Raw genomic sequence first — 144,179 nt, forward strand, 5'->3', positions numbered from 1 at the left:
AAATTACATCCCTTCTCTAAACCTTCATTTTATTATCTGTAAAATGGGAAGTATTAAGACCTAACTCATAGGGTTGGTATGAGGGTTAAAAGGGTCTAATACATCTAAAGTGCTTGGCATAGTTTTCAGGAGCTCAGAAACTATTATCGTGATGTGAAATTGCTTTGTACAGCATAAAGCACTGTAGAATGTAAGAGGTTATTATTTTATTAAGGCAAAATTCATGGATCCAAAGGTTAATAGCTATTTCAAGCCAAGGTTTGGTTTTTCTGCTGACTCTGTTGTTGGGAATGGAGTCATGGAAGGACTCAGCCTTCATTTCCTGTGCTATCCGGGGAATAACCGACATTGTTCTCACACCCTGCAGCCATCAGGCAAGCCACAAAGTAGCCCAACCAATGTCAAAACAAAATGCAAGGTTGTGTCTTGACATCCCAGGGGAAAGAACATGTTTGTAATTGTGCGAAGTGTGATGCGACAAGAAACATGAACAGTATGGTAAATAAGTTAAATTGACTGTGAAACCTACATCGTGATTCTAAGACAGCTTAAGGTTTGAGATTTGAAAACTTTCTTTAAAAAGCCTTAAATTAAGAAAATTGTGAGCGCCATCTTGTGGCGAGATCTCTATTAAACCATCATATTGGAAAACACATCCTCTACATAGAATCTCTTAAAAAGGCAGATAGCATCCATCCATCCACTTTTCCACACATCCATCCATTCATCCATCTCATAATCCATTCAATAAGGTTTTCATTTGTTTGCCGCTGCTGCTAAATCGCTTCATGCTGTCTATGCGTTGGTCAGGGGATGCCAAAACCTACTTGGAAGGAGCTTACAGAGGGTGATGGTAGGGATGGACAAACCAATAGTTCTGGGGAACCCTGATGGGAGGCGCTGAATTCAGTTCTTGTTGTTATTGAGGTTCAGGAGACAAGCAGGGCAGGCTTCCTGATGGCAGTGGCACCTATAGTGACATCTGAAGGATGAGGTTCTAGGAGAGGAGAGCTCTAGCAGCCCTAAATGGGGCTACGTTTTCTGTGCTATCGTGTGTCCTCCAGTCCCCACCCCAGTAGTTATGACAAATTGGAGCATGTCTAGCAGACAGTGGTCAGTGTGGTAAGAAGATACTTACGGAAGGAAGCAGGGGAAGAGCTGTGAAATGAAGTGCCTGCTAAGTGGACAGATTCTATTACATAAGATGGATGCCACCTATTAATATTAGAAGGTATTAATAGCTGCCATTATGTTGAGTTCTTCATGTAATAGAATTCATTATCCTCACATCAGCAGAGCTGTGTTAGTGTGGGCCATTGGCCAAGATGTGGGAATGGCCTCATTACATGTGGCTTGGACACATCATAATGTTCTGCATCGAGAATCTACCTCTGTTACCTGTTACAGGCTGTTAGCTGATAAACAGAACACATCTGATCCTCAACTCTACAATTGATAAACTGTATTACAGAAAAAAAAAAGGCTCAGCATGAAACTGGATAAATTGGCCAGGCTTGGCCCACTTTTGAAGAATAGATGGCCCGTTAACCATCACCCTCCACTCCTTTGCAGACTACTAGAATGAATGCTGAGCAGATCTATTTGCCTAGGCAAAGAAAACAGTAGATTCAGCAGACGTGAGCAGGGCCTGCCGTAGTCAGAGTGAGTGTTCTTCAGCTCAGCACAGTTTCCACCATTCTCAAGCGCCTCTTGACTCTAAACTGTGTATCCATTGCCTTTGGAATCACCTTGACAATCATCTATTGTTCTCCTTATGATAGAGAAGTATTTCCCTATACCTATGTCTTCAGGAACATTAACGAAATATAGGCCCCAAAGATTTTGAGTATCTTATGCAACACGGTGGGAAAGCATAATTCTTCGTGGGATTAAAAAACATTCATATGTGTTTTACATATAAACCAAGTGGATCTGTGTCTTAGAGCTTGGCCATCTCTTCATTCACAGTATTTTCTCGGATTTTGTAAGTATTTGTTTCAAGATAAGCAGGAGCAACCCTGAGCTGTGTCTCAGAACAGACAACATTGGCCTTGACTGTCACCCCTCCCTGGTGGCCCCTCCTTCCCGGGTCCCTGCACTGTCCAAGGGCAGGCTGCCCATGTTGAAAGGGCCATGCATGGGACTTAAGGGCAAAGCCTCTACATTTCAACAATTTCTTGTTGTGGATCCCTGCTTCCCTTCTTTAGTTCAACTCAGGTCAGAAGCAAGGTGATGTTTCGTTGGGATGGCCTTGGTTTTTCCACTGTCCACAGTCAATTATGCCTAAAATAATTTGCTTTCTTTGAAGTCAGCCATTGATTTGTCAGTTCACTAGTCCAGCTCCTGCCTCCTAGCCATCACCCCTCCACAGCTGGGGGAAATGAAGCCTCAGCTTTGGGCTCTGTCCTCCCAGCCTCCTTCCTTCAGGCTCTGGGGCCAATCCTGTTTTCAGGGGGAAGGAAAGATACTGTGGAGGAAAGATACTGGTGGGAGGAAAGATATTGTGGGTTTGAGCATGAAGGCTGTCCTGCCACCTCTCTGGATCCACTTCTTACCCCATCTGCTGTGAGGCTTCTGCTTTGTCCTTCTCACCGAATGCTAACCCTCGAGGACCTGCCTTGAGGACCTTCGAGAACTTTCTGTTCCTATTTAGAACAAAGTGCTCAGATGAACAGTTTCTTCATGCAAGCTGCTGGCGCATTCAGCATTCTTCAGGGGGATGGGCACAAGGCGGGGCAGTCTGATCAATCAAAAATATTTCCAACACCCACTGGCCGATAGAGGGAAAACGGTACTGTGTTAGTGAAATTGATGATGTAATATTCAGAAAATAATAGTGCTCCAAGCTTAAATGGGGCTTCCTAGGTGGTGCCACCAGTAAAAGAAGCACCCACTCCAGTGTCCTTGCCTGGAGAATCCCATGGACAGAAGAGCCTGGTGGGCCACGGTCCATGGAGTCGCAAAGAGTCAGGCACGACTGAAGTGACGTAGCACGCATGCAAGCTTACGTGATGCATAGACCCTTTTTAATGAAAAAAGGCTAACCAGTTATTTTCTTACCGTAATTAACTCAAATATGTGCAGACATTAACCTACGGGTAATCACCTTAAAGACCGAAACAAATATGTACATTTAGGTATAAACGACACTGCAAACACTACTGTTCAGATAAACCTTTTCCAAATTTATAAAGTGTCAACAAATGAACAAAGCTAACAACATTCCTCTAAATAGCCTCCCTTATACTGAGTTGACCAAAACGTTCATTCAGGTTCGAACTTTTTGGCCAACCCAGTAAGGATCGTGATGCCTTTGTTTCTACAGTACGTAGCAAGGGTGTTTGTTCTTCGGCCAACAGTGATCGCATTGTTTGTGTGGAGGTGTGTCTTGCTCACTTTCCATTAGCCTGAGACAAGTAAAGCAGTACTGGTTGTCCCCTCTGCTGTCACAAACACAAACCTACACGCGGATATGGAAATTCTGTGGTTGAGCTTGTCAGCCAGTTGATCCACAGGATTCTTAGATTGATCATTTTTAGATTTTCATCAAAATGAAAACACAAAATTTTTTTAAAAAGCTAAAACCTCATGAACCTAGAGAAAACATCTCTAGGGTGTAGTCTGAGAAACACGAATGTGAAAAGCCTGATGGGATGACTGTCTCACTGTTATGGGAAATGGAGGGGAACACCAGGAACTTAAACTGTCAGACGATGCCCAGATTAGTTTCTATCTACTTTAATCTCTGTCTCCTCAAAGCTGGTCTGCTCTCAGATTTACTGGGGAAATGGAAGCAGCTCATCTATTCACATGCGTTCTGATGCTCGGCTCTCATTCTGCATCTGACTGTGTGTTGCCAGACCTCCCCCGGTGAGGGCTTGTCATCCTGCCTACTGCTGGGCATAGGATTGGGTGGTTTATGTAGTGGAATCTGACCACTCGTTGTTCAGAAACACAGATTGGAAACCCTAGTCTGAATAAATTTTCAGCCATTTCTATGTTTGATTGTGTATGTTTATCATCAGGAGAATTTTAGCTAATTGCCATTGGGAGGGCCCAAGAAAACTGCCTTCTGGAATAGCTTCTGGTTATAAAGGATGTTTCAGAGTAAGGAAGGAACTCTGACCAAGGAAATGTTCAAGCAGCTACTAGGGACCCACGAGCTCTTTGCCTTTTACAAGCTGGGCAGATGAAAAGAATTTGAACTGCTCTGTGACTGGCAGCACTAACCCCCAAACCCAGCAAAACATTTTGAGTTGTTATTGAAACGTGGTTTTTCAGCCTTCAAACACTGACTTGCCTGGGCTGAGGCTGTATAACACCTGATCCATGGAGCCTTCCCCAGGGTCCGATTAACAGGCTTCATTCACCTGCAGCTCACCTTCTATGGCCCATTAGTGGTCAGTATCACCTCACTCCAGTACTCTTGCCTGGAAAATCCCATGGAAGGAGGAGCCTGGTGGGCTGCAGTCCATGGGGTTGCACAGAGTCAGACACGACTGAAGTGACTTAGCAGCAGCAGCATCAGTGGTCAGTATAACCACAGCCAAGATGGGTTTTCTCTTACCTCCCAGAGCTGATTGCCCATAGGTCTGCCTGCTCCAACAATCCAAGTACCAAACCTCAAAGAGTACTTCAAACTCCTCCTTAAGTGCTGCTGCCAACTTCAACTCCCAATGCTCTTATTAACATGACCTTTCTACCCTTATTTCCCATAAAACTCAGTAGTCTCAGTTTAGTGGTACTGGTTATATTTCTGCAAAATAATCTTCAGTTCAGTTCAGTCGCTCAGTCGTGTCTGACTCTGCGACCCCATGAATCGCAGCACGCCAGGCCTCCCTGTCCATCACCAACTCTCAGAGTTCACTCAGATTCACATCCATCGAGTCAGTGATGCCATCCAGCCATCTCATCCTCTGTTGTCCCCTTCTCCTCCTGCCCCCAATCCCTCCCAGCATCAGAGTCTTTTCCAATGAGTCAACTCTTCTCATGAGGTGGCCAAAGTACTGGAGTTTCAGCTTCAGCATCATTCCTTTCAAAGAACACCCAGGAGAACATCTCCTTTAGAATGGACTGGTTGGATCTCCTTGCAGTCCAAGGGACTCTCAAGCGTCTTCTCCAACACCACAGTTCAAAAGCATCAATTCTTCAACGCTCAGCCTTCTTCACAGTCCAACGCTCACATCCATACATGACCACAGGAAAAACCATAGCCTTGACTAGATGGACCTTTGTTGGCAAAGTAATGTCTCTGCTTTTGAATATGCTATCTAGGTTGGTCATAACTTTTCTTCCAAGGAATAAGTGTCTTTTAATTTCATGGCTGCAGTCACCATCTGCAGTGATTTTGGAGCCCCCCAAAATAAAGTCTGACACTGTTTCCACTGATTCCCCATCTATTTCCCATGAAGTGATGGGACTGGATGCCATGATCTTTGTTTTCTGAATGTTGAGCTTTAAGCCAACTTTTTCACTCTCCTCTTTCACTTTCATCAAGAGGCTTTTTAGCTCCTCTTCACTTTCTGCCATAAGGGTGGTATCATCCGCATATCTGAGGTTATTGATATTTCTCCCGGCAATCTTGATTCCAGCTTGTGTTTCTTCTCATGATGTACTCTGCATAGAAGTTAAACAAGCAGCTCACATGTATTTTAAAATGAATTGGGGTGTGAATGATTGAATGATCTTGTATACACATACAAGAGAATATGCATGGGAGTTAGTTCTGAATTCACACAGCCTGAATTTTAACTTTGTCTTAATACTCAGGAGCTGTATAACCTTAGTAAAACTGCTCGATTTTCCTAGTCTTAGTTTTCTTATCTGTAAAATAGGGATCATGGTGGTGGTGGTTTAGTTGCTAAGTCATGTCCGACTCTTGCAACCCCGTGGACTGTAACCTGCAGGCTTCTCCGTCCATGGGATTCCCCAGGCAAGAATACTGGAGTGGGTTGCCATTTCCTCCTCCAGGGGATCTTCCTGACCTAGGAACTGAGCCTGTGTCTCCTTCGTGGCAGGTGGATTCTTTACTGACTGAGCTACCAGGGAAGCCCCAAAATAGGAATCATACGAGTACCTATTTCATACTGTTGTTGAGAGAACTAAATGAGGTAACACAGTGTCAGCATATAGTAGGCACTAAGCTGCAATTTATTATTATTGTTATTCTTTATTTGGCTGCCCCACATGGCTTGTGGAATCTTAGTTCCTCAATGGGGGATTGAACCTGTACCCCCTGCATTGGAAGCATGGTTTTAACCAATGGACCACCAGGGAAGTCCCTGTTACTCTTGTTAACTGAGCATTAATACATGCAGGCCTTTGGGCTGGGCATCAGGGATTTCAAATTCTCCACCCTCAAGTAACTCATAAGAGATCTGAGGTCTTCTCAGGAGCCACTCAGATTAGGGTTAATGGTCAGACTAATTTGATGAGCAATCCACTGATTTTGGGGCCAGAGCAAACATAATTCTCCCCCATCACCCAACCCTGATTAGGGTGGGATTAATATAGAGCATATGTTCTAGAATTAGACTGCTTGTTGAGGCCTCGAGTGTCCAGGTGGGGGGATGGGAGGGCAGCAAGTTCCGTTTCTACAGTCTCATAGCTCCAGCTCCACTTAATTTGGAAAGCCTAAGAACAGTAGCAGATGAGCAGCAGCCTCCCCCCCGCCTACCACCACTGAAAGATGACACTGAAGCCAAAGAGCCGTGTCCCATCCACGGCTGCCGCACAATAAAGTTAGAAGGAACCTCGGGCCATCTTTCCTTCCTAATGGTTGGAACCATATGTCTGAAGCAGAATTTATAAAGAGATTGCTTTATTCGTTGTCTCCTCAATTCTGAGTTAGTAAACAAATAACTTGTTTTCTGGAGCTTCAGGGAAGCCCAGATCGACATGTTAGCCAGAAAGTAATGTGCCTTCTTTATGGGATGGCTGTCCATATGCATTCCAATCCAGATAAAAAATATGTTGGAATTTGTTCCAAATCTATCAATTGGGCCATTTTCTCAATGACAAACAGATGGCTTCTTTGAGTTATACAGAGACAGGGCATTTTTTTTTTTCATCTCAGTTTTTATGGTTTAAAAGAATTAGTGTTTAATCCCAATTCCAAAATTGTTAATTAGTTTGTATTTGCTTCACTAAATCTGTTAAATAGATTTTTATCACTTCAGCTATATCTCCCTGACAGCATCTGGTGTCAAGTTTGCAGAAATAATGTCGGTTTTACAGCCAAAAATCAGAGGTTAAACCTCAGGACCACAGATGTGACAGCATTAAACGGAAATTCATCACCCCCAAGACTTTCATTCCCATATATTTTAGAATCAGTCCAGACATGAACCAATATTCTTTTCCCCCTTTCATTCTCCAGGAGCATAGTGGCTCAGCTCCTTTTTGATTTACATATGTGATTGTTATTGATGAGAGCTCCTGGGGAGACCTCAGTCCATCCCAGCCATAGCCTTGGAAAATTAGCAGAGGATCTTCTTGCTCAACCCCTTTGCTGTTGTTTTCAGGGGCTTCCATCCTAGGCTAGTGCTATACAAGATAAAGGCAGTTTATTCAGTTGATAAAGGGTGGGGGTAAGAAGAGCTGAGCAGACAAAAGCTCCGTAACTTCACCTACAGGTAGGGGGCGTAAGATAAAAGCAAGGTAGACTTGCAAACAAATTTTGAACTTGAATCCATGTACTCAGAGAAACATCCAGATGTCTGGATCTAACATCCAACATTTCATTCAAAATAACTCTGATTGAACTTCCTTTAAGAAAGTATTTTACTGGCTGAAAAATATTTTTTGACACTCTCAGTTTTGATATAATTTTAAATGTTCAGAAAATTGCAATAATACCAAGGACCCATTTGCATAATCACTGTTCTCTTTTTCTAAATACAAACATAGCTGAACCATTTGAGGGTAGTTCAGTTCAGTCACTCAGTCGTGTCCGACTCTTTGCGACCCCATGAATTGCAGCACGCCAGGCCTCCCTGTCCATCACCAACTCCCGGAGTTCACTCAAACTCATGTCCATTGAGTAGGTGATGCCATCCAGCCATCTCAACCTCTGTCATCCCCTTCTCCTCCTGCCTTCAATCTTTCCCAGCATCAGGGTCTTTTCCAATGAGTCAGTTCTTCGCATGAGGTGACCAAAGTATTGGAGTTTCAGCTTTAGCATCATTTCTTCCAAAGAACACCCAGGACTGATTTCCTTTAGAATGGACTGGTTGGATCTCCTTGAAGTCCAAGGGACTCTCAAGTGTAAGCTGGCATTAATTATGGGTTTCCCTGTGGCTCAGTGGTAAAGAATCTGCTGGCAATGCAGGAGACCTAGGTTCAATCCCTGGGTTAGGAAGATTCCCTGGAGGACGGCATGGCAACCCACTGCAGTACTCTTGCCTGGAGAATCCCCATGGACAGAGGAACCTGGTGGGTTACAGTCCATAACATCACAGAGCTGGACATGACTGAAGCCACTAAGCAGCAGCAGCAGGCATTAATTATATCCCTTTACCCCTAAGTATGTTGGTGTATATTTTTTTAAGAATGAGGATATTGTGTAATTTGTAATTTATACTACAGTACAATTATCAAAATTGGGAAATGTAACATGGACAAAATGCTGTCACCCAAATCACAGTCCAAATTCAAATTTTGTCAATTGTCTTTATAACTATTTTTTTCCTGGTCTGGGATCTGATCCAGGTTCACACATTGCATTTATTTGCCATGTCTCTCCAGTCTTCCTTAATTTGGAATATTTCCTCAGCTTTTGTCTTTTTTGGCCCTGACATTTTTGAAGAGTACAGGTCAGTTATTTTGTAAATTACCCCTCAATTTGGGTTTGGATAGTGTTTCCTCATGATGAAACTCAGATCATGCATTTTTAGCTTGAATATCACAGAAATGATACTGCGTCGTTTTCTGGACGTTGCATTGGAAGGGACATGGTGTTGCTTCTTCCCATTACTGGTGATGGTAGCCTTTATCTTTGGCCGCCTGATGCAAAGGGCTGACTCTTTGGAAAAGACCCTGATGCTGGGAAAGATTGAGGGCAAGAGGAGAAGGGGACAACAGAGTACGAGATGGTTGGATGGCATCACCGACTCAATGGACATAAGTGCACCAAATGGACATGAGTCTGACCACACTCCAGAAGTTAGTGAAGGACAGGGAAGCCTGGCATGCTGCAGTCCCTGGGGTCAAAAAGAGCTGGACATGACTTCGTGACTAAACAACAACAACAATTTGTGGAAAGAAACTTTTTATCATATAATAGTCTCTTTATTGTATCACCATTGATAATTCTAGCATCCATTGCTAATTCCTACTTGAATCTATTATTACTATGATGAATGCAAAACGGTGATTTTTCTAACTCACATTGACCCAGATTTAGCTAGCTGGAGGGAGCCCCTGAAAGTTGGTTCCTATATTTTTTGATATGTTTCTATAATTTTCTGAGCATTTCTTTACTTTCTGTGACAAGATGCTCTAAGTTCTTCTCTCAACCTTGGAATCAACCATTTCTCCAAGGAACCCTGGTTCCTTATCCTATTATAAGATAGAATTTTTATAAGGTGCAAGCAGTAGACACGTTCATTGTTACTGGCACATTATTGCTTCTAGCACCTTTCAGCTTAAAGATCTAGGAAACATACACACACGCATAGCTCTCTCTCTCTCTCTATGTCATACCACTAATTCCAATCCTACACAACAGGGTTCACCCTAAGCTTCTCCCTTTCCACGTTTGTAAGAGCTGTCTCTTACAGTGAGAAGCCTGGCACCCATCATTTCAATCTATTTATGCATTTGCTCAATCATATTTTTCACAGAAAATGGTTTCAGAATTGCTAACCCATACCACTGCAAGAACCAAGCCTATAGTAAAATTATTTATTTACAGGTTTCTTTCCCCCCTTCATATTGAAGGTACACAGTCAAAGCACTGTGCTTAAAACTTACTTTGAGAGGTGGGATGGGGTGGTGGGAGGGAGGCTCAAGAGGGAGGGGATATACATATACTTATAACCGATTTATGTTGTCGCACAGCAGAAATCAATGTAACATTGTTAAGCAATTATCCTCCAATTCAAAATAAAAACAAACTTACTTGAATGTGTTATTATCTTGTTTTTTTCTCCTTCACTTATGTGACTTTTAAATTATGGTTAGGTTCATTTTTTTTTGTTTTTTTTTTTTTTTTTCTGTTTGTATTCCACTTTAGAGTTTTCAAACTGACATCCATATTGATTTGACTAATGTTTTTTTAATGTTTAAAACATTAACGTGATTCCAAACTCCAAACTATGTAAAAAATTACTCTCACTGAAGTATTACTCCCTTATCCACTTGGTTCCCATCCACCCCTGTAGGTAACAACTCTTGTTAGTTTCTGGTTTGTCTTTTCTCAATTTCCTTTCGCAATTAAGTAAGCAATCACAAGAAAATTTCTTATTTCCTCTTCTCACACAAAATTAAGAATACTATATATAGCCTTTTGCTGTGTGCTTTTTTACTTACAAAATATGTTCTGGAACTCACTCCATATCACTTCACAGAAAGCAGGTCTATTGTCTTTTACCACTGCACACACAGTACTCCATTGTATGGATACAATTTAGTTGATTCAACTCATCTTCCACGCATGAACACTTAAGTGGTTTCCAACATTTTGCAATTACAAATAATGCTGCAGTGAATAGACATGCATGTATCAGTTTGTATTGTTGCAGGTGTATTTTTAAAGTAAATTCCTAGAAGTGGATTTCTGGAAGAAAAGGTAAATGCATATATAGTTTTGCTAAATGCTGCCAAATTCCCCTCCATAAGGCTGCACAATTTTGCACTCCTATCAGCAGTGGATGAAAGGGTTCATTTCTCCTCATCCTTGCCAATACAATGTGGTGCCAGTTTTAAATTTTTGCTATTTTGATAGAAGATAAACGGTATTTCAGTGTAGTTTTAAATTGCATTTCTCTTTTTATGACTCGAATGACTTCTTATAAACTTCAGAACCATTTAATATTTTGTGGGGATAAATTATCTGTTCATGAACGTTGCCCATTTGTCTATCAGGTGTTTGGGCCCTGTGTCCTCAATTTTTAAGAGTTCTTTGTATATTATGGATGTTAGACCTTTAACTATGACATGCATTGCATATTTTTTTTTGGAAAAAAGTTTAATATCACTATTAAAGGTGGTTAGTAACTGGCTATAAATATGTATACTTTGTTGACTGTTGACAAACTCTATGCTATTTACTCCTGTGTGTGTGTGTGTGTGTGTGTGTGTGTATGTGGGGGGAATAATTATAAACCTCAAGTACCCTTGATTTAGCCTAGATTAAAATGAAAGCTAAATAGCCTTTTCAACAAATAGTAGTGGAGCAATTGGCCATTGATAGGCAAAAAAAAAAAAAAAAAGAAAGAAAGAAAAGAAAAAGAAGAAAAAAAAGAACCTCAATCAAAGTCTCATACTTTATAGAAAAATTAAAGTGGGAAAATGTAGGAGATAAAGCTTTTAGAAAGAAACACATGAGACAATCTTGAGGATCTAGGGGTAGGCAAAGGGTTCCCAAACTTGATGTCAAGAGCACAAAATGGATAAATTAGCTACGAATGGAGTATAACCTTTAAACATGGTGAATCACTATATTTTATACCTGTAACATATAATATTGTATGTCAAGTAAACTTCAATAAAATAAAATAATAATATAATAAATTTGAAAAGAAGGAAAAAAGAAAATGGATAAATTAGACACTTTCACAATTATACACTTTTTCTCTGTGAAAGCCTATGTGAAGAGGATAAGAGAAAACTATAGATTGGGGGAAAATATTTGCATACCACATGTTTGACAAAGGACTAGCATCCAGAGTATACAAAGAACACTTAAAACTCAACAGTAGAAAGTCAAACAGTCCAATTAGAAAATGGGTTGAATATATAATGCCAAAATAATGGTACAACCACTCTGGAAAGCAGTTTGACAGTTTCTTAAAAGTTAAAACTAGTGTACAACCCAACAATTATACTCTTGGACATTTGTCCAGAGAAATGAAGACAATGTTCACACAAAAGTGGGCACACGTTTATAGGAGCTTTTTCGTAAAAGCCAAAAACTAAACTCAACCCAGATGTCCTTCAACAGGTGAATGGTTAAGCAAACTGTGGTTCATACATATGATGAAATACTGCTCAGTGGTGAAAGAAAGAGACCGTTGACAAGCAACAACTTGGGTAAATCTGCAAAGGAATTCTGATGAGCAAAAATCCATCCACTACCAAAATGTTACATACTGTATGATTCGATTTATAAAACATGCCTGAAATGAAAACATTTTAGAAATGAGAAGACAGATTTGTGGTTTTCAGAGGATAGAGCTGGGGGAAGAGAGACGCGGGAGGGAGGTGGGTGTGATTATAAAAGGGTAAATGAAGGATTCTTGCTTTGTTGGAACTATTCGTTGTTTTGACTCAGGTGGTGGGTTCATGTTCCTACACACATGTGTGTGTGCTCAGTAGCTCAGTCGTGCCCAGCTCTGTGACCCTATGGTTTGTACCCCACTAGACTCTGTCCATGGAATTTTCCAGGCAAGAATACTGGAGTGGGCTGCCATTTCCTGCTCCATGGGATCTCCCTGACCCAGGAATTGAACCCATGACTCATGTTTCCTGCATTGGCAGGCGGGTTTTTTTTTTTTTTTTTTAACCACTGTGCCACCTGGGAAGCCTGCATGATCCTACACAGGTGACAAAATTGTATGGAACTTACACACACACACAGACACATAGACACACAAATGAGAACAAGTAAAACTGAGGAAGTTAGAATAAGATGGGTAAATTATATAAATATCAATGTGCTAGCTTTGATATTATGCTGTAGTTTTGAAAAACAAAATAAAATGTTTTGTTATCCCTGGGGGAAACTGGAAAAGTGTACAAAATATCTCTCTGTATTATTTCTACAAATGCATGTGATTCTATATTTATCTATAAAATTCAACTAAAAATTAAAGTCAAAGCCTGCAGGCTTTTCAGAGAAAGCGATGGCACCCCACTCCAGTACTCTTGCCTGGAAAATCCCATGGACAGAGGAGCCTGGTAGGCTGCAGTCCATGGGGTCGCAAAGAATCGGACATGATTGAGCGACTTCCCTTTCATTTTTCGCTTTCATGCATTGGAGAAGGAAATGGCAACCCACTCCAGTGTTCTTGCCTGGAGAATCCCAGGGACGGGGGAGCCTGGTGGGCTGCCGTCTATGGGGCTGCACAGAGTCGGACACGACTAAAGTGACTTAGCAGCAGTAGCAGCAGCAGGCTTTTAGCAAAAACCTTGAGAGAATCTTTAAGAGCCATCAGTCCTTCTTTAAGAATGGTAGAACGCCTGCCAATAGGATCCATTCACTAGCTCGTTTGCCAGGCACTTACCAACGTGCATGTACTCTGACAGGCACTGCCCATATGCAGCTCATGCCCGGAAGATCCCAGAGGCTGGGAGGGAGGACAGGTGCGCTCACACACTCTGACACCAGGGGCAAAGAACTGACAGCTATGCTAAAAGCGCAGGTGGGAGATGAGAGGAGAGCACAGGTCACTTCTGGGGGGTCAGGGATGGCTTTAGGAAGGTCAGGCATTTGAGGCTAGTGTTCAAGGATAAACAGAATTTTGAGAAGCAAGATAGGGAAAGGGATTCTAAGGAGAAATGTCAGGATAAAGCCAGGTGTAGAGTTCTGACAGCCTCCAGCTTGCTGGGGTGCAGAAATGAGCAGTTTTCAGCAGTACTACACAGGAGGGATGGGTGTGTGATGCAAACGAAGCTGGGAAAGTTAGTGACAACTTTCTTTTGAAACTGACTAAGGGGCTCTGAAAGGTTAATGAACAAATTCCTCAAGGACTATTTCCTTAGTTAGTTTGCATATTTGGAGAGTTGAGTTTTATAGTCATTTTGGTATGTGGTATCTCCCTATTTGTTTTCTCACATATTGGTGCCTAGGTTGAAACTAAGGCAAAAGTCTCATTCTAAAATCTTATTGCACCTCCATTTCTAAGGGTTTGGGAGCCTCATGAGGAGAAGGGAGGGAGACACAGAAAGAAATACACTATATACAGATATACACAGAAATAGAGAAAGACCAAAACAGAGAGATACACAGAGAGTGAGAAGGAGTCAGAGTCAGAGAGAGCAAGAAGGAGTCAGAGTTAGACAGCAGAGTCCAAGCATGGACATGGGGAATGGAGGTGTTTTAGCTGGTCTAAGAGACCACCAGAGGTCAGTCTTGGGTCCTTCAAGAGGAAACCCAGAGGTATTTGCTCAACACTGGGGCTCACCTGAGGACCATTCAGAGGAATTTATTCCACTTTGATATACCATGGAGTTAGCGGCTTTGAAATTCTTGACCACCAAGGGACTCTTAAAAGCAATGAAGCGGGAGTCTCAGGAATGACCCATATGTCAGGCCTGGTTATTTACAATCCTCAGGGCCACAATAAAAGGCGAGTTTAATCGCTTAGTGATTCTGCACTTGTGGGACCCAGATGTGCAAACCCACCCCTCTGGCCCAGGAGTCTGCCTGAGCTTGGGAAGGAGGGATTTTGGTGCTGGGCCTGATCGAGAAGCCTTGCTCGGGCTTGGGCTAGGTCCAGGGCTGGGCTGGTTTAGGACTGGGCCTGGAGCTGGTCCAGGTCATCCTGTGTTTCAACTCTGGTCCCCAGGTTACTGACTTTTCTGTTGTTGGAAATCAGCTTCACGGACTCAGTCAGGAAACTGTGCTGCCACTACAGCTGTCTCTACAGGAGGCTCCCCGAGGCCCCCAACCTTTGAGCTCAGTAAGGAGATTGGTTTTCAGCTATCCCATTCTGGGGCCCTGTGGCTTCCGGGAGCAGACTTTGGAACTTGGGGTCAGGTGTTCCAGGTCTGTGTCTTGGCCAACGTCATCACTCATAGGCAACAGGGGTCTCAAGGCTCACCTCTCATTTCTTTTGAGTTACATTATCTGATCCAGGGGAGCTTGACCCACAGGTCAAGGGCAATATCCTTTGAGATGCCCTCATCTTTACTTGCTGTGGCTGCTGGTCCCTGGGATACACGGGTCCTGGTGAGGCCTGGGGCCCTGGTCTGGCCTGCCATCAGGGAAGGGGGCAGATGAGGGTGGGCAGCTGCCAGAGAATATGTGGGAGGCTGTTCAAGCAAAAGAGACGGAGCAGGGCAGGCCCTCTGGTTCCACTTTATCCCCTTCCATTAATGAGCCTTTGCCAAATTTTGGCAATACAGATCATCCTCACCAGCACCATCATCCTTCTCATGGAAACTATAGCTCTGGTTCTGTTCCAACAGTGATCTCAAATAATCTTGACACCAGCCTGTGAGGTAGGTCTTATTGTACCATTCACAGAAAGGAAATTAAGGCCCACAGAGAAAGGCTAATAACTGGTATAAAGCCACAGGGCTAGCAGACGGCAGAGTCCCGTAGCCAACACACTGAGGCACTGCGTGGATGAAGATGACTGTGTTGGCCCTTGAAGATCTTACACTTCAGTGGAACACAAGCCGCTGACATGGACCAGGGTCACCAAGGAAGGCCGAGGAACCAGAGAGTGGAAGGTTGGGGTGGATTTGACAAAGCGCACAGAAGGCTGTTGGCGGGAACACTTATTCCCCACTTTTGATGTTCCCCTCCACGCAGAGGACAAGTTTCTACAACCCTCCTGGCTTCTTCCTCGACGGGCATGTTTGGGACAAGGAAGTAGACATGTGCAGCTCGCCCTTTTCCTCCTAGGGCTGAGTGACCAGGCAGAGTGACCAGGGCAGGCATCAGGGTGAGGAGCCATGGTGGTCCACGGCTGTGGCTGGGGTGTCCATTCACTTCTGGGTTCATTATACGGAAGTCCTTTGTGGTATACCTCAGCCTTGTCCTCCTGTATCAGCCTTTTCAGTAATAAAGTTCCAGCTTCAGGGACTTCTCTGGTGGTCCAGCGGTTAAGAATCCGCCTTCCGATGCAGGAGATGCGGGTTTGATCTCTGATCAGGGAGCGAAGATCCTACATGCCACAGGGCAACTAAGCCGGCATGTTGCAACTAGAGAACCTGTGCGCTGCAACTACCGAGGCTGCGTGCTCGAGAGCCCGCACCACAGCTAGGGAGCCTGTGCGCTGCAACTCGAGAAAAGCTCGTGCGCCACAACAGAGACCCAGCACAGTGAAAAAAAAAAATCCAACTTTTGGCTGACCACTCAATAAATTGAGATCTCAGTCTGGGAAGAGAGCATTGCCATTTATGGGCCTCCCTTGAGCTATTTGATGTACAAGGTAAATTAGCAAGAGCAAGAAGCAGTGCCCAGAAAGCCATCAGGCTTGTCCTGAAATGACCTCAATGGGCAGTACTTAAGGGTCGGGAAAAAGTCATCAGGACTTTTCATTTCTTGCCTTCCTGTTCAAAGCTCAGTTGGTTAGCAATGCCAGAAGCTTGACATTTCTTCACTTTTTGTCACCACCATCTCGACAGGCCTTTTCCAGGGGAAGAAAGGCCTTTCCAGAGAGAGCTCACCTTAGGCTGAAAAACTGGTGGAGCAGGAAGTGAGGAGCGGCTGCACGCCCAGGGGCTTCCTTGTGGGATTGGTACAGTCTGGAAAGCGTTGGAGGAGGTTCCCTCACCCCTGCTGGGTCACTCGGAGCGGCTGGGAGTGTGGGCTGTACTGAAGGAAGGAGAGCTCTCTTGGATCTAGCCTGTAAAACAGTTTCAGGTGTTCATGCAAACTCGGGACCTGACAGTAGCATTCTGAATCAAAGTCCCTGGCTCTTTTGGGCTGGGGGACATGGGTGTCAGCCCCCATTTCTGCTGTGCAGGACCTCAACCTACAGATAACCTCTGCCAGAGGAATGTTTGGAGACACAAAGTCTCCATGTCCTTGACTGTCTCAAAAGCAGCTTATTTTACTATTGATAGTGAAGGCTAGGCTCAGGTGGTAATTAAAAATAAAAGCAACAAGAGCACCATCACCAACTGAAAGTGAAAATGAAGTTGCTCAGTCATGTCCAACACTTTGCAACCCCAGGCTCCTCTGTCCATGGGATTTTCCAGGCCAGAATACTGAAGTGGGTTCCTTCTCCAGGGGATCTTCCCAACCCAGGGATCAAACTCGCTAAGTACTAGCATTATAACCATTTTACAAAGAGGAAACTGAGGCTTAGAGAACTTAAGTACACTTGCCTCAGGTCATGCAACTGGTAAATGGCAGGGCCAGGGTATAAACCTAGGCACTCTGGCTCTGCAGCCATGCTTATAATCCATAATACTACATTATGTCACAGTCTGAAATGCCTTTGGAGAGCCTGTATATTAATCCTCTTACTGTAGTAGATGAGGAAACTGGGGCCCAGAGAGTATAAACAACTTGTCCAAGGTCATACAGTCAGTTAGTACTAGAGTTTGAACCCAGCTTAGAGCTCTTATCATACCACCATGTAGCCATGCTTTATTTTATTTTGTCTTATCTTACCTCATTTCATTTTTTGCTGTATCACCAAGCCGCATGTGGGATCTTAGTTCACTGATCAGGAATTGAACCTGAGCCTCTTGCATTGGGAGCACAGAGTCTTATTAACCACTGGATCGACAAGGAAGTCCCATGTAGCCATGCTTTATACCAAACCAAATTTCAAGTCAGTTTAGCCAAAACTCAAGCTTTGCGTTGACTAATTGGAAAGGACTAGGATTATCCTGGGTTTCCCAGGTGGCGCAGTGGTAAAGAATCTGCCTGCCAATGCAGGAGATACAAGAGATGAGAGTTCGATCCCTGGTCGGGAAGAGTCTCTCGAGTAGGAAATGGCAACCTGCTCCAGTATTCTCGCCTGGAAAATCCCTTGGACAGAAGAGCCTGGCAGTTCCACAGGGTTTCAAAGAGTCAGACACCACTGAGCACACACACACAGAATTATACCGTGATCTCCTGTCCTTAAAGAATTAAATCTTTCAGAACTCAACCCAGGCACTATCAGCTTGCCAGAGGGTATAGGTACCATGAAATAGCACCTCAAACTATGGAGAATCTTTCACTGGGGCAGGGTCCTGGCCTGGGTCAGCTTATGCCCCTGGTACATCCACATTCATTTCCAGGCCAGGAGAACACCCCTTGGGCAAGTAAGAAAACATGGCATTATTCACTGTGTGGGAAAAAAAAAAGAAAAAAAAATATATGCAGTTTCTTCCTTCAGGCAAGCAGGCTCCTCTCAGATCACAAATGGTGACAGGTTTTCCATGGGAGGCACAGGCTCTGAAGGAAACAGAGAGCTCTGATGTAAACAACCCTCAGAGAATGAGTAAATCATCTCTCGAAATGTTCTTGGCAGCTGTTCAATCACTAACAAAAACACCCTGCCTGGTGCAGTGATGGTCAACTCAGAAACCACTCCAGAGGCTTGGTGGTTTGCAAGGTGTGGCTCTGTTCTTGAGGAAGGCCAGGCAGTGGACAGAGTGCAGGGTGTCCCAGGCCCCCTGAGGGGCAATGTGGGGTGGGGGCAGGGAGCTCCTTGAGGGGCTCTGAGCCGACCTGAGCCTGGAAAACAAAAACAGTGTTCAGTTCAGTTCAGTTGTTTAGTCGTGTCCGACTCTTCGTGACCCCAAGGACTGCAGCCCGCCAGTCTTCCCTGTCCATCACCAACTCCCAGAGCTTACTCAAACTCACGTCCATTGAGTCGGTGATGCCATCCAATCATCTCATCCTCTGTTGTCCCCTTCTTCTCCTGCCTTCAATCTTTTCCAGCATCAGGGTATTTTCCAAGGAGTCAGTTCTTTGCATCAGGTGGCCAAAGTATTGGAGTTTCAGCTTCAACGTCAGTCCTTCCAATGAACACTCAGGACTGATTTCCTTTAGGATGGACTGGTTGGATCTCCTTGCTGTCCAAGGGACTCTCAAGAGTCTTTTCCAACACCACAGTTCAAAAGCACCAATTTTTTGCTGCTCAGCTTTCTTTATAGTTCAACTCTCACATCCATACATGACTACTGGAAAAACCATAGCTTTGACTAGACGGACCTTTGGCAAAGCAGTGTCTCTTTGTGGAGATCATTAATGCCTTGTTAATCAAAACAGTGTGGGGATGAATAATGCCTTGTTAACTGGGCTCCCCAGCAACTAGCCATTGTGCCTAGCTCAGTGGGTATGTGTCAGATGGAATTGAAATCAGTAGAGAGAAAATTCTGAATTGAGGTTCAAAACAATAAGCTGTTCAAGTGTAGGAAAAGGAGAGATGGCTTAGCAGAGGCCGGGTCCAAAGCTCCGGGGCACTTTAGCTGAGTGTGCACCCACCCGGGCTGGCTCTGGGCTGCAGCTGTCAGCAGAGCTCATGAATCCATCCTAAACTGCGCTCCGGTCAGCTCTGATTCCTCATCAAAGCAAGAGAGAAATCCCTGCAGGTTTTGCTTTGGTCAGCTCATCAGTCTGGATCTGAAAACTGGTGTCCAGCTCCTGGCCTCATATGTTAAAGGGGATTTGGGCAAATTGGAATGTATTCAGGGAAGAAGATGCAGAGATTTGAAACCATGTCATGCTGAGTGATGAAGGGGCTGGGGCTGGTGGGTGACAGAGCATGAGTCTGGGAGCGGGGAAGAGGTGGGGAGTCCAAGGTTGTTTTAGAAATTGTGAAGGGCGCTTGTGGGAAGAGAGAAGTAGGCATTGGACCCAAGGCAGCAGAGAGTTGGATAAAGAGCTGTAGCATAAGACAGACTTGGGTTCACACCCTGGTTCCTTCCCATTTGGTTGGGTGGCAACAGGCAAATCATGTGACCCCCTCAAGCTTCAAGACTTAACCAGTAAAATGTGGACAGAAATGCCTTTTTCCCAGCATTGTCAGGATTATATACCATTCAAAAGACAGACGCTGCGCAGAGTAGAATTGCAGGAGGCGGGGGATGAACCCAGGGCAAGAAAAAACTTTCTAACAACCACATCTGGCTTTGAAAACAGACTTGCTTTTTCTATTGCTTTGTTTATGTTCATGTTTTCCTCCTGGAATAATGCCTTTACTTTTATTTCCTCTCATTTTGGCCTGCCTTATCATATTTCCTAATATAAATTATTCATCTACTTTTCATCTTTTACTCTTTGAAAGTGAGAAACGGAAAGCACGCGTACAAGTCAACTGGCTCTCACAATCGTTTATTGTTAGCCAGGGCCCTGGACGTCTCTTTGGTTAGCCCTGAAGAGGCCCTTTAAGTCTTAAAGTGGACTTTAACTTCTGGGGCTGGATGACCTCCCTGATCTTAATGCCCTTGAGTTGAGACGCTACTCCACCCCTGGAGACCGTGTCCCAAGTCCTGCCAAGGGTGAGAGGCCAATGTCGCTGCCCTGACCCCCACCAAGAGAGCTAACCAGATTGGGAGAAAACTCATAGGAACTGTTAGAACTCTGTCTAACCCTCTGTAAAAGTCAGTCCATTCCTGACTTCTGATGGGCCTGAACTTATTGTCAGTCCCAATGGGCAGAGTGAGATTTTATCTGTTAGACTTCTTGGAAGGAGGCTTTCTTGGAGACCCATAACTAATACCCATCAGCAAAAGCAGACAGCTCTCACTCGGACAATCTGAGAGCCCCTGATAATGGTTGGGCAGGAAAGAGTAGGTGCAGTCAGGGGAGAATGTATACTGTCTGGTGGGGCTGATGGGCCTGGTGGGCTGAGGAATGAAATGTGGAGTTTGGAGAGTGAGTGTAGGGAACAGTGGAGTGCTATTTAAGACAGCATGGTTGGAGGGAGAACCTGGATGAGGGGTTGGGTGGGGAGCCCAAGACTTAGTGGGCATGTAGTGTAGAACAGGGGTCCTCAACCTCCAGGATTTAATGCCTGAAGATCTGAGAGCTTGTTGCTGTTCAGTTCCTCAATCATGTCCGACTCTGTGACCCCCTGCACTATAGCACGCCAGGCTTCCTTGTTCTTCACTATCTCCCAGAGTTTGCACAAACTCATGTCCATTGACTCTGTGACGCCATCCAACCATCTCATCCTCTGTCATCCCCTTCTCCTCCTGCCCTCAATCTTTCCCAGCATCAAGATCTTTTCTAGTGAGTTGGCTCTTCGCATCAGGTGGCCAAAGTATTGGAGCTTCAGCTTCAGCATCAGTCCTTCTAATGAATATTCAGGGTTGATTTCCTTTAGGATTGATTGGTTTGATCTCTTTGCTGTCCAAGGGACTCTCAAGAGTCTTCTCCAGAACCATAGTTCAAACGCATCAATTCTTCAGTGCTCAGCCTGGAGTCAATGTAATAATAATAGAAATGAAGTGTACAACAAATGTAATGCACTTGAATCATCCTGAAACCATCTCCCTCCCCCTCAGGTCTGAGGAAAAATTGTCTCCCACAAAACTGGTCCCCCGGTCCCCAAAATGTTGGGGACCCCTGATATAGAGCATCCCCTCTGGAGGGATGGATGAAATGAAAAGCAGGAGAGTGGGCAGTGAGGTCTATAAGCAGGGTAGTGAAGAACAGGATGGAATAAAAGCCAAGGAGCAGACATGGAATTCAGCACTGAGGTCATGGACAGTGGGAGGGGTTGGTGGCTGCGGCAGGGAAAGGGACGGTGGGTTAAAGGGTCAGGTATGTGAATACTTGCCATGGCCTGCTTTTCAGGATGTCCTCCCAATAGGCTTCATTAGTCCCCTAGGATGGGGTGGTTTGTTCTCAGTCTGGGTAGGGACCATGGTAAAAACAGAGACCTGTCTTTGACGTGTATGCCAAACCTAACTGGGATCCAAATAAGGTCCATACATCACAGTTGTGTCTCTCAAGAAACTTTTTATCTATAGGGTCCTTTACTCTTATCTTTCTTTAAACTTACTTTTCAAAAGTTTACTTGTTGAAGAAGCTGAGCCTTCTGTCTTGCAGAATTTCCCCCAATCTGAATTTTGCTGCTTGTCTCTCTGTAGTAATATCTAGTTCTCCTCTTTTGTGATGCTACAACTGTAGATAATCATTCATTAGACTCATTAATGTTTCAGGGTTTGCAAAATGGTGATATTCTACTTTGATCATTTCTTAAAATATTTATTAAATTAGAATACATTTCTATGGAGAGAAACTTCCTCTCAGGACCTGTCTCATTGTTATCATGTACAATCATATAAAAAAGGCAGCAAAATGCTAGATTCTTTCCTTTTATCAATTTGCAATTTGTAAACATGTTTGCTGCATTTCAGTCCATTGCAGTGCTAAGCATCTCCTTATTGATGCTCATGTCATCCCTTCATCAGCTGACTAGCAGAAACTTACTCAGGTGGCCTCTCAAGACCCTTTGACATAGCCTAATGCCGTCCATGGGATCACGTATCAGGCACAATTTAGCGACTAAACCACCACCACCTCAATGGGCTTTGATGACTTCTTTCCCTGATAGCTCAGTTGGTAAAGAATCTGCCTGCAATGTGGGAGACCCCAGTTCGATTCCTGAGTTGGGAAGATCCCTGGAGAAGGATAGGCTACCCACTCCAGTATTCTTGGGCGTCCCCTGTGAGTCAGATGGTAATGAATCTGCCTGCAGTGTGAGAGAACGGGGTTCAATTCCTGGGTTGGGAAGATCCCCCAAGGAGAAGGGAAAGGCTACACACTCCAGTATTCTGGCTCTTGCAGGGGGCCAGCGTGAGGAACTCCACCCATGGCAAAGGTCATGAGGAAGGAGGCTTGGCATACGCAAAGGTGTGATCAAGCCTCAGGAAACCCCCTGTTCCCGAGCATCTACCCCAAAACCAGAGTCTGTTTTATGCTCTCACCTACACCTCTGACTTTACGGGGGGCTCTCCCCCATAGCTGTTTCTCTTGGAGAAGGAGTAAACATGCAGCTCCAAGGCAATAAAAATTCCTGGGCGTGACAAGAGTGTTTCAGCTTACGGACTCCTCTGAAGGTTATCTAGCCCACCTGTATAGGTTCGTCCAGCCACATGTGATTGCTTACAGCATCCCAACCTGAGAGGCACGAGATGTTTTAGACTTACTAAAGGCAAATTCTCTTGGGGAGTTGGAAATTATTAGTATAGTGTGTTGGTTAGGAATTATATTGGTGAAGGGTTTTTCATTTGTTGTGTCAATAATTGCTGCTAATTCCCTCCCCTGGGTGGGACAAGGATGTCTCAGGTCAAACCTCTCTGCTGACAGACTAGCTTGTGTGACAGGATTATCCATACTCCTGCCACATGATTGTTTACTACCTCTTAACCATAAACAGCACAGAGAGTTTTGGAGTATTTTGAGAGTCTTAATTAGCATAGGGCTTTTTCTTCTTGTTGAGTCAATGATTGCTGCCAGGCCTCCATATCCTTAGGCACCTGGGAATATATTAATCAATGTATTTGGAATATAGAAAAGGAAATATAGTAGTTTTTGATGTTAGCAATACTAGACTTTTTGAGTTAATGGATTTTCTCTTTTGTAATAGATCACTGTGTTTTGTTATAAATCACTGTGTCCTTGCTATGTAAAAATGTAACTTTATCACCATCTTAAGACTAAATAGATCTTAAGGGGAACATTGGTGAAAGGATTTTCATTTGTTGGGTTGATGTTTGCTGCTAAATCTCCATATTCCCTGCCCTTATAATGAATATAACTAGCATATAGGAGAAATAAGTATTAACCTTTAAGCATATAGGAGAAATAAGTGTTAACCTTTAAGATTAATCATGTTAACCTTGGGTTAAATAAATTCCTTTCTTGATTGTAACTCACTACACCCTCATCCTATAGGAATGTAACTTTATTTGGAGGGTGGTGCCTGGTTTAAGAAAAAACACCCTTGGAAGAAATAAGTTTTTTGGTTATCAGAAAGAAAGGATCATAAAATGTCAGCAGGTCTCACTCATGGCCAGAAGATGATGTAATATCCCTAAGACCTTTTTTTTATACATTTATGTGAAGCACCTGATTTTGATAAAGGTCAGGACTGCTGACCCCCACGTGACTCTGTATTCATTCCTATATGTAACAAAAGGTATATAAGCAAACCCCCAAAATAAAGAAATCGGATCAGTTTCCAGAAAGACTGATACCCCCATGTTATTCTTTCTTGCTCCTCGTTTCTCTGGCTGAATTCCCATCTGGAGCATGGATGCTATTGCACGTAATCCAAGTTATTCAGCCTCTTTTTCTCCACTAATCTTCCTACTACACTATCCGTTAAAATCTCTCTCTATATCTGTAATTAAATATGTATTTTTCCAAGGACGCCGATGCTGTCCCCACCTTCGAATCACCCTGGATCCACTGGGGCTGGACCCCGGCAGGCCCTGGAGAATACCATGGGCTGTAGAGCCCATGGGGTCACAAAGGGTTGGACACGACTGACTGACTTTCACTTTCACTTCCTTTCTGGTATGGCAAAATGCTCCATGTTCATCTTATTTCTTTCTTGCTCTAATCTGGAATCAGCTATTTCTCCATGGAGACTTTTTAAAAAAAATGGGAAATGGTTTTAATTGGCCATAATATGGGTGCTATGATTTTTCACTAATACTATTTCTAATAATTTTAATCATTGTTTCTAGTTCTTTAAAATAACTGAGCAAGAAAAGATGCATTAATTTTAAACACCTTGGAAAAAAAGTTATGACCAACCTAGATAGCATCTTTAAAAGCAGAGACATTACTTTGCCAACAAAGGTCTGTCTAGTCAAGGCTATGGTTTTTCCAGTGGTCATGTATGGATGTGAGAGTTGGACTGTGAAGAAGGCTGAGCGCAGAAGAATTGATGCTTTTGAACTGTGGTGTTGGAGAAGACTCTTGAGAGTCCCTTGGACTGCAAGGAGATCCAACCAGTCCATTCTGAAGGAGATCAGCCCTGGGATTTCTTTGGAAGGAATGATGCTAAAGCTGAAACTCCAGTACTTTGGCCACCTCATGTGAAGAGTTGACTCATTGGAAAAGACTCTGATCTTGGGAGGCATTGAGGGCAGGAGAAGGTGATGACAGAAGATGAGATGGCTGGATGGCATCACTGACTCGATGGACGTGAGTCTGAGCGAACTCCGGGAGTTGGTGATGGACAGGGAGGCCTGGCATGCTGTGATTCATGGGGTCACAAAGAGTTGGACACGACTGAGCGACTGAACTGAACTGAACTGAACTGAAATACACTGTGAGGTTTTGTTTTGTTTTGTTTTCTTTATAGTTTTTTTAAACTGATACTTCTCACGCAAATTATGGATTAAAAACAATCTCATCAATTTTATATCTGTATCATTGATGTTGCAAATATAGGCTCTCAATGACACCAATATAATTCTCATTGATTTATCCTATACACACATACAACAAATTTTGCCTTGAAGTACAAAATGAAGCAGGGCAAAGGCTAACAGAGTTTTGCCAAGAGAACACATTGGTCATAGCAAACACCCTCTTCCAACAACACAGGAGAAGACTCATGGACATCACCAGATGGTCAGTACTGAAATCAAATTGATTATATTCTTTGCAGCCAAAGATGGAGAAGCTCTATACAGTCAGCAAAAACAAGACCCGGAGTTGACCGTGGCTCAGATCATGAACTCCTTATTTCAAAATTCAGACCTCAGTTGAGGAAAGTAGGGAAAACCACTAGATCATTCAGCTATGACCTCAATCAAATCCCTTATGATTGTACAGCGGAGGTGACAAATAGATTCAAGGAATTAGATCCGATAGAGTGCCTGAGGAATTACGGATGGAGGTTCATGACATTGTACAGAAGGCAATAATCAAGACCATCTCCAAGAAAAAGAAATGCAAAAAGACAAGATGGTTATCTGAGGAGGCCTTACAAATAGCTGAGAAAAGAAGAGAAGCTAAAGGCAAAGGGGAAAAGGAAAGATATACCTATGTGAATGCAGAGTTCCAAAGAATAGCAAGGAGAGATAAGAAAGCCTTTCTTGGTGATCAATGCAAAAATATAGAGGAAAACAATAGAATGGGAAAGACTAGAGATCTCTTCAAGAAAATTAGAGATACCAGGGGAACATTTCATGCAAAGACGGGCACAACAGAAGATAGAAATGGTATGGACCTAACTGAAGCAGAAGATATTAAGAAGAAGTGGCAGGAATACACAGAAGAACTATACAAAAAAGAGCTTCATGACGCAAATAACCACAATGGTGTGATCATTCACCTAGAGCCAGACAGCCTGGAATGTAAAGTCAAGTAGGCTTTAGGAAGCATTACTATGAACAAAGCTAGTGGAGGTGATGGAATTCCAGTTGAGCTATTTCAAATCCGGAAAGATGATGCTGTGAAAGTGCTGCATTCAACATGCCAGCAAATCTGGAAAACTCAGCAGTGGCCACGGGACTGGAAAATGTCCATTTTTCATTCCAGTCCCAAAGAAGGGCAATGCCAAAGAATGTTCCAACTACCGCACAATTGTACTCATCTCACACACTAGTAAAGTAGTGCTCAAAATTCTCCAAGCCAGGCTTCAATAGTATGTGAATTGACAACTTCCAGATGTTTGAGCTGGATTTAGAAAAGGCAGAGCAACCAGAGATCAAATTGCCAACATTCATTGGATCATCAAAAAAGCAAGACCAGAAAAACATCTACTTCTGCTTTATTGACTATGCCAAAGCCTTTGACTGTGTAGATCATAACAAACTGTGGGAAATTCTTAAAGAGATGGGAATACCAGACCACCTGACCTGCCTCCTGAGAAATCTGTATGCAGGTCAAGGAGCATCAGTTAGAATTGGACACGGAACAACAGATTGGTTCCAAATCGGAAAAAGAGTACATCAAGACTATATATTGTTACCCTCTTATTTAACTTCTATGCAGAGGACATCATGTGAAATGCCAGGCTGGATGAAGCACAAGCTGGAATCAAGATTGCTGGGAGAAATGTCAATAACCTCAGATACACAGATGACACCAGCCTTATGGCAGAAAGTGAAGAGGAACTGAAGAGCCTTTTGATGAAAATGAAAGAGGAGTGTGAAAAAGTTGGCCTAAAACCCAACATTCAGAAAACAAGATCATGTCATCTGGTCCCATCACTTCATGGCAAATAGGTGGGGAAACAGTAGAAACAGTGAGAGACTTTATTTTTCTGGGCTCCAAAATCACTGCAGATGGTGACTGCAGCCATGAAATTAAAAGACACTTGCTCCTTGGAAGAAAAGCTATAACCCAACATAGACAACATAATAAAATTAGAGACGTTACTTTGCTGACAAAGGTCCATCTAGTCAGAGCTATGGTTTTTCCAGTGGTCATGCATGGATACGGGAGTTGCACTCTAAAGAAAGCTGAGCGCCAAAGAATTGATGCTTCTGAACTGTGATGTTGGAGAAGGCTCCTAAGAGTCCCTTGGACTGCAAGGAGGTCCAACCAGTCAATCCAAAAGGAATCCAATGAATATTCATTGGAAGGACTGATGTTGAAACTGAAACTCCAATACTTTGGCCACCTGCTGTGAAGAGCTGATTCATTTGAAAAGACCCCGATTCTGGGAAAGATTGACGACAGAAGGAGAAGGGGGCAAAAGAGGATGAGATGGTTGGATGGCATCACTGACTTGATGGATGTAAGTTTGAGCAAATTCCAAGATTTGGTGATGGACAGGGAAGCCTGGTGTGTTTTACCATCCACGGGGTCGCAAAGAGTCAGATATGACTGAGCGACTGAACTGAACTGACACATTCAGCAGTTTTATAATAATAGCTATAGTAACCCAACCACCGTCAACATAACTACTGAAAACAGGTTAAAATTATTTTCACATTCTTTCTGTTTTTAGGGTTGGGTTGCACTAGGGATATGGAGTTAAGTTATGTATTTTAAAGTCACTTGGAGTAGTTTTCTGTACGATTATGCCTCTAACATTATAACACATTTAGGTTTTCATTTCACTTTATTTTCAATTTTAGGGATGACTTTTTGAAGTTGAACTTGTTCTATAATTATGTAAAAAAGTATCCAAAATCCAAAATCCAAAATGTAAGATATATTTGTAAAGTCTAGTTTCTATTCCTGTTCTCTCTACTTTATTCTCCTGTTCCTGTTAGTAATCATCAACATTTTGAATAGCTATTATAGTATATTATTTGCCTTAGTTTGGGTTTTTCCACACAGCAGCCTTTGAGACAAAGACGGTATACAGCTGGTCAATTTTTGAAGGTGACCCCAGGAGACAAAAAGGAAGAGAGAAACAGAAGTAAGAAGATCAACCGAATTATTGAACTGATAAGTACAAAGGACAGTTGAGGTTTAAGCCACCAAGGACCTTCTGAGGGACTATGTAATGTGCCTCGGAACTGTCTGCTCAAGATGTGGAGGCTGGGAGTATTGATCCACAGAGCCTGTGCTCTTGTCCCCTGTCTGATGGTCAAGGGTTGCCATGGGGGTGCTAATTCCCCTGGAACTCCCAAGCATGCTTTATGAGCCAGAGTGGCTGTCAGCAGTGGCCAGCGCATCTCAGAGAAAGATGCAGCCTGGGCTAGAGCTGTGCTGGGCTACAGTTGTGCATGCTGGCCGCTGCAGCGAGGGCTGCATGGAACTAATACGTGGATGGTGAAAATGTAAGATGGGGCAGGAAGAGTCCAACATATCCTTGCATGTATATATATTTAAAGAAAAACAACCCTTAAGCATATTGTTTCTCTCTTAGATAAATGGTAAAATAACACTTCGTGTGCTTTATTCTCACTTGCTTTCTTCACTTAACCCAGTATCTTAGGGATCATCCCACAACAGAAGGTGGAGATCATCATTGCTTTCCCTAGGTGCCTAGGACTCCTTTGTATTTTGCTAGTATTCCTTTAGAATAGACTCCTAGACGTGGGGTTATGGCTTAAAAGGTGACTAAATATGTAATTTTGCTGAATATTGCCAAATGTACCCTTATGCATTCCCACCAGCAATGTATAAGAATGTTATTTCCCAATAGAGTCACCAACAGAATTTATTGTGAAATTTTTTGTTTTTGCCAACTGAATGATGAGAATTGATATTTTAGTATAATTATAATGTTCCTTTCTCTTATAATAAATGAGTCTGCACACTTTTTTCAAGTTAAGGGTATCAGTACTTTTTAGAAAAATGGGAGCTACTGTTCACCCTTCTAGCCCAGAAGTTTAAAACTTCAATGTGCATCAGAATCACCTGGAGAGCTTCTTAAAACAGATGCTGGGGGCGCTGGGAACTTTGAGATCAATGTGTGTTTCAGTGCACCGCGTTATCAGCAATTACACAGCAGCACAGCCACAGCAACAATAACCACAACAGATGCTACAAACATGTGCTGAACTTACCTCATACCAGGAACTATTCAAATGCTTCAGTCATACTAACTAATTTTATCCTTTTAAGAATCTGTTATTCTTACTTCTGTTTTTGAGATAATTGGGCAAACAAGAAAAGCAACTAGCTCAAGCTACTAAGTGAGCTAAGAATATGAACTTGGGCAGTCTAGGCTTTTAACCATCACTGGTTTTTGACCAAATGGCAAATTCATAGCAAAGAGTCATTCAGATGGGCATTTAAAAAAATCTTTAGTGGGGTTGAGGAGGAACGGATTGGGATTTGGGTATAAACAGATGCAAACTTTTATATATAGAATGGATAAACAACAAAGTCCTACTGTAAAATACAGGTAACTATATTCAATATCCTGTAATAAACTCTAATGGAAAAGAATAGGAGAAAGTATATATATCTATATAAATATATCTGAATCACTTTGCTATAGAGCGGAAAGTTATACAACATGTAAATCAACTATGTCTTGATTGTTTAGTCACTAAGTTGTGTCTGACTCTTTGCAACCGCATGGACTGTAGCCTGCCAGTCTGCTCCATCCATGGGATCTCCCAGGTGAGATATTGGAGTGGGTTGCCATTTCCTTCTCCAGGGGATCTTCCTGACCCAGGGATCAAACCATCTCCCGCTTGGCAGGCAGATTCTTTTCCACTGAGCCACCTGGAAAGCCCTGTACTTCAATAAGATAAATTTTAAAAATCTTAACTCTTTATATTTGGATGTTTCTATGGATGAGCTGTCCTCAGTCTCTACATGAGTAGCAGAGCTGTGGTCGGTCAGTAGGAAGCAATAGGTAGAATTTCTAACATGGAGTTTCACAAGGAGACTAAGTTCTGGTCTCCCAGCTTGGGGAGTCTGGGCCAAGAAAAGAGTGGTGAAAGAATAAAAGATCCTGCAATATTTTCTGATTGAACAACTAGGTTCGGTTCAGTTCAGTTCAGTTGCTCAGTTGTGTCTGACTCTTTGCGACCCCATGGACTGCAACACGCTAGGCTTCCCTGCCTATCACCAACTCCCGGAGTTTACCCAGACTCATGTCCATTGAGTCAGTGATGTCATCCAATCATCTCATCCTCTGTCATCCCCTTCTCCTTCTGCCTTCAATCTTTCCCAGCACCAGTGTCTTTTCAAATGAGTCAGTCTTCGCATCAGGGGGCAAAAGTTACCTGGGAACAGCAAAGGTACAAAGGAAACACTAGGTACCCTGTACAAATTTCCCCCAAGAAACAGTGATGGTACTGATGGAACTCAGAGGCAAGGAACCCAACCATGCCCCCTCCCCTAAATTCTTCTACCTGCTTATTTCTCCCAAAATCTTGCAATGAAAGGGCTCTCTCTTTTCCCTCCACACATTTACTCTTTTAATGTGTAAAAAATTGATGAATAGAAACCTTATTCAAAGAAAGTCAAGAGACCAGAAGGGGGCGCTCTGTGATCCTAGCGAAGCCCAACAGGAAGAAGCAAGAGTCCTCTTCTTTCCCAGCAAGGACTCAGCCAATGAAAAGCACCGGGCCCTTGGTTTATTGCAGCCCTCCCAACTTCCTTTTCTCCTCTATAAGAGTATTCTCCTTTCCTTGCCACGTGGAGACTTGCCTGAGTCTTGCCACGATTGCAGACTCTGGAATGCATTCTCGGCTGATCCCATATAAACCAATTTTTGCTGGAGAAATTACTGGCAGCCTATTTGCTTCAGGTCAACAAACGCATGGTCGTCTGGGAGGGAAACACATTGTTGTGGTTGAGTTGTGGTCTCTGCATCTGACCTTATCCACTCCTGCCTTCCTTAGGTAGATTGCCTATCGGCATTTCATTTAGTTCTTCTGGGATTTCATCTTGTTCCTGCATCTGAAACATACTCCTCTGCTACCTCAGTTTGTCTAAGCTGCTGTGTATTTCTGTGTATGTGGTAAGTTGGTTAGATTTCTTGACCTTGGAGAACTGGTCCTCTGTAGGAAATGGCCTATGCATCGCAGCTGTGCACTTGCCTCTCATTCCCCAAGCTATATGTTCTAGGGTTCCCCCTAAGAGAGCTGCATGGGTCTTTCTATTGTGGTGGGCTGACCATGGGGGTGGTCTGGTGGGCCTGGTAGGCCCTGAGTCTGGATGGTTGCCAGGCCTGGCCTCGTGCAGATGCCACTGGCTGCTGTTTAGCAGGGCCTGGTCTGGAGGGGGCTGGTTGTGGAACCCCTAGAGGGCCCCGGGGCTGGTTCTGGCTCACTGATGGGCAGAGTCAGGGTCCCACAACTCTGGGGCTGCTATGGCAACCCACTCCAGTACTCTTGCCTGGAAAATCCCATGGACTGAAGAGCCTGGTAGGCTACAGTCCATGGGGTTGCAAAGAGTTGGACATAACTCAGCTTCTCCATAACCCACTCACTGGCAGGTGAAGCCAGGGCCTCGGGATTCGTGCAGGACTATTGGCAGGCAGAGCTGATTCCTGGAGTCTGGCTGCAGGGCCAGGGCTCCCAGGTGCCATTTCAGATGAGGTGAGAGGTGGGGGTTGGTTCCTGACACAGTTGGATGTGGAGCCTGGGGCCCTTAATCTTGTGTGGGCCTGCTTGTGGGCAGGGCCAGGGCCCAGCTAGTCCCTGGGTAGGGTGTGACTTGCAGTAGGCAGGGCTGGTCCCTAGACTGCTTCTAATGTTTGCCCACTGGTGGGTGGTCCTGGGTATTGGCCTTCTGGTGGGCAGGGACGTGTCTAGAGGCAGCTATGGGCTCTTTGGGCTTCCCAAGTAGCACTAGTAGTAAAGAACCCACTTGCCAATGCAGGAGATGTAAGAGGCACAGGTTTGATCCCTGACTGGGGAAGATCCCTTGGAGGAGGGCATGGCAACCCACTCCAGTATTCTTGTCTGGAGAAACCCATGGACAGAGGAGCCTGGCGGGCTATAGTCCATAGGATTGCAGAGTCTGACATGACTGAAGCAACTTTGCATGCATTCACGCATGCATGGACTCTTTAGTCTTTAGGACGTCTTTAGGTGGTCTGTGTCCCTGCCCGTTTAGTTGTTTGGCCTGAGGCATCCCAACACTGGTACCTGCAAGCTGTTGGGTGGGGCCTGGTCTTGGAACTAAAAGTGAGAGGGAGGAGCCCACACAGTGGTACGGGCCAGCACTGCCTTCCCTGTAGAATCAGCTACTGGGGTAGCCACTGCCATTGTCTATGTTCCCAGGGTGAGCTGCAGGAGACTCTCCAAGACTTGAAGGTAGGTCTGGCCCAGGCTCCTATCAAATTGCTTCTTCCACCCTGAGTCCCAGCCCACGATGTTTTATGTGTGCCCTATAAGAGTGGCATCTCTAGGTCTCCTACTCCTGAAGGGCTTGTGCAGTTAAGCCCTGCTGACCTTCAAATGCTTTTAGGGCTCATCTTCTGGTGCCAGACCCCCAGGCCAGGGAGCCTGATGTGGGGGCTCAGAACTCTCGCTCCTGTGGGATAACCTCTGTACTATAATTATTCTCCAGTTTGTGGGTCACCTATGGGGGAAGGTGGAGGAAATGAAGTTTGATTATATTGAAAGTCCTCCCCTCCTACTGTTACCGAATGCAACTTTTATGTGTCTGATGCACAGTGAAGCCAAATAAACTGAAACATTCGTTTGGAGCAGAGAAAGGTTTACTGCAGGGTCAAGCAAGGAGAACGAGTGGTTCTTGCTCAGAACTCCCAAAGTCCCTGACAGTTTTCAGGGAGAAGTTTTATAGGCAAAATTTTGGAGTGAGGGCTGCAGAGTATGTGACTGTCTTCTGATTGGCTGGTGGTGAGGTAATGGGGCTGTGCTCCAGGACTCTTGGGCTCAGCTGGAAGTTGCCATCCTCCACCTGTTCAGTTCAGTTCAGTTCAGTTCAGTGGCTCAGTCGTGTCCAACTCTTTGTGACCGCATGAACCACAGCACGCCAAGCTTCTCTGTCCATCACCATATCCCGGAGTCTACCCAAACCCATGTCCATCGAATCGGTGATACCATCCAACCATCTCATCCTCTGTCATCCCCTTCTCCTCCTGCCCTCAGTCTTTCCCAGCATCAGGGTCTTTTCAAATGAGTCAGCTCTTCGCATCAGGTGGCCAAAGTATTGGAGTTTCAGCTTCAACATCAGTCCTTTCAAAGAACACCCAGGACTGATATCCTTTAGGATGGACTGGTTGGATGTCCTTGCAGTCCAAGGGACTCTCAAGAGTCTGCTCCAACACCACAGTTCAAAAGCATGAATTCTTCAGCTCTCAGCTTTCTTTATAGTCCAACTCTCACATCCATACATGACCACCGGAAAAACCATAGCCTTGACTAGATGGACCTTTGTTGGCAAAGTAATGTCTCTGCTTTTTAATATGCTATCTAGGTTGGTAATAACTTTTCTTCCAAGGAGTAAGCGTCTTTTAATTTCATGGCTGCAGTCACCATCTGCAGTGATTTTGGAGCCCCCCAAAATAAAGTCAGCCATTGTTTCCACTGTTTCCCCATCTATTTGCCATGAAATGATGGGACCAGATGCCATGATCTTCATTTTCTGAATGTTGAGCTTTAAGCCAACTTTTTCACTCTCCTCTTTCACTTTCATCGAGAGGCTCTTTAGTTCTTCACTTTTTGCCATAAGGGTGGTGTCATCTGCATATCTGAGGTTATTGATATATCTCCCGGCAATCTTGATTCCAGCTTGTGCTTCTTCCAGCCCAGCATTTCTCATGATGTATTCTGCATATAAGTTAAATAAGCAGGGTGCCAATATACAGCCTTGACGTACTCCTTTTCCTATTTGGAACCAGTCTGTTCCATGTCCAGTTCTAACTGTTGCTTCCTGACCTGCATATAGGTTTCTCAAGAGGCAGGTCAGGTGGTCTGGTATTCCCATCTCTTTCAGAATTTTCCACAGTTTCTTGTGATCCACACAGTCAAAGATGTTGGCATAGTCAATAAAGCAGAAATAGATGTTTTTCTGGAACTCTCTTGCTTTTTTGATGATCCAGCAGATGTTGGAAATTTGATCTCTGGTTCCTCTGCCTTTTCTAAAACCAGCTTGAACATCTGGAAGTTCACAGTTCATGTATTGCTGAAGCCTGGCTTGGAGAATTTTGAGCATTACTTTACCAGTGTGTTAGATGAGTGCAATTGTGTGGTAGTTTGAGCATTCTTTAGCATTGCCTTTCTTTGGGATTGGAATGAAAACCGACCTTTTCCAGTCTTGTGGCCACTGCTGAGTTTTCCAAATTTGCTGGCATATTGAGTGCAGCACTTTCACAGCATCATCTTCCAGGATTTGAAATAGCTCCACTGGAATTCCATCACCTCCATTAGCTTTGTTCATAGTGATGATTTCTAAGGCCCACTTGACTTCACATTCCAGGATGTCTGGCTCTAGGTGAGTGATCACACCATTGTGATTATCTGGGTCATGAAGATCTTTTTTGTACAGTTCTTCTGTGTATCTTGCCACCTCTTCTTAATATCTTCTGCTTCTGTTAGGTCCATACCATTTCTGTCCTTTATTGAGCCCATCTTTACATGAAATGTTCCCTTGGGATCTCTAATTTTCTTGAAGAGATCTCTAGTCTTTCCCATTCTGTTGTTTTCCTCTATTTCTTTGCATTGATCACTGAGGAAGGCTTTCTTATCTCTCCTTGCCATTCTTTGGAACTCTACATTCAAATGGGTATATCTTTCCTTTTCACTTCCCTTCCTTTCACAGCTATTTGTAAGGCCTCCTCAGACAGCCATTTTGCTTTTTTGCATTTATTTTTCTTGGGGTGGTCTTGATTCCTGTCTCCTGTACAATGTTGTGTACCTCCATCCACAGTTCATCAGACACTCTATCAGATCTAGTCCCTTAAATCTATTTCTCACTTATACTGTACAGTCATAAAGGATATGATTTAGATCATACCTGAATGGTCTAGGGGTTTTCTCCACTTTCTTCAATTTCAATCTGAATTTGGCAATAAGGAGTTCATAATCCAAGCCACAGTCAGCTCCCGGTTTTGTTTTTGCTGACTATATAGAGCTTCTCTGTCTTTGGCTGCAAAGGATATAATCAGTCTGATTTCAGTGTCAGCCATCTGGTGATGTCCATGTGTAGAGTCTTCTCTTGTGTTGTTGAAAGAGAGTGTTTGCTATGACCAGTGCGTTCTCTTGGCAGAACTCTACTAGCCTTTGCTCTGCTTCATTCTGTACTCCAAAGCCAAACTTTCCTGTTACTCCTGGTGTTTCTTGACTTCCTACTTTTGCATTCCAGTCCCCTGTAATGAAAAGGATATCTTTTTTGGGTGTTAGTTCTAGAAGGTCTGGTAGGTCTTCATAGAACTGTTCAACTTCAACTTCTTCAGTGTTACTGGTTGGGGTATAGTCTTGGATTACCGTGATATTGAAAGGTTTGCCTTGGAAATGAACAGAGATCATTCTGTCATTTTTGAGACTGCATCCAAGTACTGCATTTCGGACTCTTTTGTTGACCATGATGGCTACTCCTTTTCTTCTAAGGGATTCCTGCTCGCAGTAGCAGATATAATGGTCATCTGAGTTAAATTCACCCATTCCAGTCCATCTTAGTTCATTGATTCCTAGAATGTCAACATTCGCTCTTGTCATCTGTTTGACCACTTCCAATTTGCCTTGATTCATGGACCTGACATTCCAGGTTCCTATGCAATTTGCTCTTTACAGCATCGAGCCCTGCTTCCATCACCAGTCCCATTCACAACTGAGTGCTGTTTTTGCTTTGGCTCCATCCCTTCATTCTTTCTGGAGTTATTTCTCCACTGATCTCCAGTAGCATATTGGGCACCTTCAGACCTGGGGAGTTCATCTTTCAGTGTCTGATTTTTTGCCTTTTCATACTGTTCATGGGGTTCTCAAGGCAAGAATACTGAAGTGGTTTGCCATTCCCTTCTCCAGTGGACCACATTCTGTCAGACCTGTCCACCATGACCTGTCCATCTTAGGTAGCCCCACATGGCATGGCTTAGTTTCATTGAGTTAGACAAGGCTGTGGTCTGTGTGATCAGATTGGCTAGCTGTCTGTGATTGTAGTTTCAGTCTGTCTGCCCTCTGATCCCCTCTCTCAGTACCTATCGTCTTACTTTGGTTTGTCTTACCTTGGACATGGGGGCCTTTGTTCCTGCTGCTGCTGCTAAGTCGCTTCAGTCATGTCCGACTCTGTGCAACCACATAGACGGCAGCCCACCAGGCTCTGCCTTCCCTGGGACTCTCTAGACAAGAACACTGGAGTGGGTTGCCATTGCCTTCTCCAATGCATGCAAGTGAAAAGTGAAAGTGAATTCGCTCAGTCGTGTCCGACTCTTCACGACCCCATAGACTGCAGCCTACCAGACTCCTGCATCCATGGGATTTTCCAGGCAAGAGTACTGGAGTGGGGTGCCATCGCCTTCTCCATGGAGGATCCAGGACCTTGTTTTAATGGCTGCACTATAGTTTCTTGACTGCTTCTCCTTTGTTTCTGCAATCCCTCAACTTGCCTGATTAGCAAGTGGCTGCCCATTTCATTATGGTTCCTTCTTTATGTCTTTAGCTGCAGGCAGTCTTTTCTAGTAGGTTCCAGATGGTTGTTCTGCAGATAAGTGTGATTTTGGTATGCTCTTGAGAGGAAGTGAGCCCAGGGTCTGTCTACTCCACTATCTTGGCTGCTCTCCATGGATCCACTCATGCCTTGCAGCGTGTGCAAGGATGGTTATAGAGCAGGAGGATCTGGGCTTGACTGGGGGAGAAGTGGGGCCATCCAAAAGGGAAGCGATTCAGGAAACAACGTGCAGGGGCACGTCATGGCTAACAAAGCACTCTATTCCATTTGGTCTTCACGGAAATCTGAAAAATGGGTCTCGTCCCCATTTTACGAGGAGAATCTGAAGCCAGAGAGAGGGGCAGTAGATGGAGCTAGGACTCGACATCAGGCATCTGACATCAAAGCCTGCATCATCTTGGTCACACAGCATGAGGGGGACAGGGAGCAGAAAAGAGGGCCCACGGTGACTCGGACTTTCAATTCCTTTCCCTTTGTGCACGAACAGAGGGCAAAGGAAGCCAAGGTTCCACAGGGGAAAATCACAGCCTGAAACTTCTGAAATGGCATCACCCAACCCTCCCCAGGCTTTGGTTGGTCTGAAGAGGGGTAATTGAGGCATTTCAGAGCACACCACCCTCTGTCTTTATATCTGCAGCTGCAACGAGCTCCCATTTCTTGGCTTTCACATCGAGTCTCCGTTACACCTCGGCTTTTGCTCTGCAGGATAAGTTGTGACTTCTTTGGCCAGTGGATTGACGGGGAGCATTTAAGGACACCTATCAAGTCTGTGCCCTCAACTTCGCCTCTCTGAGGCCTAGAGGCTGGATAGCCTCCATCTGCCTGGGGACCAGTGAAAAAACAATAAGAAAAGCAGACTTGACGCTTATTTGTAAAAATCTCAGATGAATTGTGTTGTTCTGTCTTTTCAATAAAGGGGGTTCTTTTAACCTGTTTTACAAATGTGGAAACTGAGGTTCAGAGAGACCAAGTGACTCACCCAAGATTGTGCAGCTGCAGGGTGGCAGAACCTGGCCTCTCCCTCAGGTCTATTTGACTCCAAAGCCCCGGCCCTCCCCCGGCCCAGAGAGCACTTGAGTTTGACGCAGCCTGTGCCATTCAGACTGCCAAGTGGAAAGTCTGCAAGATGGATAATGAGGAAGTCATTTTTCAGGAAATCAATGTGGATGAAAGATTAATTGATGAAACCCTGCCAAAAAGAGGCTGCTGCAGAGTCTGAATTTTTTGCCAGGAAGCTCAGAGCACCAGAGGAGGGTGAGCACTTTTCCAAAGGAGAAAGCTTGTGGGAGAGAAATGGAGGCTCTTCCTCTGGGCACACGGGGGCCCCTGTCATCTGGCCTCTGCACTGCTGTTGGGTGGCGGTGCTTGCTGGGTGCCTGTGTTCAGACTCTGGCCACCCGCTGGCCTTTTGTGCCGAAGTTATCTCAGAGACCTGGTGTCTCTGTGTCTCCTGCCTCCCACTCAGGCAGCCGCTCTCTGCAGGAAGCCTGCCCGTACCATGCCTCTCAGGCTCTTGCTCATCTCAGCCCCTCCAGTGCTGCTGCCTAGGGCTGGCGCTGCTCCTGTTCTCCCTGCCTTCCTCTTGGATGTGTTTCTGAGGGAGGTTGGGTCACGCTGTGGAAAGGGAGCCAAGCAGCGTGGCATCCGGACTCCGTCACTGTGTTGTCACCCAGGTCGCTTACCCTCTCCGAGCCTCCTTCCCCTCCATTGTAAGATAAGGATGACATACACTCTAGGAAGAGTTGTGCCGAGGATGAGAGTCAGGTCTGGAAACCTCCCATCCCAGGGCCAGGCCCTTGGAAACTGCTCGGGAAGAGGGGGCCAGTCAAACCTTGACTCTCAGAGCAGGTCAGCTCTGAACTAGGACTCTCATTCTTTCTGACCTACCTGCCTGTGCTGGAGAGAGAAGCTGGGTCAGGGGGAAGTGGGAGGGCAGCTTCCTGCACAAGCCCTCCCTGGTCTCGCTGACCTCCTGCCCACTCTCCTTTCTGCTAATACCTTCCCATGCTGCTCCCAGCTCATGGGAGATGGATGGAGCTTGTGGGAGATGATGGAGGTGTATGGTCTTCCTGGCAGGACCCCGTTTCTGTTCCAGAGCCCCTGGGCCATCCAGGCTGGTGCTCCTGGGCCCCTGTCTGGGTCCCTGCCCTGCAGCCCCTCAGCCTTTAGTAGAGCCAAGCCAACCTTTCTACCCGCTCAACCAGGAGAAGCTCAGTCCCTGGATTCTGGTGGGATGGGCTGTGGGGGTGCAGTCCCAGAGCTCAGAGTCAACAGTTCTACCAGAGGGGCCAGTGCGAGTTGCTAAAATGCCTTAAAGGGAAGGCTCCCCATTGCCTGCCCTTCTCCTGCAAAATACCCGGCTGACCTGAGTGACAGCTTGATGGGAAGACTAGGAAGGCACCAGGACCAGGCCTGTGGACAAGAGAGGTGCCAGGGCTGATGAGGTCTGGAGCTTGGCAGGGCTTTTGGGTCAGTCCCTGTGGTGGCTGCCAGGTGTCCTCATGAAAGGTCCATGGGGTGAAGAACATTAAGCCTGGCATGGCTGACGTCACCATCTGGAGACCTAGCAGGGACAGTAGGCATCTCATGAGAGTGGTGAGACAACATCTAGGGTCAGGCGGGTGGTGAGGACAGGACGTACACAGGGAGGATGCTGGACCTCAGAGAAAACGGTGGTGAGAGTGAGGTCAGGAGCCATACCGTAACCATGGAGGCAGGGGCTCAGGGCACAGGCAGTGTGCCCTGGGACTGACATGCTGAGAGGGAAGTGGGGGCAGAAGCCCAAACTTATGGCGTGGGTCAGCTCATGATTGGAGATTGGGGTAGTCAATAAGTGTATGTGAACAAGGAGGTCCAAGTCTCTCCTGACGCTTCCCCACCCCAGCCCTGCTAATGGACCGGAGACTCCCAAACTTCTCCCCATCCTGGTTCAGGGAGACATTAATGACTGGCCAGGAGGAACGTGCAGATGTTTGACTTGAGTGTACAGCCGAGATGAGCTGCAGAAGGCAGGGCGTCCACTTTTCCACTGCCTCTGACTCCTTGCCTCTGTCCTCTCTCCTTCTCCCCCTCCTCTGTCTCTCTGGCTGGAACGTGGCAACCACGGGCACGTCTGGCTAACTACCAAACACGGAGCATCTTCTAATGGTGATGATGCCCTCAGGCTTGAAAAGTTATTATTAATTCTCAGGTAAGAGAATTGATAATAAATCAAGAAGGGCTGAGGTATAGGGCACGGGGTGCTCATGAAGTCCCTAGAACAAGGAGAACAAAGCATGTGGGCTCCATCCTCCAAGAAGAGAACTGAGTGTGTAAACTTTAGACATGCAGATGGGGTGGGGGTGGAAATGAGAGTCAGACCTGGGGACATGATTGTGCAAAGCTCCAGGGCAATATGTGAGGAGCTGAGAAAATGTGCACGCAGAGCACAGTCACACCCTGCAAAAGGCCGGGCAGGTGATTCAATCTCCCAGCTGATTGTTCTCCTGGCCATTACCAGCTACCTACTCTGAGCCAGGCCTGGGTGCTAGTGGCACAGAAACGAGTGAGACAGTGTTCTTGCCCTCTGGGAACCCCCGACCTAATTAGAAAATTAGACCAACAAATGGATAATTTTCAAGCACTTGGGAAGTCATGTTACAGAAGTGGAAAGGAAGGGTCCTTTGGGACAGCCTGGGCTGCAGAGTGATGGAGGTTGATGAAGAGAAGCCCTTGTGGAGGGTCAGATGGCTGCTTTTGCGAGGTTGAAAAAGCAGCTGAAGATAGAGCAGTCCAGGTAGAGGGGATGGCATGAGTAGGGGCTTGGAGGGGAACTGGGGACAACCACAAGACACTTGGGGAATACAGCAGGAGTCAGGGAGTAGCATGGTGAGATCAGGAGACTGGAGGACCCAGGAGAGCCCCCAAAGAGCCAGAAGTCCTGGAGGAAGCTGGGAGAATGGGCCAGGCACAGAGGGGAAGGGCTGTTTGATGGATAAAACTCAGGATCAAGCGAGAATCCAGCTTGCCAGTCTAAGGTGGTCATGAGCTGACATCGGGGGTGGACAGACTATGGCCCCTGGCCCATCACCAGTTTTCTTGCACAAAGTTTTATTGGAACACAGTGATGTTCATTTATGCTACAACCTCAGAGTATTGGCAAACACAGAGACTGTATGGCTCATGAAATAGAAAATATTTCCCATCAGCCATTTATAGAAAAAATGTGCTGACTTCCGATCTAAAGTAAAGATGAGCTGGACAGCAAGAAAAGGAGGCTGGACAAGCAGCCTCCACACGTGTCCTGCAGGTGTGTTTTCAGAGTGGTCTTTGCTCAGGCCAGTGTGGTTCAGACTGGGCTGGGGCTTAGCTGAGCTGTTGATGCTGAGTGGGGCTTCCAAGAGCTTTGCCCTACCAGTGCTTGGTGATAGAGGCCTTGTACTCGGGACGCTGTGTTCCCTCCAGGTAGCTGTGTCCTTGTGGGAGAGTGCCCTGGGCTCTCCACGGGTGAGGTTTCCTCCTCTTTCAGGAGTTTTCAGCATGATATCTGAGTCTTGAGAAAGCAGGGATCTGACCCCAGGAGTTCTCTGGGGTTGGGTACTAGGTGTTGTCATGGTCCCTGGGTGAAGACCCCCACCTGCAGCATGGATCCTGACTTCCTACCCGATCTCTACCGAGCCCAGCTTTGTGGGAATCAGAGTTAGTGTTGCAAGGATCCGGAGAGTTATCTATTCTGGTCCATCCCCTCTACTGAAAATCTTTAAATTATCTAAGAGTGTAAATTACATTTCTTTCAGCCTTCTCTGGACACCCTTTCCACCCTTTCTGGACACACAGTTGCCTGCCAATCTTCTACTCAAGCTATTGCATCCCAAACTTCCCACAGCAATCCAGGGGTGTTCTGATTCAGGTTCAGGTGTCATGAAAAGGTCAATAGACTTTCTCTGAGGAGCAGCTTCCAGCATCCATGACCTGCAGAGGCAGACTCCATCAGCCTCCAGGTTAAGACCCATGTTAGGCTCACTTGTGCTGAAATACACCGGCAAGATGCCTGGCTGGGAAAAGTGCTGGATGCTTCAGGGACTCTGGTGATGGGAGAGTGTTGGAGAACTACAGGGGCTGAAAGAGAGCGAGCCTGTATCTGTGCATAATCAGACTTCCTCCACAAATTAATGTCTTGGGGGAGTGGTTTTGCTATGCTTGTAGCTTTTGCTAGAAGGTAACAAAACAGGTAAGCCAGAGGTGTTCTGCCATTCTGCACATCCTACAAAGACTGATCCAAAGAACAAAGGCCTCACTTTATATTTGGCTGTTGGGACAAGGCCAAATGATCAGAAGGTATACTGCCTTATACCATCAAGAACACAGTGACCTTCTGGTCGGCACTGGACAATGATCGGGATGGGGAATCTGCTGCTTCAAGCTACCATGCTAGGTTGCTTGCTTCCTTCCCTGAATCCTGTCCTTTTAAGAGTCAGTCTTTTCTGATAGGCCTGGAGCCAGCAGGCTGCCCTTGACCTTGCTGTCAGCAGAGAGGAAATGCTGAAAGGGTAGGCCTGACTCCGGCTCCCAGGAGTCTGGCTTTGAGCTTGGTGTGAAAGACCAAGTGGTGACTAAACAAAGGCTACTGGAGATGGGGAGGATACTTTTTAATTTAAAATTTCATTGGGAGATAATTATAGATTCATCTGCAAAGAAGTAATACAGAGATCCTCTGTTCCCTTTCTGCATTTCCCCCACCAGGAACATCTTGCAAAATTGTAGCACAATATGAAAAACAGGATATAATATTGATATCACAGAGATAGAGAATATTTCACCCACCACCACAGCCATCACTCCTGTTGCCTTTTTACAGTCAGACTGACTTTCCTCCTTCCCCCTCCCCTCTTTAACCATGGCAAACACTCATCTGTTTTCCATTTCTGTAATTTTTTCATTTTCAGTTCAGTTCAGTTCAGTCACTCAGTCATGTCTGACTCTTTGTGACCCCATGGACTGCAGCACGCCAGGCCTCCCTGTCCATCACCAACTCCTGGAGATTACTCAAACTCCTGTCCATTGAACCAGTGATGCCATTCAACCGTCTCATCCTCTGTCATCCCCTTCTCCTCCTGCCCTCATTCTTTTCCGGCATCAGGGTCTTTTCACAATGAGTCAGCTCTTCGCATCAGGTGGCCAAAGTATTGGAGTTTCAGCTTCAACATCAGTCCTTCCAATGAATATTCAGGACTGATTTCCTTTAGGATGGACTGGTTGGATCTCCCTGCAGTCCAGGGACTCTCAAGAGTCTTCTCCAACACCACAGTTCAAAAGCATCAATTCTTAGGTGCTCAGCTTTCTTTATACTCCAACTGTCACATCCATACACGACTACTGGAAAAACCATAGCCTTGACTAGATGGATCTTTGTTGACAAGTAATGTCTCTGCTTTTTAATATGCTGTCTAGGTTGGTAATAACTTTTCTTCCAAGGAGTGTCTTTTAATTTCATGGCTGCAGTCACCATCTGCAGCCCCCCAAAATAAAGTCTATCACTGTTTCCACTGTTCCCCCATCTATTTGCCATGAAATGATGGGACCAGATGCCATGATCTTTGTTTTCTGAATGTTGAGCTTTAAGTCAACTTTTTCACTCTCCTCTTTCACTTTCATCAAGAGGCTCTTTAGTTCTTCACTTTCTGCCATAAGGGTGGTGTCATCTGCATATCTGAGGTTATTGATATTTCTCCTGGCAATCTTGATTCCAGCTTGTGCTTCTTCCAGCCCAGCATTTCTCATGATGTACTTTGCATAGAAGTTAAATAAGCAGGGTGACAATGTACAGCCTTTACATACTCCTTTTCCTATTTGGAACCAGTCTGTTGTTCCATGTCCCATTCTAACTGTTGCTTCCTGACCTGCGTACAGATTTCTCAAGAGGCTGGTCAGGTGGTCTGGTATTCCCATTCTTTCAGAATTTTCCACAGTTTATTGTGATCCACACAGTCAAATATGTTGGCGTAGTTAATAAGGCAGAAAGAGATGTTTTTCTGGAACTCTCTTTTTCTGTGATCCAGCGGATGTTGGCAATTTGATCTCTGGTTCCTCTGCCTTTTCTAAACCCAGCTTGAACATTCGTCATTTTAGGGATGTTATATAAATGTAATCGTACAGTAAGTAACCTTTGGGGATTGATTTTTTTACTGCTCAGCATAATTCTATGGCGATCCTTCTGAGTCGTATGCATCAATAGTTGATTCCTTTTTATCGCTGAGTGCTGCCATGATACAGATGTATCGCAAATTGTTTTATCATTCACCCATTGAAGGATGCCCAAATCAGTTCCACTTTTTGGCTGTTGTAAATAAAACTGCTATAAACATTCACCTACGAGCTTTTTTTTATAAGGATTTCCCTGGGATAAGTGCAGAGGAGTGCAACTGCTGGATCACACTGCTGGATTGTAGTTGAATATTGGCTTTTTTGTTCTTAATATTTATTTGTCTGTGCCAGATGTTGCCATATGTGGGATCTAGTTCCCTGACCAGGGAATGAAACTGGGCCCCCTGCATTGGGAGTTTGGAATCTTAGCCACTGAACCACCAGGAAAGTCCCTGAATGTTGGCATTTTAAAGAAACTACCCAACTGTTTTCCAGAGTGGCTGTGCCATTTTATTATATTACGTTTTTTACATTGCATATAATACACTCCCACTACATAGGAGCCATGCAGATCCTTTGCAAACTCTCCAGCATTTGGTATTGTCACTGCTTATTTTAACCACTCTAATAGATGCGCAGTGACATCTTGTTGTGGTTTTCATTTGCCTTTTCCCTAGTGAGCCGCGATGTTGATTGAACACGTTTTCAAGTGCTTAGTTGCCATCTGTGTATTTTCTTTGGTGACACAATTTTTCTTTTTCTCTGCCCGTTTTCTAATAGGGTTTTCTTTACCCCCGAAGGAGCTTATTTTTATGCTGTTGAGTTCTGAGTGTTCTTTTGTTGTTGTTTAGTATCTAGTGAAGTAAGTGAAAGCTGCTCAGTCGTGTCCGACTCTCTGTGACCCCTTGGACTGTACAGTCCATGGGATTCTCCAGGCCACAACACTGGAGTGCGTAGCCATTCCCTTCTCCTAGGGATCTTCCCAACCCAGGGACTGAACCCAGGTCTCCTGCATTGCAGGCAGATTCTTTACCAACCGAGCCACCAGGGAAGCCCTTAGTGGCTAAGTCGTGTCCACCTCTTTGGCAGCTCCATAGACTGTAGCCCACCAGGCTCCTATCCATGGGATTTCTCAGGCAAGAATACTAGAGTGGGGTGCCATTTTCTCCTCCAGGAGATCTTCCCAACCCAGGGATTGAATCTGCATCTCCTGCTTGGCAGGTGGATTCTTTACCACTGAGCCACCTGGGAAGCCGTTTATATATTCTGAATATAGTCCTTTGTTTAATAAGTGGTCAGTAAATATTTTCTTCCTGTCTGTAGGTTGTTTTTTTTTTTAATCAGAGCTTATCATGAAGCAAAAATTTTTAATTTTGATGAAGTTCAATTTATCAAGTTTTCTTTTTGTGGACTGTGTTTTTAGGTGTCAAGTTTAAGAACTCATTGTCTAGTCCTAGACATCCAAGATTTCCCCCAATTTCCCCCCAGCCCCCACAAAGTTTTATTTTTTACGTTCATCTCCTGATTCATCTTGAGTTAATTTTTGTATAATATGTGAGTCTTCAGACAAGCTTCATATTTTTTTGGTCTATGGATTTCCCACTGCTCAGCCCCATTTGTTGAGAAGACAATCTTTCATTCACTGGATTGTTTGACACCTTTGTGAAAAATCCTTTGGGCATATATATGTGTGGGTCTATTTCTGGGTCCTCTCTTCCCATCCATTCTTGTCACTGGGTCTAATACCATGGAGTCTTCATTAGTTTAATCTTGAAAATCGCATACACTGATTTCTTTTACAAAACTCTTTTTAGCTATTCTTGTTTTTTACCTTTCCATATACATTTTAGAATAATCTTGTCTATATCCACAAAGAAACTCTGGAATTCTAGTCAAAATCGCTTTCAATTCAGTTCAGTCACTCATGATGTACTCTGCATATAAGTTAAATAAGCAGGGTGACAATATACAGCCTTGACGTACTCCTTTCCCTATTTGGAACCAGTCTGTTGTTCCATGTCCAGTTCTAACTGTTGCTTCCTGACCTGCATACAGATTTCTCAAGAGGCAAGTCAGGTGGTTTGGTATTCCCATCTCTTTCAGAATTTTCCAGAGCTTGTGGTGATCCACACAGTCGAAGGCTTTGACATAGTCAATAAAGCAGAAGTAGATATTTTTCTGGAACTCTCTTGCTTTTTCTATGATCCAACGGATGGTGGCAATTTGATCACTGGTTCCTCTGCCTTTTCTAAATCCAGCTTGAACATCTGGAAGTTCACAGTTCACATACTGGTGAAACCTGGCTTGGAGAATTTTGAGCATTACTTTACTAGCATGTGAGATGAGTGCAATTATGCGGTAGTTTGAGCATTCTTTGGCATTGCCTTTCTTTGGGATTGGAATGAAAACTGACCTTTTCCAGTCCTGTGGCCACTGCTGAGTTTTCTAGATTTACTGGCATATTGAGTGCAGCACTTTCACAGCATCATCTTTCAGGATTTGAAATAGCTCAACTGGAATTCCATCACCTCCGCTAGCTTTGTTCGTAGTGATGCTTCTTAAGGCCCACTTGACTTCACATTCCAGGCTGTCTGGCTCTAGGTGAGTGATCACACCATCGTGATTATCTTGGTTGTGAAGATATTTTTGGTACAGTTCTTCTGTGTATTCTTGCCACCTCTTCTTAATATCTTATGCTTCTGTTAGGTCCTTACTATTTCTGTCCTTTATTGAGCCCATCTTCACATGAAATGTTCCCTTGATATCTCAATTTTCTTGAAGAGATCTCTAGTCTTTCCCATTCTATTGTTTTCCTCTATTTCTTTGCATTGATTGCTGAAGAAGTCTTCTTTATCTCTCCTTGCTATTTTTTGGAACTCTGCATTCACTGAGGAGGCCTTGCAAATAGCTGTGAGTAGAAACATTGCTTTAGATCTGTATTATCAATTTGAAGAGAATTGACATTTTGCTGTATTGAGTCTTCAATTTCATAAATGTGAAATGTTTCTCTGTTTATTTAATTCCTTTTTGGTTTCTTTGCTCAGAATTATATAGTTTTCAGGATATAAGGCTTGTGCCAGTTTTGTTATATTTACACCTAAGTATTTCATTTCTGTAGTGAGTTAAAGTAATATTTAAAATCGCTGTGTTCATTGCTAGTCCATAGAAATACAATGATTTTTGTGTGTTCATTTTCTATCCTGTGACCTTGCTAAATTCATTTATTAGTTCTAGTAATTATTTTGTAGATACCTTGGGATTTTCTATGTAGAGAATCATGTCATTTGCAAATGGAGGCAGTTTTCTTTCTTTCTGATCTGTATTCCTTATCTTTTATTTCCTTGGCTTATTATATTGATCAGAACTTCCAGCAGTGCCTTGCACGTTCTTATGTTGAATAAGAGTAGAGGGAAATGAACATTCTTGACTTGTTCTTGATCTTAGGAGAAGGCATTCAGTTTTGTATTTTTTTAACCATTAAACATAGTATTAGCAATAGGTCTTTTGTAGATGCTCTTTATAGAGTTGAGAAAGTTCCCCTCTGTTTCTATTTTCCTGAGTGTTTTTTTTTTCCTGTAATTTTTGGGTGCTGAATTTTGTCTAATGCTTGCCTGCATTGACTGATATGATCATTGTGGAGCTCTATACCAAGGTTGCATAGAGTCGGACACGACTGAGGCGACTTAGCAGCAGCAGCAGCATACCAAGGTCACAGATATAGAGTCTTACACCAAGGTCCCAGGTGTGGAGGCCTATACCAAGGTCACAGGACCAAAGTTTCTGGAACTGATTGAAACCCATAACAACTGTTGCCATGGGCCTCTGGATCTAAGCTGGCCAGTTTCCTAACCCCATATTAGGTAAAATACCTATGCTATTACCCACCCTATAGCATCCTAACCAATTACCTAATGCCACCCTTCTGGTGAAAGTGAAAGTGAAGTCGCTCAGTCATGTACAACTCTTCGCGACCCCATGGACTGCAGCCTACCAGGCTCCTCTGCCCATGGGGTTTTCCAGGCAAGAGTGCTGGAGTGGGGTGCCATTGCCTTCTCCGACCCTTCTGGTAGGAAGGCTATGAAAGTTGGCTGCATACATGCATGCGTGCTGTGTGCTCTGCAGTGTCCTATTCTTTGCGACCGCATGGACTGTAGCCCACCAGGCTTCTCTGTCTATGGGATTCTCCAGGCAAGAGTACTGGGGTGGGTTGTCCATTTCCTTCTCAGTCTAGTTCCCTGACCCGAGGGGATCAAACCCAAGCTCCTTGCACTGGCTGCAAAGAGCTTTAACCACTGGACCATCAGGGAAGTCCCCTCGCTTAGTTTCTTGAACCTGTAGGTTTATCTGTTTTGCCAAATTTAAGACCTTTTCAGCTCTGAATTCTTTTCCATGCTTGCCCTTTTTCTTCTCCCTAGGACTCCAATGACATGAATATTAGATATTTTGTCATGGTCTCAGAGCCCCTGAGGCTTTGTTTCTTTTTTTTTTCAGTCTATTTTCTCCCTATTAGAATAATTAGAATAATTTCTATTGTTTCACCTTCTAGTTCACTGATGCTTTTTTACTCCTTTTCTTTCATTCTGCTGTTGAGCCCATCCACAGAGCCTTTTATTTTGGTTTTTGTATTTTCACTTTGGTTCTTTCTTATATTTTCTATGTCTTTGCTGAAACTTTCTATTTCTTTGCTGAGGCTTTCCAATTTTTTCATTGGTTTCAAGCATGTTTGTCATTCATGAAAGAATTTTTTTAAAAGCTACTTTAAGGTCTTTGTCAAATAATTCTAACATTTCTTTCATCTTGGGGTTGGCAACTTTTGATTGAATTTTTCATCCAGTTTGAGATTTCTTTTCTAGTTTTTAGAATGATAAGAAATATTTGTTTGAAACCTGGACATTTTCACATTATGTGATGAGACCCTGAGTCATATTCAAGCCTCCTGTTTTGATCGGTTTTCTTTGACACAGCTCTGACAAAAGGAGGAGGGTGGCTGCTTCGTTACTGCCAGGTAGAAGCAGCAGGGCAGAGTCCTCAGTCAGCCTCTGTTGACACCATCAGGGTGGCCCCATTACTGCTGGGAAAGCCCTGACCGTCCACTAGGCCTCTGCGACACCACTTCAGTGAGAGGTGGAAGGATGTCTCATTACTGCCAGGTGGGGATGACGGCACAGCATCCCCATGTGGTCCCTCTAATACTGCAGGGGGGCCACAATTGCCTTCATTACTGCTGCAGGGATACAGGTCTCAGCTGCCGACTTGTCCTTCATGACACCAGCTGACTGTTGTTAGAGCGGCTCATCATAGCCTCACAAGAGTGGGAGTCTGGGCTCCTCTCTCAACCTCTGCTGGCATAGATGGGGGTGAGGCCATGGATGTTTTATGCAGTGTTTGTGGAAGTAGAGTAGTTACTGGGTAAAACCTTTCTGTCTTACTAGGCCTCTCCTTTTCTGGTTCTTTTCTTGAGAGAGGAGACTTCTGTTGGGGCTTTTTTGGCCTGCATCTCATGGCATTTTCAGACTGCTGTTTTCTTTAACTCCACTTCTATGATAAGATATAGGAGGCAAAAATAAAACCCAGGCACATCCTTACCAACTCATTCCTTGGTTCCATGATCTCTAGCTGATCTGCCTCCATTTCTCCATCTTCCAGATCTTTCTTAGGTTTGTTTTTGAGGGAAGTATCAAGGGCTTTTAGTTGTACTTAACAAGAGGGATAGGGCAAAGTATGTTTAGTCCATCTTCCTATAAGTGGACATTCCCCTGCCTGGGGCAAGACTCTGATTCAGAAGACACCAGTGGGAGATCTCAGCTCAAGTGAATAGGTAGGTGGTGACTTCTGCTATGAAGCGATCACTGAAGACTGTCCCCTGACTTCTGGTCCTGGGACATTCCAATCACCCCACGTATCTGTAGTTCAGACACTGGCCCTGCTGTTTTGGGGTTCGGCATCATATGCTCTTTTATTCATGGAAAGAAATATCCAGCTGCAAGCATAGAGAAGCTTTCCACTGCTCAACTCTTCTCTCACAGGAGACCCTGCCATGGAGAACGTGGACTCCTCATCCTTGGAAACATCCCCTCAAATGCTGAAAGCCCTGGGCTGGGAAGGAGGAGTCACTAGACAGCTTCTGAGGCCTTCCTAATGCTGATCGTGAAACTGTGAGGTCTCCCTCCTATTTTTTGGATGAGTGTCAGGTAACAGGGGCCTTGTGTAAATTTCAATTGATTTGATGCTGGTTCTCACTCCGGACTTTGCACACAGAATGTTGTTTGGGTCACTGACAGAGTGGTGGCTAAGTGGCTGAATGACTGAATAGTATAGGGGACAGCTGGCGTCCACTCGGACCAGCTACCCTCAGACATAGGGTGAGTGAGCAGAGCTGGCTGATACCCAAACTGTGGAGGAGAACCTTGATGTCAGACTTCTCCCTTCCCCACCAGCCCTGTGTATTACATAATACTATGGTTCAGTCAGAGCCAGCAAGGACGGGCTGACTCAAAACTCACAGGACAGCAAATATCGTTAGAGAATATATAAGCATTTACCCTGCCTTGCCATTCCATCCTTGGCTCAGGACAGTTTGGTCTCTTCCAGATCTGATTACAGCACAAGGGCTAGATACCCAAAGCTCAGATTCAACAATTTAGAAGTCCATTAGGTAGGGAAGAGAACCAGGGTGTAGAAACTGCTGGCTCGGTACTTTTCTTTTTCTGAGTCAGGAGCAGACTTCAACTAATGAAATAAACCCATTAGGAAAAGAATGATGGAGAATTCCTTTCAGGAGAATCATCGAGGCTCTCTGGAGGAAAGAAAGCTCTATGACTGGGAGAAAGATTCAGGGATTTCCTGGAGAAAGTGTCTTTTCAAAATGAAGAAGCTGCTATGTTCCGGGCATTTTCCTATGGGTTATCTCAATTAAGTCGCGTGGCATATAAGTAAGTTAGTCATCAATATCTCAATTTTCAGATGAAGAAACAGGTTTGAAGGGGTTAGGAAGTTTCTCTGAGGTCACAAAGCTGTCAAGTGGCAGAGCAGTGATTTGTACCCTGATCTGACTCCAAGCATTCTTGCCTTGAGAACCCCATGAACAGTATGAAAAGGCAAAATGATAGGATACTGAAAGAGGAACTCCCCAGGTCAGTAGCTGCCCAGTATGCTACTGGTGATATGGCATCACTTACTCGATGGACGTGAGTCTGAGTGAACTCCGGGAGTTAGTGATGGACAGGGAGGCCTGGCGTGCTGCGATTCATGGGGTCGCAAAGAGTCGGACACGACTGAGCGACTGAACTCTAACTGAACTGTAACTGACTCCAAACCTCATGCTTTCATCAAGCCATCATCCTGGCTTTTCTAGATGGGGAGCACCAAAAGGAAATGTTCTTAAGATATTTGCTGTTGAAGTACCAGGCTGAAGAAAAAGAAGGAAATGCATATTTGTTTCAGATTGACCCATAGTTACCACTTTCTTGGGTTATCATTATTGCATCTCTGACCTTCTACCTGTGATCACTCTTCTTTTGAAATTAGCATGCCCTTTAGTGAGGATATTAATCTGGTGTCCAATCAGGAGAGAGAAATCACACAGTAATTTGAGCAAGGAAAGTTTAATATAAGCAATGAACTATAATGGGGACTGGCGTAAGAAGGAATTGCATAATAAGCAACAAGGAGAATATAGTAATATAGGCTGTTTCCTGTGTCTGTTGGTCATATATTTTTAACTTACTACTCTCATATGTATTATTACACATACGTGAGAGGTTTAAGAACTGGAACCAGGAAGACAAACTCCCCTGCAGTGTCTCTCCAGTGCCCTCTGTTGACAAAGCTTAACATGCTATCAGCCAGCAAAACAAAAATATTTAAGAGCAGAGCTCCACTTTGGCAGAATCAGAGGGTGAGTTTGGAGCTGAGAAACATGAAATTGATAATTGGCACAGTGAAGGTCTTCTGATTACACCTGTCTCGATTTTCATTTCGAGGCTTCACCTCCATTCTTGATAAAAATTTTGCTGGGTGTACGATTGATATTTTTCTCAACACCTGAAGAAAGCATCGCACTGTCGTTTGGCTTTCATTAAGAAGTCATCTGGAGAAATAAAAAAGAAGTCATCTGTCAATTTTTTTCTTTCTTTGTCTTTTTTTTACAGGTTATTTTAAAGACACTTTCTTTGCTTTTGATGTTCTGCAGATTCACTATGTCTACTTCAGTTCAGTTCAGTCACTCAGTCGTGTCCAACTCTTTGAGACCCCGTGAACCACAGCATGCCAGGTCTCCCTGTCCATTACCAACTCCTAGAGTTTACCCAAACTCATGTGCATTGAGTCGGTGATGCCATCCAACCATCTCATCCTCTGTCATCCCCTTCTCCTCCCGCCTTCAATCTTCCCAGCATCAGGGTCTTTTCAAATGAATCAGCTCTTTTCATCAGGTGGCCAAAGTACTGGAGTTTCAGCTTTAGCATCAGTCCTTCCAATGAATATTCAGGACTGATTTCCTTTAGGATGGACTGGTTGGATCTCCTTGCAGTCCAAGGGACTCTCAAGACTCTGCTCCAACATCACAGTTCAAAAGCATCAGTTCTTCGGTGCTCAGCTTTCTTTATAGTCCAACTCTCACATCCACACATGACTACTGGAAAACCCATAGCCTTGACTAGATGGACCTTTGTTGGCAAAGTAATGTCTCTGCTTTTTAATATGCTGTCTAGGTTGGTCATAACTTTTCTTTCAAGGAGTAAGTCTTTTAATTTCATGGGTGCAATCACCATCTGCAGTGATTTTGGAGCCCAGAAAAATGAAGTCTGCCACTGTTTCCACTGTCTCCCCATCAATTTGCTGTGAAGTGATAGAACTAGATGCTATGATCTTCATTTTCTGAATGTTGAGCTTTAAGCCAACTTTTTCACTCTCCTCTTTCACTTTCATCAAGAGGCTTTTTAGTTCCTCTTCACTTTCTGTCATAAGGGTGGTGTCATCTGCATATCTGAGGTTATTGATATTTTTCCCAGCTATCTTGATTTCAATTTGTGCTTTCTCCAGCCCATTGTTTCTTGTGATGTAATCTGCATATAAGTTAAACAAACAGGGTGACAATATACAGCCTTGATGTACTCCTTTCCCTATTTGAAACCAGTCTGTTTTTCCATGTTCAGTTCTAACTGTTGCTTCCTGACCTGCATACAGGTTTCTCAAGAGGCAGGTCAGGTGGTCTGGTATTCCCATCTCTTTCAGAATTTTCTATAGTTTGTTGTGATCCACACAGTCAAAGGCTTTGGCATAGTCAATAAAGCAGAAATAGACGTTTTTCTGGAACTCTCTTGCTTTTTCCATGATCCAGCAGATGTTGGCAATTTGATCTCTGGTTCCTCTGCCTTTTCTAAAACCAGCTTGAACATCAGGAAGTTCACGGTTCATGTACTGCTGAAGCCTGGCTTGGAGAATTTTGAGCATTACTTTACTAGCATGTGAGATGAGTGCAATTGTGTGGTAGTTTGAGCATTCTTTGGCATTGCCTTTCTTTGGGATTGGAATGAAAACTGACCTTTTCTAGTCCTGTGGCCACTGCTGAGTTTTCTAGATTTACTGGCATATTGTGTGTAGCACTTTCACAGCATCATCTTCTGGATTTGAAATAACTCAGCTGGAATTCCATCACCTCCACTAGCTTTGTTCATAGTGATGCTTCTTAAGGCCCACTTGACTTCACATTCTAGGATATCTGGCTCTAGGTGAGTGATCACACTATCGTGAATATTTGGGTCGTGAAGATCTTTTTTATATAGTTCTTCTGTGTATTCTTGCCACCTCTTCTTAATATCTTCTACTTCTTTTAGGCCCATACCATTTCTGTCCTTTATTGAGCCCATCTTTGCATGAAATGTTCCCTTGGTATCTCTAGTTTTCTTGAAGAGATCTCTAGTCTTTCCCATTCTATTGTTTTCCTCTATTTCTTTGCATTGATCACTGAGGAAGTCTGTCTTATCTCTGAGTTTCAAATCCCAATTCTAACATGGATTTGTAGTTGCAGTCAGTACTCAGAAATTTTTGTCTTCTCCACCTAGAATTCAATGGCTGATGTAGTCAATTTTTTTTTACTGTCCCCTCTGATGAGGAGGTAGGGTGTTACTTCTACTTTGCCCTTTGAGGACAGAGTCCTTTGAATTTCTAGCTTTCTGCAGGGGACAGTGGCTCTCTTATTAGACTATCCACTTTAGATGGGCTGTAATCTTTGTCTCCTGTTTCCTGTACACTCCTGAGTCATGAACACTGAAGCTCGGGGTCATCTGGGTTTGCAAAATGCCCTCCAGGGAACATTGGTTTCAAGTATTCTCATAGGTGTCCTCCTTTACCTTATTTTTGACCCCTGAGGATTTGTTGCCTTCTTCCAAATTCATTTATTTGCAGACTTTTTAGCCTAGTGGAAGGTTTGTCAGAATATCTGGTTTAAGAAATAGTAGTTTGAACTAAGCTAGATGCAGTGTTACATTTAGTTCTCACAATAATCTTGGGATGTTTTTGACCCAAAAAGTTGAGATTCAAGGAGTATACATAGACAGCAAGTAGCAGAGCAGGGCTGGGACTTGAACTTACATCTTTTGGCTCTATTTCACTCCAAGTTCTCTCTACCACACTACTCTGGGTCCTTGGTGTTCTCTCTTCATTTAATGCAGATTCTAGAGCTCTTTGGAATGTGGGCTATTCCTTAATTTCAGAAAAGCACTGAGAATTCTAGAAGAGTCTTATTTAATTCTTCTCTCACTTGACTGAACACAGCTCAGCTTCTCTTGAGGGTACCTACTTTATCATGGTGGTAGAAGACCCAGTAAGGACTGTTCAAACTGTTAAACTAGGGGCATCCTGGCTGCAGCCCACACATCCCTAGAGGTCTGTGGGGAGTGAGGGAATGTGGTCTCCTTTGCAGGGTATTTTCCTACTCCACTTAGTTTAAAGAATGTACTCGTGATTCTAGAATCGCTTTGGGAATAGTGTGGTCTGCCCAAGCCCCTCCTCTTCTCCCTTCCTCCTTTCCTCTTTGTCTGCCTTTCATCAAGTTCTCCCTCTCTTACCAAGGAATTCAGCATAAACGTCAGGGACTGAGTCCTTATGTCAAACAGCCTTCAATGCTGGAAACGTCAGAAGTATACATTCTGTATTTCTTCCAGAGTTGGAAAGAACTGAGGCCGATTAAAAGTGAACTTTTAAGAGAAATGAACATCTTGCATGCCAGGTTTCAGCTGAATGTCACTGCAATTGCCTGAATTATAACTATCAGAAAAAAATGCATTCTAATTATGGAAATGCCATTAGGAGGAGTTCCTTCTGCCTGAAAACTTAAAAAATGACTACCACCTCTACTTCTACCCCATCTCTCAGTGCAATTTCTGTAGTCAGAGGGAAAGAAGGCAACCTACTGCAGTGAAAAGAGGATTTGTACCATACAGAATCTGGGTTTGGATTCTAACTCCATCAGTTATTGGCTGTGTGATCTTGAGCAGAACAAACCAACCTCTGATCCTTTATAGATGTTTCCACACCTATAATATGAGGATAATAATACCTACTCCATGAAGGTGTTTTCAAGATGAAATAAGATGGCATACGTGGTGTATGTAGCATCTAGCCTGGCACATAATGGATTGTAAAATTGAGTGGCTGGAGATGGAGGGACAATGATAATTATCATTAGACTGAGGAGGGAGCTTTGATGCCAATAATAACTGACGCAGTTGCTAATTTAAGCAGTTTTTCACTCTAGTGATCTCTACACATTCATTTAGACATGGAGAGTCACATACTCATTTAGATATGACTTTTTGGTGCCTGCAGGCATGGGTGGCGGACTCCACACAGGAGATGATGATGGCTTAGAACCCTTGTCTTCCCAGAGAATCTTGACTCTGGGAAGATCTCCTTTTCCTGATCTTGCTGATATCTGTTTTGATCTTATGCAGGAACTCCTCTGCCATGGCCGAGTATTTCCCACCCCAACACTCCACCTCCCGTTCAAGCTCCAACATAATCTGGATCAATCTTTTTCAATAAGTGGAACTTGGACCCTGATGGCTGGGAAAAAGTAGATTTATTGCAGAGAGTCCCACAGATCTATACACTCGACAAGCATTGCTTATGGACAGCTATGTCTGGAACTTATATATTCACATATATTGCAAATCTGTAGATGCTCTTGTGAAAAAACTGCTTGAAGATGATAGTAGATGCAGAGAAGCTTTTTGAATTGTGTTTTCTCAGTCAATGAATACCCAAAGCACAGCCGTGTGAGTCTGAGAATATTTTGTATTTCATTTGAAAGGGCTGGAAATTACCAGAGGTCTGATGAAAGACTCATATCTTGGTGGGCTGACCTGCCCTGCTCTCTTCCATCACCTCAATCTGCAAGGCCAGTGCTGAGGAAGGTGACAGTATCATCCTCACCTGCCAGGGAGGCATCTCTCTGAAGGACAGCTATGACCCACCTGTGCTTCCAGCTGGATTTCTCGGTACCCCCGGAGGGCTCATTATCTGGGCACTGGGTGCTTGGACCTGGGCACATCAGTTCCAGCTGGCCTCAGCTGTCTTTGTGCTGGTCCTGTGCTGTGAGGCTGGTTTTGGTGGAAGTGGAAGATCAGCAAACACTATATATATATATATATATATATATATATATTTATCTTTGTTTTTTCATCCACTTGTTGTGGCATGTGGGACCTTAGTTCCCTGACCAAGGATTGAACCTGTGCCTCCTCCTTTGGAAGTGCAGAGTCTTAACCAATGGACCATCAGGGAAGTCCTTCAGCAAATACCATATTAATGCCAGGCAAGTGGGTCCAGGAAAGGAAATGGACAAGAGGGCTGGAGCACAAAGAAGCGAGACAAGGAAAGGGTGGATGTGGAAGGAGAACAAAGCAACATAGAGGGTGACCAAGTATTCTACTCAGCAACGGCTGGGAGAGGAACACAAAAGAAACTTAACTGTGGGGGTGATCCAGCCTCCATATTTTCTCTTTTATCCTCTTTCTCCTTCTCTCCTCTCTCCCATTCCTAAAGAGGTGTGCTCTTCCTAAGACTTACCCATCGCCACGGCTTTGTGGCCCCTCTCCTCCCATTTACACCAGAGCCCTACTCTTTCAGTTACCACCTGTTGCTTCCGTATCCCCTATCCGTCTTGGCTTTCCCTCCTCCAGCACATGACCACTGAGTTTGAAGGCATGCCTTCACCCTAACGCTCTCTTTTCCTCCCCAGCCAAAAACTGGAAAAAGTGCTCTACGGTTTTCTCATGCTCCATCCCCTCGTTTCCTGTTTGCTCCTCAACTTAGGGTAGCGTGGCTTCTGTCCCCACTACCCCATTCAGTCTGCTCTGGGTGACCTACCGATGTCCTTGCCATCAAACCAAATGCACAGTTTTCAAACCTTATCTACTTGGGTCTCTCTGGCATGTTTGACTGTTGATCACATCCTCAGTTTCTTTAGGGTCTCCTCTTTGTGAGAACCACTGACACCTAAGTGTCGCTGGTCTTTAGGGGGTCAAAGTTTGCCTTTTCTTTTCTCTGAACCCCACTCCATTTGCAGCAAGTCTGTGGTTTTAACTACTATCTGTCAAGAACTACTGTCTCCAGCTCTGATCTGAACCTTGAGCTCTGGATTCTTATGTACAATCACCAACAGGATGGTTCCTCTCAAGTGTAGCATCAGCTCTTTGGACTCTGCCTGCACTGGAACTTGTCATTACCAACTGATAGACCATCTGTCCCCTTCCTCCACCTATGCTTTATATCTTTGTTGTGACATCCCATCCGTTCGTTATTTAAACAGAACACAGTCAATCCTAACTCCTTGCTATGGACTGAATTGTGTTCCTCTACAAATTCACATGTTGAAAGCTAACCCCGAATATGTCTGGGTCTGGAAGCGGGATCTTTAGGATGTAATTAAGGTTAAATGAGGGCATAGGAGTAGGGCCCTAATCAGGTAGGACTGTGGCCTTATAAGAAGAGGACACGTGAAGACACAGTGAGAAGCTGGCCATCTGCAAGCCAGGAAGAGAGCCTTCCCCAGGAACGGACCCTAGGGGAACTTGACTGAAAGCTTTCAATCTCCAGAGCTGCCAAGATTAACTTCCTATTGGTTAAAGCACCCAGTCTATAGTATTTTTTATGGCAGTTCGAGCTGACTAATCCTCTCCTCTTCCTTTTTCCTCCTTTGAATTAGAGAATTCTGTCAATCCTAGCGTCTAACTAGCTTTCTCCTTTAAAGTTTTAATTTTTACTAATGTTCAAAATGACCACAGTTTGGAGATTCTGGCAATTCTACAAGTCCTCTAACAAGTGCTGTTGTCCCCATGCCAGGCCACTCCACTGTGTCCAGTCACCTCTCCTTTAGTGGTTAATTTGGTATTTACCTCCAGCTCTGAAGTAGCTCTGGAGAAGGCGATGGCACCCCACTCCAGTACTCTTGCCTGGAAAATCCCATGGATGGAGGAGCCTGGTGGGTTGCAGTCCATGAGGTCGCTAAGAGTCGGACAGGACTGAGTGACTTCACTTTCACTTTTCACTTTCATGCATTGGAGAAGGAAATGGCAACCCACTCCAGTGTTCTTGCCTGGAGAATCCCAGGGACGGGGGAGCCTGGTGGGTTGCCGTCTATGGGGTCGCACAGAGTTGGACACGACTGAAGCGACTTAGCAGCAGCTGAAGTAGCTCAATTGGTAAAGCTCCCTGAGTAGAAGACACAAGTTGCAAAACCAAAGGGAGGGTTTGTCTCATGACCACTGATAATTTCCAGAAGTCATCAAACTTCTTTGAGCAGCAGCAGGAGGCTCCATTGTGGCTATCAGGAATTGGGAACACTTCTATGAAGGCAAGAAATGCATGAGAATTTTCTGCAAGAAAGCACAGAGACAGATAAGGTTAAGATTCACAGTTGAGCTGAACTAGGCATACTAGTGTAACAGAGGTAAGGTGACTCTTTCATTCCTGTGAGCCTGGCTTTTCATCTCTGGGACTCAGGCCCCAGGGCCTTTGTTCTTTAGCTCTCAAGGCCTGTTTTGCCCAAGGCTGTTCCCTGGTCTTGTCTTCTTGTCTCTGTTCCATCAGTGTCTTCTGGAAGAAGTTGCTTATGAAGTTTTTGACCCACTGCAAGGTGGCCTGCTGACCTCTCTGCCTGCTGCACAGAGATGACCTCAATCAGTGTTCACTGTGTCCTAAGAGTCCCTGGGCCTCTCACTTGTCCCAGGTCCCCTGTTGGATCTCATGCCATCTTCTTTCCTCGTTTACTTCCTCGTTTTGGTAGAGTGTATCCTCTAGTAACTTTCTGAGAAAGAGTTCATGAGAGGCAATTGTTTTTTAAACTTGGTAAATCTTTAAGTGTGTTTATTCTGCTTTTACACTCATTTGATATTTCAAATAAGTATCAAATTCTGAATTGAAAGTTATTTTCCCTCAGCATCTTAATGGGATTGCTTAATTTTCTTCTAGATTTCAGACTCACCAGTGGGACATTTCATGGCAATCATATTTTAATGCATTATGGCAATCTTTTTTAAAAACCCTTCTCTGAAAACTTTTAGAGTATTTTGTTTGGCCCCAGGGTTCCGAAATTTCCCTTCTATGCCTTGGAGTGACTATTTTTATCAGTTGTGCTGGGTACTCAATGGGCCTGTTTATTGTGAAACTTACGTTCTTCAGCGTCAGGATATTTTCTTGAAAAAAGCTTTTAAAAATGTTTCCTCCTATCACTTTCTCCTCTTTATGTCTAGAATTCTACTTTTCAGCTACTGGAGCTTCTGAATTAATCCTCTAAGTTTCTAATCAACCCTTTCTCATTTTGCATCTCCTTAGCTTTATGCTGTAATCTCTGAGAGACTTAGTTTTCGCTCCTAGCTCTTGTATTGAAGCTATCACTTCTTCTCACAGGTTTCCACTAATTTCCAAGAGCTCTTTTTTGCTGTTGTTTGTTTTCTCAAAATTGCTTTTTAATAGCATCAGATGGCTCAGCAGGTAAAGAATCTGCCTGCAATGCAGAAGACACAGGAGACTTGGGTTTGATCTCCGGGTTGGATAAAGAATCTGCCTGCAATGCAGAAGGCGCAGGAGACTTGGGTTTGATCCCTGGGTTGGGAAGATCTCCTGGAGGAGGAAATGGCAACCCACTCTAGCATTCTTGCCTGAGAAATCCCAGGGATAGAGGAGCCTGGTGGGCTACAGTCCAAAGGGTTGTGGAGTTGGACATGACTGGGCAACTGAGCACTTCCTTTACTCACTGCTTTAATTTAGTGGTTTCAGAATCTTCGCATGCTTCTCTAGGGTCGTTACCATTAGATATCTGGACGTTTTCTTTTTCCTGCACTCTTTCCCACAGCTGCTTTCTCCCATGTGTTTCAGTCTCTCAGGGTGGAGGCATTCCTCACGCGTTTGGGGGTCCTCGTTTGTCTGCGTTTGTTCATCTGTTCATGATTGGGACTTACCAGCCCTGGGTCACAATGCAGGGCAATTTTGCTTGACTGTTTAGTTGGATTCCTTGATATCATAGGTTTTGGATCTTCCTGCTGGACTGCTTCCTGGAGGAGCATCTTCCAGTCTCCTGCCTGGCTTAACAGCAATCATTGGAGTCCATTTGGAGAAGAAGATCGTAAGTCTCAACATCTAGAATACTGACAAACAGTCTTTTAATTCCTTTGTTTTTAGTGTGGTGGTCCTAGTATTAACTGGACTTGGTGTCCTTAGTCCAGAGATCCTAGATATGTGCTGTCCACTACAGTAGGCTCCAGCCACACAGTGATATTAGCACTTGAAGTGTGGCTCGTGTAACTGAGGGATTACATTTTCTAATTTAAATTAATTTATTGATAACATGCATACTTTATTTGATACTGGGAAATTTTACACACTTTGGAACAATTTGGGTATGTGCCTGTACTTTTTTAAATTGTAGATTTGTGAAATCTAAACACAGATCAAGGATTCCAATGAAAACATTCAAATTGATGTGCATCTGAGTGTAAAATGCACATTGTATGCTGAAAAGAAGAATGTCCAAGATCTAGTCAATGATTTTCTCATAATGATAATATTTTAGAAATGCATTAGGTTAAATAAACAACATTGTTAAAATTAATGTGACTTTTTTTTTAATGAGGACTCCAGAAAATTTTAAATTACACATGCGGCTTATACTATTTTTATGGACAGTGCTGTCCTAGAGGCTGGAGGTGATGTTCCAGTGGGGAGAGACAGTCATCTGGTTTGTCTAACTGCTCCATAAACAGACAGACACTCAGGCTTTCCATCTGAGCCTTGCTCTTCCTCATTTGCAGAAACCCAGTGCTGCCGGTGTCGGGGCCTATGGGTCTTCTCTGACGCAGACCAAGTGGTTCCTGGTTTTCCTCACCATCAGGCTAGGGTCTAGTTTCCTTGGGTTTGCTTGTTGATTGCCAACTAGTTGCCTGCCTTCAGGTTTCCAGAAGTTTACTGCTATTGACTCTTTTTCTATTCTCTTTACCTTTGGGGTTTACATGTTAAAAAAATTATATTTTGGTGTTTCAGTGGGATTTCAGGCAGGAACAGAGACAAAGATGCATGTGTCCAGTCCACCGTCCTAAACTGGAAATCCCCAACCTTTTGATTCCCTCTCTTGATCTGTCCTACGGTACTTTTTGTCATTCTTTTTTAGGAAGAAGATCCCACCAGATTTCTCTTAGCTGATCCTACTTCCAGCCTTTTCCCAAACAAAGCTCTATTCTAGGTTACAAATCTGATTGTGCTGTTCTTCTGTTTAAAACCCTTCAACAGCTTTCAGCACACACACATAATCATTCAAGCTCCGTGTGGATTCCCAGGAGCTGACCCCTTCGTCCCCCTCTGCCTCATCTATCACTGTTCCCCACTCCAAGTCTCATTACCCACCATCTCTGTGGTGGAAATCCTTTATTTTTTAATTCTTAGTTTCTTTATTTTGTCTGCGCTGGGACTTCACTGTGGCAAGTGGGCTCCTCCTTGCGGTCGGTGGGCTTTCTGCAGTTGTGGGGATGGGCTTAGTTGCCCCACAGCATGTGGAATCTTGTTTCCCTGACCAGGGACGGAAATCATGGTCCCGTGCATTGGAAGGCAAATTCACAACACTGGAGTACCAAGAAGTCCCCTGAGAGAGACCCTTTAATGCCTCTGCTTCTCCCATGCTAGTCCCTCTTCCTTCCACCTTCTTCACTTGGTTGACTGCCCAGTCCTTGACAACACAACTCACCAAGACTTCCCCAAACCTTGCCCTTGGTAGAGGCAGGTTAGAGCGTGGGAACTAGACTGGGTGTCTCCCCTACTATAACAACAATGGCGGTCAAATATCCTGTGTGCAGCAGACACTCTTCAGGGCACTTTACATACTTCAGATCATTGTTCAGTTCAGTTCAGTCGCTCAGTCGTGTCCGACTCTTTGTGACCCCAAGAACCACAGCACACCAGGCCTCCCTGTCCATCACCAACTCCCGGAGTTCACTCAGATTCACGTCCATTGAGTCAGTGATGCCATCCAGCCATCTCATCCTCTGTCGTCTCCTTCTCCTCCTGCCCCCAATCCCTCCCAGCATCAGAGTCTTTTCCAATGAGTCAACTCTTCGCATGAGGTGGCCAAAGTACTGGAGTTTCAGCTTTAGTATCATTCCTTCCAAAGAAATCCCAGGGCTGATCTCCTTCAGAATGGACTGGTTGGATCTCCTTGCAGTCCAAGGGACTCTCAAGAGTCTTCTCCAACACCACGGTTCAAATGCACCAATGCTTTGGCGCTCAGCTTTCTCAGTCCAACTCTCACATCCATACATGACCACAGGAAAAACCATAGCCTTGACTAGACGGACCTTTTTATTACTCTCCTCATTTTCTGTATCAGAAAAGTGAGGCCCAGAGGGGTTCGGTGACGTTCCCAGATGACTTACAGAGCTGGAAGCTGAGCTCTGGAGTTGCTGCCTGTGTGCATCAAAGGTCCAAGTGCCTTCACCAGGCTGCAGTTGCTGGCACGTCAGGCTGTGACTCCAGTAGCCTAGGAACCGCCTGAGGCCAGGGGCCAGGTCTTTGTTATCTCTGTATTGTATTAATAAGTGCTTGGCACAGGGCCTGGCATCTAGTAGGTGCTCAAAGTGTATTTGTTGAACAGACCTGCTATCCTTTAATCATTTTATTATGGCGCCTACCCATTTCCCACAAAAAGGACCCATTAAAAGACAGCTTGAGCAGCTTCCCAGGCATTTGCTTCGACATGTTTTGTGTGTTCTTAGAATGGTAGTCTTATTATTATCATATTTATTTTTTAAAATAAATACACTTTAAAATCACCACAGAGGTTTAAATGATGTGGAAAATTTTAAGAGGCTTCTTTGATGAAAAGATTGTTTTCTCCATACTTAGCATAATCTTCCTTTGAATTATGCCAGGAAATCTTAAAGCTATAGTTTTATTTTTTTCTCTTTGCAATCCTCCTTTTTTGGATGCTTTGCCAGTGAACAATGGGAAGGAAGGAGCTTTCTGCATGCAAAACACTCCTCTGGTGGGAGGGGTCGGGGGACCTTGCAGGTTGGGCTCACCCAGCACTGGAGCAGCAGTGGGAGACAGGCCAAGACCCTCAAGCCAAGCACCCCATTCTCTGTCCTGCAGTGTCTGATTGTTGAGTGATGCCTGCTTGCCCTTCCAGATGAGGGTGGCCTCCAGGTATGCACGCAGGGGGAGGGGCAGTGAGCAGGTGGAGCCTGTAACCCCTGTAAAGAGGTAAATTTCCAGAGAAGGAGAGATCGTCAGCCCCTGGAACCCCCATATAGGGGCTGAAGGGGCAAAGTGGCAGAGCCTTATGCAGGGGGAGAGAGAAGGACCAGGCCTGTGCTGAGTTTGCTCCTCCATCAGGCCTTTCTCCCAACACTCCCCTCTCCCATCCTCCCTTCCCTTCCCCCTCCTCCATCCCCCCTCCCTGCTCACATAACCATATGCCATGTCCATGGCTGTCTCCAGGGACATGAAGCCTAGACAGGCCCACTCATGCTGGGCCACACGGCACTCAGAGCTCTCTCTGCAAATGCATACACCAACAACTGGTTGAGATGCCAGTCCCCTGTGAGTGTTGCTCTGAGACAGTATTCCTGAGTCCTGGTCCTCTGGGGATTGACAAGAGCCTGTTTCCAGGCCTGTGAGGCTGAGGACCAGTCCTTGGACTGGGAGGTTTGCTGAAGAAGAAGATGCTGTCCTGGGAGACGGCTGGGAAACAACTAGCATCTTTACTCCAGTGAGGCCCACCCTCATTGCAGGCCATTCCCTCAGCTGGCTGCATTGTGTGTGTGTGTGTGTGTGTGTGTGTGTGTGCAAGAGCTTCTTGGAAGGTCCTTGGAGGCTGAGACATGGAGACTATACCATTCCCTTTCCCCACATGCCTCTCCCTGGTCCCCAGCGAATCACTGTTGATTAAAATCCATATACTAGGTCATTGGCTGAGAGTTAAAAACCCAGAAGTGAAGAACAGCTGTAATTCCCACCTTTCTTACAACATCCTGGGAGGTACCCTGGCCAATGAAGCCAAGTAGGCCTGGCTCATAAACTCGGGGCTCCAAGAATTAGCCATGTGCTTTGGGCTGGCCTCTGAGACACGGGAGCCTCAGTGTCCAGGTGGGGGTGTGTGCCACCCACAGGCCGACAGGAGGATTAAACGGGCACATGTACTTGCAGCCATCGGTACAGAACCACAGCCAAGCACACGGGAAGAGCAGGGCAAACGGTAGCTTGTATTGTTTGCCAAATTCTGAATGGGGTCCCTGCACAGGATGTGGAAGAAACAAGTGTAGCTGGGGGCTAGGTTTTGCAGATTTTATTGTCTATATTCCCACCAAGAGTTCAGGCTGGTAACCATGAAAGGCTGCCTGGAGGAGCACACAGACCCCTTGATTCTAAGATGGTGCCATTTGGAAGGTGTGCTGTACATTTAGAAATAGCTGTGTGCGTGCGTGCCTGCGCACATGTGTGTGTGCACATGTGCACCCATGCCTGAGTATATTGGGAGAAAAATAATACATTCAATGTGAATAAGACATGTTTTGATTTCAGCAACATTGAATATATATGAAACTGTGCATCTTAAGAAAGAGCAGTACTATTCTTAATAGCTTATAGTGATTGAGTCCTTGCTTTGAGCTGGGCACTGGGCTAATTCTTTGCATCAATGATCTCACTGAATCTTAACAAAGTCTCTATGAGAGTGACGCTGTTAGACCTTCACTTGGCCAGTAAAGAAATAAGAAGCTCAGAAAGGTTAAGTAAGTTTTCCAAAGCCACACAGCTACTAAGTGCTAGAGCCAAAGCTGATGACCAAAGCTTATTTCCTCTCCAATTTAGGATACCAAGTTCAGCGTTGACTAGAGCACTCATTATCTGTTTCTAAGCCCATTTCTCCTATTAGGGGCACACACAATTCCATCAACATATCCATCACTTTTGATAAGCTCTCCTTTGGTTTTAATAGAGCATACATTCTGGAAAGAATCTATCAACCATTCCCACTCTAATGTGAATTCAAGTCATAGAATCACGTGTGTGTGTGTGAAGTCGCTCAGTCGTGTCCGATTCTGCGACCCCATGGGCTTTAGCCTGCCAAGCTCCTCTGTCGATGGGATTTTTCCAGGCAATAGTGCTGGAGTGGATTGCCAAAACTCTTACAACGACAAGGGACTGAAACTGCGTCTAACTTCATTTCCTGCCAAATGCAGAATTATCGGAACTGTAGCTCTAACATGGCCACCCAGACTGTCCCTCCATCCCCTCCGTGGCAGAGAGCTCGTGGTCTACCGCCTCTTTATACCCACAGAGCTCTAATTGCTAGGTGATGTTGAACTAAAATTTGCTTCTTTGCAGCTTTTTACCAGCGATACTCACTCTTCTCTCTGGAGTGATTACAAAGTAAATCTGCTTCTTCCTTCTCATGACAACTTCTCAGACACGCATGAGCTCTCATATCCCTTCTCTTTTCCTGGCAGCATGCTCCATTTTCTTGATATATCCTCTGTAACACTAGTTTTAGTCTCTCACCATCCTGGACACTGGGGCATGTGTGCATGTCCTAATTAAAAAAATCTAGCATTGAACATATCTCACCAGTCAAGGTCCTTCTTTGGGGGTGTTTAAAATGCAAAGTGAACCTCTTAATCATCAGAGCAGAGGTCTTAGTTCCCTGGGAAGGAACTTCAGACACTTACTTCCAGCTATGAGGGTCATTATGAACCAGGTGACACGTATACATAGCTACCCTATGACAGATTTGACTTTTTTTTAACCTGATGTGGACAACTGGCATGTCACTCAGGTCTTCCCAGTTAGGCTATAAGTTTATCCAAGGTGGGCATCACGTCTAATCATTTCTGGGGGCCTCTTAAATACCTGCTGCAGTGGTCTGACTCCTTTTGGCTGCCAATAAACGTGTTTGATTGATGGACTCACTGGAGCTGAAGAAGTTATTTGCCGCTCTGTTGCACCTCAGAATCCCCCTGTGTCCAGCTGTGTCCAGCCCTCTTGTTTTTACTGTGACCCTCGACCTAGGTCTCATGGCTTGTTCATGTAGCATGGTAGGATGAATTTCACTTTAGAACTCCACTCTCTGCTGCCCCAGCTGGGGAGAGGGGAGGAACCCTGAGTGGACTGGTGCACCCAAAATTGGAAACAGCCATGGACACCGTCCCTCTTGCTCTCGCCCCACCACCTCCTTCTTGTTTTATCTATCTGCCAAAGTTTGGATAATAAAAATCTCCCAGATGTAGGCATATTCCAGGGCTGCAGTTTGCAGAGAAGGTGGGGGTGATGTATCAAACAGATGTTTCCAACTGTATCTTCACTGAGGCTCTTGCCTCTGCTGTACCTCCTGGCCTCCCTCTCTCCTCCCCCATCCTCCCTGATGTCACCTATAAATCAAGTGCCTCTTCTTAAAATTGTAATCACCAAAATAAGGTGGTGATTTATAAGGAATTCTGAAATACCAAATAATCAGCCAAACACTTCAATTTAATGGCAGCAATAAGTCAAGTGTCTCCACGCTCAGCTCCAGAGGAAGAAACACATCTTGCTCTTGGTTGTTTAGAAATGACAAATGCTGTTTTGTGAGTTGTAACGAATCAATTATCCACATGATGAAAACAGAGCAAGTCCTTTTTAAGATATACTTTTATGGATACATTTTAAAAGATGTCCCAGGAAGTTGGGGGGGGGGGCATGGGTGGAGACTAGAGAGCTCTCTAGTTATTTTTCTGGCAACAGAAATTTGGGGAAAGAATAGCTCCGAGGAGAAAGCCATCCAAAATGACATCAGTCAGAGATGCAGGTGCCCTGTGCCGATGGAAGGTGTGCACAGAACACTCCAGGTCTGTTTTTCACCCAGTCTGAGCAGGTAACAAGGAATCGGCTCCACCTGCAGTGGTATTTTCACTAGAACTTTCGGGTTCCCCGAAGAGCTCTGAGGAGGCATTCAATCCTGCAGCTCTCCTCGGGCACGTTTGTCTGCCTTGCATTTTTCATTTCAAGGAGAATTTCTTCTTTTTCCATTAAGAAAGCAGTCATGCCTCAGCAGCTGGGCCCGAGATTGGAACCTGTGTTATCTCATTATGTACGCCCATCTGTTAGGGCCGCCCAGAAGGGTTCATGCCCTTTCCCTGGCTCTATTTTCCTCTACTCCCACACTGCATTCATTTGCCACACAATGAAATACAGGAGCATCTGCTGGAACCTCTCCTGTCAAAGCAGGCGGGGCTCAAAGTCATCCTTGGCTTCCAGCCAGCTGGCAGCTTGGTTGGTTTCAAAAGCTTTGAGGTCACACCATCACAATTCCCAATGTCACGGGTGTCCCAGTGCACTGAGCTTCAGACACTTCTGGCCCAATGGGTGCTGTTTCAACAACACCCTGCAAAGTGGATCTTGACAAATTGGAAACTTGTGGGTGTGGGTGAGGGTGGATGGTTTGGCCATTGTCTCATGAAGAATGGTTCAGAGATTACAAATGCTTTCAATAAGGAAGAAAAGACACACCATGTAGGGGTCGATGCATAACTGGTGCTGAGAGTGAGCACCCCACCCAGTGCTGAAGGTGTCTAGGCAGAGGACTGCGTGGTAGGCAGCAGGTGACCCAGGTGGGCCCCTTAAGCTTTGCGTCTCAGGCGTGCATGGCGCTGTCCATCTGAATAGTGCTGAAGCCTGTGCTGGTGACGGTCTGCAGTACAGCTGTAGTTTCGCTCTTAGACTGTCTTTGCCACTGCTGCTGGCCACTGTTCTGCCTGGTTTACTCTTGGCCCCTTTCCCTCGGAACCCAGTCCCTCAGCTCGGCTCCTCTCAGCAGGCTTCCCTTCTACCTTCTTTCCTTCTTTAAATCCTTGTTGCTTTACAATAAACATTTTCCTTTGTGTCCCACTCCTACCCTTTTTTCAGTCGGTCTGGTTTGGGTGCTCTATGGATGACTGGTTTTTGATCCACCCATTGGTTCATTCACTCAACAGTTATTGCAATGCTTTCTACGTATTACGTAAGTATGCATATGTGATAAGTAATTTTATGAGTTAACTTGACTGGGCTAAATGTTGCCCAAATAGCTGGTAAAGCATTATTTCTGGGTGTGATTGTGAGAGTATCTCTGGAAGAGACTTGCATCTGAATCAGCAGACTGAGTAAAGAAGATCACCCTCACCAACGGGGATGGGCATCACCCAATTCTCCTAAGGCCCGAATACAGCATAAAGGCAGAGCAGGGGCAAATTTTCTCCCTCTGCTTGAGCTGGAACCTATCCTCTCTTCCCCTAGGATATCAACTCTGGTTTTCTGGCCTTCAGCCTAGGGTTGGGGCTTACACCATTGGCCCCTCACCCCTGCTCTCAGGCTTTGGACTCAGATCTAATTACACCACTTCCTTCTCTGGTTCTGCAGCTTGCAGACAGCAGAGCATGGGGCTTCTCAACCCCCATGATCATTGGAGCCAATTCCCATGATTAATGTATACAAATATGAATACACAGATATAGACATAGGTAGGTAGTAATAGCTATGGGTATAGCTCTCTCTCTCTCTCTCTCTCTCTCTCTCTCTCTCTCTCTCTCAGGTCTTGGTTCTGTTTCTCTGGAGAGGTCTGGCTAATAAAACATGCACACAGTTGTACTTTGTAAAGGTAGAAGCAGGTGTTACCAGGGAAAGTTGCAAGGGGGTGGTGCCTTAGATTGGATAGTCGGGGAAGACGTCTCTGAAGAATGAGTGTTTGGACTGGGACCTGAAAAATGAAGAGTCATTCAGGTGAGCGTAGGAGCAAGCGGGAAGAGAATAGAGTGGGCAAAAGCATAAAAGAGCTTGGAGTGCTCCAGAAGCTGAAGGGAGACACATCCAGGTTTCCTTATTGTTCCTTCGTTTTGTCACAGCATGAGTGCTGGCAACAGGGAAGTTCTCTCTGGCCAGAAGCTCTTGTTCAAGGGGACGCGTGCCTAGCATGTCCTTCCCGGCGTTCACATTCCTGCCTAGCTGCCACCCCCTCCAGGAAGCCTTCTCTGAGCAGCTGTTCACACTTGCTATCTCTTACCCAACCTTGTGTGTTCTGTGGCACCTGTCGCTAAATGAAATGACATTATTTATTTCATCACTTCTTGATAGATGATCAACTCCCATTCGAATGAAAATTCCAAAAATTCAAATCCTATTCTAATGAGCTGTCATATTTCCAACACCTGGCCAACAATAGGCCCTTAATACATGCTTTGTGAATTAATGGATGATGAATGACGTGCTGGAGAAACAGAACATTTGTAAGGAAATGTAATTCCATTATAATCAAGCAGCCGCAGGACAAATGCCGAAAGGGAAGAAGGAGGACGTGTTAGCGATCCACGCCAGGACAGTATTACACAAGGAGGAAGATGTGTAATGAGCATATTTATTATGTGAACGTAAAGGCCAGTACTTAAGCTCCTTGCTTTTAAGTAGGCTAACATTTCTGCTGTTTGTATTATGAATTTGCTTAGCAACTCCTGTCGCCTTTATGATAAATAAACACAGACACATTTCTGTAACAGGCATTCTTAATAATTAAGCTGCTGCCAAGCCCCCAGTGAGTACCCAGCTTGTCATTGGTCACAACAAACGCTCTGACCTACAGGCTTTCCACGGCTCTGCCTTCCATGGGATCATGACCGGTTGTTTAATGTTTGCACAGTTGTGAGGGGATGAAAAGGCAAGCTGACCTACACTTGGATTATTCACAGTTCTTTGCTGAGCCTTTAAGTATTATTAGCAGTCACTCATGAATTCACTTCTGCTTTTTCTACCACACTTTTCTAGTTGCTGTTTATAAAACAGATATAGTCCCATTGTCAAACCTCAACACAAAACAGAGCAAAACAAAGATCCCAGTATTGGAGAACAAAACAGGTTGGGAAGTGGATGACTTGCTGGGTGGCTGCTCAGATGTAGAGAGCGAGAAGAGACAGGAATTGGGATAACACTTAATTTATGGCTTAGGTGACTGGTGGATGTGTTGTCGTCAGCTAGAGGGCAGTTAGAGAAGCAGAACCATTAGGAGCTCTGTCTCTATGTATTTATGTGATCTATCCATAGATATGCATCCAGACGTAGACATAGATACAGATATAGATTTATTATAGAGGATTGACAGTATGCAATGTGAGAGCTGACCAACAGTTTATGGAGGGCTGTCACATTTGTGTCTGGATGGCAGAAATCAGGAAAGAATAGACAAGAAAAGATACAGTGTGGGAATGCAAGACTAGAGGGGCTCTACAAAGATGAGGCAGAGCCTGTGAAACTGGCCTAGAAACGGAATTGATCTCCCGTCAGCTTCGGGCTTTCCACAGAGGAGAAGCTGGCTTCCTCCATCGCAGAGCTAATGTGCGTCATGAGCTTGCTGAGAAACTCCTGTTCTCAGCAGAGAGAGATGCTGACGGGAGAGATCTGGCAGAAGCTGGAGGAGCCGCCTGCTTGGCTGCTGCCTCACATGGGCAAGAGGACCAGCAGATGAGCAGCATCAACTGCCTGGCAGTGGCTTTCTGAGAGTAAAACAAAACTGTCTCTCCTTCACTTCCACCTTCTAAATCTTCTGTAAAATATCTCTTATGGCCACGCTAACCCAGACCTGTGCAGGGAAGAAGATGGTGGGAAAGAGATGGTCCAGTCCAGCAAAATCAACACATCCCATTACAATGAGGATTGACAAATCCCCAGTGAACCTAAGAGAGGTCAAGGCTGTGGGTGAAATGACCCAGGGATTGCAAGGAGCCAGAAAATACCATTATTGAAGGGATGGGCAGAAGGTAGGAGCCTACTTGGAGAAGGAGAAGGAGAAATCCCAGAGGTTGGGGACAAACCAGGGCAGGCACAGTTCCTGGGTGTGAACGTTGGTGAGAATATGTGAGTCCATAAATAACGACAATGACAATGAGGATGATAATAACTAGGCATGGTAACACATTTAATGGCTGGTATCTACGGCACTGGCCAATCAGAATGGATGCTGGAAGGTGGAGCCCAGAGGTTCCCAGGTTACTGAGGGAAGGCATCGCACCACCGCGTGATGGTGGACATTGGGTGGGCAGGGGCATTGGGGAAGCAGCTATTTAACATCCAGCAGGGCATTTCCCCACATTTTGACAACTTTTATGCTGTCTTGGTGCATGTTTGCTTTGTATCAGCCCTGCTGATACATTAATATTAGCTAACATTAATTTTGTGCCTACTCTGTGCCCAGCTAAGCACCGTGAGTCAGTGTGGTAGTGCTTCTGGGATGCTTGCCCACCTGATTTGGCTGGGGACTGGGCATGAGGGAGGCAGGGATCAGGTGGGGGTCAGAACCTTAGATCCTGGCAGGCAAATTTTCAGGCCCATCTTTAGCAAACATCTGTTTCCAAGCATGCACTGCTTTCACAGGAGGATATATTTTGGGGAGGTTTTATAGGTCCTGCTCCACGTGGGGGAGAACGTTTAAACCGACAGCCGCTGTGAATGAGTGCCATGCTGCTAATGAGGACAGCCTGGGGAGGAGCAGCTGTGCTGGCTCAAATGGCAAAGGCTGAGACATCTACCTGGTGGAGTCCTGAGGGGCTCTCTCTGTGGGGCACATACTGAACTACTAGGACTCATGGAAACTTAGGGGGGCATTCAACTTGGAAGTTCTTGTCTTGAATGATCTGATGTGACTATTCACCCAGATCCAACACCAGATTTTCAAGGTGCCATTTTGACTGGCAGTTTAAGGCTACTGCTTTGGGTACCATGCCAGAAAGACCTGTGTACTCAGAAGTAACCTGGAGGTCACTCACCTTGCCTTTGTCCCCTTCTCTGCAGCATCCGGGGTCCTGTTTGCCACTTGACCTCTGTCTCTGGTCCTGCCAACTTTCCATTTCTCCGAGAGAAATTTTAAAGAGTTGCCAGGGTATTATTATTTCAAATGATCTTGGCATTTGTCTTACTAGTACTACCAGACTGACCAAGGGATGACCCTAGCTCCAATTTGTTGCCAGTTGGCTTGGCATTTGGTGAGGCCAAGGTGCTCAGTCACGTAGTCATGTCCAACTCTTTGAGCCCCGTGGACTGTTGACCACCAGGCTCCTCTGTCCATGGAACCTTCCAGGCAAGAATCCTGGAGTGGGTTTACACTTTCCTACCCAGGGATCAAACCCATGTCTCTTTGTCTCCTGCGCTGGCAGGCAGATCCTTCCCATAGGGCAAAGTGGACAGGTTCACTTTCATATGTGAGCCAGGCAGCCTCCATCTGACTGCAAATGTGTCTGTACTCTGGGTCACTTGCAGCATGTGCTTTTGATCTTTGCAGGACTGCAGCTGCTGCTGCTAAGTCGTGTCAGTCGTGTTTGACTCTGTGCAACCCCATAGACAGCAGCCCACCAGGCTCCCCCGTCCCTGAGATTCTCCAGGCAAGAGCACTGGAGTGGGTTGCCACTTCCTTCTCCAATGCATGAAAGTGAAAAGTGAAAGTGAAGTCGCTCAGTCATGTCCGACTGTTTGCAACCCCATGGACTGCAGCCTACCAGGCTCCTCAGTCCACGGGATTTTCCAGGTGAAAGTACTGCCGTGGGTTGCCATTACCTTCTCCGTTTGCAGGACTGGAGATCATGAAAATAGTTCATTGGCCCTCTCACTTTAGCCACTAGGGGGCAGCACAAAACGCACGCTGTGTTACACGTGGGTCAGTGAGAGTCTCTGATTTATGTGACATGTCATTTGACTGTATGTTCATTCTCAACCTGTTCCTTCCTTGGATATCGTTCCCTACATAAAGAAGGAAATCAGCAAATGGTAGCAAATTGGATTGTGCATGATCTTTTGGCGACTTCTCTGGTGGTCCAGTGGTTCAGACCCTGCACTTGGACTGCCGGGGCCGCGGGTTCCATTACTGGTTGGGGACTTGAGATCCCACATGCTGAACAGCCAAAAAAAACAAAAAACTCCCCCCAAGACAAAATTAGCATCTTTCGGGAAGTTTATTCTTTACTCCAAAGACATGAATTCACAATAAGGATTCCTTAGCAATAAATAGCAGTGTCTTCCTTCCCAATCATTTGGTATGAAATACTCTGCATCTGGAAATAAGAAGGGAATTCCAGGTGGGGACAAGGACACAAGCAGAGGTGTAGAAGCTGGCATAGTCTGGTTTGGGGAAGATTGACTGTGACAGCCATTGATGGGGTTAACTGGCGGGAGTGAAGTGAGAGCAAAACTCCCATTTTTATTTTATTAATAGCAGCTTCAAAAGAAAGACTGACAGCTACAGTTTCAGACTCCCAAAGTTGTAAACTGGGTTTTATATTTTTTGGCAACAACGGGGGTTTAGGCAAAGAAAAGAAGAAGAAAATAATTCAATTATTTTATGTTTAATTATATCTGAAGTTACCACTAATAACTACAAATTTCAAACCATTACAATTTCCAGTTTTATCTCCCTATGATTACTGAAAACATGTTTCACAGTTCTTCATGTTCACCTACAAACATTAAAGGTTTGCATATCAGATGGGCCAAAATAGGGGTGTCAAAGCAATTTGAAAGAAAGCCAGTCCTTATCTCTTTCTGTAAAATGGCAGCTAAGAAATTTGCCACTTGAGTGGAGCGTAATTTAGTATAGTTTCTGTGGGGGACCTATCTCAGTGTGATTTGTAAGCAAATAGATATTTAACTACCTGGGTTGTAAATAATCTTTATCCTCCAGCTTCTTTTATCAGCCAAGAAAACCCATTTACAGCATGATGCCTGGATAAACAAAAGTATTTTTAGGTCCCAGTGATTTTCTTCAGTTTTCCTTTAATCAAAACTGATTCTCTTCATAAAAGGTGGTTCATATCTCATCTCAAATTTTTCTTTCTTGAAGAGGGACTTATAGGATTCTGTTTTTACTGAGATTAGTATGCTTCCCTGATATCCAGAAGTGAAATGGCCTTCAGTAGCTCCTAGGGCAAAGTCAGAATCCAATAGCAAAGCCTGCTTTGGTTTTGCCGCTTGCTGCCGTCCCAGCCACGTCCTGGGCCCCTTTCACTCCAGCCCCACTGAATTCACTGTTCTTCCAAGGGCTGTGATGCTCTCCACTGGTGATACAGGGGATGGCCTCTGCCTGGAACATACTTCTGTGCTCCCTTCTTTCACCAGTACTGCCAGTCAGTTTCTGTCTCAGATGAAATGTCCCTTCCTTAGAAAATTCGCTCTGACCACCCCCCAACCCCCACCCCTTTCCCCATGCCCTTCAGTAGCCCCCGTGCTTCTGTATTGCAATGTTTTGTTTTTTCTAATTATTGATGCTAATTTATATAGCATCTATCTTCTCTGCTGTACTGTAAGTTCTTGGCGACAAGGACTGTATCTGTTCATTCACTACCCACCTCATTGTGTAGTCTCAGGGATTGGATGCACTCAGTTAATATTTGTTAGCTGGTTGGCAAAAATCTAACTCTTCATTAAAGCAACTAAATGCATTAAAGTAAAAACATTTTACATTAAAACTATTAATACTATATACTTTAAAATTACTTACAAAGTAAGATTCAATTCAGTCAACTCTGGATACATTTCAGTATCTTTTTCGTTCATTCTCAACAGCAGCTCATCATGAAAATGATTTATCCTGGAATCACTATCCTGAAGTCGGAAGCATCCTCAGGACAACATTTTCACTGCAATTTCAGCTCATGGATTTCAAGATAGTTTGACAACAGATGTCCTTGCATCTTGGAGCTGTCGGTGGCATTTTCTGCCTCAGTCATAAGGATTTTATTGCCTGCTTATGGATTATATGCCTGCTTATAAACCAGACAGAGTGGCCTTAGCTGGCTTCCTCACCTTCAGCTAGGAAAACCTCCACTGTGGAATGAATGACATGTGCAAAGTAGCCTTCCTCAAATCACAGGGAAGAAATTTTTCCTTGGATACTCACATTTGAAAATCAAAGTGAGATGATTTCTCCTTTATTTTGCCTTAGTTAGGTGATCCTTGTATGCAATCATGCTCTATTAACCTCTGACTTTTAGACTGTGGCATCCAGATCCTGCCTTTAAAGAACTTACCATCTGGTTAGGCACAGACAGGTAAAAAGCAAGTCAAGAGCACATGAATATCTCAGGCAGTGAGTCCTGGAGTTTAGGGGTGGGGGTGGTTTCTGAACAGCTATGTGATCTCTGAAGAAGACTTTGACGTTCTTACCCCAATTTTCACAGGATTAACTCTCATGTCACTCATGTCTCAGATCCAACATCTACTCCCTACTGAGGCTTTCCTAACCACCCCATCTAACACACACACACACACACACACTCTGACACTCATACCTTCACCCAAGCTTTAATTGGCAACTTCCTCACTAGAACATAAGCTCCCAGAACAGGGAAACTTTGTCCTGATCATCACTGGATCTCCACACCTAGAAGGTTGTCAGCACATAGTTGACGCTCATTATGATGTTTGTTGAATGAATGGATGGGCAGGGAGGGGGAGGAGGGGAATGCATACATAGGGAAAAATGGAAAACCAGATGGATGAAATGGTGCGGGTGAAGAGGTGGAGGCTGGCTTAAAGCGGGCCAGTGGATAAAAGGAAGAGGCTCATTTAAGTGAGCGATGGGAGGGTGGGCCACTGGTTTATGAGGTAGGATGGGGCTCGGTCATAGAAGGCTTTGAACAGCCAACTGTTGAGTTGCTCTAACTGAGGCATATGTAGATTGGACCCTTGCCTAGGGACGGGGCATTAAGAGTAACAATGTGGGGAGATGTTATACAGAAACTAGTAGTAGGATTTGGGAAGTGACTGATGTGTAGATGAGGAAATCCAAAACGGTTGTCCTGCTGTTGAGACTCCGAGAATGTTGGTGCTTCTGACAATTCAGGCATGCCTCATTATTTTGCACTTCACTTTATTACTTTTTTTTTTTTTACAAAAAAAATTGAAGGTTTGTGGCAACCCTGAATATGGCAAGACTATTGGCATCATTTTTCCAACAGCATCTGCTTACTTTGTGTTTCTACATTACTTCTTGGTGATTCTTGCAATATTTCAAAAATTTCATTATTTTATTATATTTGTTGTGGTGATCTGTGTTCTGTGATTGCAAAAAGATTATGACTCATGAAGAGCTTAGCTGGTGGTTAGCATTTCTTAGCACAGAAGCATGTTTTAAATAAAGGTATATACATCGTTTTTTAGACGTAATACACCATTTATAATAGACTACAGTATAGTGTAAGTGTAGCTTTCGTAAGTACCAGGAAATAAAAAAATTGCCGTGACTCGCTTTATTGAGATACTTGCTTTACTGTGATGGCCAGGAACTGAACCCACGATATCTTGGAGGTAGGCATGTATTAGTGAAGTCAGAGTAGAAACTGGTTTTGGAGCTCGGCAGGTAGACTCAGTTTGAACCAGGTTAAGGGTAAGGGAATGGCAGGGCACTCAGCAGAGATGAACTGCAGCCATGCGTGCTTCCAGATGGATGCTCCCGGGAGAGATTAAGGTTTTCAGCCTGTTCCCAGAGCTGGCTCATGGAATCACTGTGTGTGTGTGTGTGTGTGCGTGTGTGCTGTTGCTTCAGTCATGTCTGACTCTTTGCAAGCCTATGGACTGTAGCCCACCAGGCTCCTCTGTCCGTGGGGTTCTCCAGGCAAGAATACTGGAGTGTGTTGCCATGCCCTCCTCCACGGGATCTTCCCAGCCCAGGGACTGAACCCACGGCTCCTGCATTAACGGATGGATGGAAAGCCCGGATTCCCACTTCATTCTTTCAACAGTCCTCACGGTTGTAGCATCCACGGTTCCATCTGGGTTGGATATTCCTGTTGGAGGCAGGAACTTTCCCACTAGCCCCCAAAGAAGCTACCTGATTCATCATCTCATAAGGCTACTCCTGGGTCTCCACTCTTATTATGCACATTTTGTTCGGTTGTCTTCCCATTTTCTAAGTACTTTGAATTTTCCCCTTACCCTCCACTTCTCTATCTAGTTCACAAATGTGCTAACTTGTGTGCAAGTACACACACACACACACACACACACGCACACACACGTACTAATCCCATCAATCATGCAGTCCAAAGCTTCCATAATTCAATGAGACCAATGACTGGCGCATAATAGGTGCCTAATAGGTGTCATTTCTCCTCCTCTGACACCTTTCTATCTTCAGCTACTCCATTTGAATATAAAACTGTCCAGAAAAATGGGAGGGAGTTGGGCTGGCTGCTGGGTTTCCATGCCTGCATACCAATGAAGCTGCTTCTGGAGCAGAGACTTCTGTGCCCATAAACCATGACCTTTGTTATCTATGGAGGTGGCCGGCAGTAGCAGTCCCTGTAGAAATCCTTCCCATCTCAATCGCAAGGATGGCAGAGGCAACCAGACTATGCCATGTGTCTCGGCAGCACTAACAAATGCTTTCTATAGTGCTATGCAAAGTACACTCCCCTCCTATTCTTTTGGGATGGGCTTTTTTTCCAATTAAAAATTAAAATAACTGCTGAATTTACATTCATTTCCTAGGTCTGCAATTCACGCTCCATTTCTCATGAGCAGCCTGCATTATTGTGGGGCTTCTCTGCTTATATTGCCTCTTGGAAACAGCCACTTAAATCTCTGCCTGGTTAAAAATGGTTCCCTCATGCCTGGGTACCAGAGGGCAGTGACGCATGGAATTGAGTCCACTGAGAGTGACCAGAGGTCTGCAGCCTGATCCCTCGCTAAGGAAAGAATTCCCCCAGTGCCAACTGCAGGAGTCATACCTCCTCCTCCTCAGCAGCTTCAAGGATGGGAATCAAGAGGGATAAATCTTCAACTCTTAGAATGTTCTCTGTAAGGGGTTACAATTTTCCTAGTTCTACCCTTTAGGCTGTATGGATCAAATCCTCTACAAGAGAGTTCTTCAAATTATAAAGACAGTTCTCCTGCCTTCTATTATGGGGTGAGTTATGCCATCAAAAGATACATGTAGAAGCACTAACCCCCAGAAGAAAAGTGAAAGTGAAAGTCGCTTAGTTGTGTCTAACTCTTTGCGACCCCATGGAATTCTCCAGGCCAGAATACTTGAGCGGGTAGCCTTTCCATTCTCCAGGGGCTCTTCCCAGCCCAGGGGTTGAACCCAGGTCTCCTGCATTGCTGGTGGATTCTTTACCAGCTGAGCCACAAGGGAAGCCCAGTATCTCAGAGTGTGGTCCTTATTTGGAAATAGGGTTGTTGTAGATAGAATTAGTTAGAATGAGTTCATACTGGAGTAGGGTGAGTCACATACCACCGGTGTCCTTATGAGACACACACAAAGGAAGAAGAGCAAGTGAAGATGGAGGCAGAGACCGGAACGATGCTGTCACAAGCCGAGGGATGCCTGGGGGCCACCAGATGCGGAAGAGGCAAGGAAGGATCCCGTCTTAGAGAATTCGGAGGGAGCATGGCCCTGCGAACACCCTGATCTCTGGACTCTGGCCTCCCAAGCTATGCGAGAATAAACTTCTGTGGGTTTTAGCCACCGAGTGTGTGGTATTTTGTTATGGCAGGCCCCGGAAACTGACATACCCCCTGAGACGTCTCTGGGCTGAGCATGCTAAGCTCCTTCAGTTGTTTCTCCTGTGGTACGATCTCTGTCCTTTCCTTGATTTCCTTCCTTGAGTGTATTTCACGTACCAAGCGAATTGCTCTAGAAGTGGGCTGAGCAGCACGTCTTATCCTGGGGACCATCACCTCCCACGTTTCTGGACTCTCTAACTCAGTACAGTTGCTTTCCTGGCAGCTTTTTTGCACCTCAAATTCTGACTGAGTTTATTATCAACTAAGACCCATGGTTCTTTCTCAAGAGTACCGCTGCTAAATCATGTCTCTCGACTGTTACAATCTCCTGTCGTAAAATTGATTATTGCTCTGTCTTCTTCAGATATTTTGAGTCTTGAGTCAGTTCAGCAATGTATTCAAAGTTCTTCTCAATTCCACTCTTATTTTATCAGTCACACCCCTGCCCAGAAATCCCTTTATGTTTTCATTGAATTATTAATCATGGTGGGCTGAGGAGAGAACTGTGGCATGTTATCAGAGACTTCATTGCAGTCTTGCTGTGAATTCATACATTTGTTCACTCAATAAATATTTACTGAGCCCCTGGTACATGTTAGATGTTATTTTAGGCACTTGAAGATTTGGTGATGAATAAGAGAAATCTCTGGAGCTAGTGGTAAAGAACCTGACTGGCCAGTGCAGGAGATATAAGAGACACAGGTTCAATACCTGGTTCAGGAAGATCCCCTGGAGGAGGGCATGGCAACTCACTCCAGTATTGTTGCCTGGAGACTCCCCATGGACAGAGGGGTCTGACGGTCTACATTCCATACGGTCACAAAGGGTCAGACATGGCTAAAGTGACTTAGCAGGCATGCACACACACACACAAGAAATCTCAGTCCTTATGGAACTTAAATTATCACATTAGTCAACCTTGGGGATCTACCTGACTATTAGAGAAACATGTGGATATCTGCATTCTGGCAGATTCTTTACCTTTTCAAAATGCCAGTTCTAAACCTTTGGAGACAGGGGCATGGAAAATACTATTCTTGAATGGAGAATTGAGTGTAGAATTGTCGGACTGTTCTTTATAGCAAGCAAGAAATTTCTCTCTGTTCTTGCCTTCTCTGTGACCAGGTGTAGCTCCCTACGGCTTTCTGTCTCATTTTGCCAGTTTTCTTTCCTTTTGACCTGCTCACAGCGAGAGCATTTTAGGGTTTGGTAGGAAGAGTATGAAAGAAGTGGGACTGCAAACAGGCAAGTGGAGTCAGGGGTGGGAAATAAAGTGCCCTGGCTCGGTCCTGGGAGCAGGACGCAAGATCAGTTAGGAGTCTGTACAATGGAGAAAATGAGTGGAGAGAGAGGATAGAATTATGGTCAATGAAGAAGAGTAAACGAATGGGGTGGAGTATTTAGCTTGAAAAAGGGGTGGTTTGGAGATGAGACTTGCATTCAAAGTTTATGCAGATGTATGTCTTCCCCTAACATCTGGCCAGTTACGAAGCCACTAATAGAATTTTGTTGAGAGGGTAATGGCAACCCACTCCAGTACTCTTGCCTGGAAAATCCCGTGGATGGAGGAGCCTGGTAGCCTGCAGTCCATGGGGTCGCTAGGAGTCAGACACGACTGAGTGACGTCACTTTCACTTTTCACTTTCATGCATTGGAGAAGGAAATGGCAACCCACTCCAGTGTTCTTGCCTGGAGAATCCCAGGGACAGGGGAGCCTGGTGGGCTGCTGTCTATGGGGTTGCTAGGAGTCGGACACGACTGAAGCGACTTAGCAGCAGCAAGGAATCTAGATGTACTTAGATGAGTTCATGCTCCAAACGCTGGAGATTCTACGGTTTTAACAACCCTGTGGTAGAGCACCTGGCTCTCTAGTGGTGCCACGTTGCTGGTGCCTCCGATGTTGCTCTCTTTTCCATAGCATGTGGGCTTTTTTTCTCATGTCATTCTCTTTTCTCTTCCTGTCCCCAACTGATTAATTATCTTTTCATTTTCCTATTCAAATTCTGGAGCGGAACCACCAGTCCTACTGGACAGAATTTTGCATACTTCTTGGGTGACAGGCCAGCCTGTGGTGAGCTGCTCTTGGCCCAGGCATCCAGTTATTTGCCACTCCTGCTCAAGGGCCTCTCAGCAGGGACCTGAGGGTGGGGCACTTTCCCTTCTAATGGAAGGAGGGGCGTGGCAGTCACCATGATTGTCACGTGGCCGGCCATCTCTGGCGGATTCTGTTTTCTAAACCTTTTCCCCCTTCATTCTGTTTCCTGGTTTCACCTCTGTCTCACCTTTGTTTGAACTGGACCGTCAGAGATGTCTTCCCGTCTTCATCTTGTTTTTTTCCTCATACTGCCGTCACCATGATCTTTCTGAAACCACATCTGTGATATCTCTCTTCTAGCTCTCCATCATCTCTTAAGGAAAAAGTCAGACTTCCTTGGCTTACCAGTTCCATCTCCCATTACAAATTCATCCCCCTGCCCCTCATTTGCTCTTCATACTCCATTAAGGCCCACCATGCTATTTTATTTTCCCAAGTCTTTGTAATGTGTTCTCCCCCTTGAATGCCAGGAAAACTCTTGTTAATGTTCAAAATGCTTTGTAGACATCACCGTCTCTGGGAAGTCTCTGGAAATCCCCTCTGCCTCTGCCGCAGTCTCCTCTGCGCATTGTACATGATTCTTTTGTTGTACTTATCATGCTGCATTAGAATTTCCTTTTAAACATTTCTTTTGCTCCTACTAATTTGCATGCGTCCTCAGAAGGGAGCTATTTGTTATGCATATTTGCAGCGCCAGCATTCACCATCAGTACCTCAATGAATGTTTGCTGAATAAGGGAACAAATGAGGAAACGATTGAGAAGAAAACTGACCTACTCTATGCCCCTGTGCTAAGTGCTTTATATGCACTATCTCATTTAATTCTCACAGCAGGGAGATAAGGAAAGGGAGGGCTCAGGAGACGGAGTGCCTTTCCCAAGGTCGAGCAGCTAATAACTGGTAGAACTGGGGACTTGCACCCAGGTTTGTGTGACTCCAAAGCCGTTGCTGTTTTCACTGCACTAGCAGAGGAAGAAAGTTCTATAGAGACAGATTCTAGCTAAATAAAGGAAAAGGGGTTTTGTTTTTGTTTTTTTTTTGGGGGGGTTGTTGTTTTTGTTTTAGAGATTGGAGTCATGCGCATTGGAAATGGGCCCTCTCGAGTTTCCATGTCAACAGAATGGAAACAGTTGACTCACAGGAGATAGGACTCAGGATGCTGATAAAGTATGATTTTCCAAGGGTTAAAAAACATTACTGTCATATCAATATAAAATGAACATGGGCTTCCCTCATAGCTCAGTTGGTTAAGAATCCGCCTGCAATGCAGGAGACCCCGGTTTAATTCCTGGGTCAGGAAGATCCCCTGGAGAAGGGATAGGCTACCCACTCCAGTATTCTTGGGCTTCCCTTGTGGCTCAGCTGGTAAAGAATTCACCTGCAATGCGGGAGACCTGGGTTTGATCCCTGGGTTGGGAAGATCCCTTGGAGAAGGGAAAGGCTACTCACTCCAGTGTTCTGGCCTGAAGAATTCCATGGACTACATAGGGTTGTAAAGAGTCGAACATGACTGAGCGGCTTTCAGTTTCACTCACAAAGATTTTATTCTACTCATTAATGAATGAGGGGACCAATAAGATGTTAAAATTGGCTCAAAGAACATTTAAGAAGCTGGGTATTCATAGGAAATGTTAAGATAAGATTGCTGGGTTAGCTTCAAAATTGATTAATGTCCATTAGAACCATAAATGTAATCTTTGAAGTTTCTTTTTCACTAGATAGAAATTTGCATCTCTAGTGGTCAAAAGCAATAAATTAATATTAACATTACTAAACCTGGGACTCTAAATCAGCTGTAGATAGTTGAACCAAATGTAATTCCCTAGATAGTCCTTGGGTGCCCTTCACCCCTCTATGGCACTGGAAGGATGTGCCACCAACCTTTTGTCTTATTTCTAAGTTTTGAATAATTTTTCTGACAGCTGTACTGCTCACTTCAGCCCTAGGGTGTCACCCAGGACAGGCTGCTTCAGGGCCTGGCTTGGGGAAGATGTGGGGCAGGGCCACTGTGTGCAGAAAATTTGGGTCCTTTCTCATCACGAGGTAGGAATCTCTTTTCCCATTCCCATGGGGAGCCAAAGGGAAGGAGAGAAAGGCTCTATGTGCTTCAGGATGGAGTTCTAGCAACCAATTCTAGTTAGTGGCAAGCAACCAATTCTCAGCTGGTGGCACGCCTACCTAACCTCATCAATATTTTAAAAAAGTTTTTATTATGAAAATATTCCAAGAGAGACATACACACACAGAATTTGATCTGGTCCTCCCTTTTATCTTAGGCTGTGTGTGTGCTCAGTCACGTCTAACTCTTTGAGACACTGTACTGTAGCCCAGCAGCCTCCTCTGTCCATGGGGATACTCCAGGCAAGAATATTGGAGTCATCTGCCATGCCCTCCTTCAGGGGATCTTACAAGGGATCAAACCCGAGTCTCCTGCAGCTCCTGCATTGGCAGGCGAATTTTTCACCATTGAGCTACCTGGGAAGCCCCTTTCTTAGGCAATTGTTGTTGTTCAGTTGCTCAATCATGTCTAACTCTTTGCAACCCCATGGACTGCAGAACTCCAGGCCTCCCTGTCCTTCACCATCTCCTGGACCTTGCTCAAACTCATGTCCATTGAGTTGGTGATGCCATTCAACCATCTTGTCCTCTGTTGTCGCCTTCTCCTCCTGCCTTCAATCTTTCCCAGCATCAGGGTCTTTTCCAAAGAGTTGGCTCTTTGCATCAGGTGTCCAAAGTATTAAAGCTTCAGTTTTAGCATCAGTCCTTCCAGTGAATAGTCAGGGTTTATTTCCTTTAGGATTGACTGGTTTGATCTCTTTACTCACCAAGGGACTCTCAAGAGTCTTTTCCAGCACCACAGTTTGAAGGCATCAGTTCTTAAGTGCTCAGCCTTTTTTATTTTCCAGCTCTAACACATATTAAAGAAAATCTCAGACACATCATGTCATCTCACACTTAAATTTCTGTAGTTTCTACTTCCCTTACTAAAAAGAAAGCAAAAAGATAATTATTTTCTTATGCAACAATGCCATTATTACACTTAAAAAATTAACAATAATTTCTTAGTGTCATCTAATTTATACTCAATACTGAAATTTCTGATTATCCAAAAAGTATGTTTTTATAGCCCTGACAACTAATATTTACTGCACATCTAATTTGGGCCAGGCTTTGTGCTGGTGTTGGTCACATAGTGAAGAATGTTATGCATAGGATCCCTACCCTCATGGGACTTATTACCTTCTCGTGGCCTAGAGGGTGGGAAGGCTGGTCTTCCCTGCAGCCTGAGGGCCGAGGCCATTGTGGAGCTGGGCCTTGTTCTGGGAACATTCTTAGGTCTTAGTGACTCCCATGGTGTTGAGTACCCTAAGTTTTACTATAATAATCAGAACTAGTTTGTTGGTTCAGCTTGGTTGTTATAGACTGGGGCTCTGGCCTGCAGGAGGTGGAGCTGCTGCTGCTGCTGCTGCTGCTAAGTCGCTTCAGTCCTGTCCGACTCTACGTGACCCCATAGACGGCAGCCCACCAGGCTCCCCCGTCCCTGGGATTCTCCAGGCAAGATCACTGGAATGGGTTGCCATTTCCTTCTCCAATGAATGAAACTGAAAAGTGAAAGTGAAGTCGCTCATTCATGTCCGACTCTTAGCATCCCCATGGACTGCAGCCTACCAGGCTCCTCCATCCATGGGATTTTCCAGGCAAGAGTACTGGAGTGGGGTGCCATTGCCTTTTCCACAGGAGATGGAGCAGGTGGTGGCAAAAGCCCCAGATTGAGGACAGCAGCATCCCTTGAGGAAGGGCAAGGGCTTAAGGGGTCCTGGGACAGCACCTTCTCCCTTCAGGAAGGCAAACAAGGAGGAGGACCTACCAGAAAAGGAGAGGAACCTGAGGGCTCACCATGGACCAAGTTTGGCATAAATAGGACCAACTATGGTCTAACTATTTTTGACCTCTGGAGCACCCTTATGAGCTTCCCAGGTGGTTCAGTGGTAAAGAATTCACCTGCCATTGCAGGAGACAAGGGAGACACAGCTTTGATCCCTGGGTCGGGAAGACCCCCTGGAGGAGGAAATGGCAACCCACTCCAGTATTCTTGCCTGGAGAATCCTACAGACAGAGGAGTCTGGTGGGCTGCAGTCCATGGGGTTGCAAAGAGTTGGACACGACTGAAGTGACTTCGCAACAGCCAGTATTCTTGCCTGGAAAGTTCCATAGATAGAGGAGCCTGAGGGCTATAGTCCACGGGGTTGCGAAGAGTCGGACACGACTGAGTGACTTCGCAACAGCCAGTATTCTTGCCTGGAAAGGCCCATGGATAGAGGAGCCTGAGGGCTATAGTCCACGGGGTTGCGAAGAGTCGGACACGACTGAGTGGCGGGGCACACACGCACGCACCCTGACAATTTTCTCTAATAAGTCTCATCTTGACATGTTGGGATTTGTGGTTCAGCCTGCAAAAATCACTCTGAATTTTGATCCTGCCAGCCCTCTTCCCAGTTTCCTGACATCTGTCTGTGTGATAATTATGCCTTCTGTGTCCTCATTTAAGTTTGTGAGGAAAATGGTGAATAGGACAGGATAGAGGATAGAGCCCTGTGTTATTGCTTGGAGAAATTCCTCTAGTAAACTGACAGTAAACTTCTAATGCAGACATTACAAATGGGTGTCCATGGGCCGCATTGGGCTGCAGACTTGCTTGGTTGATCATCTGCACAGTGTTTGCTTTTTAATTAGAATGTGCTTGCTTCATACGGGGCAAGTCCCGATTTCCACTTTCTTTGCAAAGCCAGGGCTATGGGGTCCATTTGCCCAAGTTTTCTCATGGCCTCAGTGGGCTGCTGCTGGTGGATTATATGGGGGGCTGCTCTCTTAGGTTAACTATATCCTTTTCTGTTTGCCTAAGTCCTCACCACTCCCTCCACTCCATTTGTAGGCATCAGAGCCCTCCTCCCACAACCCGTTGCTCCATAAAGTGATGCCTTTTGTTTATGGTTGGGCTACCAACCATGAACCTGTCTCATTTAGTCATTCTCCACCTGTATCTCACCAGCTGCTCTGCAGGGCCCTAAGAGAAACCTTGTCAGATCCTTCTGGAAGCACAGATACATGCTCTCTACTTGATTTCCCTGGTCTATAGATCTAATAACTCATGAAAAAAGGAGAGGATGTGAGTTGACATTACCAGTTCTTGATAAACCCATATTGGCTCCTGGCAGTCATTGTTTCATTTCTATGTGTTTTGGGAATTGATCAGATATTATTCCGAAGTAGGAACAGAGGGTGAGCTGCAGCTTGGAGTTTTGGGGTTGCAGCAAACTACCCTCCTCAACGAGGACCATGCCATGGAGAAAAAGGCAAGGGCTTTAGATTTAAAAGTAAAACCAATGTTTGAGTTTGGCTTAGAAATTCTGAGATGAATTTCTCTGGGCAGGTCCTTCATCTCTCTAGGCTTCAGTCTCATCCACAAATGGGCTGATTGGTTAAATGTGGCCTCAAGCTACCATAGGGCTGGAGAGGGGAAGAGACCCCAAAGTCTCTGAGCTAGATCATCGGGTTTGTGGATGTCCCTGATTCCCTGCACTAGATGATAACAATGCCTCCACAGAATCTCAGAACCAGGAGTCAACTCATTTTTAAACCCCAAAGTGTACACTGGTGGCAGAGCGGAGATTTTAGCTCAGGACATCCAACTTCCAGGTGAAGATTCTATCCACTCAGCTAGTATATTTCAAATATTTATAATCTTGACTCAGATTGAAAAATACATTTATAATCATTATCTATACCAGTCATACATATATGATGTGTTTGGATAAAGCATATTTGTAACACAAAACTATGCATTTCTCATGCAATAACTCTGTATGCTGTATTCTGATCTATCCCATCCCATCCCATCCCATCCCTTCTCATAGCATCCCATCCCAATCTAGGTCATTTTTAAAAGAAAAGTTTTACTAGGCATGTGAATTTGTTTTCACTTTGGTCATTGTAAAACAGGGGTTGCTTTTTGTAAATAAAGTTTTATTGGTATATAGCCATACCTGTCATGTATGGATTGTCTGTGGCTGCCTTTGCACTATAGTAGCAGAGTTGAGTAGTTCCAACAGAGTCAGCATTTCCTATCAAGTCTGAAATACTTATCATTTACAGAGTTTGTGAATCCCCTCCCCTTACTTTGTGCCAGGCTGAATATTTTAAGGCCTTTTTTCATGATTTAAGTGGGATGATGGGTGAAAAGGAGGAAAGACAGGGAGAGAAAATCCTCTGGGCCATGAGCCAGGATATGCGTTCAGAGATTTTGGCCACGGGAGAAGGAGGTGGAGCCTGGGTTTCTAGGCACCCTTTGCTTGCTTGTTTGAACTCTGGAGGCTTTGTATGTACTCCTGGCTTCTGCATGTGCAATTTTGTATTCATAGACCCTTCTGTAAGGGCCACAGAAAGCACTCCTGAATTAGTGTTGTGGGGCAGGTGGAAGGTGGAAGGCAGGGACTGCACATGGGTTGTGGCCTGAGATCTTACAGCTGGGGACCAAGGAGACGTCTGTTTGTGAGTTACTGGCTGGCAGGTCTTGGACTCTCCTGCCTCTACCACGCTTAGTGGAAATGCTATGGTTTTCAGCTCCACTGGTGCATGTTTTGACAGGTGCTGGGTTGCTACCAAGTCTTTGAGCAGCCAGTCCTCCTGCCTGGGCACCCTGTTCAGCCAGTCCCCCTTCCTGGCTGCCTTGTTCAGCCAGTCCCCCTGCCTGGCTGCCTTGTTGATTCACGATGTATGCATGGTTCATTCCAAATGTGTGCAGTGTGGAAACCCAGAGTCTGTCTTTGGCACCATGGTGAAGTGATGATGCCTTTCTCAAATGAAACATGGTAAGTAGCACCTCAGGAACTGGGGTTAGGTTCAGTTACTCAAAATAAGTGAAGTGGATTTTTGCTGTTGTTAACTAGGAACAAATGTTCATAGGCTCCTTGTTTAGCTCTTGGAGGCAGTGGTAATGAAATTGGTTTTCCAAGGTGACACAGATGGTTTTCTTTTTTGGGGTTACGGGTCTCTGTGCAGGACCATTTATGGAAATACATTCAGCTCAGTTTCTGTCCTGCATATATGACAAAAACAGGTGGTCCAGTTTAATGGCATGTGTGTTTGGTGGATATATCCATGAGGGTACACGTATTTATCTATACAAAGTACAAGTGTTCATATAGATCACTAGATCACAGCAAGGAAATACTTTCATTAGGTTGGTGCAATGTAATCGCAGTTTTGGACCATGAATTCTGAATTATAACTAGGCTCAAACCTATCTTTATTAATCAGATAGGAAACATACAATCAACATATTTTTGCCAATAAGAAATGTTTGTTTACTCCTGTAGCATAAAAATCTGTGCTTCAGGATTCAGTGAACTCTTGGAAAGCATTTTCTGTCTCCTGCTGGTTGTAGAAGCATTTTCCCTGCAAAAAGTTGTTGAGCTGCTTGAAGAAGTGGCAGTCAGTTGGCAAGAAGTCAGGCGAATATGGCAGATGATGCAAAACTTTGTAGCCCAATTCATTCAACTTTTGAAGCGTTCGTTGTGTGACCTGTGGTTATGCGTTGTCATGGAGAAGAACTGGGCCCTTTCTGTTGACCAATGCTGGCACAGGCATTGCAGTTTTTGGTGCATTTCATTGATTTGCTGAGTATACTTCTCAGATGTAATGGTTTTGCTTGGATTTGGAAAGCTGTAGCGGATCAGATGGGCAACAGAACACCAGTGAATATAACCTTAGTTTTTGGTCAAGTTTAGCTTTGGGAAGTGCTTTGGAGCTTCTTCTCAGTCCAGCCACTGAGCTGGTCATCACTGGTTGTCATGTAAAATCCACTTTTTGTTGTACGTCACAATCCAATGGAGAAATGGTCCATTGCCATGTAGAGTAAGAGAAGATGACACTTCAAAAAGACAATTTTTTAAAAATTTTCAGTCAACTCATGAGGCATCTACTTATCAGACTTTTTCACCTTTAAAATTTGCTTAAAATGCCATATGATCGTAGACTGAACAACAATTTTTTTTCAGTATTAAGATATTATATCAGTTCAGTTCAGTCGCTCAGTTGTGTTTGACTCTTTGTGACCCCATCAATCACAGCACACCAGGCCTCCCTGTCCATCACCAACTCCCAGAGTTCACTCAAACTCATGTCCATCGAGTCAGTGATGCCATCCAGCCATCTCATCCTCTGTCGTCCCCCTTCTCCTCCTGCCCCCAATCCCTCCCAGCATCAGAGTCTTTTCCAATGAGTCAACTCTTCGCATGAGGTGGCCAAAGGATAGGAGTTTCGGCTTCAGCATCAGTCCTTCCAATTAACACCCAGGAGTGATCTCCTTTAGGATGGACTGGTTGGATCTCCTTGCAGTCCAAGGGACTCTCAAGAGTCTTCTCCAACACCACAGTTCAAAAGCATCAATTCTTCAACGCTCAGCTTTCTTCACAGTCCAACTCTCACATCCATACATGACCACTGGGAAAACCATAGCCTTGACTAGATGGATCTTTGTTGGCAAAGTAATATCTCTGCTTTTCAATATGCTATCTAGGTTGGTCATAACTTTCCTTCCAAGGAGTAAGCGTCTTTTAATTTCATGGCTGCAGTCAGCATCTGCACTGATTTTGGAGCCCAAAAAAATAAAGTCTGACACTGTTTCCACTGTTTCCCCATCTATTTGCCATGAAGTGATGAGACCAGATGCCATGACTTTCATTTTCTGAATGTTGAGCTTTAAGCCAACATGTTCACTCTCCTCTTTCACTTTCATCAAGAGGCTTTTTAGTTCCTCTTCACTTTCTGCCATAAGGATGGTGTCATCTGCATATCTGAGGTTACTGATATTTTTCCCAGCAATCTTGATTCCAGTTTGTGCTTCTTCCAGACCAGCATTTCTCATGATGTACTTTGCATATAAGTTAAATAAGCAGGGTGACAATATACAGCCTTCATATACCCCTTTTCCTATTTGGAACCAGTCTGTTGTTCCATGTCCAGTTCTAACTGTTGCTTCCTGACCTGCATACAGGTTTCTCAAGAGGCAGGTCAGGTGGTCTGGTATTCCCATCTCTTTCAGAATTTTCCACAGTTTGTTGTGATCCACACAGTCAAAGGCTTTGGCATAGTCAATAAAGCAGAAATAGATGTTTTTCTGGAGCTCTTTTGCTTTTTTGATGATCCAGCAGATGTTGGCAATTTGATCTCTGGTTCCTCTGCCTTTTCTAAAACCAGCTTGAACATCTGGAAGTTCATGGTTCACATACTGCTGAAGCCTGGCTTGGAGAATATATCCAGAGGAAAGCATGGTCTGAAAGGATATGTATACCCTAGGGTTCATTGCAGCACTGTTTACAGTTGCAGCCAGGACGTGGAGGCAACTTAAATGTTCATCAACAGCGGAATGGATAAAGATGTTGTGGTACATATATACAATGGACTATTACTCAGCCATTAAAAAGAATGAAGTGATATCATCTGCAGCATCATGGATGGACTTAGAGATTGTCATATTGAGTGAAGTAGGTCAGACAGAGAAGGAAAAATACCATATGGCATCCCTTATGTGTTGAATCTAAATAGAAATGATACAAATTAACTGACAAAATAGAAAGAGACAGACTCAGAGAACAAGCTTACAGTTGCCAGGGGGAAGGGATAATTAGGGAGTTTGGGATGGATAGGTACACACTGCTATATTTAAAATGGATAACCAGCAAGGACCTATGCATAGCTTATGGAACTCTGCTCAATGCTGTGTGGTAGTCTGGATAAGATGAGGGTTGGGGGAGAATGGATACATGTATATGTGTGCCTGAGTACTTTTGCTGTTCATCTGAAACTATCACAACATTGTTAATTGGCTATACTCCAATACAAAAAAAAAATTTTAAATACAGCTTATTATTATGTGATGTGATGGTGGTAACATATTACTATTTTTTGTTGTTCCTTATTTGATTGCTAATATTATAAAGTCTCCCAAAGAGCATTTTTGAAATTATAATGGACCATAAAATCCAAGTGCCTAGAATCATTGATCTACTACAACTGCTCTGTTCTCCCCAGGAAATCTAAACCAGCAGAAAGAACTCCGCACCAACCAGCCAGCACTATGCCCAAGGGAAGCCCAGCAGTTCTCATCATTTGTGCTCTGCTCTTAAGCCTCGAACCTTGCTGTGTGTCCTGTTGACTTGTGATGGAGACGTTATCTAAACAGTGCCAAGCTTTAATTCACAACTTGGAAAATGCATGGCTGCTGAGCATGCCAGGATATCAGCCATAGAAAGCAGGGACTGACTAGCCAGTAGGTGGGCTTGGGGACTGGCACCTTGCCTGGCTGGCACCAGTAGTGGGAGTAGTGGGTATTCTATTGCCCAAAGGCCAAGAGGTTTGCCATTCCTGGACACACACAATAGACATCCAAGCCAGGGGCCAGTTGGTGGGCGAAGTAGGAGTCACACTCAAGTGGTAGATAATACCTGAGGTCACAAGATGGAGGGACAGTGGTGCTCTCAGTCAGTGAACATTCCAACTGTCGGAGGCTCCCAGGAAGAAGCAAGTCAGCTGTTAGTAGAACACAGCCCCTGGGGAGGGAATGGCTTGAGAGAGGTCAGGGTCCCACCAGATGCGGTGGGGTTGAGGACAGGGTTCAAGTCCAGCATAGAAATCAAGTGCTAGACAAAGAAACTGGACAGGAACCCAGATGAAAGACCCGAACCCACCTGTGGTGAGGGAGAGGGTCAGAAGCGAGAGCAGGCTATGCTCATGGGCCTTGGCTAAGAGGCTGGCATCACGAATGTCTTCCTACCACGGGCAGGTTGGCTGCAGACCTGGGCTGGGCAGAGTCTTCAGGAAGTGGCCCCAGCATCTGGAGCCTTGAGAAGATCAGAAGATCAGGGCTTCTGTTGTAGAGAGCCGTTCTTACGCTGCTTTCCCTGCAGCACCCGTGCGCAAAGGAATTGGGCCAACTCTGCACATTCCGTCCTTCTCCCGGAATCTTACAGAATACATGACTGTACTCAAGGCCCCGAGAAGTCCTCTGGGAAAGAGCTAACTGCTTAATCCAGCATTCCCTAAATGATCAGTGCCTAAGACCCTGCGTCAGCGCCGAGCCTATTAACCCTTAACCTGAGGGCTGACAGAATGCCCTATGGGAAATGCTGCTCCAGGAAATGGACCTGAAGGCAAACAAACCGCCTGAGCTTTGAGGTTTGTGTGCCTGTGTGCGCATGTGTGTGTGTGTACATGCACGCATACATGCCAGAAAGAGAGTGATTAATCTTCAAATGAACCATGGAAATCGTGCGTTAATACCACCATCTGCAGCCTGAATGGGTCACCATAATGGGCTCTGACCAGAACACTGAGTCTTTGCTTCAGGTCCTTTTATTTCAATGCCAGGGAGGCTCTGATTGGCTCAATTTCAAAGGGGAAATATGAAAAATTCAACAGGACAGATTTCCCACGATAATGTCACAACTTCTCTCATTCCCTCCCAGTGTTAGGGCAGTTACATTTCAATTTGTTGTTTTTCACGGTATTTATTACCATCAAGTGTTCTAGGATGTGTCAGAGGCAGCCTGGCGAGCCCTCAGCTCGTCATGGTGACAGCCCTCATCCGTGCGCAGAGGGTGAGCTGTGCCCAGGAGGTCTCTACTTGTTAGAACAAAGCCCTGAAGTTGGACTCTGCTCTCAAGGAAGAGTGTTTAACTTGCAGAGGTTGCCTGAGCAACCACAAAGACCTGATTTCCTTTGTTACCAAACCAAACCTGGGTCTACTCGCCTGGGTGCAGGAGAGCAATCTACTCACCCTGGATCATGGTAAAGTAAAGAATGGTGTTTATTGCAAGGCATCCAACATGGGGCCCAGGAAGGAGAATGGGCAGCTCATGCTCAAAAGACCTGGACCCTCTGATGGTTTTCAGGAAAGAGGTTTTAAAAACTGTATGATGGAGAGGGTTGTGGGGCACATGATCAGCTTGTGCTAAATTCTCTGATTTGTTGGTGGTTAGGTAGTAGGTTGATGTTTTTGGAATATCAATCATCAACCTTCTGGTTCCAATTGTCTGAAGTCCACACGCTGGTGGTCAGCATGCAAACCTCTTCACTTGGTGGGGGTCTTAGCATCGACAAAACAACTCAGAATATTATCTACAATCCTCAGGAGGAACTAAATGTCCTTGATTTTATTTTATGGCTAAACTTTTACTACGTTGTCTTGTTTGACTATTTTCCTTTGTTTCTTACTTCTGTGATTAAATTTGCAGAAGGCCTAAAAGGCTAAAGCTTTTCTATAAACAAGGGGCAGGAGGTGATAGGGAAGGGGGTCTGTCCTTGGGAAGGCCCTGCAGGGTCCTGCTCTGTTTCACTTTGAGCCTCATCTCCTTGGAGGAGGCATCATTGCCTAGTGGCCTGTATGGGCTGTATGAATGGCCTGTATGAGGCTGTATGGGCTGGAATTCGACTGCCTGCACTTGAATTTTGTCTCCACCATTAACCGGCTGTTTGACCTTGCGTGAGTTATTTAACCACTCTCAGCCTTAGTTTCCTAATCTTAATAGCATCTATCTCATGGGTTGTAGTAAGATTAAATACATTTAAAACTCTTAAATCACAGAAAAGGATGCAATAAATTCTAGCTATTATCACAGTTATCAGGAGGTTTCCTTACTCTAATTTAACTACCAATACCTTCCTTTTAGCTTTGGATTCAGAGGTGGGGTTGGGGGATGCTATTTCCCTTTTAATGTTTGGCTCAGAAGTAGATATAAACTCTGTCTTAGGTTTTAAAGAGTCTACTGAGGAAGGACAGCAGGGAAATAAATGTTAAGACTATAAGCATCATCCTCCCAATCCAAAGCACACAACATTTATCTTCCTCCTTGGACTTAAGGTGAGGATTAAATTGGACAGTGTATGCACAGTACTTAGCAGAGTGAATTTGCATAGTGAAGTTCCATTAAATTTGCCCTATTGATATGCGCCCACTGTCACGGTGGTGTTAGCGTCAGGGGAGGGATTTGCAGAGTATTTCATGTGCTTTCTAATTTAATTCCTCTGTATTTAGGCGTTTTGGTGGAGGATCAGGGGCTCAGGTCAGCACCCATCTGTGACTTTGATTGCCCTGTTTCACCTTATCCTTGCTTTTCCTTCCTCCAATCAGAAATGCTCTTTGCATCCTTTCAGCCTATATATAGTCTATGGATCCTTCACTATCCTCTGTGGTATGTTCCTGGGATCACCCCAGGTATTTCTAACAGCTCTGAACATCTAGCTGTGCAGTCTCGACTGTTGGCAGGATTGATGTCGTACAGTCACTGAAAGAGTGGAGGGGTGTAACTCATTGCTATAGGCTAAATTGTGTCCTTCCAAATTCATACGACAAAGCCTTAAACCCCCATACGGACTGTACTGGAGATAGGGCTGTTAAGGAAATAATTAATGCTGCTGCTGCTGCTGCTAAGTCGCTTCAGTCGTGTCCAACTCTGTGCGACCCCATAGACGGCAGCCCACCAGGCTCCCCCGTCCCTAAAGGAGGTCATAAAGGTGGAGCCCTGATCTGATAGAATTAGTGTCCTTAAAAAAGAGATACCAGAACATTGGGGTGCATGTGTCTTTTTGAGTTATGGTTTTTTCCAGATATACGCCCAGGAATGGAAATCCTGGGTCATATGGTGGTTCTATTTTAAGTTTTTTGAGGAACCTCCATACTGTTTTCTATAGTGACTGCACCAGTTTATATTCCCACAAACAATGGAGGAAGTTTCCCTTTTCTTCACACCCTCTCCAGCATTTATTGTTGCAGATTTTTTGATAATAGCCATTCTGACTGCTATGAGGTGGTACCTCATCCTAGTTTTGACTTGTATTTCAGTGATAATTAGTAACATTGAGCATCTTTCCATGTGCTTGTTGGCCATCTGTCTGACTTATTTGGAGAAATGTCTATTTAGATCTTCCCCTAATGTTCACCGCAGCACTGTGTACAATAGTTAGGACACGGAAGCAACCCACATGCCCATCAATGAGGAATGGAAGATGTGGTAAATAGACATAGTGGAATATTACTGAGTCGTAAAAAAGAATGAAATAGTGCCATTTGCAGAGACACGGATAGACCTACAGAATGTCACACAGAGTAAACTGTCAGAAAGAGAGAAACATCATATAATACTGCTTGTATGTGATATTTAGAAACATGGTACAGACGAACTTACTTGCAAAGCAGAAATAGAAACACAAATGTGGAGAACAAACTTACGGATACCAAGGAGGGAAGTGGGGTGGGATAAACTGGGAGACTGGGATTGGCATACATACACTACCAGGTATAAAAGAGGTAACTAATGAGAACCTACTATATAGGGAATTCTACTCCATGTTCTGTGGAAACTTAAATGGGAAGAAAATCTAAACAAGAGAGGATATTTGTGTACATATAACCAATTCACTTTGCTGTACAGCACAAACTAACACAGCATTGTAAAGCAACTAAACATCAATACAAATTAGTTTTAAAAAGCTAAACAAAACCTTCAAATCACCAAGAAAGACAAAAGTCAGAAGTAAAAAAAAAGAAAGGAAAAAAACAAATTTGAGATTTAGCTCCTTCAATAAAAGAAGAAAAATGTAAAAAACAAAAAGAGATAACAGAGATCTCTATTATATAAGGGCACAGTAAAAAGGCAGCCATCCGCAAGAAGAGAACTCTCTCCAGAAATGAAACCTGCTAGAACCCTGATCTTGGACTGTGAAACCTATGAAAATAAATGGTTACTTAAGCCTATAGGTTTAATTGTTATTTAAGTCTATAGTAGTTTGGTCTGGCAGCCCAAGCTGACTAGTAGACTCATGTTAACTGCATGGGATTAACACGCTGTGGTCTGCATAGGGGATTTATACAAATAAGGAAAACCTAGTTTATGACTTCAAATATCTTATTGCCTTTACTGAGAGGGGAAGATAGAGACAAACATATGATCAGAGGTTACAGACCCTGCGGTAAAGGTTTTGGTAAAAGTAGGCACAGTATGCCGGGGGGGATGGTGTTTTATAACATGATAGTTAGGCTTTGGAGTCACACAGACCTTAGTTTGAAATCTTCATTTGCAATGTGATCTCCTGCAAGTTACCTAGCCTCTCTGAACCTCAGTTACTTCACTGTAAAATAATAATAATAATAATAATTCATAATAATAATAATTGTGAGATTAAGTTAAGCAGTAAAGTACTTATTAGGAACATGGGGAAATAGTCACACTTATTGACAATACTACTGTTAATAGCACATGGAAAGAGCGTCATACTGCTGGAAGGAGTGTCAAAAATCTTCCAGAGGAGACAGAATTAGAGCTGAGTTTTTATAGGATGAGTATGGGGTCGCACAGAGTCGGACATGACTGAAGCGACTTAGCAGCAGCAGCCGATAACCAGAAGAAGATAGGTGTGAAGGACATTTGAGGTAGCAGGAACAGAGTTTGTAATTTGGAGGCCGGAAATCGTGTGCCACATTTAAGGAATTTCCAGTAGACCAGTATGACCCGATAAAGTCTCAGGGAGTGAAGGGGCTGTGGTGGGAGGGCTCAGGGAGTAGCAGGGGGTACGGAACAAGAAAGGTAGTTAGGAGCTATGAAGTGAAGATGTTGGGGACTCATCTAAGAATGTTAAATAGTAGGTCTTGGAGCCATCATCAGATTTACATTTTTGAAAAGCCCTCTGACAATAATGTGGAAGATGGATTTACTGAGGAGGGATTGGTAGGAGACAGAGAGACTTATATGGATATTTTAATGATTAAAGGAGAAAAGACAAGGGTCTGAATGAAGACAATAGCAATGGGGACTGAGGGCTTTCCTTGCGGCTCAGCTGATAAAGAATGTGCCTGCAATGCAGGAGACCTGGGTTTTGACCCCTGGGTTGGGAAGACCCCCTGGAAAAGAGGCAGGCTACCCATTCCAGTATTCCCGCCTGTAGAATTCCGTGGACTGTATAGTCCATGGGGTCACAAAAGTCGGACATAACTGAGCGAGTTTCACAAACAGTGGGGACTGTAGCTGACAGATCTGAGAGACTGGGAGATTAGCCGGGGAGAAGGATGAGGAGGGAGCAGTAATTAAGGAGAGGGAGAAAGAGAATGGACAGAACTGGGTCCTCAGTTTCTGTCACGGCTTCAAGATGGATGGTGGTCTCCGTCCCTGAGATGGGATGGCCTTGCAAGTGGAGTGAGTTGCATGTAGGACATGAGCTTTTGGTGTCTGTGAATCACCCATAGAGAGATATCCTTCTGAATGGATTGAATGTAGAATTCTAAAGCTCTTCAGAGAGCACTGGGCTGGAGACATCTATCTGGGTTTATCTTTATACTGGAAGTTGAAGCTTAGATTTGAATGAAGTCACTTAAGGGAGAAATGTGTAAAGAGAAGGCTAAGGAAAGAGTGTGGTGAACTTAGATGTTTCAGGGAAAGAGGAGCCATTGGAGCCGGTGACGTGATGTGTGAGAGGTCAAAAGGTCAGGAGGAGGGTGGGGTGGCACCCAGGTGGAAGAGAGAGCTTAAGGAGGGAGGACATGCCAGGAATGCTACCGCCACAGAGAGGCCAGGCAAGGGAGGCGTGTTGCATCTGACTGGCAGTCACTGGTCTCAGGAGAATTGTTTAAAGCTGAGGGAGTGAGCTGTGTTGAGAAAGCTTGACTGTTAAGTGAGGGCTGAAGAAAGGGGGTTACCCAAGGAAGGCTATGGGCTATGGGAGGCTCCCCTTTCAAAGAAAGGAGAGACTTGTGCACATTTGTAATCTGTGGGGAAGGAACCAGTGGCGAGGAAAAGGCTGAAGTTATAGAGAATAGTGGTTGATGGGACCAAGTTGCTGAAGAGACTTGCCCCACCTGGAAAGGGTCTGCAGAGCACAGGGTGCAAGCCTAACTTGACAGGAGGAGGGGACACCCTCCTGAGGGAAAGGGAGGAGAAAGAGACACCTGCAGATGAAGGCAAGTCTGACACTGACGGGAAAGGGAGTTGTCTGGATGGTTGGATTTCTTTGTGGGATAAGAGAAGAGGTCACCTGATGAGATGAGGACCTTGAAAAGGGGGTAACTGTTCGGATTAGTGTTTGGCATGGACGGGGGAAGCTGCTAGGGAGATGCAGAAGATCTCCCAGCGGCACAGAAGCCTTAGCATTCTTAATAGGATCTGAATGGGGCAGGAGAATTGAGCACATGAAGAGAGAATAATGAAAGAGCTGTTCATCGTGGAAAAAGAAAAGGAACTACAAGGGCCACAGACAGATTGGGAGGCTGTAACATGACCAGTCGACTGGAGGTCTCCCTTAAATGTACACCAGGAGTATGAGAATCAGAGATATACATCTCGGTCTTTAAAAACGGTCAGAGAACAGGACAGAATGGTAAGATTACAGAGGGAAAAGAAAAGCAAGCTTCTAGATGTGTTAATATTTATGTGTGAGAGTTGGACTGTGAAGAAGGCTGAGCACCGAAGAATTGATGCTTTTGAACTGTGGTGTTGGAGAAGAGTCCTGAGAGTCCCTTGGACTGCAAGGAGATCCAACCAGTCCATTCTGAAGGAGATAAACCCTGGGATTTCTTTGGAAGGAATGATGCTAAAGCTGAAGCTCCAGTACTTTGGCCACCTCATGCGAAGAGTTGACTCATTGGAAAAGACTCTGATGCTGGGAGGGATTGGGGGCAGGAGGAGAAGGGGATGACCGAGGATGAGATGGCTGGATGGCATCACGGACTTGATGGATGTGAGTCTGAGTGAACTCCAGGAGATGGTGATGGACAGGGAGGCCTGGCGTGCTGTGATTCATGGGGTCGCAAAGAGTCGGACACGACTAAGCGACTGAAATGAACTGAACTGAAAGTAAATGAACAGGAAACTTTTGTATTAAAAAGAACCAGCGTCTTGGGTCTTCTACATCTGTGATTCTCAAATTATAATATGCATGTGGGTCACTACAGGATTTTGTTAAAATACAGCTTCTGTTTCAGAAAGCCTAGAGTGGGATTCTACATTTCAGTAAGCATCTTCAGTGATGCTGGCTCTCCTGGTCCACAGATCACACTTGAAGATGCAAGGTCTAAATGGATATCGAAATGGTCCAGGATGAAGATAGGCTTGGGGGTAGAGAGAAAGTCCATGCCTGTGGCCTCTCTGATCAAGGGTGCTCCTGACTGCCGTCACGGGAGGGAGATGGAGTAGGACAGATGAGAAGTGTGAGAAGTGCTCTGCCTGGCGTGTCCCATGGCAATTTCCCCACAATAAGAGAGAAGGCTGCTAATTGGCTAGTGACACTTGGTATTAATTAGCTCAATAGAATCGGTCCCTTGAAGCCTGTTTTGCATAATTAATGAGTGCTCAGCTATAAGCTGCTGAAAACACTGAAGCCAAAGTGTGACAATTTTCTGATCAGCTAAGCAGAAACACCACAATCCCCTATTGTTTGTGGACACAGAGCAAAGCTTGGTTGTTTGTTGCTAAGTTGAGTCTGACTCTTTGCGACCCCATGGATTGCAGCTCATCAGGCTTTCCTGTCCTTTACCATCTCCCGGTGTTTGCTCAAACTCATGTCCATTGAGTCAGTTATGCTATCTGATCATCTCATCCTCTGTTGTCCCTTTCTCCTCCTGCCTTCAATCTTCCCCATCATCAAGGTCTTTTCCAATGAGTCAGCTCTTCGCTTCAGCATCAGCCCTTCTATTGAATATTCAGGGTTGATTTCACTTAGGATTGACAGGTTTGATCTCTATGCTGTCCAAGGGGCTCTCAAGAGTCTTTTCCAACACCACACTTCAAAAGCATCAATTCTTCAGTGCTCAGCTTTCTTTATAGTCCAACTCTTATATCTGTACATGACTACTAGAAAGACCATAGCTTTAACCATATGGACATTTGCTAATGACTGAGATTGGATACAGAGCCCTTGGCTCTGCCATGTCCTAATGGGGGGGAGGCAGGCTGAGACATGTGGGCACCCCAGGCAGACTGATAATTTGATGCCTCTCCAACAAAATATTCTTTAAATATTTGTTCAACATTTAATTAGAGAGGAAGTTGAGTGCAGCTTTGAGGAGGAGCAAAGCAGGACAGTACTGGGCCAGGTACAGTTTTTTTCTCTGTTGTCTCAAGCAATTCAGCTCTGGCCCCAACTTTCTTAACATGCTTAGCCAAACAAGACCATCCAGTCACAGGCCCACCCTCCTTAGAAACCAGGTTTGCTTCCACTTCTATGTATTTCTGAAGATATCCCTGGGAGGTTCTGCCTTTGATCCCAGGCTGCTCTCTGAGGTGCTCTTTCTAAGAGTTCTTTCAACAAATCGAATTTTTAAAAAACAGCTTGTTATCTTTCTAGAGAATTTTAGCCTCATTTTTTCAATGATTCTATGGACAACCGCTCAGATGGTGGTGTCTTTTTCTCTGCGAGATGGTCCTGAGATAGGTCAGTCTCCTTAGCACTCAACCAGAGGTGCAGTTAGTGGGGAGAGCTGGTTCTTTGGTGCTTACTTATGCCATTGGTAGGATAATTTGAAGAGAAGTCCTTGTTACTTAGAAACCTAAATACCGAGCCAAACTGTCTAGGTTTAAATTTTACTTCTGCTCTGTATGAATAGCTACCTGGCTATGGGTAGAGTTTGTAACTTTTCTGAGCCTCTGATCCCCCATCTGTAATATGGGGATAATGATAGATGGCTCTTCTAATCTTCTTCTGAGAATTAAGTGAGTTAATAATGTGTGTGTATGCACTTGCACGCTCAGTCACTCAGCTCTGTCTGACTCTTTGTGGCCCCATGGCCTGTAGCTCACCAGGCTCCTCTGTCCATGCAATTTTCCAGGCAAGGGTATTGGAATGGGCTGCCATTTCCTACTCCAGGGGATCTTTCCCACCTAGGGATCTCATGCATCTCCTGCCTTGGCAGCCACATTCTTTACCACTGTGCCACCTAGGAAGTGAGTTAATAATGGGGAGTACTTACACAGTTCTTGACATATAATAATAATTAAATAAATATTAATTATTATAGTTATTCTTATTCTGCAGCTGTTAGCTTCTATGCTGCATAACAACTGTCACAAAATTAGTGATTTTAAACATGTTTCAACATTTGAACATCAATAAATATACTAGATCAATAGAATAAAGGACAAAGCCACATGATCAACTCAATAGATGCAGGAAAGCATTTGACAAAATCCAACAGTCCATAATAAAAACTCTCAACAAATTAGGAGTAGAAAGGAACTTCTTTAGTTTCATTAAGTGCAGTTATGAAACTCTGCAGCTAACATCTTACTTAAGGGTGAAAATTTGTAAGATCATAAATGAGACAAAGCTATTCCTGTTTATAATTTATATTCAATGTTATTTTGGAGGGTCTAGCCAGGGTAATTAGGTAACAGAAAGAAGTAATTCAGATTGGAAAGGAAGAAGTGAGACTATATGTATTCACAAGAGACATGATCCTGTATATAGCTGGTCCTAAGGCATCAACTAAAAATGGCTAGAACTAACGAACAAGTTCAGCAAGATTTCAGGATATGAGATTCATAAACAAAAATTCATTGTATATCTATACACTTACAATGGCCAGTCCAGAAAAGGATATTAGGAAAAACAACTCCAGTTACAATAACATACAAAGTTTAGAAGTGAATTTTTAAAAGAAGTGAAAAATTTATGCTCTGAGAACTATAAAATATTGTTAAAACTAAAGAAGATCTAAATAAATGGAAAGACATTCCATATTTGTGGATCAGAAGATATATTATTGTTAAGATGGCGATATTCCAAAACTGGTTGATAGGTTCGATTCTTATAACCCCAGCTGTTTTCCTTGAAGAAACTGACAAGCTGATCCTAAAATTATTTGAAAACTCAAGAGGTCATGATAGACAAAATAATCTTGAAAAATAACAAAGTTAGAGGACTTATGGGCTTCCCAGGTGGCTCGGTGGGTAAAGAATCCATCTGCAGTGCAGGAGACACAGGAGACTCAGATTCAGTCCCTGGGTTGGGAAGATTACTTGGAGGAGGACATGACCATCCACTCCAGTATTCTTGCCTGGAGGATCCCATGCACAGAGGAGCCTGATGGGCTACAGTACATGAAGTTGCAAAGAGTCAGATATGGCTGAAGTGACTTAGCACACACGCACACAGAGGACTTACACTTCTCAATTTAATAACTTACCATAAAGCTACAGACAGTGTGGTATTGGGATAAAGATAATTATAGGGCTCAATGGAATAAAACTGAGAATCCAGAAATAAACTGTGACATTATGGTCAATAGATGGCGGAAAGACTGGTCTTTTCATCAAATTGTGTGTGTGTGTGTGTTAGTATATGTTTTAAGCACTAGTAATGTGTTTATTTGGAGAAGGCGATGGCACCCCACTCCAGTACTCTTGCCTGGAAAATCCCATGGGCAGAGGAGCCTGGTAGGCTGCAGTCAATGGGGTTGCTAGGAGTCGGACACGACTGAGTGACTTCACTTTCCCTTTTCACTTTCATGCATTGGAGAAAGAAATGGCAACCCACTCCAGTGTTCTTGCCTGGAGAATCCCAGGGGCAGGGGAGCCTGGTGGGCTGCCATCTCTGGGGTCGCACAAGGTTGGACATGACTGAAGCGACTTAGCAGCAACAATGTGTTTATTAGAATTTCTACAGGAATGGGTACAAGTAGAAATATTAGGTGGAGAAGGCAATGGCACCCCACTCCAGTACTCTTGCCTGGAAAATCCCATGGATGGAGGAGCCTGGTGGGCTGCCGTCTATGGGGTCACACAGAGTTGGACACTACTGAAGTGACTTAGCAGCAGCAGCAGAAATATTAGGCATTCTGGTTGTAATATTGGCTTTTAAGTCATTTGCTGTGCACCTAACATGTCCCAGGCATTTTCTTAGGTGCTGGTGGTACGAGGCAAGTTATACAGATATAGTTAGTCCATTAACCCCTCTCTGATCATTGATAAGCTGGGCCTGCTTTGCTTAATCCGTTTAGTGGCTCTGTTAATTGATGCATACTTGCGAGCTCAGTCACTCAGTCATGGCCAACTCTTCGTGACCCCATGGACTGTAGCCTGCCAGGCTCCTCTGTCCATGGAATTTTTCAGGCAAGAATACCAGAGTGGGTTGCTGTTTCCTACACCAGAAGATCTTCCTGACCCATAGACTGAACCCACGTCTCTTGCACTGGCAGGAGGGTTCTTGACCACTGCACTACCTGGGCAGGCTATTTGATGCATACACATATAGAATTCTAGTAGCTTCCTATTCGATAGGCTCTTTTATTGTTATGAAATCTCTGTTGTATCTCTAGTAAATAGAGTTTTGATTTTTTTAAAAATCCAAGATCTATTAAAAGTGTGTAATGAGATAGAGACCCTAAAGAGTGCCAGAAACTGATGACAACAAACTGGTTTTTGAAACAAACAATCAAGATTCCAATGAAATGTGAGAAAAAGCCCCATGAGATCTAACAAGTAAGAGAAGGAAGCCAATAAAATGACAAATGGAGCTTTTAGTTGATCTAAAGGCTTTTTGCAAAACGTTTGGAATGCTTTTTGGTTTTAATGTCTATTTAGATATAGCTATCCCAGAGTTTGATTAGCGTTTTCATGGAATATCTTCTTTCATCCTTTTACTTTCATCCATTCTATAGTTTTCTATTTAGGGTACCAATCAAAACCCTCAGGGATATACCAGGATACTTCCCTCTTTGGAATAAAGTGTCAACCAGAAATAGATGAGGCCTCATAAGGTGAAGCTCAACTTTGAATAATCTAATATCTAGTTGTAATTAAGGTGACCTTCCAGAAGCAAAAGTAAATCCTCTCTGGAGTAAAATACATGAGCCACAAATGATCTCTGCAATATATTAAACACGTTGTACAGCACACAGTAAAAAATAATAAGGCATGCAAGAAGACAAGATTTGTGAAAAAATAGAAGAAAACAAAAAAAAAGACAAAAAGACATATTCACTAAAAATCCTGACATTAGACTTATCCCACACAGGGTTTTAAATGATTATATTAAAATCTTTAAGAGTAAATATCAAGATAGGAAAAAAATTGACAGAGAACTAGATACCATTATAAAGGATTAAACGGAAATTGCAGAATTTCCTTCTTGGAAGATCACAAACTCCATGTTTGACACTCCACCTCGTGTGTTTTCTGAAACTTTTCTGTTTCTCAGCCTCTCAATCACTGCTTTTGCTTTTGGATTTGTCCTTTGTTTCTGCTGTTTTGTTGTGTTCAGTTGCCCAGTCATGTCTGACTCTTTGCAGCCCTATGGACTGTAGCCCGCCAGGCTCCTCTACCCAGGGAATTTTCCAGGTGAGAATACTGCAGTGGAGTGCCATTTCCTACTCTAGGGGATCTTCCTGACCCAGGAATCGAACCTGAGTTTCTTGCACCTCCTGCATTGGCAGGCAGATTCTTTACCACTAGAGCCATCTGGGAAAAGCCCAAATGCTAGGCTAAATTCTTTTGTTTTTCTATTTTATTTTTACCATATTCTAAAGTTTTAAAAATAATCTTAATCATTTTCTACATGTTCAAACAGATTTTTGAGATATTTTGATTGTTTAATTGTTTTTAGAGAAAGACTTGGACCAAAATAACTTATGCTGCCTTTGCCAGAAGCAGAACCACCAGAGTTTTCCCAGCATTTTCATGTGGGCTTAATTGATTGTGCAAAGTTAGACCATAGTTTTGGAATTTAAACTGAGACTTTTCTGTTTCCTGAAGAAGAAATGAGGGAAGTGCTTACCAATGAGAAGCTGAATGACCACCATGTCCCAATTCTTCAGTCCTGGAAACTCACAGGCTAATATATATATACATATACACCCAGATATAATCTAAGATTGTCTGTGAGAATTACCCTATGCTTAGCAAGGTGGCATTAGTGGTAAAGAACCTGCCCACCAGGAGACATAAGAGACACACCATGGGTTTGATCCCTGGGTCAGGAGGATCACTTGGAGAAGGGAATGGCTACCACTCCAGTATTCTTGCCTGGAGAATCCAATGGACGGAGGAGCCTGGTGAGCTCCTAGGGACAGAGTCCCTAGTGCTATAAAGAGTCAGACTTGACTGAAGCGACTTAGCATGCATGCATCTATGCAAACACAGAAAAGGAGGAGTGGGTGTTTTGATACTTCAGTGGGAAAGATCTCATGATACTCAGGAGAAGGGCAGGAAAGCAAGAAGCCCTTCTCATACCTTAGAGAGTTTCAAAGAGTATTTGTAAGAGTTGCTGATAGCATGCATTTTAGAAATGTGTATTTTTGTCCTGAGGGGTTAACTTTCTTTGAGTAACACTTTACATGTTCAGCATCTGTCTCTGTTATAGGGCACAGGACTGACTTCTTTATCACTTGATTCTGCTTAGTACTGTTTCAGTTGAGGAAAGAGACTGGGATAAGAGCATGCTTTCCAATATTTGATTGGAAGGAGGAAATTTACCGCTTTGCTCTGGTTACCTTTCAAAAAGGACTGGAGAACTTCTGGAAAAGAGCTGAAACGATCCAAACAATCACTTTGGCTGAAATTTGTGTTTTCCTTGGGACTCACTGCTAATTCCCTAAGTTGTGTGCTAATGTGTGGAGAACTTCTAAAGCGGCTGTCACTGTGAGTGGCATAATTATAGGTTGTCTACAATGCTTGATAAGCAAATGGAGAAGAAAAAAAATCTTTTAAGACTGGAAAAAAAAAAAAACCAACCAAACACACACACCTGAAGATAATGAAGGTGGTAAAGAATCCTGGAGGGCACCCAACTGCCCTGTTTTCCAGGGCTGAGAAAAAGCGAAATGGAGAGAAAAGTTCCATGGTGAATCCAGGGGCAATTTCTGGTCTTCTTCGTGCCCCTGGTTGTTAGGAGAGCAATGCTAATGTGAGGAGACTCTGTATGGAAAAGTCTGGTCTTTGGAGGAGAAGGAAGGAAGCTCAGACTCTGGCTCTGCCACTTACTCAGTGCATGGTCTGAGAATATTATTCACTTGTTTTGAGCCTCATCTGTAAGATGGTGATGATCACTCTTGCTTCACCGGTTTGTTGCAAATATGAAATGTGGAAACCACTGTGAAAGCAGAACATTCAGCATGTCAGTAGAACATTCAGAGAGTTAAAGAGGAGCCAGATGTGGTTAGTTTGGTGCTGCGGCTATATGGAGTCAAACAGGCTTGGGTTTGAATACCACTTTTTATTTCCTCATCTGCTTGAATTAAAGAACATGATGTAGACAGAGTGCTTAGTATAGATTCTGCCATACGGCAAATGCTCAGTAGAAGTTATCTGCCATCATTATTGTTGTCCTTTTTGTGATGATGATGACAATGATGATGGTAATTATGACAAGGTAGGGGAACTTATTCGTTTTTGCCCATTTTGAGATTCAGTTCAGTTCAGTTCAGTCACTCAGTCGTGTCTGACTCTTTGCGACCCCATGAGTTACAGCACGCCAGGCCTCCCCGTCCATCACCAACTCCCAGTGTCCACTCAAACTCACGTCCATCGAATCAGTGATGCCATCCAGCCATCTCATCCTCTGTCGTCCCCTTCTCTTCCTGCTCTCAATCCCTCCCAGCATCAGAGTCTTTTCCAATGAGTCAACTCTTCACATGAGGTAGCCAAAGTACCGGAGTTTCAGCTTTAGCATCAGTCCCTTCAAAGAACACCCAGGACTGATCTCCTTTAGGATGGACTGGCTGGATCTCCTTGCAGTCCAAGGGACTCTCAAGAGTCTTCTCCAAAACCACGGTTCAAAAGCATCAATTCTTTGGCGCTCAGCTTTCTTCACAGTCCAACTCTCACATCCATACATGACCACTGGAAAAACCATAGCCTTGACTAGATAGACCTTTGTTGGCAAAGTAATGTCTCTGCTTTTGAATATGCCATCTAGGTTGGTCATAACTCTCCTTCCAAGGAGTAAGCGTCTTTTAATTTCATGGTTGCAATCACCATCTGCAGTGATTTTGGAGGCCCAAGGACATTGATTTAGTCAGATTAGGTCTTCCGAGTCCAAACATATGCCTTTAACTAGATGGCATGTCAATGTAAGGTTTGAAGAGATTAACAAAAAGAACTGGAGAATTTCTGAACTCATATTCAGGAATGTATTTTACTTGACCTCAACATAAATATATGTAGCCAGTTATACATGACCTAGGAAGCGTTCTGATGAAAACATCCACTGGTTCCTCATAAGGAACTAATAGGCACCCTTTCAGGAGAGGCTAGGGGAATATGTTTGTTCTGGCTTGGTGTGGATTTTTACTGGGTTCTAAAGATTCTGTGCTTTTTAATGCTCTTTTTCCTACAATATTTGAGTTGGAATCTTTCTTTCTCATATATTGCTCACTTTAAAAGTATAATCACCTTCTGATTATCTGGGGATAAGTAGAATGGTTTGATGAACAAGGTGTACATGGGCCTGGTACATGCTTGCCTTACCAGAACAGCTGGGACAAGGGCTTGACTTACCATTTACCCTCCCTGCCTTGGGAGTGGAAAAGAGACAAAATCTGCAGCTGAGGTCAAAGGCAAGCTGAACAGGAAGAAATGCTTTGGCTCAAAGGAAGTTGTCAGCTTAGATGAAGCATTTGCTTGGCAATAGAGAAAACACTGAATATCTTTTTAAATTATTTTCTCCCACCTTCCTTGACATTGTATTGCCTTTCTATTTTCTGACTTCTTGATCTGAATATTTAATCTGTTAGAGGCAGAGTGTGTAGATTGGAAATGAAAAAGATCAAAGGGAGGATTTTTCCTCTGAATAATGTTTTGACTGTACCTTATAGATGTTAGTATATAATGTTTTCATTTTCATTATTTCCTAGAGATTATATGTATTAGTTAGGGTTCTTTCAGCAGCAAATAACAGAAAATCTTGATTCAAATGCCTCAAGGAGTTATTATTTCCCATAACAAGGAGTTGGAAGCAGGAATATTTCAGAGCTAGTTTATTCAGAAGTTCAGTGATACCTTTAGGCTACTTATTTTCATGGTGCAGCTTTGCATGTCACATGCCCTTGACAACTTCCAGATGCAGAAAAAAGACTTTCTTTTTAGCAAAGAAGTAAGCCTTTCCCAGGGGACTTCCCAGGTGGCTCAGTGGTGAAGAATACACCTGCCAACGCAGGAGGCATGGGTTTGATCCCTGAGTTAGGAAGGTTCCCTGAAGGCGAAAATGGCAACCCACTCAGTATTCTTGCCTAGGAAACCCCATGAGAGGAGCCTGGCGGGTTATAGTCCATGGGGTTGCAAAGAGTCAGACACGGCTTGGTGATTAAACAACAACAAAGCCTTTCCCAGAAGTCATTCATCAGACTCTTTTGAAGTTCGTTTGCTAGGATTACTTTATGTGTCTGTTCTTAAAATCACTGGCAGTGGGAGTGAGACCATTGGTTTGACTGGAGACAATCAAGAGTCTACCTCATCTGAAGCAGACGATGTCCTAGAGAGAAGAGGGGATATATGAAAAGAAGCAAGGGAAGGTTCAAAATAAGGAAGGAAGAAAAATAAATACAGGAAATGCAACCAGCAATAACTACTACTTTCTGCTATTGTGGTTTTGATTTCTTTTTCTTTTTGACCATGCTGTGCCAACTGATGGTATCTTAGTTCCCCAAGCAGGTGTGGAGCCCAGGGCTTGGCAATTAAAGTGCCATGTCCTAACCACTAGACTGACAGGAAATTTCCTTGATTTCTTCTTAATCTTAGGAGTTGTTTACAGTATTGGAAAAAATTTTAAAATGGTCAGAGATTTTGTTTTGTTTCTACTTTAATTTTGAATTATGGATAATAATATGGTTGAGTGTTTTACTTTTTAGAATTTTGAGAGTTCTTTGGTCTAATATATAGAGAACTTTTGCATATTATGGCATGTGAGAATAGAGAGTAGTTTCTGTTTTTGAGTTGAAACTCTTAATTATGTCATTCAGACTTTCTATATCCTTACCAGTTATTAAGTTGATGTTCTTCTAAACTTTCTGTTTTGAAATATTTTAGATTTACAGAAAAGTTTGCAAGTATAGTACAGATGGGTTGCATACACTTTTCACAAAGCATCCCTAATATTAGTCAACATAACTGCTGTACATTGTAAAAGCCAAGAAATTAATATTAGTACAATTCAATTGCTTAACTTACAGATTTTTTCATATTTCACCAGTTTTCCCACTAATGTTTAACTTGAGAGAGGGTAAAGCATCTGCCTGCAGTGCAGGAGACCTGGGTTCAGTCCCTACATCGGGAAGATCCCCGGAGAAGGAAATGGCAACCCACTCCAGTACTCTTGCCTGGAAAATTCCATGGACAGAGGAGCCTGGTAGGATATAGTCCATGGGGTCTCGAAGAGTCGGACATGACTGAGTGACTTCGCTTCACTTTAAAGACCATTAGGTATTAAAATGTCCATTTGGTTTCTTTCACTTTACATTTCTAGCAACTTTTGGCTTCATATATTTACCACATATAGATTCAAGACAATTTTACTTTAATGTGGCTCTTACCCCCTACCATTATACTATGATCTTTTCAATTTCATTTAATGTTCTTTCTTTGAATTCAACATTTTCTGTGGATGACAAACCCTGACTTCTTTTTCTTTAAATTTACCTAGATTTCTTCCCCCGTTTGTTTCCTTTCAGCTTTATGAAAGTAAGATAGCTTTGTTTGAGTGTGTATCAGTTGGGGGTCCTGGTAGAAAACTGGTGCCATGCTCAAAAATTGGATAATTTAATGGAAGAACCATTTTCAAATGTATGCTATGTGGAGAAGCAGTAACAGTGCAGTACCCTTGAACTTAGTGATGGGGCACTGTTATCACCACCGTGTCAGTTACTGGAACCCGAAGAGAAGGGCCTGCCTGATGGGAGTGGTGGACTTTGGTGTCAAGAGGCAACCAGCATGGTGACTCTGCAAGAAGAAACCCAGGAAATGCCCTGACTTTATTTTCTTCCCTTCCTTAGCCCTCCTGTGGGTACCTCCTATGACCAAACCCAATTGGAAGCCTGAGGGCAAGGCAGTGTGGTGATACATTGGTGTCGGTTGGCTTCCTGGCTCACAAAATAGTGGAGAATGGAAACAGTGGATCTGGAGAGCAAATAAAAAATGTCTAGTACACGATGTGTTGTTTTATATAGAGCTAGAGTTAGTTTATTTGACTCAATCTGAGAATTCTTTTTATGTATTAGGTTAATGTCTTGCTTCAACACTTTTTGTCATATCAGATGTTTTTAGTCTTATTTCTGTCATCTGTTTTCTATTTTCTGCTTTTTAAATTCCATCTTACTATTTCTGAGTTTTCTATCATTTGCTATTGTCTGATTTCTATTTTCTGCTTTGCTAATTTGGAAGATAAACGACTGATTTTCAGCTCCACTGCTTAGTAACCCAGGCTGTATACTTAAAGAACACAGTTAAACATAATTTTGGTCTCAGAGTCTCAATTTTGTAGATGAAGCAATATGAACAGACAGCTCCACCTGCCATGAAAGCTAAAAAGATTAATGCATACACTTTCCTCATATCTCCCAACTCTCAAGGTTTTGTTGGTATGGGCTGTGATTTTTGTTCTAATTTATGTGTTTTTTCCTCATGTCATTTTAATCCAAAGAATTACAACACTCACTTTCTGTATAATTGATCGCGTTAGTTACGGAGATGAAAGTCTTAGATGGATTCATTGCTCTGGAGAACTGTGCTCATCTGGGGCTGGATTCCCCCATGACTATATTCGTTAGTCTTTAGTTTGCTCTCCCTGCTTTGAGGTGAGCTGGCTGTACTTGCATAAAATCCTAGAGGTTCCTGGCTTTTGGTTTGAAATGGTGTTATTATTTCTCTTCTTCCCCACTGGGCCTTCTGACAGTTATCCTTAGGGTATCTACACTCGCTGCTCCTCCCCCACACTCTGCTCAGAAATTTTGCAAGTTGGGGAAAGGGATTCCCTAGGTGGAATATCGCACATTCCCTTTGGATACTTCTAGCCCCAGCCTCTCCATTACTCCAAGTTGGATACCGAAGGGGGATATTGGTAAGATTTTCTTTTTAGTGTCCTTGGTTCTGCTTTGCACTGTCTCCGTCAATTCCTAGAGTCGAATATTTTTTATTTTAGTTCTAGAATAATTCTTGAAATGTCAATAGTATACTTACTATTTCTTCTTTTTATGCACTGATATAGGTTTGGGGAAACAAAGTTTTATAAATCTGCTCATATACTGTTACTTTTTCCTGAATGTTTTGCTTTTTTATAAAAAAATATTCAAATTCAAATCTTTAATTTATCTAATGCTTGTTTTTCTATATAGTATTTTTCAATGTGGTAATTTCTTTGATAGTTACATTCTAGAAAGTATTTTCTTTATGAAGGCCTGACTCTGTTTTGACCCAATTGATAGGGACAGAGTAAAGGGACAAAATAGGTAGCTAAACAGTTAATCCCACTAGGGGACTGTAAGTAAAGAAAAAAAAAAAAAAGGGAGACCTCTGTAAGCTAACAATCACTCAAGAAAGCAGGTTTGCTTAACCACAAAATCAAGCAGGCTTGCTCAGCAGCAAAACCATGCAACAAAAGCTTAAGGCATGGCCCCAAACAATAAGACAATGGTGGACTGAGATCCGCATCCTGCCCAGTGAACTCAGTCAGTTCATGATTCCTAGGACACGCTCCTCTGCACGCACGAAAGACAAAGATGTAAGAAAAATGTGATGTTCTACTGAGCCCTGGTGTGACTCACCATTTTTAGTACAGATTACCGTCTTTTTGCTCATTTCCATTGTGCCATGACAGTCCTAGCTTGACCATGTAGGGACAGGAAAAATCCCTGCTTGACCGTGGAGGGGAAGCTGCTGATAGAAGCTTGGCATCTGCTCAAGAATAGGGAAGAAGGTGGTCTTCTCCCACGTTTCCTTTTATTATAAAACTGTAGCCCACTAATTTCTCGGGGCACTCACAAGCATCCTAGAAAAATCGCTTCTTATCACACACTCTGAGCATGTGTGCATGCTAAGTTACTTCAGTCGTGTCTGACTCTTTGCAACCCTGTGAACTGTAGCCTGCCAGGCTCCTCTGTCCATGGAGATTCTCCAGGCAAGTATACTGGAGTGGGTTGCCATGCCCTTCTCCAGGGGATCTTCCTGACCCAGGGATCGACCTCTCGTCTCCAGCATTGGCAGGTGGGTTCTTTGCCATTAGTGTCCCCTGGGAAGTCCATCTATCACTTTGCCTCCCACTAAATTTCTGCATTGAGACATAAAGAACCAGAGCTGCTCAGAGCCTCCCAAATGCATTAACTGTGGTTTCACCATGGTTAATGTTTTGTATCAAATAGTTTATCGGACAATCATAGTTTCCTACCTCTACTGTGAACCTGATTCTCATAGATATTTGGTCTATTGTTGACTCTCTATTCTGTTTCACGGTCTTAATGGTTTTCTTCCTTGCTCTCTCTCCATCCTCCCATCCCCCCAAACCCATTCACTGTGTTTGGGGTGTGACAGCCTGAGCCAATAAGCACTCTTGAATGAGGCGTTTCCTTTCTTTTTCTTGCCCCTCAAAAGCATGGTGCATGTTCTCCTTCCCTGTCTGGCCCCACCACTGTCCCTTCCTCAGAGATCCTTCTGAGTCTTCAGAGGTTCCTGATGAAGTGTGCTGCCAACCTCTCACCCAATTTGTATTTACAAGTGGACAGGGATAGCTTCCGGGATATAAGTCTGTTACCATCAGAGTCCTAAGGAAGGAGTGGGTGAGCTTTGCAGGCTGCAAATTTCCAGTCATCTTGAGCCCACAGACCCACCCACTACTTCCTCTGACCTTCACTATAGCTACTCAGAGACTCCACTTGCCTCAGGACTATCTCATCTCCTCACTAGCAAGGTCCTTTGTCTAGTAAGCACTTGGTAGGGCTCTGAGACTGTGTACTATTGAGCATTTAAACTACTTAACATTTGGGAGTGGGTCTGTCTTCTCCAGTCTTATGAATACATGAACAACCCCACAAGCCCCGCAGAAGAGTACAGAGCTCTAGACATGCTTTGATATGTGTGACTTTTCAGAGCTGCACAAGGACCCTCAATCTTTGAGCAATTACAACTTTTTAGGAATTCTGAGCCTACTAGAGGAGAGAAATTGACAGGAGTATCATTTTTTCCTGTTCCATTAAAAAAGGCAATTTTAGGGAAAATTGAAATTTATGATTTTTTTTTAAGCACTCTAAATCTGAAACCATCTTGATAGCTGCAGAACATAAAAATGCATTATGGAATACTTGGCTTGCTCATAAAATGATCGAGTTTGGCATATTAAATGTCAAAGTATGGTTTATGAAGACAACAATTATACATTTACTAATTGAATTGACATTCAGATACATCCCAGTTTGCAATAGACAGAATGACAACACTGAGTTTAAGGAACAGAGCACCTCAGAGTACTCACAAAAAGAGAACATTTCTTTCTGTTTCTTTGTAGATTGCACAGTCACAGAACCAAGAGAAACCCAGTCAAGAATTTCAGCTTCCTTTCTTCCTCTGGATCTAGAGAGACAGAGTTGTATAGTGGTAAAGACCGAGGACTCTAGCACCACACTGCTAGGGTCTGAAGCCCAGCTCTGCTATTTGCTACCTTGGTTGAGTCTCTTATCTCTTTGTGTTTCAATTTTCTCATCTATAAAACAAGGATGATGAAGGATTTCTTCATAATATTGTTTTAAGGATTAAATTAATATATGGAATATCTTTCAAGGAATTTTTAGCATATAATATAGACTATATAAATATTAACTACTGTTACTATCAAAACTAGATAGTAATCCTTAAGGTTCTATCCCAAACTAGGAGTAAGTCGTTGGAACTACCATAAAATTTCTTAAGGGCAGGAATACATCGATCTTTAGTTTAGGGACCACAGGGCTGTGAGATTGGGAAAGCAAATTTAGCTCACAGATCTATTTTGTTTGACTTGAAAGTATTTACAGAAACAGATCCAAGTACATATGGAAATTGAACACATAATATAGATGATATCTCAAATTACTGGAGCAAGGAATTATTTTTTAATAAATGTGTGAAAACAAGATAGCCATTTTAAAAAGATGAATTTATATTCTTCTTTTACACATATATAAGCATAAACTTGAAATGGATCACATTTCTAAACATACAAAATTAGGCTATATAAGTACTAGAAGAAAATATGGGTGAATTCCTCTGTGATCTGAGTGTGGGGAAGCTATAACTCAAAATACAAAAAGTACAAAATGCCAAAAACAAATAAATCAACCTTTGACTGCAAAAAATATATATACTCCCCACTTTTAATGACAAAAAATACCATAAATAACTCAAAAGATAATTGAGAAATTGGGAGGAAATATTTGCTATATATATCACAGATGTGGGTTGATATCTCTAACATAACATTGAGTGGAGGGAGAGACCAAAAATCTGTTAGTAAAATGACAAAATTTATAAGCAACCAATTTATAGAAGTATCTAAAATGGCCCTAAAATGTATGAAAAATATTCAATTTCGCTTGTAATAAAAGAATGCACATTTAAACTAAACCAAGATATTACATTTCATGCATCAGATTGGTAAACATTCCAAAGTTTGATAATATATCTACTTGGAGAGGTTTCAGGAAAATAGGAAGCCTCATACGTTGATGAGAATGAAAAATGGAACAATTTCCAAGGAGGGAAATTTGGAAATACCTAACACAACAACATATTTACTAAGTCTTGGGTCCAGCAATCCCATCTCTAGGACTTTGCATGGAAAGTACACTGCCAACAATATGCACAAGGTTTTCATTGCTGCCTTTTTGTATAATTGCAAAATATTGGAAAGTACTTAAATGCTCAAATATAGGAGATTGGCCGAAATAAACCGTAGCATATGTACACAATGGAGTGAATGCAACTGTAAAAAAGAAATGAAGTTTATCCCTGTGAATGGAATCAGAGTAATTTCCAGGATATATTGCTAAGTGATAAAAAACAAATTGCAAAAATATGTACAATATACCATCTTTTGTGTAAGAAGGAAGGAGGAATAATGAAATAAGTGTATATTTGCTTACTTTTGTCAAAAGAAACAAAGAAATAAAATGGATTACTTCCAAAGTTGAGGGGAAATGGGATGAAGAGGGCAAGGGAAAGACCATCACTTCTTTGTATGTCTTTTTACATAGATTTGACTTTTGGAAACATATTTATGCTTTATAAACTTGAAAAAGCAAAATTAAGTAATTGTGAATGGGGAAGTTAAAACTGAATGCAAATAGAAAAAAGTAAACTCAACTGTATCTTGAATTAATAATATAACTATGTATGTCAAAGGGAAAAGATAACTAGTTCAAAATAATGTGAGCACAACTCTTTGACCATAATATATACCCTCTGTTTAGGGGAATAAAAGAACTACAAATGCTTTTGATTGTGTGGGTAAAGCTATTTTGAAACCAGTTTTTGGGGGGGCTTCCCTGAAAGTTCAGTGGGTCTGTGCTGTGCTAAGTCCCTTCAGTTGTGTCCAACTCTTTGGACCCCAAGGACTGTAGCCTGCTAGTCTCCTCTGTCCATGGGATTCTCCAGGCAAGAATACTGGAGTTGGTTGCTGTGCACTTCTCCAGGAGATCTTCCCAGTTCAGGAATTGAACTCACGTCTCTTACATCTCCTGCATTGGCAGGTGGGTTCTTTACCACCAGCACCTCCTGGGAAGTCCAGTGGTTAAGAATTCATGCTTCCCCTGTAGGAGGCATGGGTTGGATCCTTGGTCAAGGAACTAAGATCCCTTCTTGTCACGCAGTGCAGCCAACAAACAAAAGAAACAGCTTTTAAAAGTACATTGTAAGCCTGAATGGTTGAGTAAATGGAGGTTAAGATTTTCAATGTGGAAGAGATCCAAATATTAAGTAAGAAAATGTGAGGAAGAACTCTATAGGGCTGGACTGGAATTTTAAGTACCAATATGAACTCATGGGAGAAGGCAATGGCAACCCACTCCAGTACTCTTGCCTGGAAAATCCCATGGATGGAGGAGCCTGGTAGGCTGCAGTCCATGGGGTTGCTAAGAGTCAGACATAACTGAACGTCTTCACTTTCACTTTTCACTTTCATGCATTGGAGAAGGAAATGGCAACCCACTCCAGTGTTCTTGTTGGGAGAATCCCAGGGATGGGGAAGCCTCCTGGGCTGCCGTCTATGGGGTCGCAGAGTCAGACATGACTGAAGTGACTTAGCAGCAGCAGCAGCATGAACTCATGATTTCTTATATATAAATATTCCCTAGATACATATATTGAAAAGAAGCAGTAACAGTCCAGTAGCAATGAGTACACTCAGTGCCAAAGTCTTGGTTTCTAAATACCATTCCTCACTAAGAGAAACCAAGTATCTTTGGAGAAATAGCTAACTACTGGACAGCATCAGGGAGGGTACGAGATAAACCTGAGCATCTTTTTGTGCCAAAAAATAAGAGAATGTTAAAAAAAAAAAAAGAATTCAAGCATGTCACAAAAGATATAGAAACCACTTTGAAAGGGGGGGGGACATCCAAGGTAGGATAATTTGAGCAAAACAAATTAAGATTTTAATGGACTAGAAATTATATTTAAATAGGAATTATAAGTTCACGAATGGATAAATGGATAGATAGGTGAGAAGAGAGGTTTCATCAATATGTTGCAAATATTTTCTTACAATGGAACATGAACTAGTAAATGCAAGGGAGTTGTGGAAGTGAAATCCACCGTTTTATAACGATCAGAGTAAAGACTGGATCAGACAATTCACCCATAAATGTTAAATCAAAGGGAAAAGTTTGATGAGGAGCAGGACATTTCAGTTCAGTTTAGTCGCTCAGTCGTGTTCAACTCTTTGTGATCCCAAGGACTGCAGCATGCCAGGCTTCCCTGTCCAACACCAACTCCTGGAGCTTGATCAAACTCAAGTCCATCAAGTTGGTGATGCCATCCAACCATCTCATCCTCTATCATCCCCTTCTCCTCCCACCTTCAATCTTTTCTACCATCAGGGTCATTTCAAAATGAGTCAGTTTTTTGCATCAGGTGGCCAAAGTATTGGAGTTTCAGCTTTAGCATCAGTCCTTCCCATGAATATTCAGGACTGATTTCCTTTAGGATAGACTGATAGGATCTCCTTGCAGCCACAAAAGTCTTCTCCAACACCACAATTCAAAAGCATCAATTCTCGGTGCTCAGCTTTCTTTAGAGTCCAACTCTCATATTCATACACGACTACTGGAAAAACCATAGCTTTGACTAGGTGGACCTTTGTCGGCAAAGTAATATCTCTACTTTTTTGCTGTCTAGGTTGGTCATAGCTTTTCTTCCAAGGTGCAAGCATCTTTTAATTTCATGGCTGCAGTCACCATCTGCAGTGATTTTGGAGACCAAGAAAATAAAGTTTCTCACTGTTTCCCCTGTTTCCCCATCTATTTGCCTTGAAATGATGGAACTGACTGCCATGATCTTAGTTTTCTGAATGCTGAGTTTTAAGCCAACTTTTTCACTCTCCTCTTTCACTTTCATCAAGAGGCTCTTTAGTTCTTCGATTTCTGCCATAAGGGTGGTGTCATCTGTGTATCTGAGGTTATTGATATTTCTCCCAGCAATCTTGATTCCAGCTTGTGCTTCATCTAGCCCGGCATGATGTACTCTGCATATAAGTTAAATAAGCAGGGTGACAATATACAGCCTTGATGTACTCCTTTTCCTATTTGAAACCAGTCTGTTGTTCCATATCTGGTTCAAACTGTTGCTTCTTGACCTCATATAGATTTCTCAGAAGGTAGATCAGGTGGTCTGGTATTCCCATCTCCTGAAGAATTTTCCATAGTTTTAGTGATCTACACAATCAAAGGCTTTGGTGTAGTCAATAAAGCAGAAGTAGATGCTTTTCTGGAATTCTTATGCTTTTATGATGATCCAACAGATGTTGGCAATTTGATCTATGGCTCCTCTGCCTTTTCTAAATCTAGCTTGAACATCTGGAAGTTCACAGTTCATGTACTTTTGAAGCCTGGCTTGGAGAATTTTGAGCATTACTTTGCTAGCATGTGAAGTGAGTGCAATTGTGCAGTAGTTTGAACATTCTTTGGCATTGCCTTTCTTTGGGATTGGAATGAAAACTGACCTTTTCCAGTCCTATGACCACTGCTGAGCTTTCCAAATTTGCTGGCATATTGAGTGCAGCATTTTAACAGCATCATCTTTCCGGATTTGAAATAGCTCAACTGGAATTCCATTACCTCTACTATCTTTGTTCATAGTGATGCTTCCTAAGGCCCCCTTGACTTCCCATTCCAGGATGTCTGGCTTTAGGTGAGTGATCATACCATCATGGTTATCTGGGTCATGAAGATATTTTTTGTATAGTTCTTCTGTGTATTCTTGCCACCTCTTCTTATATCTTCTGCTTCTGTTAGGTCCATACCATTTTTGTCATTTATTGTGCCCATTTTTGCATGAAATGTTCCCTTGGTATCTCTAATTTTCTGGAAAAGATCTCTAGTCTTTCCCATTCTGTTGTTTTCCTCTATTTCTTTGCATTGATCACTGAGGAAGGCTTTCTTATCTCTCATTGCTATTCCTTGGAACTCTGTATTCAAACAGGTATTTTTTAGGTCAGAACATTTAGACGTCTGCAAATGTCTCCCCATAGATTTAGAAGAAAGTCTAGACAGGATGTTTTGAACTAAGAATTGCAATATCTGAAATTTAGATCTCAATGCATGGGCTTAATAGTAGATTGGACACAACAAAAGTCAGGTCATTAAACAATATTCAAATCTTGGCGCAGAGAAAAATACTAAAACACAGAAAGTTTGGAAGTAAAATAATAGAAAAAGATTTTTTTCTTCTAAACACTAACCAAAAAAAAAAAAAAAAAAACAAACAACAACCCAGAAAGCAAAATCCCCCAACCCCACAAACTGTTGCATAGTTATATTCATTTTAGACAAAATAGAATAGACCTTAAGACAAAAAACATTACCAGAGATAAAGATGGACATTTGAGAATGATATAACACTTGATTCAACTTTCAGATATTACATTTAAAAATGCTAACGGCTCTTAATAACATAAAATGTATAAAACTTGACAGAACTGTGAAGAGAAACAGGCAAATCTACACTTGTACTTCAAGATTTTAACACATGAATCTCAATATTTGGTAGGCAAAAATAAACAAATAAAATAAGGTAAGGATATAGACATTTGAACAGCATGATTAGCAGAAAAGCCTCATAAACTTTTAAAAACTATTCCACTTAACAAATTAATACTACACATATTTCAAGTTATACATGGAACACTTTATTCTAATTGAACTTATGCTCAGTCATAAAACAAGTCTCAACAAATTTCAAAGAACTGAAATCACACAGTGTGTGTTCTTTTTCCATAATACGATTAGACTTGAAATCAGTACTAAAGACATAATGATAAATTTTGTACAATTTTAGAATTTAGAAATACATTTGAAAGTAGCCCCTGAGTCAAAGAAGAAGTCACAAAGCACATTAGAAAAAAATTTTTAATTGAATGATAATAAAAGTATCAAAATATTTGTGTGTAGGTAGGTAAAAGAGGAAACTATCTTTATGTTATGATAGTACAAAGTAATGAGGGCTTCCCTGATAGCTCAGTTGGTAAAGAATCCATCTGCAGCACAAGAGGCCCTGGTTCAATTCCTGGGTCAGGAAGATCCCCTGGAGAAGGGATAAGGCTATCCACTCCAGTATTCTGGCCTGGAGAATTCCATGGACTGTATAGTCCACGGGGTTGCAAAGAGTCGGACACGACTGAGTGACTTTCACAAAGTAATGGATCAAATATCTTTGTCAAGAAGTTAGAAAAAAGCAACACATTAATAGCAAAGAAAGAGTAAATTAGTAATAAATATAAGCAGAAATTAATGAAACAAAACAGTGAAGAGGATCAACAAAAACTCAGGTTGGTCCTTTGAGGAGAGTAATGTCCTTGATACACCTCTACTGAGTATATAAAAAGGAAAAGAGAGACGGTATCTATCCAATGTTAGGGATGAAAAGGCAGCACAGCTAGAGATTCTGCTGATGCTAAAAACAAGATAATATTCAGTTCAGTCCCTCATCATGTCTGACTCTTTGAGACCTCATGGACTGTAGCAAGTCAGGCTTCCCTGTCCATTGCCAATTTCCCGAGCTTGCTCAAACTCATGTCCATTGAGTCAGTGAGGCTATCCAACCATCTCATTTTCTGTTGTCCCCTTTTCCTCCTGCCTTCAATCTTTCCCAGCATCAGGGTCTTTTCAAATGAGTCAGTTCTTTGCATCAGGTGGCCAAAGTATTGGAGCTTTAGCTTCAGCATCAGTCTTTCTAATGAATATTCAGGACTGATTTTTTTTTTTTTTAATGATTGACTGGTTTGATCTCCTTGCAGTCCAAGGAACTTTCAAGAGTCTTCTCCAACACCACAGTTCAAAAGATGATATTAATGGCATGGTGTTAATTAGATAGCCTTGGTTTAGATAGGATGGGCAGTATTCTGGAAAAAAATTCAACTTATCGAAAGGAAGTTTTTCATAACTTTGGTGTACAGAGAGATTTCCCAGACAGGATATTAAAAAAGAGCTAACTGTAAAGAAAATCTATACTGAGGTTTACTATGTTAAAATTAAGAACTTGTCCGTTCATTGCATAACATCATTAAAAAAGTGAAAATTCAGCCAAGAGTGGGAGAAAATATTTGCTATATATAAAATAGACAAAGAGCTGATATTAGGAATGTCAAAAGAACTTCTACAAACCAGTAAGGAAAAGACAATCAGCAAAGTAGAAAAATAGGCAGAAGACTTGATAGGCACTTCACAAATGAAGATATCAAATGGCAAACAACACATAGGCCCTGTTACTAACCAGAGAATGTAAATTAAAACCATGAGATACTCCACACTCAACCAGAATGGATACATTTTCAAAGTCTGGTAATACTAAGTGCTGGAGTATATGTGGAACAATTGGACCTGTTATATTTCAAAACTGAATATACACATATCATATGACCCCAAAGTTTCTCTCCTAGATTTACACCCAACAGAAATTTGTGCACAGGAAGACCAAGAGGTTTGTATAAGGATATTCATAGCTGCATTATTCACCATGGTCCCCAAGAAGGAGCAATCTAAATGTATATGGACAGCAAAGTTAAATTATCTAGAGTGATATGTCAGCAATATTTGATGGAAAAGCTTAACTCAAAGGAGTAATTAATGTGTGTGTGAAAGCTCAGTCACGTTGGACTCTTCGCAACCCTATGGACTGTAACCCGCCAGGCTCCTCTGTCCATGGCATTGTCCAGGCAAGAATAATGGAGTGGGTTGCCATTTCCTCCTCCAGGAGATCGTCCAGACCCGGGGATTATACTCGCATCTCTGGTGTCTCCAGCATTGGCAGGCAGATTCTTTACCACTGCACCACCTGGGAAGACCAATTAATGTATAATTTCATTTATATTAAGTTCAAAAACCAGGTAAAATACTAGTGTTTAGGGATGCATGCTTAGGTAGTAAAACTATAAAGTAGGGAACTCACTGCTCTAAAATCAAGACAGTGTTGCCCCTATCGAGGTGAAAGCATGACGTGGCTACTGAAATGCTGATAATCATCTCAATCAGAGGTCAGCACCCGAGTCTGGTGCTTATTTAAAAAAAATTTATTTTGATGTGGACCATGTTTTAAAAGTTTGTATTGGATTTGTTGCAATATTGTTTCTGTTTTACATTTTGGTTTATCAGCCATGAGGCATGTGGGATCTTAGCTCTCTGACCCGGGATCAAACCTACACCCCTTGCATTGGAAGGTGAAATCATAACATCGGACCTCTGCATGGTAGCAAAGAGAAGTCCTGTCTGGTGCTTATTTTTGTAAATAAAGTTTTATTGGGACAAAGTCAGGCCCACTTGTGTGCTGTGGTCCATGGATGCTCTCACAACACAATGACAGGGTTAAATAGTTGCTAAAAGGACAGAATCAGATAAGTATTTACTCTCTGGCTCTTAAAAACAGAAAGTTTGCTGACCTTTGACCTAAACCTTCACCTGGAAATTGATTTCACAGGTATTCTTTTGTGACACATCACTGCCCTCTATACTTTTTCTTTTTCCTTGCTGTTCACTTTTGAATATGTATTTTTCTGTATATGTCTTATTTTCACATTAAAATGATGTTTAGACTCTATATTAACTTTGAGCAAAGACTACCAGAGAAACACCTTACATACAGTTTGTTCTGACACCTCAGCAAATGTACACTTTATGGATTTTCAGGGATGCTCAGAGAGAGCAAATGATCTTGCCAGGATCTCAGAGCTTGTATGGGGAGATCAGATTTGAACCCAGTCTCTCCTGTAAGTCTCTGATGCTTCCATCATATCACTGAAGTTGTCTCCTGGATATTGTTAGAAAGGAAACAAATAGGGAAAGAAAGCAAAAGCAGCCTGACTGTCAAGCATTTTAAGGGCCCATTGTTGTTGTTTAGTTGCTAAGTCATGTCCAGCTCCTTGCGACCCCACGATGGTAGCCAGCCAGGCTCCTCTGTCCATGGCATTGTCCAGGCAAGAATACTGGAGTGGGCTGCCATTTCCTCCTCCAGGGGGTCTTCTCAACCTAGGGATCAAACCCACGTCTCCCAGTGTCTCCTTCCATAGCAGGCAGATTCTTTATCACTGAGCCACTAGGGAAGCCAGCCTCTAAATTTAGCCAGTATGCTTTTTACCAGGAAACAAAAAGAGAAGGCTTAACTGGACCATGTTTTTAGTCTCTTGAATAAATGCTTTACCAAAAGGCTTGCAGATGAGGCGGGGAAAGAATGGAGTTCTGGTAACTTCTAGTTCTAATAATTTACCTTTGGTGATGCAGGGGAAGCCATCTTCAAACCCCAGTTTGACTCTGAAGCTTGTGGAAGCCGGCAGTTGATTGATGGTTTTCATTGCCATGATGCCTGTAAACCTTTCTGCAAGCCTTGAAAAAGAAGTGACAAGGCTGGTCCAGCCACTCAGTCCCTGTGGGAGCTTTATATTCTGCTTCCTCTGCAATATACCCAGAGTCACAGATGAAACAAGTGCTTTTCTCCAGTAATAATTAAAGCAGAGATGCCATCTCTGAATCTACTCTGCTTTGGCAAAACGTTTATTGCCTCTGCTATAGTTCACCAAATGTAAATAATGGGGCAGATTAACCTACCTATTATTATAACTGCTCACTCAAGTCTTTATATCAAGAGCCATTACATGGAAATTAGTCCTGGGGGAATGCTATTTACAGCTGCTGGCCAAGCACCCAGTGGATGTTCCTAAATTTGTTTACATGTTTTCCCCAACGAAATCCTCATGGATTTAGGTTACTCCATCCTGTTCTTTAAGTGACCTTAAATTCTCCAGGTCATCCTAGTGACATTTCTTTTTCCATCATACTTGATTATTTATGTAATTGACAGGATTATGCCCAGTACTCTTGCTGGCCCTCAAGATATCAAAGGCACTGTGGACTAATGTGCTTAATTTTGGCACCAGACAGACTTGGGTTCAAATCCCAGGTTCTTCCTCTTACTGGTCGTGGGGATAATGTTAGACAAGTTATTTAACCTCTCAAAACTTCAAATTCTTTGCCTAGAAAACACACAATTGTTAAAATTCAACAAGATAATAGAAACAAAGTGTTAAACTTGGTATCAGGCCTATAGGAAGCAATCATTATTGTTTATTATTATTTTTTAATTATATATTTTACTGTCTTGCTTAACTCTTAGTATCCATTATTATTGTTGTTTAATGAAACTTATTTATAGGCTGGACAGACAGGGAGGCACCAAGAGCAGTGGGGAGAGTTTATGGAGCCTTTTGGAAATGGATGGTGTCTGGGTGGTCTGAGCTAGTTAGCAAATGGTTTAGGGAAAAAGTTCTCCCCCCATCACTAGCTCCCACCAACCATCCACATTCCCTGGCCTGGGGTCTCTGCTTCTTGATCTTCCAGACCTCACATAGTCCAACAGCCCAGGGCCTGGCATGGTCCTTGATTAATCATAATCTCTGTTCACAATATTGTGCTCTTCCTGGCTCTGGCTTCTAGCAGCAGAAGTTTTACAAACCTCTGGTTCTGATTTTTAATTAGAATATGGTAATTTAATTAGGATTAAGCAAGGCACCATGTCCTCACCTCTCCAGTCCTTGCCTTTTTCTGAAGTCACATGGTTTCTTTGCTCCTAGGGGTCGGGATGCCTCTTCCCTGCTGTGGTTTTGCTATGCTTCATTTCAAAGCCCACATACAAATGCATCACCTACAGCAGATGTCATAAAATGGGCACCCATGTTCTCTCACTCGATCTTTAGAACATGCTTATGAGGCTGTTGGGAGCTAGTATCACCCCTACTCTACTGGTAAGGAAGCCAGGACTCGTTTGTTGTTATTTAGTGGCTAAGTCATGTCTGACTCTTTGCAACCCCACAGACTGTAGCCCTCGAGACTCCTCTGGCCATGGGATTTCCCAGGCAAGAATACTGGAGAGAGTTGCCACTTCTTTCTCCAGGGGATCGTCTAGACCCAGGAATCACACTGGTGTTTCCTGCGCTGGCAGGCAGATTCTTTATCCCTGAGTCACCAGGGAAGCCAGAAGGAACTCTGAGACCTGGGTATATCTGGGCTGAGATGCCAGGTCTCCTGGGTCTGTGCCAGCACATTGAGGTTCTCTAGAGATGATCATCGTATCCTCCCTAGACTAGCTGTGGATACAGAGGAATGGGAACTCATTAGAGTCAGTCCCCTTTTAAGCCCTGTCTCTGGTCTGACTTGGGTTTGTTCCCTAGGTTGGGAAGATCTCCTGGAATGGCACATAGCAACTGATTCCAGTATTCTTGCCTAGAGAATCCCAAGGACAAAGAAGCCTGGAGGGCTATAGTCCATAGGATTGCAAAGAGTCAGACACAACTGAGGGAACTTAGCACAGCACACACTGGTCTCAAGCAGACCCCAGGTGCTATGTAAAAAGAGGGTCTAGATCACCCTTCTGCACATGCTGACTTAGCCCGTGAACCCAGATTTCTCTAGCGGCTGCCTTCTTCCATATTCTGGCCTGCTTAGCATCAGCCCCCTCCTGTCCAGCCTCTTCCTTGACTGCTTCCATCAGCTCCTTCCACTTTCCAAACTCTGACTTCATTTCCTGGCTATTGACACCCACAATCCTGTTTGAGGTGGCCCCAGCCACCTCCATACCTTTGTGCTACCCTCTCCAGCAGCCTTCATCTTGAATATGCCTCCTGGACTCTGATGCCATCTCCAGGAGCCCGTGCTGGCTCCTAATGCTCAGTAATATTATCCCAGGGGTTGTTAAGCTCTAGATCTTGCCTGTCTGGTGCCATTCATGTCTCATCTGCAGAACTCTAAAACATCCAGGTACCTGGGCAAAATTTCTAGAAGGAAGATAATGTCCTACACTGTTGGGTTAATGCCTCATCATTTCTTGCCTCTGGCATAGGCTGCTCCTAACCTGGCTAGCATCCAGAGGTTTAGTAGCTAGTATCACATTTGGAAGTCATCTTCAGCAAGCCCTGTCCCTGCTACCTCTTTCCCTTGGCTGCTCAAAGTCCCTCCCCCAGCTTCAATATCTCAGCCTGTTTGCTTCCAACCTGTCTCTACTTTTGGACCCTAGTTTACCTGCATCTCTGAACTCCATTCGACCGTTTGAGTTCTTGACTTACAGCAAATCTGTTCTCTCTTTAGATGTGACACTGTAGGATGAACTGGCTGATACAGGGAATGCTTAGGAGAGTGAGTTTCAGAACCCGACTTAAAAAAAGTTGATTTATGAATATTAAGTCATATTAAAGGCTAAGCTTTTTTACTTTCTATTGCAGCAAAATATACATAATATACCATGTACATTCTAACCATTTTTTTAAAAACCTTGTTTTGTATTGGAGTATAGCTGATTGACAATGCTGTGATGGTTTCAGGTAGACAGCAAAGGGGCTGAATCATACGTACACATATATGCCTTCTCCCTCAACATTTTAACCATTTTTAAACGTAGAATTCTGTAGCACTAAGTACATTCACATTGTTGTGAAGCTGAAACCATGCAAATCAGATGGGACTTGAACTCACAGTCTTTTAATTGAAGCCACACACCTGGTTTTAGGACCTAATCAAGCTCAGGCAGCTGATGTCTCATTGCAGAAAGAATTCAATGAGAAACAAAGGGATGGGCAAGAAGTGGTTTTATTTAGAGAGGTACACATTCCATAGATAGAATGTGGTCTGTCTGAAGGAGCCAAAGTGGCCTTTGGAGAAATGCACTCCACAGAGAGTGTGGGCCATCTCAGAAAACAAGAGGCTCAAAATATGGGGTTAGCTTTTATGAGCTGGGTGATTTCATAGGCTAATGAGTGGGAAGATTTTTCCAACTGTTTTGGGGAAGGGGTAGGGATTTCCAGGAACTGGGCTACTGCCCATTTTTTGGCCTTTGATGGTTGGTCTCAGAATCATCATGGAGCTGGTGGGTGTGTCATTTAGCATGCATGTTAAAGCATTGTAATGCATGTGTATGAGGCTCAAGGTCCACTGGAAGTTGGATCTTCTGCCATCTTGGGCATAGTTGGTTCTCACTAGTTTTTGTTATGTTCTATGGTTCCTTGCCTGGAGAATCCCCATAGACAGAGGAGCCTGGCCAGCTACAGTCCATGGGGTTGCAAAGAGTCAGACACGACTGAGCGACTAAACACACAGCACGCATGGCTGCATTCTTCTATTAGAGGCTGGGCTCTGAATCCTTTCCTCTTGTTTCAAAATGGCAGGCAACATTCTTTTCTGTTGACAGAATCCTTGGGCAATTTCCCCGCCTACTTGAGTCTCCCATCTGTGAAGTGGGAGCTGTTGTGGTGTCCACCTTATAGTGGTGTTCTCTGACCATCACACCTGCAGCGCCTGGCACGTGGCTGGCTCTCAATGAACATCTCTAGCATGAGCGTGTGTATCAGACTTTTACTCTCCCCAGTTGTGGCCCCAAGGCTCAGCTGAAGGACCAACTCTCAAAGAGGTGACAGGGAGAAAATTGGGCTCTCTTGAGGACCACAGTGACTTAAACTCCAACAGTTTTCAATACAGTACCCAAAGTCCAGTGGAAATGAGTTAACAGGTTACTGTCAGAATCAAACAGGAAGCAATATTGTCCTCACTGTAGAGCTGACAGGCCCAGTGCATGGCTTAAGATCTTGTTTCGCTACTGGCTGGGGGTACCCCTCAGACTAGGACCTTCCTCTTGACAAAGTTCAGTTTCCTCATCTCTCAGCAAGAACAACAGTCCCTATTTCCCAGGGGTGCTGTGAGATCATGATGGGAACACATTCTGTGTACTCTCCCCTCCAGCACCCTCCCTTCTACCCTTCCTGAGTTCTTGTGGCTGTACCAATAATAACATTGATGCCAGGCAGATTAACAGGAGAAAAAAAAACTCATTGCTAGTTCGTCACACTGATGTCACAGAAATGGAACCTAACAAGTGGCCAAAGCAGGCAGCTTTTATACTTTGTAGACAATTAAACAATAAATTTGTGAGAAATTGACAGGACTAAGAAATTTAGATTTTGGGTACTCAGTTGAAGACTCTAAACAGAGTTTGGGCTTGGAGTAGTAAATTAAAGGAGGAACAAGATCTGTATATACAGACTTCTCAGCCCTAAATTCCCCATCTCTGGTGATGAGGGTCCCTTCCACCTTCAGATGCAGGGAGGGCACCTTTCATATGAGAGATCTATTTCCTGCTTTCGGGGAGACAGAGGAGAGGGTTGGAGTGTCCCTCTTGTATCAGTTATTTCTTAAGTAACTTAAATTCAAATAATCAACATGCCACTGTGGTATATGTTGGGGTGGCCCCTTCCTGGGCCCCAACAGAGGCCACCCCTTTCCTTGAGGAGCAGCCAAGCCTGGCGGGGTGGGGGGGGGGTGGGTCTCAGCTGCAGAGGAGCAACAAGTGATTTACAGTTTGGATTCAGTCTATCCCTAATTCTTCTTTTTGTTGCTAATGTAACAAAAGTGAAAGAGACAGAGGGCAGGACTTGATTCACTTCTCCAGTGTTTTTAAGGTGTGAATATAAAATTGAAAACTGGAGGAGTGAGTAGAGGGTCGGTCTCCAGGAGAAGGCAGAGCCAGGCTCGGGAGGCCCAGGGCTTGGACAGTGTCCCCCAGAGTCTGCTGCGTCACACTGGCCACCCTGGGGACTCTGTGGTCAGTGAGGAGGGGCTTCTGCCTGGATGTGGCATCCTCCCCAAGGCACACGCTGGCTGGGTCAGACCAAATGATGCTGCCTTTCCCAGAGGAGGGAGGGCAACATCCTCCAGCCCACACAAGGGCCATGCAGCGCCTGTGCTGAGCCAGGGTTCTTCTGGAACGTTCGATCAGGCCAGACTTTCTCAATCTCAGCACTGCTGACATCCTGGCTTAGAGAACTCTTTCTTGTGGGGGCTGTCCTGTGCAATTTGGTTTGTTTCTCTGTCCTCCTGGCCTCAACCCACTGATGTCAGCAGCACCATTCCTCCTTCCCTCTCCAAATTGTAAAAATCCAACCGTCTGCAGACAGTACCAAATGCCTCCTGGGGCAAAATTTCTTTCTGCTGAAAACCACTGGATTGGGCCGATCAGTTGGGTGATCCAGGTTGGCCCTTCTCTCGGGTGGGCAACTCTGGGCAACACAGGTGGGGGTTGCTGAAACCGTGTATGAGCCTCTGTGTCCTTGTCTTTTGAAGTTAAATGCTGATTCATGAGTTAATAATTGCAAAATAAGATGTAGAAGCAATAGGTTGTTCTAGGAAACTGTTAACAATTTAGACTATAATTCTATCACATAGCAGAATCACCAAACTCACAGTTCCCTGAAAGATATAGATAGCTAGATATAGATATCTTCCTTGACACATATTCCTAAGTTTTTGTTACAGGAAGCAGCCCCCCACCCCCAGATGGAAACTGCTGACCACAGGAACATAAACTCTAGACTGGTTGAAACCAGAAAGTTGATGATGCTCAAAACTTCACCTTGATGACAACCCATCCAAGAATTGTCCATGAACTGATCACACCCTGCTCCTTGAACACTGTAAAATTCCTCACCACCCCCTCCAGGGTGGGTCACTATAAAATCACTCACTAGTCCTGAGGGCATTAGACCATTGTGGTTCCCCTTGAATGGCAAAGCAATAAAAGCTACTCTTTTCTACTTCACCCAAATCTTGGTCTTGATGTTTGTATTCGGCACTGGTAAACAGAGGTTGAGTTTGGCAACAGAATTCCACAGTTCTGTGCTTTGCTTTTTCCCTGCCCTTCTCCACTTTGAGTGAGGGGTGCCCCTGCCCTCTGGCTTCCACTTAGCTTCAGTGGAAGGGGGACGAGGGAGGAGATGTGAGGAAGGGAGGACATGAGGTCAGGGTTTCTGCCCTGCAGTCTCTCTTTGCAGATTGTGAGGGACTGGCTGCCTTCCTTCTGAGAGACCACAGCTCCCGTCTGGTGGTCCTCTCCAGGTCTGTTCACTGCTCTCCATCAGCTCTGGGGTGACAACAGCTTCGTCTCCACTCACTATGATGACCCTGGGGTGCTGCCTGTCTTGGCCAGTTCCCTACATTCTATCTTCACCTTCTAAACTCCTCTCATGACCCAATTTGAATGTGCCCTCTATTTGTTGCTGAAACTTGAATACATCATGTGACCTTTACAAAACATCATCACAAAAGATGTTCAACACTGCTAATTTTTAGAGAAATGCAATGAACTCCAATGAGATATCACCTCACACCAGTCAGAATGGCTACCATAAAAAAGTCTGCAAACAATAACTGCCAGGGAGTGTAGAGCAAAGGGAACCCTCCTGCACTGTTGGTGGGAATGTAAATTGGTATAGCCGCTATGGAGAACAGTACGGACCTTCCTTAAAAAACGAAAAACAGAGCTACCATATGACCTTGCAATCCCACTCCTGAGCTTACATCCAGAGAAAAACATGGTCCAAAAGGATACATGCTTCTCAGTGTTCATTGCAGTGCTGTTTACAGTAGTCAAGATGTGGAAGCAACCTACATGCCATCTACAGAGGAATGGATGAAGATAATGTGCTACATATATACAATGGAGTATTCCCCAACCACTAAAAAGAATGAAATCATGCCATTTTCAGCAACACGCGCGGACCTAAAGAGAGTGTCATACAGAGGAAGTCAGACAGAAGAGAAATGTCATACGACATCCCTTATACGTGGAATCTATAAAGAAATGATACAAAAGAACTCACTCACAAAACACAAAGAGATTCACAGACTTAGAGAATGAGCTTATGGTTGCCAGGGGCAAAGGGATAGTTAGGGAGTTTGGGGTAGACAGGTACACACAGCTATATTTAAACGGGGTAACCGACAAGGGCCTGCTGTTTAGCACATGGAAGGAACTCTGCTCAGTGTTATGTGGAAGTGGGATGGGAGGGGAGTTTGGGGGAGAATGGGTACACGTATATGTATGAGTTCCTTCTGCTGTTTGCCTGAAACTATCACAATATTGTTAATCAGCTCTACCTCAATAAAAAATAAAAAGCTTTAAAAACCCCCACATTTTCATGAATGAATATTTACTTTTTCTTGTATCAGGACATTTGACTGTTCATTGATTCACTGTTTTTTTGCTTTTGTTTTTTTTACATCCACCTATTCTGGGCCAGGTTCATATGATGCCAGGTGCTGGGGACACAGGAACAGATGTGGTCCCTGCCCAAAGGAATCTTATGTCTTATAGGAAATCAGAAGGGTGGATGGTTATGACAGGTGTTCAGCTGATTAGAGAGCAGTGTGACAAAGCCTCACTCCCCCCATGGAGGGGGGAGCTCGGAGAGAGTATGGTCCAGTGGAGAAAATGCTGCCTCTCTCCCCAGAGATGTGGCTCTGCTCTAGAAAGATGTCCCCAGAACACGGCAAGTGTCCTTGGAAGGGGCACAGTCTCCAGGCCCTGGGGACTCTGTCCTGGAGGAACAAGCCTTCCTCTCTGTGGGCCCCAGAGCACATTCACCATGAGACCCTCCACCCTTGGCTGTCTGACATCCCTGACAGACGCAGTGAAGAAGCAGGACATTCCAGAGCAGAGAAGTCCTTCCCTGCAGCTGCTGCTAAACAGGCTTGTGTCCCAGGCACCCCTCCCCTCGCCCCCACCGTTTGCCAGCCAGCTATATTCCAAAGGTCACAGTTTCCTCCCAGCAGTTTGCTTCAGAGCCGTGGTCTCCTGGACCCTGAAATAAATTAAAATATTGATTGATTCTTAATATTCTCTCAAATCTCTCAAAATCTCTGGGTCTTATATAAATCAATGTGCCAGTTACAGGGACTAATTCAATAATCTGCAAAGTATCCTGGTAATTACTTTCGGGTTCACTTCACAGCAGAGGCTGGCTACCTCTCCATCATCTTTGAGGCCCTGGGTACAGTAACTTATCAGGGGAACTCTCATTTCTTACTTTAATTATTGAGTCTCTTTGACATGGTGCCTGTACAGCAGAACAAAGCTCACGTGTTAGAATGAGTCTGCTGGGCAGACCTAGGTCAGGAACTCACAAAACTTGTGACTTCCGCTGCCTTGTCTGTCTCCCTGGCTCTGTCCTTTCTGCCTGTTCCTCCAGCGGCCTTAGCTTTCTGACAATGACAGCTCAGAAATTAATTTAATAGCACCTCATTTCCCCAGATGAAATAAAGAACTTGTCGGATGAAGGTGATACTCTCTGAAAACCTCAAGCACCTCTGCACTTTCGCTGCTGCCCAAGGCAGCTGCCTGGATTCCAGGAGTGGAGGAGGCTGGGGAGGAAGAGCAGGGAGACGGACTGTACGCCTCCCAGAACGTGCTCGTTTCTTCTGCTCTAAGGAACAAAGCGGCTTCGGCTTGTTAGGGACCAGCATGGTTCTCTAGGATGATAGTGTGCTTCTAACAAAGCTGGAGATGCCACCACAGGCCCCCCTACTCCTGAGCCTTGCCTTCTGTGCCGACATCCTCCCGTGCTAAGCTCCAGCTGGATGGATGCCCAGCCATCCCAGGGACACGTTCTGCTCTTGTGCCATTTTCCACCTGTGAATGAATACTCTTCTCTCTGTCTGGAATGCTTTCCTCCTCTTTCCTCCACCCAACAAACTCCTCATCAGCTCTCAAAGCCTAGTTCAGATGTGAACTCCTATGCGAAGCTCTGTGCTCCACCACACCCTGCAGTTTCCTGTTAGGAATCTAGATGAGCTTCAGAGGTCTCTTTTTTTGTATGTGTGGTGATGAGGGGAACATGCCTGCAGGCTGGCTTTCCATCACCTTACAGTGAAGTTCCATGGTGACCTCTAAGGCCCTAGGTCATCTGCCTCCACTGCCTCCGAGCTCACACCCTGTATACTGTGGAGCTCTCTGGGCTCCAGGTGCACTGGCTACCCGACTGTTCTTCCAAATTGCAGGCGTGGGCTCCTTCATTTGCTGCCCCCTCTGCCTGGGACACCTTCCCACACCATGTGTGCCTCACCCCCTCCCTCCCCGCAGGTCTCTGCCGAAATGTCATCTGTCCCCGGAGTCCTTCCCTGACCTCTGGGTTTAAAAGAGCCCCTCTTCCATCTCCTCAGCCTTCCTAATTTTTCTCCACAGCCCTTAATACCATCTGATATTATACAATGCGTGCCGCACGCTCAGTCACTAAGTTGTGTCCAACTCTTTTGTGACTCCATGGACTGTAGCCTGCCAGATGCCTCTGTTCTAGGATTTCCCAGGCAAGAATACTGGAGTGGGTTGTCATTTCCTTCTTCATGGGGGTCTTCCCAACCCAGGGATCGAACCCACATCTCCTGCATTGGCAGGCGGATTTTTTACCACTGAGCCACCAGGGAAGTGGTGGCTGATATCATACAATGCTTCTGTTTATTTATTATCTATGTTTCAAACTAAATTGTAGGCTATATAAGGGTAAGGGTGTTTATCTGCTGTTTTCACCACTATGACCTGGAACCTAAATGGTGCTCGACATGCAGTAGGGATATCCATGCCTCTGTTTATAGTGCGGAATGAGTAAATTGATGGTGAAGTGCTGTTTGTGGGAGTTGATTTGCTGTTTGGTCCATTCCCAACCCCTGGATAGGAATCCCAGTCCCTTGAGGAAGACATTACAAGTAGAACCTGAAGAAGCTTTTCTCACCGAGGACTGGGAGGCCACACGTTTAGATCTCCAGCTGAGCGTGAGGGATGATGTCAAGCACTAGGGTCTTCTGCCAGGGGTCTAGCCATGCTGTGACCTGCAGAGAGCTCCAGGGCCTCAGTGGTGCCACTCTGAAGAGGAGCAAGGGGTCTAGAGCCCATGAGAGCTGATAGGATGCTGAGGATGGAGAAGGTCACCAGCAGTGTACGGGATTGGCTAGTGGGTGAGCACAGCAAAGACATCACCTGGGGCCCCAGGCTTGCAGTCTGGGGTGAGCAGAGGGAAAGAAAGAGACAGAGAATCAGAGGTATGACCGCTCCCTTATCGAGGTAGGGGCTGCATTCTTGCCCACAGGCCAGGGGTTTATTGCTGTGTTGATGGGGTTGCTTTGGGTTATAAAGTGAGATTCACACTGAGCCATGTGTGTCCCTGTTCAAACTGGCCACAGGTTTAGGTCATCGTCATAGAAAATGCTCTCCAGTCAACCTCCTCAGGGCTTGTGGGAACTGGAACTCAAGCTTATTTTCTTCTCACTGCTGAGAAGAGAACTCTTTGGTGTGTCTTTGCACAGACTCCAGCAGTGGGGTGACCGATCCTTTACCACAGGGTGGCCCCGGGCTGTGTCATCCATGGAGGGGGCTGCCCAGCTGTAGGTGGTGAGTAATCTATCCTCTGCTCCCCAGTCAAATGGGTAATGAAGACCCCATAGGGAACACATTTTTGTTTGTTTGCATGACAGCCTTTCTTTTGGCGACCCACCCCTCCCTGACTCAATGTGGTTCAATGTGGGGCTGTAGTCATGGCACCGCGCCCTCCCCACCCCAACACCATGCTTTGAAGTAGCTCGTCTCTGGCTGTGTGGTTAGTCCAGGGCTGGGCAATCAGTACTGTAGAGCTGACCAGCCTTTTCTGAGAGTCTGCTCTGTTTCTTTTGAGGGTCAGCTCAGAATGAGGACTGGAGTCTACCAGCAGCCACTTCCCTGCACCTGGAAAATGTCAGCTTGCAGAATTAAGTCACCACTTCCATGGAAGCCAGGCTGAATGAAGGAGGAAGAGGCAGCCTGGCTGACTCCACTGGAGCCCTGGTTCTGGCCAAGTCTACATCCATATCCCCCTGGGTTTGTTAGGTCATATCCAATAAACCCTTTTTGCTGTGGCTAATTTGAGCTAGATTTCTGTCACTTATAACCAAAAAGTCCTGATAAACATAGGTCAGTTCCCCCCTCTCTGCAAACCTCAGGGCTTGAGAGCCCAGGCCAGGGAATGCTACAGGAGAAAACTGGGAGAATCCTCTACCCTGAGCCCCTCTCTGCCCACCTTCTGCCCTCTGCCACATACGCCTGTGCTCTGGCAGGAGGAGCAGGGGCCATGAGGCTGGACTTCAGCCAGTAGCACTTGGTACAGTTAGCATCAGCTGCCCTGCCCTTTCTTCAGCCAGTATTATGGATTTTCTTTTTTTGTCCCACCGCTTCAAATTCCCAAGAGATGGGTTATGGAGAGTTGTCGTAACCTCATTCCTTACTCCCAGGCGGAAACACAGGGGTCAGGACCAAATGTTTTATTTGTGAGGCCTGGGGGCTAGTCCAGCATATGGGCCTGGATGAGGCTGCAGCTAGAGTTGGGAGTTTCTCAGCAGGACAGAAGGAGATATTAAGTAGGGTGCAGCTAAAAGCCATGCAGAAAGACAAGGTCCAAGGAAAGGGTTAAGTGACCAGTCTGAAAAGGCCAGAAGAGATTTCAGAACTGGGAGCAGTTGCAGAAATCTGGAAGACAGAGACACAGGAGCAGGCACAGTGGGCACAGAAGTGAAGCGGCTCCAGGATGGCCAACTAGAACAGGGGCGGAGTTTGCTGCTGACTTTCATGGACCCTCAAAGAGTGTGATCAGTGAGTGGACAGACAGCCCACCTGGATGGCTGATGTCTCCCTTGTGTTTCGGCTGTGCTGGGTCTGCACTGAGGCACGTGGACTCTTCGTTGCGGCAGACTCTCTGTAGGTGTGGTGCCTGGGCTCTGGAGTATGCAGGCTCAGTAGTTGCGGCCTGTGGACTTAGTTGCCCCATGTCATGTGAGATCTTAGTTCCCTGACCAGGGATTGAACCTGTGTCCCCTGCAATGGAAGGCGGATTCTGAACCACCGTACCACCAGGGAAGTGGATGGTTGACTTCTACGGGAATCAACTGCTTCTTTCCTCCCCTTGCCTGTATATACTCATGATGTTGCTGCTGCTGCTGCTAAGTTGCTTCAGTCGTGTTAGGATAATCTTTTTTCCTTCTTGCTTTCTTTAAGCTAATGAGGGGTAATAATTTGGGGATTTTTTTTTTTCTGATGAGAAGTTAGGTCTGAATTTATTTCTCAATCTTGGTTCATTTTCCCTTGTTTTTCTCTGCGGCAACCACATGCCTCTTACTCTACATTTCCTTCAAGGAGACACTTTCAAGGACCTTCCTTTCACTCCTCCCAGGGGCTGCTGCAGCCTGAACCTGGGACTCAGGACCATGGAGTTCTAGCCACGCCTATATCAGTTATTAGCCATGTGACCTTACTATGCCACTTACCCTTGGTGGGCAGATTAAGTCATTTCCAAAATTCCTCCTAGCTCTGTTATTCTGGGATGCTGTAAATCAGTGTCCTTTACTGATCAATCTCTAAACCATAGTAACCTCATTCAGAAATGCCATTCCTAAGTCTCACTGGTGAGCAGGTGTCTGCCCACAGACCCCGCTCCCCAGATGCTACAGGCAATTTGGGAACTATATTTTTAAAATCACCACAGATGGGAAGACTAAGCTGAAATGAGACTTGTTTAAAAATGCTGCTTTTAGCATTTTAGCCCCATCTCTTCATCCCTCATTGCTTTCAGCTTTTTGGATGGCCGCCCCAAATAGCCCATGTTCTTGCTGATTGCTCAACAAAATCTCCCAGAGAAGAGCCTTGGATCACTGCTGGTCCACGGCCCCTCCTTCCTGCCACCCCATAATTCTCCTCCTAGTCCATTGCAGAGCTATTGAGATCCCACATGATCAATGCTAGGGCCTCTTTAACAGCCTCTGCTATCTGCATAAACATGGGCAGCTTTGCGTTTTCATTGTGCCCGAGAGGTCTATAACAGCTTCCATTATCTTCCCTACCGAATCTGTCTGTAACCTTAATCTAAGTCTTGGCTCTATGGGTTCATTTGCATATGTCATCTTTTTATCCACACAGTAATGCTCTTCCTGCCTCCATATTGCTATTTTCTTTTCCTGAAAACAATCCATCTTCAGATAATATTCTCAGAATTGGGATCACCTCCAACCCTAACCAGCTTGTCCCCAGCTGGTTGAGTAACATGCCTCTTGGGCTTGGGGCTTGTCCAGCATCGGGTCTTGTCCTTGGGGCAGCATGGCAATGGGCAGAACCTCCAGTTGGTAGAATGGTGAGTTGGGAGTTGGGCCAGGAAGCAGCATGGGTGAGGGTAGCAGGGGTGGACCAGGGTGCAGGCCAGGAAAACTCAGGAGCCAGGGTGGATGGAGTCAAGTTGGGAAGGGTTAGGAGACAGAATGGGAAAAGTCAGAGGTGAGGGTCATAGTAACTGGGTGGAATCCGAAACCTGGGGGCTTGGAATCCAACACAGCCAAGCCCAAAACGGCATTGAGAACCCAGGCAATGTGACAGCTCCGGACCCAGAGAGACTTGTGCTGGGGACCTTATATGAAAATCTGGAGCCAGACTGTCCGGATTTAAATTCTGGCTATCCTGTTAACAGCTGAGTGACTTGGAGCAACTTCCTTTCTTCTCTGTGTCTCAGTTTCCCCATGTATAAATTGAATGACTCCAATACTACCTGCCTTATACTGAGTTAAAACACATAAAAATCTTAGAAGTGGTACTTGACTCATAGTAGCATTAAATTCAGTTATTATCTTTACATTAAAAAAAATTAAAGAAACAAGATCACTTTGCATATGGAGAATTCTTCTCCTCCCACCCCACAGCCCCATTCCCAGGTATGCTACAGGCTCTGAGCACCTACTGACGCTGCTGTGTGAAGCTTTATCTCCCACCCAGGGGAGGTCTAATCTTGGGGGGCGCAGTGTCTCACTGCCTCTATTAGTGGTGGGATAATTGAACTATTTGTTTTTATTTCTAAATTCTACTGGGAACACAGAAAGTAAACACTGTATATTTCCACAATAACCAGAATGTAAGCTTTGACATTAGTCAGTCCTGTGTTCAAATCTCTATTTTCTATTCACTTATCATAACATGACATTTTACTGATTATAGCCCTTCTGAGTCTTGATTTCCCCATCCACACATTGGACGTAACAACATGTATCTCACAGAATGAATTCAAGTGTCAAGGTACAGTGTGCAGAGCATGTGACTCAAGCACTCTTTTCCTCTCAGAGAGCCCTGTGTCAACTAGGGGTGCAGTCTCATCTGACGGCTCTCCTGGATGGAGGTCCCTTCCAAGCCTCCTCCTGTGGCTGCTGGTGGACTGAAGGCTAGCAGTAGGCTGTTGGCTGGAGGCCCCCTCAGTTCCTACCACGTGGGTCTCTCAATAGGGCAGCTCACAACACGGCAGCTGACTTTCTTCAGAGCAAGCGAATGAGAGGGTGAGCAAGGTGGAAGCCAGACCTACTATTGGAAGTGATATCCCACACTATGCATTACCAACTCCCACTCAGGATGGGGGATTAACACAAGGGCATTAATACCAGGAAGTGGGGAAACTTGGGGCCACCTTGGAGGCTGCCTACCACACTCTTAAAACTGCCTCTCCCCACACATGCCCTTCAAATCCCCCCTCTCAAAAGGCACTGTTTTGGTCACAACCTCTAAGTCATCTCTCACTTTATTTCCTCTCTACCCTCAACCAGAGCTAAACGCCACAGGCACCAAAGCTTTCAATCTTTAAGCAAGAGATTTACCTTAATAGAAGCTCTTAATATTGTAACTTGAAGATGTTTCTTTTTCTCCCCTGCAGCTCTCTAAGTTTTCCATTTCTTTAAACAGAGAAGAAACAGCTTTTCCCTATGGGTTTCCCCGGTGACTAGTGGTAAAGAATTTGCCTCCAGTACCAGAGACCTAGGTTCAATCCCTGCGTCAGGAAGATCCCCTGGAGAAGGAAATGGCAACCCACTCCAGTTTTCTTGCCTGGGAAATCCATGGACAGAGAAGCCTGGTGGACACAGTCCATGGGGTCGCAAAAGAGTCGGACATGACTTAGCGACTAAACAACAATTACAAATCCCCAAGGAGCTGTAGTAGCCAAATTCTGTCTTAGGCAAGTGTTTACAAGGATATTCAAAATCTACCTTTATCTTGTATTCAGAAATCTTCTAACCCCATACTGTTTAAAAATTGCCTTTGACAAGACTTAGGTGATAGGGTATGTTGCTTCTGTGGGGATGGATCAGCCCTACCATCCACTCCAAAGCTGAGACACATTTGCCTAAGGTTTGCTGATTTCTTCCAACAGGACTCACGTTGACTTCAGTAGCAATCGGGCTGAAAAGGAGAGAGCAAAGAAATGCTGAGATGGGGAAGCTGAGAGCAAACTGGTACCAGCCCTGTGAGGAGAAAGAGAACTGTGGAATGGAGGCGGACATAGGAGGCCTATGAACAGCTAGTCTTGGTCTCAGCAAAAAATCCCAGTGCTCTTTTTGCCATAGCCCTAATCCAAGCCTGGGTCAGAGTTCACAAGAGGTCAGAGGAAGCAGTGATTTCAGATAATTGGGATAATCCAGGAGACTTCAAAAAGCACGCAGAGTTAGGCACTAGTATTACTGGGAACTTGAGGTTCAGAGAGGCAGAACAGTTGTTCAAGGTCACACAGCCTTGAAGTGACACTGTATCCTCCAACCCTCTTTTCCCAAGGTTACATCAGGGGCCCTGACCCTGGAATAGGGGGGATCAGGTAAGTCCAACAAAGTTACAGAGCAGATTTCTCCCCATTTGTATCCTAAACTCTTCCTACTGTGATGCCTGGCTTTTCACTTTAACAGCTTCAAACCAGTCCAACAAACTTTCTTCGCTTTTGCTCCCGTCCCTGGTGTTCTTATTTAAGTGCTCCCAGCCTTCCCATCACCATGGATACCCTTTGTATTGTTTTTCCCATCAGAGTCCATGCTTTGGAAAATTCTGTCTACCATGTACTCTCCCCTTGCAGACAATAATAAATTTGTTTCCATGGGTTTTATTCATCAAAACCATATGTAACTGCCAATCAGAGCTTCTGATCCGTAAGAGATCATCACAGTTGGTATAAATATTGAGCTGTCTAAATTAAAGCTTGTAGCTTCATTTAGTTTGGGGGTGGGGTTTACTGAGGAAAACATGTGTAGTTTCCATAAGGAACTTGAAAATTTTGAAAAAAGCACATAACTGTCTGTCACTGATCCAACTGTGAAGGTGAAACAAGACCCCAAAGCCCCACCCCACAGCACAGAGCTCCCTGAGCCCCATGCTAGAACAGATCTAAGCAACAGTTCCTCCCGTCAGGCACTGAACCCACTACCCCTGGGCTCTAGGTGCCGTGGGAGCCTTAGGGCAGGACCAGATGCCTTCTTATTTAAAGAGAAAGTGGGCAGGGCTCTCTGCCCTGTGGCCCTACTGCCTCCCCTCCCCTTTCTACCATTTCCCCTCCGTTCTCCTGATTCTTGGATCCCACGGGCAGAGGAGCCTGATGGGCTACGTCCGCAGGGTTGCAAAGAGTCAGATGAGACTGAGCATGCGTGCATGCTTCTGATCCCTGAAGCAGATACACTTGAGGCAGGCGAGTAGGCATGATTTAAACTATGGCTAGCAGTTTCCTCCACATTATCAGCCAAGCCCTTTGTAGAGTTTCCTATGGCTCCTTCAACATGGTGGTCTCAGCATACCCTCTGGGAGGTACAGAGGGCCTGAGGTAGGCTGGGAATGGTTCCCCATTCTCCAGATCCTGTCTGTGCACATGCTGTGTCCAGGCTAACAAAGCTGCGGGCACCTTTGCCCAGCACCCCAGCCCCAGCCCAGACGTGCGGTCTTCATGGAGCTGCCTCAGCAGGAGGCTCAGCCTGCATGTGAGGAGGAGACACGGCTTTCCACACCATACCTTGTTATTCCTCACATGCTGGCCACTGGGCCCACAGCTTTCGGATCTCATGGCTGCCTAGGGGTTTGTCCAGCTTGCTTCCAAGGTGCTGTTGGCAGGAGTGTGGCCAGGTAGAACAGTGAACTCCATGAAGACAGGGGAGATAGAGGTGCCCAGAGAACGCAGCTCTGTCTCCACCGCAGGCCTGTGTGTTGAGGCCCTTTTCCTGCCAAACCCTCTGTAGATCTTCCGCCACTCTCCCCAGGGCCACCCACAGCTCCTGGCATCTTCCCAGTGGAGCGCTGGCGTCATGAGGAGGTCAGACCTTATGGTGGGGGAGGGGTTTTGCCCGTGGAGCTGATCTCTCCTTCCCTAGAAGATCGTGAGATGTACAGGTCACTGAGACCCTGCCCCAAGCAACCCTCAGTGGGGTATGCACAACCTATGCTAGAAACCAGATTATCAACTTTTTGTGTATGACAAAAAAGGTAGGATATGGCAGATAAAGTTTGTCTTCTTGGATATATATATACATATATACTATATAAATGTATATTTTAAAAATATGTATGCATTTTAATTATTTAATCTTTATTAAAGGAATTGAAAGAAATACATATGATCCTTTCAATGAAATCTCAATTAAAACACTTTAGAAGTTTTAATTTAATAATAGGGACTGGGAAACCTAAATAAGGATTCAAGTTAAGAAAGCTGGTGGAATGGTCATGAGATGAGTCATTGAAAGCGTACAAAATGATAAATAATGAGTTTTAAAAAATCCTTGTCTTTTAACAAATGCCATGGAAAAACTTCCAGTTTATTTCTGGAGAGTCTGGTTTGGGACGCCCAATTTTATTTTATTTTTTAAAGGTAGCATAAGAGGAAAATATAAGTACCTAATAAATAATAGTAATAAATAAAACCCTATAGGAAAAGGCTTATCCAAATGGAATCATCAAGGAACCTTCAGAATGAGTTTATTACATGAATTTTTCCAGCAGCCTTAAATGAGGTCAGGCTCCAGCGGGCCTGGAAACCTGGGTTTAGGGATATATCAACACCTATCAAGCCGTGAATCCTGCGCCTTTACATCTCTTGTTTCGACTTCTTCCAGTCCCAAAGGCAGTAATTCAAACGTCTCTGACTTTTTAAGCCATCCTGATTTCCAAAAGCTCAAGCACTGCCTCTCTTTTCATGCCTAGAACTTGAAATTGGCCTCAACAGATTCCTTTTCCTTCTCTTTAAACTCCTAAATATACTGCTCTTGGGCAGGCAGGGAGCCTGTGCCCTTCTTCAAACCAAACTGCAGGGCCAAGGGCAAAGTCAGAGAGACAGGAGGAATGGTCACCTCTGACCTGTGGAGGAGGACTGCCTTCAGCACTGACCTTAGGAGACAGCGGGGCTTGGATCAAAAGACCCCAAAGAAAGAAACCCAAGTCTATAGCTCTAAAACTTCTGAAAACTCAAGCTGCAGCATTAAAGTAGGTATAAAGAGGTCAGAAAGGGTCTTTCTTCTCTTAAAACCTCAAGATTATTTCTTAGCTTCTCCAGGTTAAAACCACCAGCTTCAGATGTCCTGAGGCGACTTCCCACAAATAGCCCAAACCTTTCTTTCCTCAAAAACATTTTGTGAGTTTGTGCTGTTTGACAGTGATCTTGTTGCCCTGGTGACAGCTGATTGGACAAGAGAGAAGCCACCCTCTGCTAAGGGGTACCGGCATGAAACCCCTCAGGGAGCTCCATTAGCATGACCCTCTGTTCGGTAGGATGACTGCATATTAGATAGTGATGAACCAATTCATTCAAACCTTTTGGGAAAGAGCATGGGCACACAATAGTTGCTTGGACTCAAGTTGCATCCCGAATGGTAAAGAGCTGTAGTTTTGGTTCTTCAGCAAAGCCCTGGACTCCAGAGTGCATGTCGAGTTAGGATGATGATGGCCTATGACTCCCCACTGTATTAGTCTCTTACTGCTGCTGCAACAAATTAGCACAAATTTAGCGGCTTGAAAGAAGACGCACTTTTTCCCTAACAGTTATGGAGGCGGGAAGTCTAAAATCAAAATGTTGATGGGGCTGTGTTCCTCGGAGGTTTCAGTGGAGAATCCATTTCCCTGTCTCTTTTAGCTTCTAGAGGCTGCCTGTAGTTCTTTTTTTGAAACTAAAGAACATATGTTTCATTGGGGTATAGTTGCTTTGCCTGTTGGTTTCTGCAGTGCAATGAAGTGAATCAGCTCTAAGTATACGTATATCCTCTTCCTCTTGGGCCTTCGTCTTTGGCCCTCATCCCATCCTTCTGGGTTACCACAGAACAGCTGAGCCCCCTGCGCTCTGCAGCACATTCCCACCAGCCTTTCCACACCAGGACAGCGCTATGGATAACAGTATGGAGGTTCCTTAAAACGCTAAAAATAGAACTACCATAGGACCCAGAAATCCTACTACTAGGCATATACCCTGAGAAAACCATAGTTCAAAAAGACACACGCACATGTGTCTAAACATGGGCATATCTTGTCTCTCTAAGGCCACCTGGTCTCTCTGTTTCTGTTTCCATTTGATTAACTGGCTTCCTCTGCTTACACATACTATTCATGACCCCCCGTAGCAGCTATCAATCTGGATACTAGATCATTTTTCAAACCTAAAGAGCCACCGCCAGCTGGCCACAGTCCCTATGCCATTTATCCAAAGTCTTTGAAACTGACTGGCCATTGGCAAGTCATGCCTGCATGATTTAACTTCATTGCCTGTGTTTCTTAACTTGTGGCCTCTTCCTTGAATCACTCCAGTCTCTAGTATCTATCATCACATCTACCACTGCTGTGTCTACAACCTTCCTTCTTAAGAGACCTTTGTGATTACATTGGGCCCACCTGAGTAATCCAGCATAATCCTCCCATCACAAGATCATTTACTTAGTCCCTTCCTTGGTGGCCCAGACAGTAAAAACGTCTGCCTACAGTAGGGGTAGACCCAGGTTCGATCCCTGGGTCAGGAAGATGCCCTGGAGAAGGAAATGGTAACCCATTCCAGTACTCTTGCCTGGAAAATCCCATGGATAGAGGAGCCTGGTAGGCTACAGTCCATGGGGTTGTAAAAAGTCGGACATGACTGAGCAACTTCACTTCACTTCACTTTTGCCATATGAGGTTACAAATTTGTGAGTTCTAGGGATTAGGTGGGCTGCTGTCCATGGGGTCACACAGAATCGGACATGACTGAGCTACTTCACTTTCACTTTTCACTTTGATGCATTGGAGAAGGAAATGGCAACCCACTCCAGTGTTCTTGCCTGGAGAATCCCAGGGATGGGGGAGCCTGGTGGGCTGCCATCTATGGGGTCGCAGAGAGTCGGACACAACTGAAGCAACTTAGCAGTAGCAGCAGCAGGGATTAGGCTGTGGATGTTTTGGGGGACATTATTTGGGCTGCCACACCTGCTCTGCTATATATTCTTTCAACAAATCTGTATTTCTGGTAATTATATAATTCTATATACTTAGGCTTCAGCATCTGGCCTGCCCACATCCCCTGGAAGGAATAGTGCAATTATGGTATGATTCTGTTCTCCGTGGCAATAGCTGGTGAGTAGCTGAACTATTTTTTGGTTAATGACCTATTGAGTAATGATGCATTGACTTGCCATTAGCAGCCAATGACTCATTGACTTGCCAATGGTCAGTCAGTTTCAAAGACTTTGGATAAATGGCGCAGGTACTGTGGCCAGTTGATGGTGGCTCTTTAGGTTTGAAAAATGATCTA

This window comes from Capra hircus, chromosome 15 (genome assembly GCF_001704415.2).
Source record: "Capra hircus breed San Clemente chromosome 15, ASM170441v1, whole genome shotgun sequence".
Classification (NCBI taxonomy): domain Eukaryota; kingdom Metazoa; phylum Chordata; class Mammalia; order Artiodactyla; family Bovidae; genus Capra; species Capra hircus.